Genomic DNA, 143,882 nt, shown 5'->3' on the forward strand with positions numbered 1-143,882 from the left:
ACATAAAACAACAAATTGTGTCACACTTTATGACAGTGCAGGGCACTGAAGAAGGTATGCCTCAGAGGGGGAGGGAGTGTCATGGAACACCGTGAGACTCGAAGGATAAATAGAAGTGACCCAAGTAGGATAGGGAAGAAGCATTCAAAAAAAAGTGTGGGGGGGGGGCGGGGGGGAAGTATTCCAGACAGCGAGAAAAGCATGTGCAAAGGCCTCACAGCAGAAAAAGCTTGTGTTCAAGGAGCTGAAAGAAGAAGGGAGGGAGGGAGAGAGAGAGAGAGAGAGAGAGAGAGAGAGAGAGAGAGAGAGAGAGCCGGCAGACCCACATATGTTCTGTCATTATTATACTGTGTGAAGGGAAAATGTGGTTCTTAGGACTCTCCCTCATCTCCTGTCCACAACGTTTTCTAGTTACCTCATTTTGACTGCTGGAAACTAAGATTATTTTAGAAAACCATAATAAGCAGCACTTAAGCTGCTTACTTACATAAGACATCAGCTTAAAAATATCTCTGTGCGTGCACTGGGTAGTTCTTCAGAGGGTAGCTTGGTCTTTCAAGGGTATAATTTACGTCAGAGATAAAATCTTCCTATAACAAAACAAATGCAGCAATTGCATTATTCATAATGTAATATAGATCAATGATAACAAGATGTATAGTTTTGCATTTAAGAGGTCTATGAATCCCATATACACTGTATATGTGGGGTTCACATATATGAAGAAGTTACAATTTGCAAACTCCAGTTACTATCTTCTCAGTGTAACTTCTTTTTCCCCCCTTACTTTTTCTTTTCTTTCTCTTTCTTTCTTTCTTTCTTTCTTTCTTTCTTTCTTTCTTTCTTTCTTTCTTTCTTTCTTTCTTCCTGTGTTCCCAATTTGCAAACTCTAGGACCCTTGAATAAATCTATCATTTACTTATAGCAAAACCTCCAGACTCTCTTTTTTTTTTTATAGCAAAGGTGGAAATTTATTGAAGAATAAGTACAGACTCCCACATGGGGAGAGGGAAAGAGTCCCACAGAACTGACTCCCATTTAGGGAGGGGGAAGAGTCCCCCAGACTCTTTTTGAGTTTGTTCAACAGTTTTCAGGAAAACTTTTCTTCCGTGCTGTGGCCTTACACAGACCACACACCCTTCTCTGGATCTCCCCTGGACCAGAACTCCTGTGTGTGGGAATGGAATTCCGGTGGGAGGGAATGTGCTTGGGGCCAGTTACACTGTCTTCTCTTAGTCCTTTGAAAGGCCCCTGCTCCCTCCTGCTGCAGGACCTCCTCTTGACGCACACTGTGCTCATTGCTCAGTAGGTATTCCACTGTCTCTTCTGCAGGAAGCCCACCCTGACTCCCAACCAAGTCAAGTACCCCTTTTCTTACACTCCCAGGACACCGTGTACCTCCTTGGTCAGTGTCACAGAATTTTACATTTATTTCTGTGATTACTTGGTCCATGTCTGCCTCCCATGCTAAACGCTTAAGTCCCAGGGCCCATCTTATTCTGTCAGCAAAGATGTAGTTTTGCTAGAAGCCCTAACCTTGTTTAGGTGTTGCCGAGCTCTGTGCGATGTCAGAAGATTGCATACCCTTCCATGGATCTTCTTCCATGGGGACTGAGATCCAGGGTGGAACCTGCTGGACAAATTAAACAGGGTGAAGTATTATGCAGCTAATAAAAAGGATAGTTAGAGCCCTAACCGGTTTTGATCAGTGGATAGAGCATCAGCCTGCAGATTGAAAGGTCCCAGGTTCGATTCCGGTCAAGGGCATGTGCCTTGGCTGTGGGCATATCCCCAGTAAGGGGTGTGCAGGAGGCAGCTGACCGATGTTTCTCTCTCATTGATGTTTCTACCTCTCTATCCCCCTCCCTTCCTCTCTGTAAAAAGTCAATGAAATATATATTGTTTTAACAAAAGGGTAGTTAAAGTACATAACAGTATGGGTTGATGTTTATAACTTAATAGTAAGAAAAATGCAGCACCATGAAAAATAGTGTACAGTGTGGTTTCAATGTCTTTATTAAACCTGTGCATAGACCATCACTGGGAATAAAAACCACCACGGTGTCCAGAATGGCTTGTGTTTGGGAGTATGGCTGTGAGTGACTTTCCTCTTCATCCTTTACTATGTGTTTTAGATATTTCTCTAAAGAACAAATCTTGCTTTGACATTTAAGAATTTAATCCAAAAATTTTAATGCCAAATTTAATCCCATTGTTTTCCACCTTCAGAATTTTATTTGCTATCTCACTGACTTTAGGCCAATCAGACCCAACCTTAACCACAGGTCTTACAGCATCTTCCAGTTCCTCGAACATGAAGCACTTTCTCCTTCTGGAGACATTTCCCAGCCCTGCTGGCTCTGCCTAGAAGGCTGTCACCTCCAGCCCATCCCCACTCCTGTAACTCCTACCCACCCTTCAGAGCTCAGTTCAAGATTTCTTGGAAAATCCTTCCTGATACCCTTCATGTAGAGAGAGTCCGCTTCTCTATTTTATGCACTTTGAGTTCATTTGCCCCTTACTGATAGCACTTCTCCTAGTGGATATTTTGTCATTATTTGATTAATGTCTCTTTCTTCTCCTAGCCTGAAATTGGGACTGAAACTCTTAGGTTAATAGTTCATCCTAGGGCCGTGATGGCGAACCTTTTGAGCTCGGCGTGTCAGCATTTTGAAAAACCCTAACTTAACTCTGGTGCCGTGTCACATATAGAAATTTTTTGATATTTGTAACCATGGTAAAACAAAGACTTATATTTTTGATATTTATTTTATATATTTAAATGCCATTTAACAAAAAATAATCAAACAAAAAAATGAGTTCGCGTGTCACCTCTGACACGTGTGTCATAGGTTCGCCATCACTGTCCTAGGGCCTCATAGGTATTGAATATCATGGTAGGTATTTAATAAATATTTCTTGGGTGATTGAATTCATTCATTCATTTTTGGGAGGGGGTGGGTATGAACTCCTAAGTTCTGAAGCAGAATTGGCAAATAGATTATGAAAATCTTGTTTAGAGATACTTACTGAGTTCCTTTGTGAGCAACTGTGTTATTGTGATATAAGGACTTACCTTATTCTCATCACTAATATTGCAGAGTAAAGCAGACTGCATATCCTTTATTCAAAACCACTACCTCACTAATATTATCCTTGGTGCCACTTCCCTGGCGCGAAGGTGATCAACTGTCCTGGTTTGCCTGGGACTAAGGGGTTTCCCCAGAATGCCAGACTGTCAGGGTTAAAACAGGACAGTCCTGGGCAAACCGGATGGTTAATCATGAGATTAGAGAGTGCAATTTGGAAAAATCAAGGTTCCTGTTCCTCTCTGGCCTGCCCTCCGGACATATGCAATCACAGTTTTTAAAATTTGTAACAATAATATAAACAAACCAGGAAACCATGTCTAGAAAAAGAGAAAGAAAACATATTCACGTGTTGTTAATGTTTGTCTTTAGGTGACAGGACTATGGGTGATTTTTTTTCACTTATTTTTTTCTGTAATTTCCTAAATTTAAATAGTGAACACTACTGTTATACTGGTGAAATCAAAAGATTGAGTTTTAAAATGCATAACATCTAAAAATGGATAGATAAATAGCACTTATGTCAAGTTAGCTGTCTATCCCATTCCCAACAAACATCCTGAGATATGTTTTCCAGAGGCAAGAGAAAGGCAGAATTTTTACTTTGGGGAAGACGTTTAAAGAAATAATAATTTTTTAGATCAAGGTGTCCCCAGCTGAATATCCCTGAGGAAGCAAACTGGTGAGGTGGCCTGGCGTGACTCCTGCCAGAACACAGACACTCTTCAAGCAAAGAGACGGGCGCTTGCCGCTGACCTTCCCCGGAGACGGGACTGATCCAGAGGGGGGCTGGGAGATCTGCAGTGCCGGGAGGTGGCGAATGAAGTTCCCAGGTGGAAATCCGCATCCCCTTGGTTACTGTAACTGGGCGAGGGCTTTCTAAACTTTCTCGGACATAACGGTGATGGTGACTGATGCCTTAAAAAAATCCGTTCATCTGGCTCTTTGATAACCTGTGTGACAATGTGCATTATTTTTTAGTTATAGTTTTGCTTTTGTTTGCTTAATTCAAAGCTGGGGTTGGGTGGGACAAGGAAGAGAATTGTGAGCAAGATAGAATACCTGCCCTGGGATGGGGGTGTGCAGAGAAGACTAAAGACAAATGCTCAGGAGCAGAGGTCAAGGAACGACAACTAAAATTCTCTATGTCAGGCATGAGTTAACAAGCCACAATAAATTCATGCTCTGAACTTAAATTTGGGAGGCCTGGAGATTACTGGGTTTGGGAAAGATTTCTTCCTTCCTTTCTCCCTTCCTTCCTCTCTTTCTTTCTTTCTCCCTTCCTTCCTCTCTTTCTTTCTTTCTTTCTTTCTTCCTTCCTTTTTTTTTACCCGCTAGGAAGATTACCTTTTTAAACAAAATATTTAAATGCTCTGGCGTAAGAAGCACAGTATACTCCGTTTTCTTTGCATATATCCATTTAATACAGAACTTTACCTCTTCACCTGGACAAGCCAATCAAACTTCAAGAACAAGCGATTTATCACCACTATGTATAAAAGTATTTGATTAGAGAAAAAGCAATGAAAATCCTACTGATAAAAGTAGGTATTGGGCCCTGACCCATTTGGCTCGGTGGATGGAGCGTCGGCCTGCGGACTGAGGGGTCCCGGGTTCGATTCCGGTCGGGGGCGTGTGCCTGGGTTGCGGGCGCGTCCCCAGTGGGAGATGTGCAGGAGGCGGCTGGTCGATGTTTCTCTCTCATCGATGTTTCTGACTCTCTGTCTCTCTCCCTTCCTCTCTGTGAAAAGTCAATAGAATATATTTAAAAAAAAAAAAAAAAAAAAAAAGTAGGTATTGGGCCTACATATGCCCTCACTCCTGATTCATCCCACAGATGAAAAAGAAAAGTGTTTATGAGGGAACAAACAAGTGGAAGCAAAGCAGACAGTGGAGCCAGGGCACATTTTAAACTCCAATTTAACTATAGCAATTCCATAAGCAGCACTGGCTAGAAGTATACTTTTCACCACTCCTTGGCGGAAGCACAGTAATTAACATTAGATAGCTGGAAATAAGTTATTTTACTAATGCTACTTCTAAAATTACCTTTACGTTAGCTGCAAGGCTGTCAAGAGAAGAAGCTAGAAGAAAGAGGAACAGGTGATTCAATGACTCATTATTATCAGTTACCCCTAAAAACTGCTGTTACACTTATTCCACAGCAGTACAAAAATATTACACAATGAATGAATTATGATAGCACTTACTAGTAAATGCTCCCTTGTAAGTTACACTATCACTTTTAAAACTCCCTTGAGTCACAGCAACTCTCCGAGTTTTTCTGTCCTCCTGAGCTCAACAATGAGGTTATATTATCCATGACTTCCCATAGCACGCATGGCTACGGGAAGGGTAAAAGAGAGTCTAAAGTGAAGCAGTAAGTTCAGTAACCCTTCAACAGCCTGGAAAACTCGTATTTGCTCAGGTGCCCAGAGCCTACAAGAAAGCCGTGTGGCTCAAACATAAAATGCATAGACTCCTCCTCTTCTGCCATTCCCTTCACATTTGGTTTCCGTGGAATCTTATTTATGCAGAAATTCTTAAGTATACTTGTCCAAGGTAGACATAAATGTTAGGTTGAGACAATGGATATGCAAGAGCTTGCAGAAACACGATGCAGCAAAAGTATAAATCATTAGGATTACCCTAAATACTCATAAAACGTAAATAGATCTAATGCCAGAGAATGGTAAGAAGGACTAGAAAGTGAATATATTAATATACATCGACGAAACCAAGATTAAACTGGTTTTTCCAGGTTGAGAAAAAAGAAATGCTTTTGAAATGAGTATTTGCAAGGCCATGCTATGGCCACCATGCTCTCCCCACCACCCCACCACCCCACCACCCCTCCGCTGCCGCTGCCCCTCCACTCGCCCCCCATGACTGGGGCCTAAGCAGTGACAAGTAACTTTTCCTGAATTGCTGATTCCCCTTGTGCCGCTGGCAGTAAAAAGGAAGCTATAAAAGGGGATTTTAAAGCCTGGCAATTGTCACATCCTCTGGGCGTGCATGTATGTGTGTGTCCCCCTTGTCCCAGAAGCTCTCTTCTCCAGCTGAGCAGGGAATCAGCAGTGCTAAGGCCCTTTCCAGCTATAGCCACAAACCTGCCCTAGAGTCCCCTGTGCCTGATGTTGAGGCTCACTTCCCCAGGGGGCTTGCCTTTGTTCCTTTGCTTCTCAAAATGCAGTCCATGGACCAGTGATAGCTGAATCACCTGAAAGCTTGTTAGAAAAGAAAGATCACAGGCCCTCACCCCAACCCCTCTGAGTCAGAATCTGCAGTTTAACAAGATCCCGAGGTGATTCAAATGCACAATGAAATTTGAGAAGCACTGCTTTATTCTACCTTAGGCCTGGATGAATGAGCTGACAGTGTCCTAAGCAAAGGTCTGGCTTGGAAGCTACAGGATCTGAGCCCAGAGGTCTGAACGTCTTTTCTAAATGTAGGTTTGCCAAAAACTTGGTATGTGACCAGTACACATTCTGTAACCTCTCTGGAACCTTACATCTCCACCTGCCAGGATTAAGAACAGATAAAGGCCGAGACCAATGTGATGTATGAGTGCTATCATAATTGGGCCAGCATTAAGCCCAAGGTGTCCTCTCTGGGAAAGGACATTTGCTGTTGCTTGATTTCCCAGTAATAGGGAAGGCAGCGCTGCCTTTATAGGCTACCCAGGTGATTTCAAACCAAAGGACTTAAATTAAATGTCAGAGGTGATAAAGCACTTTCTGCGTCAAATTGTACTCTGTCCTTGGTTGGCTGTGTTCAAGCAGTCACTGTGATCCACGAACACTGGCTTGAGTTACCATAAGAATCTGTGCAGCCCTTTAAAAGTATATGGTAGCCCTAACCAGTTTGGCTCAGTGGATAGAGCGTTGGCCTGCGGACTGAAGGGTCCCAAGGTACATGCCATGCGATTCCAGTCAAGGGCATGTACCTTGGTTGCGGGCACATCCCCAGTAGGGGGTGTGCAGGAGGCAGCTGATTGATGTTTCTCACTCATCGATGTTTCTAACTCTCTATCCCTCTCCCTTCCTCTCTGTAAAAAATCAATAAAAATATATTTTTAAAAAACGTATATGGTACAGCTCTAGCCCTAGCCGGTTAGGCTCAGTGGATAGAGCCTCAGCCCTCAAACTGAAGACTCCCAGATTCGATTCTGGTCAAGGGCACGTACCTTGACCCTGGTCGGGGGTGCATGCAGGAGGCAACCAATCAACATGTCTCTCTCACATGGATGTTTTTTCTCTGTCTTTCCCTCTCCCTTCTGCTCTCCCTAAAAATCAATGGAAAAATATCCTCGGGTGGGATTAACCGCCACCTCCCCCCCCCCCGCCCCCCGCCAAAAAAGTATAAACCTTTAGCCCAGCTGGCATGGCTCAGTGGTTGAGCATCGATCTATTAACCAGGAGGTCACAGTTCAATTCCTGGTCAAGGCACATGCCCAGGTTTCAGGTTTTATGTTTGATCCCCAGTCACCGTTTGTGGGAAAGGCAATAGGTCAATGTTTTTTTCTGACATTAATATTTCTTTCCCTCTCTCTCTCTCTCTCTCTCTCTCCCCCCCTCTCTCCCTCCCTCCCTCTTCCTCTCAAGTCAATAAAAACATTTTTTAAAAGAAGAATGCAAAAGGGTCCTGACACCTGACAGTTTGCGATCCCCTGCCTTAATCTAACTGCTTCAGATAGAGTTGGCTCCCCTCCTCGCTAACATGGAATCTTGTAAAGCAAGTGTTATACACTCTTCTGATCACCAATCCCCTGCTCTTTCCCATCCACAGAAAGGGCGAGTCTTATCTGTTGGCTATTAGTGGTGCATTTGCAAGAAGTTCACACCAGAATAAACTGCTCTCTGCTTTTCCAGCCCAGCCAGGAAATGAACGCAACCAGAGCACAGTGGGTGCCCTGGTGAAACAGCTTCTGAAACAGCTTCTCTGCTGACTCTGCTCAGTAGGAACTCCTTCCCTGGAAACTCCACCGCTGGAGAGTACTTGAGAATTAAACTCCAAGTTTCCAAAGAAAACATTCCACAGAATGAAAAATTTAGAAGTAGGATGCATTTGCTCCCATAGAGAAATACACAGGAATAACAAGAAACTTGAGTACCTCTTCTCATGGGAAAGGGAAAGTTTGGAAACTTAGATTTTCTTCTAGACTTCGGAGAATAATGCTCTGAAATATCCTCACCAAAGGGCTTTGCACTGTCCACCTGAAAGAAAAGGAGAGAAATAAGACGTAAACCCACCGTGGCTTGTATTACCCTCTCCACATTACCTGTAATGCCTTTCTCCCCGTCAGTCATGCAAGTGAGAAAAGAAAGTTGGGAACAAATTAAATCTCAGGCTCAATGTACGTTACATGTGGTCCCGATAGGGGGAAGCTGTTTGTCCCTCTCTTCACTAAGGCTAACACGAAGAGATGGGCTAAATCAGCCGTGGGCAAACTACGGCCCGTGGGCCGGATCCAGCCCGTTTGAAATGAATAAAACTAACAAAAAAAAGACCGTACCCTTTTATGTAATGATGTTTACTTTGAATTTATATTAGTTCACACAAACACTCCATCCATGCTTTTGTTCCGGCCCTCCGGTCCAGCTTAAGAACCCATTGTGGCCCTCGAGTCAAAAAGTTTGCCCACCCCTGGGCTAAATGTTAGCATAAAGAAATAACGAAAAAAAAAAATAAAGAAAAAAAAGAAATAACGATGGGCCCAAACTGGTTTGGCTCAGTGGATAGAGCGTCAGCCTGTGGACTCAAGGGTCCCAGGTTCGAGTCCGATCAAGGGCATGTACCTTGGTTGCGGGCACATCCCCAGTGGGGAGTGTGCAGGAGGCAGCTGATCGATGTTTCTAGCTTTCTATCCCTCTCCCTTCCTCTCTGTAGAAAAATCAATAAAATATATATTTTTTTAAAAATAACGATGGGCACGAGTTACATCCTAACCACTGGTAAGTCAAGCCCAGAAGAGACCAAGTGAAGCTAATTTTGCATTCTTTTAAAACAGGACAAGGGAGGTAAGGGGGGGGGGGGGGCGGTGATGAAAGATAGCTGTAATACTAATAAATAAATAAACAAACAAACAAATAAATAAATAAATAAATAAAAACAGGACAGAGTTTCATGTTCCCGAACAGACTGGGCAGTGCTAGCCTGAGAATTATCACAAGGTCACACAGTTCAGTCTTTCACATTCCAGACCAGGGGTGGGCAAACTTTTTGACTTGAGGGCCACAATGGGTTCTTAAACTGGACCGGAGGGCCGGAACAAAAGCATGGATGGAGTGTTTGTGTGAACTAATATAAATTCAAAGTAAACATTATTACATAAAAAGGTACGGTCTTTTTTTGTTAGTTTTATTCATTTGAAACGGGCTGGATCCGGCCCGCGGGCCGTAGTTTGCCCACGGCTGTTCCAGACCAATCTGAGTGTCTATACCCTTGAAAAAAAGGATAGTGGTGACTACATTATTTTACTTAAGTGAACATATTTTCATAAATGGGACATGATCTGCAAACAGGTTTGTGTCAAATACACAAACATCACCACTAGTGACTTTAAGTCAAATTATCAACTTTACATTATCAACAGTTAACTACTGGAGTTATAAGAACGACTGGAGAATAAGTCATGAACTAGAACATGGACTGATGTTAATGAAGAATAGCAAATAATAAAAAATGCTTTTAATGTAATATTAATTGTATATGTTGAGAAACTAATCTGTATATACTACGACTTTGTAGGAAAAAGAGTCTTATGAATATTAAAAAGATTAAAGAAAATGCATTAAATTAAATACTTATTTATTTTTATTATACTGGTGAACCTATGGGTAATTTTTTTGAACATTTCTGTATTTTCCATTACTTTTATAATGGTTAAAAAAAAATTAAGGAGACTAAAAGAACTAATGTTATTAAATTTGCCCACTTCTCCCTGAAGGTTGATCAAGGGTTTTGAATATGACACATCATTGCTTCTTCCTGCAGATACATTTTTTCCCCTGCTCTTTAAAGTATGGCTAATGAGCAACAACCTTATTTAAAAAACTCAAGCAGTTTCCTTTAAAACTGATGAAACTTTAGTTTTAGATTGTACAGAGTATATGCCAGCCTTTGGATGTGTCTTGCACCCATCAGTTCACTGATTTCTTCTGGATAAATGGTGAGTTGCCATGTGTAGACATCACACTCAATAATTTTCGAAAATCAAACACAGGGATGGCTGACATTTACTGAGCAAATCCTCTGTACAAGACATCTCTATAGGAGCTTCCTGAATATGACTCTAGAAAGATAACATAATTTAATCATCATTACTATTCAGTTTGAATTCCCTTTTTAATATTACCCAATTATTTTTATACTGCAAACTTCTTGTATTCTGAACTCATTCACAACCTCACCATCCCAAAGAACTCTGATAAATAATTTTAGGCTCACATGTCTAACTACAAATGGAGGTTTGCTTTCTCCAGGGATTTTGAAATTATTTCCAAGGTTCAGTTGAGCTGTTTGGTCCTGGAAGAAACGTCTGGTAGAATATGGAGAGGGCTCCCAGAATTGTACGCATTGGGGCAATCTGTTGAGATTAATTTCTCTTCGCTTCATATGTTTATTTTTTAAGGGGAATGTTGGTCCATATGATGTAAATAAAGGCCTTCGTGACTTAAACATTTCTTCCTAGAACCAAAAAGAGAAACAATTCCTTTAAAAACAAAAAGCGGGGGGGGGGGGGGGGGGGAATTCAAGCAGAATATTACTGCATTTAATTGAACTTTGTTAACTAAGGTAGAAGACTGAACACCTTAGACTTATAAAATAGGAACTCAAGGAAGGGCATTTCTCTACTTAATTTTTCTTCAGTTCAGCTTAACATCACTAGTATTTATAACTCACCAGTATGCTATATTTCAAATACCAGTGAGATTTATTTGCATTAGGGGACAGTTGGAAAGTATCAGACACTTCCCCCAGTTATAGATAGATGATTGATCGATAGAAAGACATCAAGAGATATTGAAATTGAGATTGAGATTGAGAGAGAAAGAGAACAGGCATATACTTGGATCCAGGCATTTAACTTCAATTAACTTATTATAAGGAAATAATTATGGCTATGTATTTAGCTAAAAAAAAAAAAACTCTTATATAACAGTTCCAAAGTGAGAAACCAACCACATTGGTGAATGGTGAGTAAGCAAGTGTCTTTCAGCTCCCAAACCCACCTTTCTATACCCAGCTTCATGATAGGAGGGCTGGCACTCTGCAAACCCCTATGCTTTTCCAGCTATTGTTAGGCTCTACCACCAGAAAGCACCAGAGGGAGACTGCAAGGCAGAATCAGGAAGACAGAGCTGGCCACTTCCAGTTTTGCATTCTATTCCTGACAGCATCACCCCAGCAACCATTCTTCACCTTAGCAACAGCAAATGGTTCCAGTTCATAGTTCTCCCCACTCCAATAATCCCGGAACTAGTCTCACTGTGCCCCCCTCAGGCGTTCCAGCACTCAGGGATTTGAATCTCGCCCCATGGAATCCGAGGCACCAGCAATGAGCAGTGTCCCTCCTTAGAGGTCTGAGTCCCAGCTCATCGAAGTCCTACCTTTGATTTCCTGAAGAAGCACCCAGGAAGGCAGCCTCTCCCCAGCGTCCCTTTGCTATGGGGTCCCCTTCCTATGGGTTCTCTTCCTCAAGCTTCCATGCTCTTCCCTTTGTTTCCTCAGCCTTAGGGGTGGAGCAGCTTCCTGCGGTCACTATCCCCATCACTTCAGTGTTACCCTTTACCTCTCAGCATCCCATCCCCTATTTACATTAAATCTTTCTGTTAAAATAACATGTGTGGTTTGTTTTCCTGACTGGACTGTGACATGTCAGCTAAGTGCCCAACAATAGGAAAATGATTGGCCAAACAAATTATGGTGCTACCGTGCAATGGCATACATACAATGAAGCCATGAAGATTGGCCTGGTATAAAAGTACTTAAGGACATCAGGACCTGTGCATGGTATATTAAGTAAAAAAGAAAGGGTATAAAATAGTCTGATGCTAATTTCTTAAAATAAAAGTGTGTTGTATAGCAGACTATACTCGAAAATTAGTCATATCATCTCTAGATAGTAAGAATAACATAATTTTTCTGTCCTTTTGCTTATTCCTATTTTATAATTTTTCAAAATAAGTGGGATACTTCTGTTATAAGAAAGAATAAAAGATACCACTTTTAAAAGTTAAGGCTTAAAATGAAGATATATATTAGGAGGTTTTAAAGAAAAAAGATTGAAAAACTCACTGTGCACATATCCAACAGATTGAAGAAAGTAGTGGATAAAGAAAGAAAAACTAAAAAGCAGCTAATGCTTTCCTTAAAAGTAATCATTGGTCTCCAATTATAGGAGTTATAATGCCCACAGGATTGATGGATTTGCACAGACCCTTGTCATTCAGTATCCACAGCCCACATTTTTAAGCAGTGGTCGGCAAACTGTGGCCCCTTGAGTGTGGCTCTTCCACAAAATACCATGTGTGGGCGCGCACGTACAGTGCGATTGAAACTTCGTGGCCACACTCAAGGGGCCAAAGAGCCGCATGTGGCTCGCGAGCCGCAGTTTGCTGACCACTGTTCTAGAGGATCAGGCAAGATTTAGGATGACAAGTATTTAAAGAAGCTTTACAAATTACATTGATTCACTTCCATACTGTTCTAGAAAGGACTTTAAAGGGTTACAAAATTTGTGTACAATAAGATAAACGAAACATGGAAATAAATCAGAGTGAAGGGGAAGTTAGGACTGAACAAGAGAGGGAAATAGAGCTGGTGCTTATGGATGCCCAAGACCCTTCACGGTTACCAACGATGGCCATGAATACAACTCTGAGCTTCAGCTTCAGCATAAGGAAGAAGGAAACACTACTGTTCATACGATCAAGAATAAAAGTCATTGCCCTAGCCCCGTGGTCGGCAAACTGCGGTTTGCGAGCCACATGCAGCTCTTTGGCTCCTTGAGTGTGGCTCTTCCTAAGCCTTAGGAGTACCCTAATTAAGTTAATAACAATGTACCTACCTATATAGCTTAAGTTTAAAAAATTTGGCTCTCAAAAGAAATTTCAGTCGTTGTACTGTTGATATTTGGCTCTGTTGACTAATGAGTTTGCTGACCACTGCCCTAGCCAGTTTGGCTCAGTGGATAGAGTGTTGGCCCATGGACTAAAAGGTCCCGGCTTCGATACCAGTTAAGGACATGTACCTCAGTTGCAGACTCGATCCCAGCCCTGGTTGGGGCACTTGCAGGAGGTGACCAATCGATGTATCTTTCTCAAATCGATGTCTCTCTGTCTGTCTCTCCCTCTCCCTTCTACTCTCTCCAGAAATGGAAAAGTATCCTCGGGTAAGGATTAACAACAGTGACAAAAAAGAATAAAAGTCACGAAACAACAACCAAAAAAGCTAGTTTACACATCAAACTTGTGATCTTAACCCTAGATCATTCTGCTCCACCAACTAAACCTTGATGAATATGTGCCAAACATGCTCAGTCTAATGTGACAGGCAGAGTGAATAGTTTGAATAAGTTCAAAACTAGCAATAAGTCTCCAGGTTTTTATTTATCCAGTTGCACCTAAACTTGGTAAACTGAGCTCTTTAAATTTGTGGAGAAAATTCCTGACATTTCTATTATTGGCTTCTTGATTATACTTACAAGAAATCTGTTTCTATGCAGAAACACACATTCTCTGATGGCTGTCCTTGTAGAAAACTCTATTTTTGGAGCAATACCCTAAAAATAAAACAGCATAAAAGAAGCAAACAAAATTACTAGAAACAGTTTTCTTGCCTATCTCATCCTAATTTGAAATTGTGCAAGAATTTAATTGCTCTTTTGTGTGGTTGGCATTATCCATATTCATTATCTAAAATATGCACATAACAAATATATGTACACAATGAAATATTATTCGGCCTTTAAAAAGAAGGACATCTTACCATTTTCAACAACATAGAAGAACCTGGTAGACATTATGCTAAGTGAAATAAGCCAGACACAAAAAAATTAATACTGTATTATCTCACTTATATAGGGAATCTAATATAGTCAGACTCACAGAAGCAGAAAGTATAATGCTGGTTGCCAGGGGCTGGAGGATGGGGGAAATGGGTAAATGTTGGTCAAAGGGTACAATGTCTCATTATGCAAGATGAATAAATTCTGGGGATCTAATGTACAGCAATGTGGCTATAGTTAACAATACTATATTGTATATTTGAAATTTCTAAGAAGGTAGACCTTAAGTGTTCTCATCACAAAAGAAAAGAAAATGGTAACTAGTAACAGTGAATGATGGATATGGTAATTAGCGTGTGGCAATTACTTCACAATGTAGATATACAGAAAAACATCAAGTTGTACACTCTAAATGGATACAATTTTTATTTTTCAATTAGCAATAAAGATGAAAAATAAAATATATTTAATAAGAATACCTAAACACTTACATAAATTGTATTATATGCCCTGACCTAAGTGCTTTGCATATAGTAACTCATCTAATCCTCAAAACAACCCCATAAAGTGGGTACTAGTAATATCCAGTATCTATACTTTGTAGAGGAGGAAACTAAGACACAGAGAGTAACTTGTCCAGCTAATGATGGCAAACCTGGTTACTGAACCCAGGCATTCCAACAACAGAGTTGCTGCAGAGTCAGAAATTATCACAGACAACATCAAAATGAATATTCAAATTTGGGTTCAGATAATGCCCCCAAACTATTAGGTTATTGACTGAATAACTGCCCTATCTTTTAATATCCCTCATTAGTACCAGTCAGTGAACCTCTGTCAGTTTCCCCTCCATTAAGTGGAGGCCATAGTATCTGCCTCAGCTCACTTGAGAACTGTTACGAGGAAAATAAGATATCATATGAAAAACCAATGGGCAAAATAAATGAGAAGGAGCATTATTACTATTACTACCCTATCTACTTTTATTATTGCTAAAATAATAGCTGTAATTAAATTGGCAAAATCTTTCAGCTAATCTGCATTCAGAGGAGGTAAAAAAAAAAATCATCCTTATAATTATGTGACAGTGTGAATATGGCAATGATTTAGCCAAATTAGGTAAAACTCCCACTTCCCAGATCAATAATAGGAATCAGTGTAATTTGGCATTCCGAGTGGGACATCTAAACAAGACTGCTAAACAGAATTAACAGGGGTACTGACCAAGATAAAGTGATCAGTCCAAGAGCAAGCCCTATTAGGAATAAAATGCTCAGGTCCTAAGAATTGCTTTTCCAACAGAAGCCAGCTGGGCATAGATCACTTACTGGAAAACCTGCAGCCGTTTTCATGAGCACCTCCCTACCTATGCCAGGGATCGAAGGTGTCAGCTTGGGCTCAGGAAAAAGAAATTCCCGTGTGTTTTCTTCATAGTAGGCCAACTCTTCCCACACTAGGAAGGAAGAAGAAAAGTCAGAAGTAGATTTATGTTCTGAAAAATGATGTATCTACATCCCAAGTTTAACAAAATAAAAGCTTAGATAGGTGATAGCAGAGAAGGCACACAGATAAAAATAGACATTTTGAATGCAGTACCTGTTATTCAAGACTCAGATGACTTCTACTACTTTTTATCTCATGGACAAGTTTCAAAACCCTCCCCACGTCCTGACAGAGATAAAACACTATCTAAAGGGTTGTTCTACAAAACAGAACAAAGAGGAAAATTTCTTTCCATCCACCCATCCATCCATCCATCCATCCATCCATTCTTTCCTTCAACAAATGTTTTCTTTTTTAAAAAAAAATTTTTTTATATATATATTTTATTGATTTTTTACAGAGAGGAAGGGAGAGAGATAGTTAGAAACATCGATGAGAGAGAAACATCAATCAGCTGCCTCCTGCACATCTCCTACTGGGGATGTGCCCGCAACCCAGGTACATGCCCTTGACCGGAATCGAACCTGGGACCTTTCAGTCCGCAGGCCGACGCTCTATCCACTGAGCCAAACCGGTTTCGGCTCAACAAATGTTTTCTAATGACATACCATGGGCCAGGCCTAAGGGTAGAATAGGAATAAGGCAGACAATGCCCTGTTCATGCAAAAGATACAGTGCAGACTGGAGTTCGATGTGTTCATAGGGATGCTAATGTCCCAGTGGCTCAGAGCAGAGCTGAGCTGGTGCCAACACCAGGGGAGTTAACAGCCCCTGCAATGCTCAAGACACTCCTGCACAACCTTCTAACATCCTGCCAGACATTCTTCCAAGTGAGAAGCTATTTTATGACTATCAGAGCCTGGAACCTAACTGTTACATATAAACACAAAGCACTTTTTTGCACAATTTTAAAATACACTGGATTTTCAGGAATGCGGTTACTGTGTACATTAAGGAAAAACTGTACTTTGCTGTTTGGATCTTTACTGAGATCCTTTTGGCATTTTGAAAATCACATCACATCTAAATACTTCACTATGCTCAACATTCACATGCTGATATGCATGTCATTTTATTTTAAATCACTTTCTTTTCATTTCTCCTTTATATTACAGTTCAAATACTGTGATTTGTATAAGTTGGTTCTATTAACTATTAATATTTACTAGTATTTCAATATGGTAAGAGGATGCTACAAAATACTCACTACCAAAAGAAGATCTTAGGTCTAGTAGGATTGAGAATGGCTGAACTAAAGGATGGAGCAGCTGCCAGCTGAGCCCTCCTTGTCTGCACAGCAGGTGCTACACAAGTGGTTTGGACTGAGAGCGGGCCCTGCACAGAGCGCTGCCAAAATAGTCAATGAGGTAACATTACCGTTTGGTGGCTGCCATTTTATTTGTGACAAGAATTCTTGGTATATCAACTGTAGAAAATAACTCACCTTCTATCAAATAATATAATGAATTCATTTCTTCCTATTCATTCCACTTACTGGGTTCTAGTAAGGATAAATGTGTAAAAGAAAGCATTCTAGATTTTTCATCATAATTTCTTTCTACTCTTCCCCTCTCAGACATGCTCCAGCCACAATAAGCTAACAAGGTATCTTTCCCTCCTCTTCTATGCACTTGCTAAGCTTGGGCTGTTCCTTCTAAAATGTCTTTTCTTCCTTCCCGTCTTGTTGAGATCTTATTCATCATTCAAGTCTCACCATAAATGTCTTATAGTGTATGCAAACAGGTCCAAAATAGAACTCTTGATCCCCCCCCCCCCCAACACACACACAAATAAGCTCTTCTCTATCTTCCCATCAGAGGAATCAGTTGCTCAAGCCAAAAATCTAGGGTTTATCCTTGATTCTACTCTTTCACGTCTTACATCAATCCATTAGCAAGTCCTGTTGACTCTGTCTCCAAAATAAATCTAAAAACTGTCCCCTTCTCTCCATCTTTATGGCTACTACTACCTTTGTCCAAGCCCCCACCCCCTCTCTCCTGGACTATTGTCATGACCTCCTAGCTCAGTGATGGCGAACCTATGGCACGCGTGTCAGAGGTGACATGCGAACTCATTTTTTTGGTTGATTTTTCTTTGTTAAATGGCATTTAAATATATAAAATAAATATCAAAAATATAAGTCTTGCCGAAACCGGTTTGGCTCAGTGGATAGAGCGTCGGCCTGCGGACTGAAAGGTCCCAGGTTCGATTCCGGTCAAGGGCATGTACCTGGGTTGCGGGCACATCCCCAGTGGGAGATGTGCAGGAGGCAGCTGATCGATGTTTCTCACTCATCGATGTTTCTAACTCTCTATCTCTCTCCCTTCCTCTCTGTAAAAAATCAATAAAATATATTTAATATATATATATATATATATATATATATATATGTCTTTGTTTTACTATGGTTGCAAATATCAAAAAATTTCTATATGTGACACAGCACCAGAGTTACATTAGGGTTTTTCAAAATGCTGACACGCCGAGCTCAAAAGGTTCGCCATCATTGTCCTAGCTGGTCACCCTGCTTCTATTCTTTCTGCACTCAAATCCATTCTCCACACACTGTGATGTTATAAATACATCAGATGGAGCCTTTCACCTGCTCTGCACTTTTACTGGCCACAGAGACTTCCTCCATTCAGTGATCTCAGAAGTGCAAACAAAAAATGGAAGTGATGTGACCATTTCCTCACCCATCACTAGCAACAAAATACAACTTTCTACTGAAGCCTACAGTACACTAGTTAGGAACTCAACTTCTAGATTCAGACAGAGCTGGGTTCGAATCCTTGCTTCACCAATTACTAGTGATGTGGCTTTGAACAAATTATGTAAACTCCTTAACTTCAGTTTCCTCTTCAGGAAAATGTAAAACTCATCACAGTACCTGCTTCTTAGGGCTATTGTGAGGACAAATGACAAACACATATGAAGAGCAGAGCGTATGTGTTTACCTGCTATTATCAGTGTAAAATGTCAGCACACCACAGGGTTATTATAGCAAGAGGCTTGGTTGTAAATAATAAGCATATACACAGGCTAAGCAATTCTCATAGGCCAAGCAAAATGTCTGAAAAAAAAACTCCATCATGTTCTTAATAGGCTAATGGCACAGACAGGGACATCATCAATACCACCAGTGAACAAGTACTCCCCCAAAAAAGAAAACAAATGAGATTTCACGAAAAATAATTTTTAAAAAAATATTGGTTCCAGAAATATCTAGCATTTATAAAGCACATCAGAATTGACAGCTTGCTTCCCAATATGGGGTCACATTTGACTCCTTTTTTGCAAATAAGGAAACTGAGGCTCTGAGAGTTTAAGGCACTTGTCATGATGCCACCTGGCAAAGTAGAAATTCAAAACCAGATCATCTGCCCTAGCCAGCTTTGCACAGTGGTTACAGTGTCGGCCCACAGACTGAAGGGTCACGGTTCGATTCCAGTCAGGGCACATACCTTAGTTGCAGGCTCAATCCCCAGCCCCAGTTGGGGCGTGTGTGGGAGGCAACCAATTGAAGCGTCTCTCTCACATCGATATCTCTCTCTCTGTGTGTGTCTTCCTTTCCCTTCCACTCTCCCTAAAAATCAGTGGGAAAAATACCCTTGGGTGAGGATTAACAACAACAAAAATACCACACACACAAACACACACACACACATCATCTGAGGCAAAAGTTATTTCCTGCTGATGCTGAGTAAGCATCATGACAAAGTATAAAATCAAACTCTGAATCAGGGAACAGGTGCCCACTAAAATAGCATTTTACAGCTGGGCTGAATATATATGACACATTCCAAAGTAGAGGTTTTGAGTCAATAAAAGCACCAAGCTCACTGTCAACCAGGATTATGCTGCCCCCCTGTGTTCATTCACTTTTTCCCATCTTTGTAAACTGAAGAACCAGGGAGGAGTCTATTGCTCCTAAGCCAAATCATTGGACCTCTTCTTTCCTTAGCAGCAAAGCTGTATACACATCTGAGGTACCTGTATCATTAGTTTAATTATCGTAATCTGTCTTCTGACTATAATAAGTGTGTTTGAAAACAACATGAAAAAGTATAAAACAGTAAAGTAATATATACAGCAAAATGAAAAGGTAACTATTCAGCCAATGAAGAACTGGTCCCTGTAAAACCAAATGTGGCTCATGTGACCACGTGGTACAGTCCACGCGAGACTTCAAGCAAATCATTTTTACATAATTATCTAGCATCAGGGACTAGCAGATCAAGAGGATTTATCATTGCCACTCTGACTGGTGCCACCTGCGTGATACCAGGAAGTGGCATAGTGTAGGGCATATATACCCTCAATAAACATACGTTGGACAAAGTAATGGATCAGTCTGTAATACAACTGAAACTGGGTAAAATTGTTATTTTGAGCAATTCAAATTTAATTGCACTCTGCAATTGAGAGAATGTAGACAAAAGGAAAACAAGTATATAATAAAGCCTCCATTTTGTATCTGATTAACTTTTGAGTTATAACAGTATGCATATGCCCAGCTTCAATATTCTCCAATCATCATAGTTTTAAACAATTCTTGCAACCTTCCCACAGATGGATTTCTGGTCATATGAAAAACATATGGCAGTCTAAAATATATTAAATTTTATAAAGCAAGTTGCAGAATATATATATTCAACCAAAATGTAACACTAAATATACATATCATAAATACTGGATACATTTAGTATATGTGTGTGTATACATATTTACATACATATATATGCACATATGTGTATATATGTATTATTTTAGGGTGTTTGAATATACTAAATGCATTATATATGCTAAATATATCTTAAAGACCTAAAAAGATACACAACAAATTGTTAATAGTAATTATTTTCAGGGGTTGTTGATGGCTGTGGCTTTTTGCTTTTTATTTTACAAAACTAGAGGCCCGGTGCATGAAATTCTTCCACTGGGGAGCCGGGGGTCCCTCAGCCCGGCTTGTGCCCTCTTGCAATCCAGGAACCCTCGGGGGATGTCCTACTGACAGCTTAGGCCCACTCCCTCTGGGGAGAGGGCCTAAGCCAGCAGTTGGCAGCTGCACTCACCAGTGGTGAGCCTGGCTTCTGGCTGAGCAGCACTCCCCCTGTGGAAGCTCACTGACCACCAGGGGGCAGCTTCTGTGTCAAGCGGCTGCCCCTGGTGGTTAGTGCGTGTCATAGCAACCACTCCTTCAGCCATTCAGTCTATTTGCATATTAGCCTTTTATTATATAGGATTCGTGTTAATTAAACATTTTATAGTGAGAATATTAAGTACTGGGTAATTTTTCAATTCATGTAAAATTGAATAAGACTAAAATGGGCCTGCTTCTATTTTACTAGCACACTAAAATATAACTTGTCAGTTAGCAGATTTATGTCTCAACATAAAATTAGGTCAAATAAGAAAAAAATCTTATGGGGGGGAAGAAAACACACCTCAATGCCCTGATTTTGGCCTGTCACTTTTAGGCTGAAAAGTGCTCAGTGAGAATTTCTGAAAAGAAGGTAGGAGATATTTCTGATCTTCCCTCTGTTGTGCCTACCTAAGAAAGTAAATGACATTAACAAGAGTGTCTATCTCTAGATCCATGGAGAGTGGGGTTCTTGTCTGTTTTCAGAGCCTGCTTCTGCTAAGGAACCAAGAGGCAGAAGGAAGAACTACAGACTTCTTGATCCACTCCACTAGGGCTTTGACCTGCTCCAGGGACAGCGACAGTAGGCAAGCCTATGATCCTCATAAAAGCCTCTGCTTTAGCTGAGGCATCTGCCAGTGAAATTGTGGAAACTTGCTGGGGATTGGTTTATTCCCAGGTTACAAGACATGGTTCAATCTAGTAATTCTGTTCTTTGCAAATATACCAAGAGGAAAAATAATTTTTATAAAGATGTGAAAGGTAAAGAAAACTAAATGCTCAACAATACCAATTTAAGGACAATTATGACTACAGAAAAGCATATAGCTGTTGAAAATGACAAACAAGTAAACTACAAGCAAGCAAACAATGCAGAATGAAAGAACAGAACCCAAAATGTTATCTACATACTGTTTATAGACCTATAGAAGCACATAAGTAAATTAATGAAGCTTTTTATAGCTATTTAAAATAACGATGTAGAACTAGGTTTTCTCATCATTTGGGGATGCTTTTTATGACAAGGTAAAACTATGAATATTCTTTCATTGGGGGGAAGGGAAAAGGCAAAAATGTATAATAGCAAAGATCAGAAGAGAATTAGAAATGTTTAGGTATATTCATTCTCTCTCTCTCTCTCTCTCTCTCTCTCTCTCTCTCTCACACACACACACACACACACACACACACACACACGACTCTAAAATCACCAGTAATTAACCACATTGAGAGACTATGTATGAGAACTGATGCCACCAGATGGCAGTTCCTACTATCTCACTAGCTCGGGTTGCCAGGCATTCAAGACATACTACAAAGCAAAGGCATCATAGAACGTTTCCCCCTAAAGCCCCATGATTCTAGTACAGAGGTCACAAATGTTTTCTGTAAAGGTCTAGACAATAAAGATTTTATTTTATTTTATTTTATTTTTTGTGGGGTTTTTTTTGGGGGGGGGCAGAACAATAAAAATTTTAGGCTTTAAGTATGGTCATAACTATTCAACTCTCACTGCAGTGTGAAAGCAGCCATTGAACAACACTTAAACAAATGGACATGGATGTGTTCCAATAAAACTTTATAAACAATGAAATTTGAATTTTAAAATTTTCACATCACTAAATATTTGTATTTTTTAATTTCTTTCCAACCATTTAAAAATGTAACAACTGAAGAAAGTTTGGCAGTTCCTTAAAAAGTTAAGCACGGAGCTACCCAATAACTCCACTCCTAGGTGTATACCCAAGTGACCTGAAAACATGTACTCACCCAACAACTTGTTAATGAATGCTGATAGCAGTATTATTCATAATGTTCAAAATGTAGGAACAACCCAGTGTCCATCAACTAATGAATGGGTAAGCAAACTTATCCATATAAAAGAATAGAATTGTATATGTGATATATCCATATAAAAGAATATTATTCTACCATAAAAAGGAATGAATTACTGATATATGTTATAGCATGGATAAACTTTGAAGCATGCTAACTGAAAGAAGCCAGACATAAAAGACCATATGTTGTCTGATTCCATTTACATGAAATATCCAGAACAGGCAAAGTGACAGGGACAGAGCGTAGATTAATGGTGGCCAGGAGCTATGGGAAGGAAGGAATAATGAGTGACTGCTAATGAGTATGGGGTCTGTTTCCAGGTTATAAAAATTTCTGGAATTAGGCAGTGATCACTAGCTTGCACTACCCTGTAAGCAAACTAAAACAACTGAGTTGTATTTAAAATGGTAAATTTTATAGTATATGAATAAAATCTCAATTTTAAAAGTGTAGAGATTTAGCTCATGAGCCGTACGAAACAGTGCTGCTGGATTTGCCAACCCTGTTGTAGCAACTAGTAGAGAAGATGGCTTTGGGCTTCACGTACATACACACTCACACACTCCACAATTAAAACATAGTCAAAGGCAAAAACTTGAAAGAAGCTGAGCCAGGATGGAAAAAAAGTATCCTATATAATAAAGATGTAATACGCAAATGGTCGTTATGTAACGACCGACCGCGAAACGACTGGCTCACGGATCAGCAGGAGGGTGGGGCAGCGACCTACAAGGGGGCAGCGGAGAGCTACAGGAGGGGGCAGGACAACAAGCTATGAGGGGAGGGTGGGGGGTAAGGGGGAGGAAGGGGGGGAGGGGGAAGTTACAGGAGGTTGGGGCAGCGGGCGGAGAGCTACAGGAGGGCAGCAGTGAGCTACTGGCACAAGGATTCGTGCGCAGGACTACTAGTTTTATAATAATTAAAGTTATAAAAATATGGAAAGTCATAAAACCACCAAACCCATAAAGTTACTCTTCTAAAAGAGGACAAAATGAAACTGACTGATGAGGGGGTGGGAGGTGAGAAATAGTGAGTATTATATAAGGGACGACTTTTAAATACCAGTCCTCATTTTGTCATGCCAAAATCCTTTTAAATTTAAAAAAAAGCTAATTTAGAAATGCATTTACTGGCACATTACCTGGAGGCACTAGCTGTATTAATTCAAACCTGGTTAAAATGCCTAAAAAAGAAAAAATTAGATTTTAATACTTTAGAAAATTGCCAGAATTTTTCATTAATTGCTAGGTTTAAAACTGCTATAACAGTCCATTTAATTCCCATTTAATTTAAACAGCACCATGGTTAGGGGCAATTAACCAGTTTTGAATTCTCAACAGTGGAATTAAATGGGAATTAAATACATTGTTATTTATTTTTTAAAATAAATAAAATAAAAAATAAACAAGTAGAATTGTATCTTCTAGTATATCCTATCTATATCTAGAAAAGAATTTGTAATCAAATATAAAACATGATTCAAATTTTACAGGTTCTCTTGAGTATTAACATAGATCAAACAGGGAAGTATCACAACTTAGAAAATAGTAGAATTTTATATTTGTGAATTACAGACACACAATGTAATAGTCTCTCTCTTTTTTGGGAGGGTTGGGGAGGGATGGAGAGTACCTACTTTCTAAAATGTCTGCTACAGCTCCAGGATCTATTGCATTTTCAAATAACTACAGGAGAAAAAAAAAATGAGAAAAATAAATTTTCGAAGTTTCATTGATATATACTTACAGAAATTATAAATTACATTCTTCCAAATAATTAACACATATCAAATTCAGCCATATAATATTTTAGGATACAGCAGAAATACCTTTAACAGATATGTGGTTAAAAATTCAACAAATGACTATAGGATAAATGAATGAGAATTAGTAAAACAATACCAAGTGCCAGGAAAATCTACGTTAGCTGAATCTACCACATGCTCAAAATGTTATCAACTTGACCTAGCCCTACAGTTAGTTGCTAAAAGCATATCTGGCATCAACCTCAAAGAGTCATGATTACCTAAAACACAATCTGCATACCACAGATATTCATAAAATGTTAACTGAATGAATGACTTATCTTGTCAAGGAATTGGTTGTGCTAAAAAACAACAACACATAAATAAAAATTCTAACTATGTGAATCACAAAAGGAAAGCTAAGTGCTAGTAACTACACTCCCACAAAATTCAAAAATAATGAGAGAGAGGGAAAGCCTCGTAAGTTAAGTGTATCACGAAGCACAAGAAAATAACTGTGAGGCCTGTCTAGCCAATGCCAAGTCTGCATAGTTCATCCTGTAGATCAAAAGGGCCTGGGATAGGACTGAAATAAAAGGCATGCTGTGTCCCTCTCCCTGAATTCTAGTGCACTATAAAAAAAAGTTTTCAGCAGAGTTTAAGTTCAGGTTTTAAAGTTCTGATTGAAATAGTGTTTAAACCTAAGTATGGTTAAACTCTGCTCTTAATTCAAAACTAGGTCTATTTTAACTACAAAAATGAGGCTGTCCCCTGTAATTTTTGTGTTACTGACTTGGATTTACTGACTTGGAAATCTGGGTGATTCCCTCCCCTAAACTACTTCAGCCCTTCACTTCATCTATGTCCAAGGATATCCTCAAGTATGATCTTAGGGAGTAAATGACCAACATGAACGTGACCAACAAGTACAAGGGCTCACGCAGTCTTCAAGAGTAATTTGTTTATCCAAACGCTTTAGCACATTCAATTCTGAATTACACAGAAGGTTCAAGGAGAAAAGATTTTCTCTGCTTGCTGCAAGTATTTACATTTAGAGAATAGAACAGACGCAAGTACTTGCAACAAAAGCATGGAACAGGTACAGCCCAAAGCTGGAGCAAACTGAAAGAAAGCTGGAGTATGAACCCAAACCGCTCACACAAGAGGGCAATTTTCAAAATTTAAAGTAAAGCATTTTAAAAACAAAATAAAGCATTTATTTAATTAAAATTTATAAGATGAAAAATATTCCATGGTATGTCTGACTAGTAATCTCATAAGCACAGCTCTGCAATAGAGCAATAGTGGCCTCCAGAATGTGACTCTGAGGCTCACCCGCCTCTTCTACAAGTCAAGGAGGTTGGACTAAATGACCTTCAAAGTCATTTACAAATTTATCACTCTGTGCTTCTATGACGTTATATCCTTGGGCTTCTTACCAAAAAAAGATTTTTAAAATCTTTTATAGAAGCAAACTTAAAATTGATAACATAAGGACATTCTTGGGGGGTGGGGTAGGGGTGGGAGAATAGACTGGATTTCTACCACCCACTTTTTACTACTACTAACATTTAAATGGTAGAAGTAGGCATCTTTGGATTCTAACTGTATGTTCCAAGGTAATATCCATTTGTTCCTCTCCTCTATCATCCAACCAGTGTTGTAGACTTTATTTAAATTAATACTGTAATGTATTAAAATATTACATACAGCTCTAGCCCTTTAGGCAATCAATCCTCATCTCCTCTCGTATTCTCAGGTCAAAATAGGTCATTTTCTGGGCACCACCATCCAAACCTTTAAAAGTGATAGACTACCTGGAGCCTTCCCATACTCATCCTCTTCCCCCAAAGAACCACCTCAGTGATATTGTTTGGGGCAAAATCATCAGATTTATCAAGGTTCAAAGAATCAGATTGATTAATTTCCAAATTCCAAAACAAAAACTTCAAAGGACTGTGATTGTGTAGTAATAAAATTAATATTTCAAAGTGGGGAAAAGATTGGTAATGTTTTTGACTATAATAATAAAAACATAATATGCTAATTAGACCGGACAGCCAACAACCTTCCGGACATCCTTCCAGAGGAAGCTGCCTAGGTGGAGGCCGAGGCAGAGGAGGTTAGGGGTGATCAGGCAGGCGAGCAGTTAGGAGCCAGCAGTCCTGGACTGTGAGTGGGATGTCCGACTGCTGGTTAGGCTGCAGAGATTGGGCTTAAACATCCCCGAGGGGTCCCAGATTGCGAGAGGGTGCAGGCCGGGCTGAGGGACACCCCCCTGTACAAATTTCATGCACCGGGCCTCTAGTTTATATCATAATCATAAATAAACCAGGTATGGCCTAAGAAAACTCAAGTCTGAGGAGCCTTTTTGTTTTGTTATACGATTTCAGATACAGGATATAACTAATTTGGTTATAGTTTTTCATCATTTTTTTGAGTTTAAAAAAAGTTTGTTTCTAAGGTCCACTAGTTTATTGATTATCCCTGTCGTAAATGTAATGCAACCGCCTCTAACATCTCCAAGAACATTCAGAAACTGCTCTCTCTGCTCCAGTTAGAAAATGCCATGGGAGTTCCCAGAATAGAAAACGTCATTGACCAGGGTGTTTAGCACTAGGTTGACAGAACTTGGCTCTGACCTGGGCTGCAAAAGCAAGTCTTCCAACTAACGGTTCTGCCCTGTGCTCAGGGGCCTTCTAGCATGTTTTAAAAGGAAATTTACAAAATAACTTTATAAGAACTGTGTCCTTTGTGAGAACCACTACATGATCTTCAGACAGCAACATTTAAATGTCTATTTAGCAGTGAGAAAGTCAAGATCACCTTTTGAAATCTCATCCTCTGCTGAATCATAATAGGGAACACAGAGGGAAAGCAGTTTGTCTCCAGGTACTGATTCAGGAGGTAAACCCCAAGGTACACATCTTGCTTGTCAGGAAGGAACACCCCTGGGCAGGAAATCTTAAAAAGAAAAAAAAATAGAGAACAGGGTTGGTTTGTTTTTAAACGGGACTCTATTTTCCCTAACCAACCACAGACAATGTCAAAGTCCCCCCACTACCGCACCCCCGGATAGGTACCCCCACAACACCCTCCCACGCCTCCTCTTCTGCAAATTGGAATTCCAGTTTCATCCCACGTCTCCGCCAGGTGTCACAATCGTCCTCTCGCGCCTTCCTCTCCCCGCCCCTCCGGGATAGCAGTGCGGAAGCGGAAGAGGCTGCAGGGCCGGGGAGCCTGTCCGGAGGCCGTCTGGGTCCTGGGGTCCGGGCCGCCCGCCGCGATGCCGAGCCCCCGGAGGAACGTGGAGGTTCGCGCCCTGGGCGCCTCTGCCTCGAGCAGCAGCAGCAGCAGCCCCAGCAGCCCGGCCCACGGCGGCGGCAGGTTCGAGTTCCAGTCCCTGCTCGGCAGCCGCGCGGCGGGCGCGGACCCCACCTGCGCCCGGCTCCGCGTGTCCGAGAGCCCGGTGCACCGGCGCGGCTCCTTCCCGCTGGCGGGGGCCGTCCCCTCGCAGGCGCCCCCGCCCCCGCTGCCCGAGGAGGACCGCATCGACCTGAACCCGTCCTTCCTGGGCATCGCCCTGCGCTCCCTGCTGGCCATCGACCTGTGGCTGTCCAAGAAGCTGGGGGTGTGCGCGGGGGAGAGCTCGTCCTGGGGCAGCGTGCGGCCCCTTATGAAGCTGCTGGAGATCTCGGGACACGGCATCCCCTGGCTGCTGGGCACCCTCTACTGCCTGTCCAGGAGCGACAGCTGGGCCGGGCGCGAGGTGCTGATGAACCTGCTCTTTGCTCTGCTTTTGGACCTGCTGCTGGTGGCCCTGCTCAAGGGGCTGGTCCGCAGGCGTCGCCCAGCCCACAACCAGATGGACATGTTTGTCACCCTCTCGGTGGACAAGTACTCCTTTCCCTCGGGACATGCCACCAGGGCCGCCCTGGTGTCGCGGTTCATCTTGAACCACCTGGTGTTGGCCATTCCACTGAGGGTGCTGGTGGTATTGTGGGCCTTCATCTTGGGCCTCTCCAGGGTCATGCTGGGGCGACACAATGTCACCGACGTGGCTTTTGGCTTTTTTCTGGGCTACATGCAGTATAGCATCGTGGACTACTGCTGGCTGTCACCGCACAATGCTCCAGTCCTCTTTGTACTGTGGAACCAACAATGACACCGTCTTATTCATTATGGCACCAGGAGATCTAGATGTTTCCACATGCGATCATGCTGACATAAACCAGCAGCCATACCGCTTGTCCCTCTTAGGACATTTCAGGCTTCCTTTGGAATTTTAGGTGCCCCTCTTGATGGGTTGCTAGGCTGAAGCCACATGCTGGCCATTACTGATCAGGGCCATATTACAGAAAGAAAGAAAAATCCCACTGTTATACATTCAACAACTGTTTGTATCTCCAGGACAACTGCAAAGAAATCAAGCTGGGGTGATTGTAATGTTGCTGTTTTTTCAAAATTGACATCAGAAAAATTGTATTTTGTAGTGATCCTATACGTCAGTATATCACTTGTGAACTGAACTTTGGGGGGGAAAAAAAGGATCTTCATTCTGTAAATATACAGGCAGATAAGCTGCATACTAATCATAGTTCTTAGTTATTTAAGAGTCTAAGACATAGCTTTTTCTAGTTTATTCTCTGAAGATCTGTTATCACAGCTGGGGAGATTTCCTCTTAATCTTGATTTTCTTGGTAAGCATTTTTAGTTTATTGTCTCTTCCATCTTTGTGGACTTGGTAGTGAGAAGAGAGATTATAGTACATAACTTTCTTTTACCTCTTCAAAAGGTCTTTAAATTTATATTTAGTTCCCACTATTCTCTAATATTATCTTTTAGCATTCAGAGAACAAGCCAAGAACTTACTTGAAGAAGATACACTGAAAGATGGACATACCTATAGTCTCTAGAAAAAAAGGGAGGATAGAACAATGGCCTTACGCAGAAAAGATAAGCTACTGAGGAGGTCAGAGAAACTGAGAGTTTGGGGGTAGCTAACCACATACTACTAATATGTCAATGGACCAGTATGATAGGATATGGGGCCCTGCTACCTGTCATCTCTACTGAATTAAAAACAAAAAAAATGCCCTCCACTGAGTTAATAAAATGGGAAAATAATGTGACTCTTTGCAATGCAAAAGTGTGAGCTTTTTCATCTATACCACAAGGATGACCTTGTGTATTAATACTTTTTCATATGGAATTCTGTTTCCCTGTACACAGCACACTTTAAGTAACAGTATTTCATTTGAAATTAATCAGGGGAGTCTGCTGCTATACAAGGTACAACTAACTCCTAAATTTACATTTACATTGGCCTTTACATTTAAAGCAGTTTATTCATGGTGCCTCCCCCAAATCACAAGAACAAAGACCACCAAATGTATAGTGGACGCTGCTCATTATTCTTTGACCATGAAAAACTGAAAGGGTAAGCTTTAAATGCCTCTCTGCCTAAAAATTAAGAACCTTTAAGTTAAAAACTTTTGACAAGTTATTTTGACATTTATAAATAGAATGGATTATAACCTTTGATCTGTCATAAACTAGGAGAGGTGCACATAGGAATCTGGAGAATGGCTGTGACAAGTAGGCTATGATGGGTGGAAACAAATTTTCTGAGTGGGAGGCACACTGAGAGAGGAATAGCTACTCTTCAAGATAAGAGAGTAGCTTTTTCAAATAAAATCATTTTCATTCCCACAACTTCCTGAACACAGACTACCTCTTCACTTGCAGAGTCAAACTGAAGCAGTAAGTAGTTTGCTTTATCATTTAATCTTAGATCCTTTATTTTAATGGTAACAATATTCAGGCCAGATATTTGGAAGCATGACATTTCTTACGGTGTTCACAAACCTGAATATTAGAGGCTCAAAATTAGGTTTACCTTCTGGTTACTGGCTATATATAGTTCTGGAGTTCCCTATCTTAGTTGCTAGGGCCTAGTTTGCTGGCTTTAAAGCACAGATCAATTCACCCTGTTTTTGGAGGATCCTAAGTACTGTAGAGTACTGGGCTGTTACTGATATGTGGAGTACTTACCCTAACCCTAACCCTAACCCTAACCCTAACCCTAACCCTAACCCTAACCCTAACCCTAACCCTAAGGAGTACATATATGAACTGACAACCAAATTAACTGATTTCACTGTTAATTAATTGTATACTGAGGAATGCCTTTTAAAAATGAAAATAAAATTAACCAATAATATTGAATGAAATGAGTGTGTCATTTTTGCCTTGATGAAGAGGAAGACTGATTGATCACTCACCTTCTCAAGAATTCCTTCACCTTACTACTACACATTTTGAGAGCTTGCAATTGATATTGCACGGCTGATATAGCCTGGTTCTATTTGCTGTCAAAGTGGAACATCCAGGAAATTCTGCTCTTTATTTTGTAGTTGTGTGTATAATGAAACTGCATTTGTCAATTGTATAGAGACTAACCATATTTTCCCTAGCCATAACCTGTGTGGCATGTTTGCTTGTAATCATGGCCAGGAGAGAAGCCCCTACAGTTAGGAGGCAAAGCTGCAGGACAGCCTGTCACTACAGATGGAAGGACTGGAAAATGGGAACTGAAATAAGAGGAATGACTGGCCCAAATAGGAACAGTGGAGTCACTCTGCCACAGTATCTCACTTAAGCAAGATTCAGTGGATAATTATAAGACAGTTGATTGATTTCCCCTTTGGAATTAGCAAACCAGAGCTAATAGGGGAAATAGCTTTTAAATATTTTATTGGTTCCTAGAAGTGAAAAATTATCAGGAAGTAATGAGGCTTTATGAAATAAAATTCTAACCTGGTTATTTAAAAGAGGGTTTTAAACCTTTCCCAAATCTTTATCCTGCAAAAGAAAAGAAAATCCTCCTTGGACTTAATACAGGGTTATTTTTAAAGAACAGAACATTTCAGGATAGAGCTAGAAACAAGTTGGCTTTAAGCGGGAGGAAAGTGGGAAGAGGTTGAACTGAAGTAAAGGTTAGGAGGTCTGGGAAGACCAGTGTAGAAAATCGTAGGGACAGAGTACTGTTTGTTCCAAAAGATAATGATGTCTGTGTGGTGAATGAGAGGGTGTGGTGAGAATGACCAGGGACCCTTTCAGAACCTGGGGAAAGAGTATGACTTGGGCGCAAGGAGAGGAAGGTTCGTTGATCTTTCTTACCGCCCGGATCTGCAACTCCACCACCACTTCCAGAGGCATCGTTCCCTGCGTGGGCGAAAGGACCGGGATGAAAAGATCCTTTCACGTTGAGCCTAGGACAGATCTTTCTTAGTTTAGTTCAATCCCTGGAGCAAATGTCCCCAGCTCCCACCCCCTCCTACCCCATCTGTTCCCCAGTGCCCAGGTCCCCTCCCACCCGGACGGGTCTCACACAGCCGGAGCTGGAGCTAAGGCTTCCAGAAGGCGGAAGCGTCGCGTTGCCATGGAAACTCAAACGCGCGCCCTTCCACCTTAGAACGCCAGCGAGGTCTAAGGCGCAGGCGTACACGTCTTCAATGCTCCGCTAGGGAAGCGCGGTCCCACGGTCCGCTTGCCAAACTGTGCGCTGAAGGGGGAGAACGACCAGGTACTGAGATGGTAGCCGGGTGGCGAGATGCTAAGAGCCCTGGTTCCCATTACACCAAATGTTGACAGTGTCCGTCTAAAAATGAATGTGGCCCTGGCCGATGAGCGTGGGCACGTGCACCGTAATGTCGTCGGTTAGATTCCGGGTCAAGGGCACTTATCTGGGTTGCAAATTCGTTCCTGGCCCCTGTCGGGGTGTTTGTGTGGGAGTTTCAGTTAACATAGTAGCCTGTCCCTAAAGGTACTCTCTTGTTTATGAAATGTTATGTCCTCATGTTTGGTCCGCAAAGCACACACTGTCAATAAGAAATTCAACATGTGCTTTTTAGAAATACAAGGATAATTTTTTAATAGCTTTTTTAAATGTTAGATATCCTGCTTTAGCCACAATAGAAATTGTCAGTCTCTCTTTTGGGGGTTTAGTTAACCTAATGCAAGCAATGAATTATATTATCTCCCAATGGGTAGTTACTGTAGTTGCCAAAACCAGGCTTACACTGCAAAAACCGTCAATGGTGGCAGACAGGGCAAGAGTTATTAACCAGTAGGGAAAATTGCATTTCCTCCCCCCCCCCCCCCCCCCCCCCCCCCCGCCCTTCACTGTATTTAACAAATAAAAATGGAGTGGCTGTTTCTAGCAAATTGGAAAAATCTGGTAGGGCCAATGCTGACTCAAAAAATTTGTGATGAGTCATTTATTATTAATATTTTGTATTGGCAATTTATATAAATGCAAAATGCAAGTGCAAAAAGATGTCTTGAGACAAAAATTAGGTATTCATTTGGTAGTTGGAGTTCCTTTCCCTGGACGGGAAAAACTGAGTATGATGAAGAAGGGTATTTTGTGTCCTTATCCAATCCTGGGTGCTCTGTCTACATATCAAGAGGTACATAAGTGGGTGGTTGGCTCCCGACAGTATCCAGAGCACTGATTTGTCAGCTCATAACAGCTTGCTGGCACCCAGACTAGTACAGTGATATATGAGGAATGGATGTGTTGACCCTTACCAGTGAGTCACCACCAACACCAAAGCTAAGACATCAAGGAGAGTGAGAATCAAACAAAGGAATAAGTGGGGAGAGACAAAATGGGAGGAATCCATCTTTATTGAGAACCTACAAAGTGCTAGACACATCGCATATGCATCATTCATGTAACCCCCACAATAACTCTTTGAGGAAGATGTTGTTATCCCTATTTTATAGATGCAGAATCTGTAGAATGAGATCAGATGGCCTTTTGCCCAAGGCCACACAGCTAAAGGGAAGCAGCCACACTTGAATCCAGGTGTACCCTGCCATGTCACTGTTCCTGTAACATAGACATCCTAGAGACACTTATGTCCCATCTTATGTTCTTCCTATACTTAACTGGACTCTCCTTGCTTCACTGAACTCTCCTGGATAAAACTGGGCTCTTCTTGCTTGGCTTCTAGGACGTAGCCCTCTTCTGGTTTCCCTCCAACTCTTTGGCTATTCATCCTCTGTCTCTGTTCATCCTAAGCAACATTTCTAGATCCTTTCCTTTCCTCACAATACTCTTTATCTAGGATTTCATCCACTGTGTGTATGGATTAGCATAGGCACACAGATTTACATATCCCACACAGGCCACTCTCCCTGACAAGGTGACAAGGTGGAATCTCATGATTACAAATATATATATTTAAATACATATATTTAAATTTAAATGAACTAAAACTAAATTTAAAATTCAATTCCTCACTCCCCACTCCCACTAGTCACATTTTTAAAAAATATATCTTTATTGATTTCAGAGAGGAAGGGAGAGGGAAAGATAGAAACATCAATGATGAGAGAGAATCATTGACTGGCTGCCTCCTGTATGCCCCACACTGGGGATCGAGCCTGCAACCTGGACACCGGGCATGTGCCCTGGCCGGGAATCACACTGTGACCTCCTGGTTCATGAGTAGATGCTCAACCACTGAGCCACGCCAGCCAGGCTCACTAGTCACATTATAAAGTGTTCAATGGCTACGTGTGGCTAGGGGCTATTGTATTGGATAAGGCAAGAAGAATTATTTCCATCATCACGGAAACTTCTATTGAGCGGAGTTGTTCTAGAGCTAACTTCACTTAAAGGAAATCTGGGGGATAGAGAAACTTGTTAGTGACACAAGGAAGCAAACAGACATATTGAGAATGTGGGACATTTTGTAGGACAACTGACCCAATTAATCTGCAATAAGTCAATGACATTGAAAAACAAAGGAAGCAGGGAAGGGGAAATGCTTTAGATGAAAAGTTACTTAAGATGAACTGACAACCAAATGTAATATGTGGACTTTGTTGGCACCCTGATTCAAAAAAACCAACTTAAATAGAATATTTGAGACCATCAAGAAAATTTTATTATGGTTTGGGTATTAAATAATAACAATAGGTATGATAATGCTAGTTAATAGGTATGATAATGTCCTTGTGTTTATATAAGACAAATATCAACATTGTTTAGAGATACATATTAAGGTATATAGTAGAAATGATCTAATGTCTAAAATTTGTTTTCAAATATCCTAGGAAATGAACAAAAGGAATGGATAAAGAAAATGTAGCAATATCTTGATAATTGTTCATCTGGGTTAATCTGAAGTTTACTATTATTCTATAGTTTTGTGTATTTAAAAATATTCATAATAACAACTTTAAAATATTTAACACATACTTAAGAAATCATATCCTTATGCGGATCTCCTTCTGTCCTAAAATAGCCCATCAAAAGAATTCTTGGTGGCATCTCTATGAAATTCCCTTCAATACAAGTCCATATACACTTAAAGAGAAAAATATGATGGATTTATTCACCCAAAATGCAGATAAGAAAATTATTATGGTGTAAAGTAATTCAGCAGGAACCCTTAAGGAAAAACAGAAGCACTGTATTATAAGAATAGTGGTCTCTGTGTGAATGTCCAAAACAGGAGCTAGTAATTTGAGTAGTATTTCATTAAGTATATGTACACCTCTAGAATTTCCTCCAAGTATCAGGAATGCTTCCAAGGAAGGAATTAAATTGCAATTGAACAACTTTTAACAATCTTTAAGTCATTTGGGATCTGGGCCCACATATGGGATACATTTCACAAACTTTATTAGAGTTCATGAGTCAAACTCATATGTTACTCTTTAGCTTCTGCTTTGCCTCACTGGCATTTGTAGGCTCAACAGTTACTTAACCACACCATATAAACCCTTCCACAAGGACTGCCCTTGGGTATTCTGGACTACATGGTCCATATCCTTCCATTTTAAAGTCATTTCCATTCAGGAAAAACTAATATGTTCCTTTGAGCTCCTGGCTAGTTCTATATCCATGAGAGTAGTAGATTAATTATAACCCAAAGCAATTTCCAAGGAATTATATTTATTATCCAATATAAGAAAGTAGAAGAGTATGATTTGGTTCCAAGGCTTATAAAAAGTGTCCACTTTACAACAACAGAAAATACATTTTTTTTTTTAAAAAAAGTGCCCACTTTACCTGGGCATAAACTTCAGGCCCCAAAGTCAGCAATAGTTAAAATGAGAATACTTCTGATGTTATTATATCTACCCTTTCTCCTCCTCCCAGAATATACCAATTTCCATTCCCTTTTTACCCTCTTCCATCTTTATTTAATGCTATATCTTTCTTTTTATATTTGTTTCTATTCATTAGTTCCTTACTCATCTTTTCAGCATATATTTATTAAGTACCTACTATGCACTAGGTACTGTTCTGGACAATGGAGGTACAAGGTGAACAAGAAACAATCTATGCTCTTGTGGACCTTATGAAAAATACTAAGAAGGAAAGACCCAGGGGGTGACATAGAAGGCTACAGGTTGGAGAGGGAATAAGAACCTAATTTAGACCCAGTAGACAGGTCAGCTTCTCTAAGGGTATGACAATTTGATCTCAGATCTAAAAAGGAAGGCATGACCACTAGAATGTATTTTAAAGAACTAATAGAAAAGATAGCCAGGAAAAGGGAACAACAAATGTAAAGGGCCATGGGTCAGGAAAGATATTGGTATGTTTGAGGAACTAAAAGAAGGCCACTGGCTATACCAACAGAGGTACAGAGGTAGAGGAGGTTAGGAGATGATGCTCAAGAATTAGACTGGCACTGGGTATTACAGGAATGTAAGCAGTTATGACAATGTGATTGAGTACCTAACACCCATAAGCTTTTCTTCATTGCTAAATGGAACCCAAGTTTTGCTTGGGTGGCAATGCATCTAGTTCCAGGGAGTGAATCATAATTATGTATGGTGAATGTTATGTACAGGGAAATCACTGAAAACTTCTGAGAAATATTTTCAATTTCATTTGAAATAACTTTTTAATGAAAGATACAAGTGTTTTTGCCTCTTCACCCTTTGTACTTTAGCTGCTGTCATATTTTCTCCTGCAGTTTTCACTCCTAAACTAAAGGGTTTAGTTTTTCAACTTTTATTTGTAATTAATTATTAAGATATAACAGATACCCATTGGAAAATATTTAAACAGAATACAGGAAAACTAAGAATAGAAAGTGATGATTCTCAGAAACTTCCCTTCCAGCTTTACTCGCCAGGGTAATCAATAGCAATTCTTGTTTGCCCTCCAGGAATTTTCTATACCTGTACATACACAGTTTTTACACAAATTGGATCATTCTCTTTCTCTACAGCTATAGATATGCCCACACATATAACTAACTTTGCAAGTTGCTTTTTTTTTTTTTAACTCAACACGTTTGGGAGATATTTCTATACGAGCTTATATATATATATCTATTTTACTATTTTTAAAAGACTGATACTATCCCATTGTAATAACAGACCATAACTTTTTAAAGTTTTATAAATGGAAACTTAGACTGTTTGGCTTTTTTTCTTGCCACACACACACAAAAAAATGCTGCAGTAAATCATTGTAGATAAATCATTGCATATTGATGCAAAAATAACTGCTGGATAATTTCCTGGTAATGAAACTGCTGAATCAAAGCACTTAATCCTCTGATTTAGTCAAATTGCCCCTCCCGAAAAGGTTATACAAACATTTCCTCTCAGAGCATTTCTTGTCAACACTCTGTATTGACTGACTTCAAAGGTTTGCCAGTCTAATAGATTGGGGGGAAATGACGTCTCCTTTTTAGGAGTCTCTATAATTATGACGACAGCACCTGATGGTTAAATGTGCACGTTTTAATACCTGATGGTTAATGTGCACGTCAGATTCCCTAGGCTAATCCTAGTTTTTACCCTTGATATGTGTAACCTTGGGCATGCTGGGTCTATAGAGAATAAATATTTAGGACTAAACGAGACAGGCAGACATACAGGAGGCCCTCCCTGTCCGTTTGCAATCAGTGGTTCTCGTCTAAATTATTTAAAGCCGTGCGGGGTCCAGTCCTTCAGCTTCGGCGTCTTCCTCCTGGCCCAGGCTCGCAGAACTCTTGTTGCGTGTAACTCAAAATGAGAGGAAAAGTGGCTCTGCTTTTCAAAATTCTACCCCCCCGCCCCAACACCCTCGCTTCAGAAATACTGGTTTTACATATCAATGTGTAGCAATGAGGTGCAGATTTTAAACAAGTGGATGCTCCCTGGTCTGAGCATCACCCGGCATCCAGGTCTCCCTCCCTGTTTATAGCGCAGGAGACACTGGTCCCGCAGCGCCCCTCGGGGTGAGTCGGCAGCGACGAGAACTGCAGGGAACCCAGTGTTTAGAAAGTGGGACTCCCAGAGCCAAGCCTCTCACACAGGGGCCGGGACGCACCGCCCTGGCCCCGCCCTCCAGGCCGGAAGTAACGTCCCTAATCGAGTCCGTCGAGTTCCGCCGTCCGCCGGTGGCCGGGCCCGGCCTAGCGTGGGGCGTGCGTCGGCGTCGCGGGCCCCAGAGGGATTCTGGGTAACGGCCCCGGCCGGCTGGGCGGCTGGCTCGGCGCAGCAGGTCTCCCCCACGCCGAGGCCGTGTGTTGTAGGGCCCGGGGCAGCCCGGCATGGAGCAGCCATGGCCGCCTCCAGGACCTTGGAGCCTCCCTCGGACCGAGGCTGAGGCTGAGGAAGAGAGTGACTTGGATGTGTCTCCCAGTTCTCCCCGCTGTCCACCACTGCCGGGCGGCGGCGCCCAGGTGAGAAGGGGCCCCTTTCTGCGAGCGGCAGGGGAGGTGCAGTGGCCGGGCTCCCGGAGGCCCCCGGCTCTGCGACCCTCTCGGGTGCCCTGGTCTGCGCTGCCACCTCACCCGCTGGGGCCGAGCGCCCGGTGCCATCACACCGCTATGGTAGCATCTTCTAAAGCAGCGGTTCTCAACCTGTGGGTCGTGACCCCTTTGGGGGTCGAATGACCCTTTCACAGGGGTCGCCTAAGACCATCGGAAAACACATGTAATTACATATTGTCTTTGTGATTAATCGCTATGCTTTAATTATGTTCAATTTGTAACAATGAAAATACATCCTGCATATCAGATATTTACGGTTCATAACAGTAGCAACATTACAGTTATGAAGTAGCAACGAAAATAATTCTATGGTTGGGGGGGTCACCACAACATGAGGAACTGTATTAAAGGGTCGCGGCATTAGGAAGGTTGAGAACCGCTGCTTTGAAGGCTTGGAAGAGGGGCCGGACCTGTGTGTCCAACCTCCACCTCTGCCCGCACCTTTTCACCTTGGCTCATCCTTCCTCACCCTTGGAAGGCGTGCCTCTCCCAAGCCCTCTCCTGACGGCGCCCAGATGGGGGGCGGCTCATGCGGTCACATTGACCCTTTGTCCTCCTGTGCGTGGTTTTACCCGAGCATTGCATTCTGGTGAAGGTTCTAATATGTGTGCCTAGTTCATCATTAGGCACAGCAAATGGTGGTATTTCAGCAATTCACCGAGCTCCTTCCTTGTAAAGGTTTCTGATCCGAATGTACTGCTGTGACATCTGAACAGATTAAATGTCGCTTTTGAGACTGGCCTAACATCTCTCCCATTCGCGTGACCATTTTACTTATTACCCCTGACGGTTGTTTTTAGTTTTGCTTCCCATCCTTCTCCAGTAAAAACACAGAGGCTCACGTTTGCCTTGTCCTTAAAACTTCTTCCTGAGGTTCCTGATGCTACGTGTGGTTTTCAGCCCAGCATGCCTTCCTCTGAAACTTAGCTACATGTGATGTGCCGTTTAGGATTTTTCTGGGTCCTGTCTTAATAAAGTGCTTACATACTCATATCATCTTGTCCTGGTTTTTCTCCTGAGTGTGTTTTGAGCGTGTGTTACAGGATTGCAGATTTGTCTGTTCAACCAAACGGATTATAGGTGTCTGCTTTCTAGGCTTCGTGCAGAATGGAATCCCCAAGGGCTTAACTGAATTAATAGTTTCTCTCTAGACTCATCTTGCAAGCCGTTAACGAATACGAGCCATTTAAGTCGTTTGTCACTAAGTGCAGGGTCATGGATCCTATGCCCAGCTCATGGAGTTGGCTTCAGACAGAGAAAAATGCTGTTTCATAACACAGACTGTACTTTGGCCAGCCAGTCACTGGGAAAATGCAAGACATTTTTCAGGAGGACAGAGTGAGAATTGATAGGTCAGTACTCACCCACTAATGATGGGTCACTGGTGTCATCTTTGTATACAAAGTGTGTTATATAACCACATAATGAATGTGCTACAGAGAGGAAAAGAGAATGAACAGCAGCTGCCAACGTCAATTTTGAAAGCATATGGAGAGGATAGAAGAAGAATTTTAGTGCATTGTGGTTGAATCTCAAGAGAAACTTAATTTTTAAAATATTTGTGTACTAATCTGTGCTCATACACTTGGAATTATAAGCTTATTTAGCAGGAAGGGATTTTAGAAGCAAATAGCCTTATCTCTTTCATTGAAAATTATTTCCCTGAGATCATGTAGCTAGTTAGTGGCAGATTTAAAACCAAAATCCACTCTGACTCCTAGTACAGTCTCATTTTTTCCCACCTACTGCAGTGCCCATCCTGTGATGTAATGCAAAACTATTTGGCTGAAACTACCTTTGGATACTGTTAATATCTGTAAAGTGATTACTAATCCTAAATTAGTTCACATGTTATAACCTGTTTATTTGTCTTGCTGGCTTTAGGATTTACATTTGGATTGGAATATTCGGAAAGAATAAAATGTTTAATTCAATTTATAAACATTGTATAATCTTTATAAAAATAGCTTTGGTTCAATTTTATGGAATTTGGGAATCTAGACATTAATGTTATATATGATGTCTAATCCTGGATGTAATGTTATACATCACATATGACATTAATTATAACAGAATTATACATTACATATAACATATAGCAGTTTGGAATATAGAGATAAAGTTAGACCATAATGTTCAAGTTTCTTTTTTGATTTTATGTTCTTTGAATTTATGTTTAATACCCCTTTAAAATCTCAATATGTTCACAGATAAAATATGACTTTTTATTTAGTCATCTCAATACATGCTGCATAGTTTGCTCAAATACCCAAACGTCTATATAGTCTGCGGAGAAGAATTTAAACATAAATCATTTTCAGAATTTAGAGATAAGATTTCTATGTTTAAGAAATGACTTAAGCATCTGAGATCTTGGTCCCCAACATATATTGTCAGTTTGGCTCAAATAAAATCTTACAAAAATTCAAAAAAAAAGAGAGAAAAGAAATGACTTGAGAATTTGCTCCCACATAACTTGAAAATGCTAGATCTGTTTGTATATATATTCTTCCTTAGTATATCTCTGTCTTTTCTTACAATATAAATTTTATAGCTTAAATTGTCTTCGTTTCCTGGCTCCTCCTTAAAGCATAGCTAGTCTGCACTTCTTGATTCTATTCTAAGATAGCAAAAAAATAAAAATAAGTACTTGGTTAGAGTCATGTGGTGCCTGGGCTCCAAACCTGCTAAATAATTAAGTAAAACATCTGAATATCAACAATGTCCACATTTGCCCCAGTAGAAATCTAAGTTTACCTTGAAGACTCATCTAGGAAATAGGAACCTTGCATGCTCCTTGCCTCAGAATTCTTTACCACCACTAGTCTATTCCATGAAGTGGAGTCATTTATTCACCTAAGATTTATTGTTCTAGCTCCTAAAGAAGCTGAGAGTTGGGTAAACAAATAAGCACAATGTTGTGTGAAAACACCACTATGGAAGTATGCATAACTTGGGTGGAGGGGGAAGGGATGAGGGAAAATTTAGGTATGTAATGCCAGAATCTGGAATGGAGGTAGGAGTTTGTGGGGCATGAGGGAAGGGGGTTGCCACATTGAAGGGGTGGAGGGAAAGAATAAGCAAAACTGAAGAGAAACAAACAGTCCAGAGAGATAATAGGGAGTGAAATCATGAGGGACAATGCCATGTCACAGAGTTTGCACTTTTTCCCAAGAATCTAAGAATGAGTAAAATTACCAGATTTAGTTTTTGGAGAGATCACTCCAAGTCTAGCAGAGAAGAGAATGGCTCAAAATGAGAAAGGGTGTATTTATATAATAGTGATGCAGATAAGGGAACAGATTGGAGTAAAGTTATTCTGAATTTCTAGTTTGATATTGATCTACATTTTGGCTAAGAAATCATAAAGAATGTGCCTTCAACTCTTATTTTATAGAGCTGTAGAATAGAAGGCACCCATCTCAAGTAGGAGTTTGATAAATATTAAAGCTAATTACTATTGCTTCTGACTGGAACAGAATCACCAGGGTGGGCCAGTTGGCTTTTCTTTTTTAATAACTTTACCTGTTTTGATTAGGGTTAAGTTAAAGAGTATCTATTTGATATAGTCAGTTATAAATAAAAATTGCCAATAAGAACTCAGATTGCCAAGGATTTGGATAATATAGAAGGAAATTAGAAACGAATAGATGATTGCTTTTAAATAAAAGGTTCTTTGCAATGAATAACTTGCAGAGCAAAATTCTAAAGGTCTGATTTTCAGCATGTTGAGTAATAAGTTGATGAACTAGATTTAAGCTTTTGTTCTCTTTCTGCTATTTCAGATGATAAAGACTATAAAACAAATGTTTGTTGTACACCAGCTACAGTTTATCTGTGCTAGTTGCTAGGCTTTTCGTTGCTGTTAGTTTTGGGGGGAGGGGCACAGATTAACAAAGAAGCTTACTGGTAGAGTCTAGTGGATGAAACAAGGCCCATAATATAAAAATGTAACTGCACACACACAGAAGATTTCTGGATACCTATGCACCAGAAACATTGTATAGAAATTCCTGACTAAAAGAAAATTGAACTGTGCTGCGTAAACATTCCCAATGCCTTCTTCATTTCTTACAAAGATTATTTTTCATCCAGATGTATAGCCATGGAATTGAAATGGCTTGCCAAAAGCAGAAAGAGTTTGTGAAGAGCTCTGTGGCATGCAAATGGAACCTCGCTGAAGCTCAGCAGAAACTTGGTAGCTTAGCACTGCATAATTCTGAGTCCTTGGATCAGGAACAGGCCAAGGCACAAACAGCAGTATCAGAACTGAGGCAACGTGAAGAAGAATGGCGGCAGAAAGAAGAGGCTCTAGTACAAAGAGAGAGAATGTGTCTATGGAATGTGGATACCATTAGCAAGGATGTTTTTAATAAGGTATGACCTTTTTTTTGCACCGTAATCAAAGAAGAAAAAAACAAAATGTTTGTACAAACCTTTGTGCATATTTGGTAGCAAAACAACTGAATCCTATAATCAGTATTTGTTTTTGACAGTTGATGAAAAGTGCTTGTTACAGAAACCTGTATTCCCAGTTGTGTCTAATGTGGGTAATTCTGAATACAAATATATGGCTGCAGCATAGCACACTGAATATAAGTGTGGGCTCTGGAATCAGACTACCTCAAATCTTAGCTTTGTCACATGCTTGTGACCTTGGGCAAGTCACTTAACATCTCTGAGTCTCAGTTTCCTCAACTTTATGGGGTTGGTATGAAGACTAAATAGGGTAATGTCTTAAAAGCAAGTAGCATGGGGCCTATCAGGTGGTAAAGGTAAGATTTTACAAGCGCTTTCTAATGTTGCTGTGTTATCAGCTTGCTATTAGTTTTTTAGCACTAATGTACAGTTGCTGGATTTACTAAATAAAGTGTTTACCACTGTTACTTTTTTTAGTAAACTTTAGGTAGTAATCTGAACTTGGTATTATAACCGTTAGTAGTGAAAGGACCAGTATATTACTTATGCCAAGTTAGTAGTTTATTAAGAGTGGTTTTCTATTTCTACTGGATTATACAGGCCTTATTCTTTGACTTTTATATCTGAAGTAGATATGGGTAATGAACGTCAGTCATTTTCAACTAGTATGTAAAGTATTCTTTCTGTTTGTATTAACCTTTTCAAGCTTCAGGGATAGACTGCTCATTCTTGTCTAAATTCACATTTAATTTACCTTTAACTGTCGTTATTCTTCTCAATCTGTAGTTATTTGTTTCTGTTCTGGAATTCACCCTCAACATACCCTTTTAAGAACTCTAAATATCCTTCTCCTACACCAGCTCTAGTTCTGCTGTAATAATAAGTAATACACATAGGGAAATGACACCACTAGCACTATCAGTACTTTATTCTTTAATTGAGAAAAATTATGAATTCAGCAACATGCTTTTGTAAAAAAACAACAAAAACCACATAAATATGTAAAATAGAATTATAAGGCTTCCTTCACTAGCTGCCATTTCCCAGAGATAACACTGGTAACAGTAAGTTATATCTTTCTAGACTTTTTTTGTACTTGTACCAATTTATATTTATATATTTTTCCTCCCCCACAATAGGATCATTCTTTATCTTAATATTTTGCTATGTCAGTATATATTGTTCTAAGGGTGTGTCTTCTAAAGTGTTATTTTATTCTGGTTTGCATTTATACCCTAAAACTATTCAAAATAATTTTCTTCTTCCAGAGAGAATGGTCAAAATAATGTTTCTTTGTTTTGTAAAGTTAAATATAGTGGTCACAAATTTTCATTTGTCTCTCCTTTTAATTGTTTTTTTAAACTTAGGTTCTAACAAGGCCTACATTTATACCACACATTAATTAGGACTATTTTTATGTTCCAGTCATTTGCTCAAAATCGTACATTGATTTTGTCTGGGAGCTTGAGACTTGAGAGGACTGGTCTAGATCTGCGCTGTCCAACTCTATAGCCACTAGCCACATGTGCTATTGAGAGCTTGAAATATGGCTAGTCCGAATTGAGATGTGCTGTAAGTGTAAAATACACACCAGATTCCAATGATTTAGTACCAAAAGAAGTAAAATATTTTATTAATATTTTTTTGTATTGCTTACCTGTTGAAATTATATGCTGGATATGTTGGGTTAAACTAATGTTATTAATTTATCTGTTTCTTTATGCTTTTTAATGTGGCTAATAGAAAACTTTAAATTATATTTGTGATGGATTATATTTCTACTGGACAGTGCTGGTCTAGATAGCAGAGTATATAAGGAAAAAATGCTTTCATTTTGAAATATATAAACTTGTGTGCTTTTTTATTGTAAACTGCCAGAGAGCTAGTTTGCAGTTTTCATTTTTGGCAGTGATGATCTCAAGGTTTAAATGCGACCACAGAATGTTCTGCAAAATTATTCTGCCATTTTTTCTAGACAGATACAAACTTCATCTTGGTCTGTTTTATGACTTATTTAATCGAAAATAAGCACGTCTTTAATAGAATTTTGTACTTGATTTCAGAATCAAACTGTTTGGCTTCTCCTAAGAAAAGTTTACAACAAAGGTCTATTTTAGGTTTGTGTCTTATCAAAGACTTTCTGGTAGATAATATTTTATTCTCTATATGATTTGAATTTCGGGATTTATATCCAGCAAGAGCTCCAAAGATTAGTCTAGAGCAGTGACTTTCAGCCGCAAGAATTTTTAAAACATATAGTACCTGACTATTTAGTCAGGGGCACTGACCTCTTTTCCCTTAGATTGTCAAAAAAAAAAAATGACAATAGCCAAAACAACTATAGCTGTCTGGTATGTCTTGTATATAGGTCATATAATAGAGTTGCATCTTATTGGTCATCTCACATAATAAGGTGTCTCTTGGTACCAAAAATCATATATATATATCATATATATATATATGATATATATATATAATCATATATATGATATATATATATATATATATACACACACACACACACACATATATATATATGCCTAATATATAAATTGTCCCCAAGGGAGTTTGACCTGGAGTTTGATCGCTTGCTATGACATGCGCTGACCACCAGGGGGCAGCGCAGAATGGAGGCCCCAGTGGCAGCCGGAAGGCCCTGATCAGCCCTGATTGCCGGCCAGGCCTAGGGACCTTACCTGTGCACGAATTTTGCGCACTGGGCCTCTAGTCCTTATATAAAAGTTTAGACACCTGAATTTTTATTTTTTATTTTAGTGGATGTTTATTAAAGCTAGGGGCAATGAAACAAGGAAGGGCTGGGAAAATGAGCCTAGGTTGAGCTGCTTTGGCTCACCGAGAGGGCTTCCTGGTTAAGGGCACATACCTGGGTTGTCAGTTTGCTCCCCAAACGTGGTCAAGGTGCGTACTCAAGGCAATGGTTGATGTGTGTCTCTCACATCAATGTTTCTCCCTCTCTTCCACTTTCTCAAAAGAAATGGAAAAATATCCTCAAGTGAGGATTAAAAAAAAGAAAAAAGACAAGGGGGCCATGGGGACTGGTTCAGGGGTTTGCCTAGGATGAATTGCCACTGCCCATTGCTGCACTGGTTGCAAGCCTCGTGATGTCCCTTAGAGTTTAGGAAATCATGCTTGTGAAGAAAGAAAGAAGGGGGTGGGAAGGCGCAGGCATGCTCCTAGGAGAGAGTGTGCAAGGGCACCTAAATTTTTAAAAAGTCATTTTGAAGCAAAAAAGGGTATTTATTTATTTTGTATGTAAATCAAAGTTGTATCTTACTTTTTTTGTCAGATCAGCAAAATATATATATTTTGGTGTGTCACAGAATTTTAGTAATTAGTTTATGTATGCCATGAGATGAAAAAGGTTGAAAATCACTGGTCTAGAGTTGCAGATACTTAATGGGAATGATAAAGCAAAACATAAATGATGCATGTACAGGATCTTTCTATACCTACCTTTAATAGGGAAATTTAGTTTAACAAAAAGATTCATTTGTTTTTCTGTATAATTTCTAAAGTAATTCTACAACTTTTCATACATCATTTTAAATGAAACTCCAGTATAAGTAAATTTTAATTGTTTAATAGAGTTTAACACATGAATTTAATGATATACTATCAGTATAAGATTATACTACCTATTTATAGTGTCTGTAGAAAAGATTGCAAGACATTCAGTATCTGAGAAAGAAAATCAATCAGAATATAAAATCTGATTTTAACTTAAATTTTTTTTAGAGTTTTATTAATCAAGATAAAGGAAAAGAAACAGAAGATGAAGATAAATCAGAATCATTTATGCAGAAATATGAGCAAAAAATCAGACATTTTGGTAAGTCCACTGTTTGAATTACCTTCTATAACATCTATTATTATATAACTAGAGGCCCAGTGCACGAAATTCATGCACAGTGTGGTGGGGGTTCGGGGGAGTCCCTCAGCCTGGCCTGTACTCTCTCCAATCCAGGACCCCTCGGGGGATGTCCGACTGCGGTTTAGGCCTGATCCCGCAGTTGGACATTCCTCTCACAATCCAAGACCACTGGCTCCTAACCCTTGCCTGCCTGCCTGATCGCCCCTTACCACTCTGCCTGCCTGCTGACCTGATCGCCCCCAACTGCCTCCCCTGCCACCCTGATCGCCCCCAACTGCCCCCCCTGCCATCCTAATTGTCCCCAACTGCCCCCCCTGCCGGCCTGATCCCCCTAACTGCTCTTCCCTGATGGTCTGCTTGCCCCCAGCTGTTCTCCCCTGCTGGCCTGATCACCCCTAATTGCCTCTGCCTCAGCCCCATCACCATGGCTTTGTCTTGAAGGACGTCCAGAAGATCTCTGGAAGGTCTCCTGGTCAAATTAGCATAATACTCTTTTATTAGTATAGATACTACCCTATAGTCTTTATTTACTCCACATCCTCTTTCCATTCCCCAGCTAGTCTTTGCTTTATCTTTTTCCTCTTTGCTTCCTTGGTATCTGGTTATAGGACTAGCTTTTATCCCCCCACCTCTCTAGGTTTTAGATACGATATTATATAATTCAAGCAGGTCCTTGAGTTGTTATTCAGATAAATATAGTAATAGAAATATGTATACAAAGAACTGAAAAATAGTTTTCTTTGTAGGGGAAAAGCGTTACGATAGGGATTAATGTAAGTGAAGGCTTCACAGAGGAGGTAACAGCTGAACTGGATTATGAGGAACACGTAGGAGTTATCCATATAGATAAGGAAGCAAAGCAACAGCACATGCAAAGACACAGTTGGGAAGCAGCATGTTGTTGTAAGATTTATAAGCAGTGTGATACTGCTGAAGTAAAAATGCCACTCAGAAGTGTTAGGAGTTAAGCTTCAAGTCATGTTTTTTTATCCCAAGTAATATGTTCATTTAGTAAACATAGTTTTTATTTGTAGTATATTAATACGATTTTTAAATGGCATTTTGAGATCTCTTTCCTATTGGTGTCCCCTCCCCCAAAAGTATTTAGAATTTCATTCGTCCTCAACTATGTCATGGCAATAGATACTTTAGATTTTTTCCTTCTTTTTATGCAGTTTAATCATAAAATACTCATTTCCTCATACTTTTTATTTAAAAATATAAGCTGTGTGTTCTGTTTAATTCAAACATAGTATCTGAAAAAGTGAAGTTTATTGTTATATATGTTATTATTCTGGTATCATTTATAATAGAAAGAAAAGGATAAACAGTCCTCCCTTGGTTAGATATTAAAATTTGTAAATGAGTAGAGCCCAGGTCATAAGGATAAAAAGCAAAATTTTTGTAAGTCTTAGTTGTGATAATGTGAGTTGTCACTCACACCTCCAGTTCTCTTCCTAGGCCTATGTATTCTGCTGTAGGAAACAGTACCGTATATTGCTTGCTCTTTCAGAGCATGGCTGCATCTGGTAGAAGAGCATCCCTCAGGTGTCACCAGCTGACATGTTAGAGGCGAGTTGCTTTGGAGCCATGTAAAACCAGCCAGTGTGAAATAGTTCCCTCACTTTTGCTGTAAACTTGGTCAGAAGCAATATTATGTGGGAAAATATCTCAACCTTACAAGGTGTAATAACCCACCTGGCACTATAACTGTATGTGTCTTCAGTAAAACATTTCACATTCAGTAAACCTGGTGTTTCTTGATAGTGATGTTCCTAATACCAGTGAATTTCACAAGCCCATTGCCTTCATTTTTCACTGGATCAGTAAGTAATGTGGTAGGGGATAGAAGTCATTTAGTAAGACCACAGATGTATTACTGATAGAAGAATGGAAGGAGAGAAGGCATTACCAGATCTAGAATGGGCTTGTTGAAGTGAGGAACCAGTGGTTCCTCCGAGATTCACTGATTTCTGCTACTGGTTTTCATTGGCTATCCTGGAATATTGATGGGGAGATCCCAGGCTGTTGAATCTCTGCATAATCTCATCTGCCATCATGACCCCTTAGTTTATAAAATACTGTGTAAGCAGTGAGATGACTGATAATGGTTGTCATAACATTCACAAATGATTAATAAACAATTGTTTTGCCATTGTATGTGTGGGCTTCCAAGTGTCTCATCCTATAATACTAACCAGAGCCATACTGTCTTCAAAGCCAATCAGACTTTATAGCCACTCACGGATTCACATTGTGCCTGTTTTTTAGTGGAAATGCACATTGACTTTTCATGTTGAAAGAGATAGCCTGCTTGCTATAGCCCATTGGATCCTCCAGAAATGTACTAAGATTGTAGGCTCCCCCAAATTTCCTGTGTTTTATTTCCAGCTTTCTGGCATGTTTATATCTTACCAAGACATCTGGGATACCTGCTACTTCCGCTCACCAAGTTCCATCAGTGTGAAGTAGACCAATTTACAGTTATGTGGAATGATGAGATAACAAAGTCCCTGTGAACTAAATTGTAGCACAGAGTTGATAGAGACCTGAGGCAAGACAATGAAAGTTTAATGCTGTCCCTGCTGGTGAAAGCAAATGTTTCTGGTGGTGTTTGCTTAATGTGGTAAAGGAAAAAAATTTGTCAGAATGATAATATTGATATACTTCTTTGAAGTAAACACATCTGGAATAGCAATTGTGATTAAAGCTTCCAACTGTAGGTTTTCCAAACTTGCATTGCATTCCAAACTTTCGGAAGACATGGGCCTGGTACATGGGACGCTATAAAGGGCTACAGAGGCTTTCACACCAGTTCTTCTCTGTGGTCTCATGTGCAATTAAAACATTTGTCCTAACTTTCCCTAATAGTATTTGTTGACTATCTTTCTTATGTTGCTTTTAACGTTATAACTAGATGGAATTTGCCATCTGATGATAAATAGTACAACCATATTATGGAGTACTGTGAGGCACTGAAATCTTGATTATTATTTTCCTCCTGCATTTGTACTTAATCTAGTAATCCATGCTTTATAAATATAAATATAAATATAAAAATATCAATTTAGAAACAAAATCTATTTTCTAGGACAAATTTTACAAAAGTTTTATTCAAAGTTATATGAATCTTTGACATTACTGTCTTTATGATCAGCAGAACTGCTTTTTGATGATCTAACACAGTTTTCAATGGCTCATCTGTTGACTTCCAGCCAAATTTAGCTATGATTCAGCAATTTTTGAATCTATGTAGGATGTTGTCACTGGGAATTTTATCAAAAGCTGTGAAAAAGAAAAGAAAAAAGCTGTAAACATTTGCATAAATACTATGATGAGATTTTTTTCAGTGACACCGAAGGTTTATAGTCACAGTCTGTTCAATGACATCAGTTAGCTATCGCTTTCAAGCATGTCAATATCCTATTTTTGAAAAATATTTAATATCAAGTACTCTTGAATACAATGTGAAGTGAAATGAGCAGAAAATAAATATGGAGGATATAATTCTAATTTTGTTTCTTTGAAAGTCATCCTATATAATAAAAGCCTAATATGCGAAGTGTCCAACCATTTGTTCGACCAATCACTATGACGTGCACTGACCACCAGGGTCCAGACACTCCGACCAGTAGGTTAGCTTGCTGCTGGGATCCAGCCAATCGGGACTGGGCGAGATGGGCCGGACACACCCAGGAGCCCTCCCACAGTCCCTCCCCGGTCCCAATCATGCACTGGTTGGGTCCCTCAGCCTGACCTGCACCCTCTCGCAATTTGGGACCCCTTGGGGGATTGTCCACAGGCCAGGCTGAGGGACCCCACCAGTGCACGAATCTGTGCACCAGGCCTCTAGTTAAAAAATAAGCCCAGAAGGAAATACATAAAAATGTTAACATTAATTATCACTTAGAGAATTGCAGATAATTTTTATCTCCTGGATTTTTCAAATTCTTCACAATAAATATACTTTATATAATCTGAAAAAGAAATATTTAGAAGGTTTTATAGTAAGAAATCAAGGATGGTTTAACATTAGAAAACTCATTAATATGATTCACCGTATTAACAGACTATAATAGTATAACCACAAGATTTAGTGAACAATTTGTTATAGGAAGAATAGAAATGTCAGAGAAATTTCTAGAATGTTTAATTGGGTAATGGAGCCTAGGAAGCACTGTAGATGGTAGGGAAAAACTAATGGGTTTGGTTTCAAATAAAATGAGTTTATGTGCAGGCATGTAGGTAGAAATAATTGTCTGGTGGTAGGTGATTGGGAATAAAGGAGACCTGTGGCTCAGGAAGTATAGAAAAAAAGTCATGTATCTTTCATTAAGAAATTCACAACCTAGTTGGGAGATTTTAGCACATAGAAAAATTAAGATAGTGAGTATAATTTGAAGGATTAAAATTTTTATTATGAGTATAATGTAAAAAGGAAACGGAAATTATCAAGATTATATATTTGAGGGACTGTGTTAAGAATCAGTTGGACTATTAAAAGCTGATGGATGGATTGGGATTTAGATGTTTACCAGGAAAATTTAAAGGTGAAATTATTTTAAACTATTTTAATTTCTCAAAGTAAGGTTTTTCAGGTATCCAGATAAATTGGTTGGCTAGTTTAAATGACTAGATTATCCTTAATCAAAGGATTAGTTTACTATTTGATGAATGAATTGTTCATATTGTGTGAATATTATCAGTGTTTACTCTGTCAGACACTGTTTTAAGTGCTCTAATATGTATTGATTAATCCACACAAAAATCCTGTAAGTTACTATTTTTAGCCCTATCATAATAATAAAAGGCCAAGAGGCGTCACAGCCAAAACGACCAAACAACCAGTCACCATGAGGTGCATGGAGCACCTCACGCCCCCCTCCCCCCCACCTTTGGCCCACAGGCTCCAATCGCAGCAAGGTGGACGGGGCTGCGCAATATCGCCGCTGGGCCTCTAGTTTTACATAAGAGAAAATGGAGGCCTAGAGGTATAAAGGAACTTGTCCAAGGTGTAGTAAATGGCCAGTATTTGAGCCAAAGCAGGTTAGCCTTAGATTCTGTTTTCTTAGCTATCATGCTAGATTGTGTTACTCTCCATTTGTTTATAAATTCCAAAATAACATTAGCACTTTCAGGTATGTTCTGTTCCACTAAGGCATTGATTCTATTGATATATTTGTTCAAGATTCCACACTCTCCCCACAAAGGTCTATATGGAATACCTATAACCTAACTTATAATTTTGTAATAATTGGGTGTACTTTTTGTTGTTAATCCTCACCTGAGGATATTTTTCCATTGATTTTTAGAGAGAGTGGAAGGGAGAGGGAGAGACAGAGAGAAACATCAATATGAGAAAGACACGTCGATTGGTTGCCTCTTGCACACACCCCTACCAGGGCCAGGGAACCTGCGGCCAAGGTACATACCCTTGACCAGAATCAAACCCAGGACCCTTCAGTACGCGGGCCGACACTCTATTCACTGAGCCAAACCAGCTGGGGCTGGGTATACTTTTTTTTTTTTTTAATATATATTTTTATTGATTTCAGAGAGGAAGGGAGAGGGAGAGCTAGAAAAATCAATGATGAGAGAGAATCATTGATTGGCTGCCTCCTGCACACCCCACACGGGGGATCGAGTGGCAACTCAGGCATGTACCCTGACCGGGAATCAAACCGTGACCTCCAGGTTCTAAGGTTGACACTCAACCACTGAGCCATGTTGGCCGGGCTGGGTATATATTTTTTAAATCAAGTCATGGCAAGTATTCCTCAGATAAAGAAAAGCTATGGTCAACTTCAAGGGTTAATTTTGTCTTGGGAGTATGGGTGGAAAGAGATCAACCAATGAACTTCTATGCATATACAGTATACATAACCTATGAACACAGACAATGGGGTGGTGAGGGCCTTGAGGGGGATGGGAGTGGGCTGGAAGAGGTTAATGGGGGAGAAAGAAGGACCTATGTAATACTTTCAACAACAAAAAATTTTAAAAAAAAAAATAACATTAAAATTATTGTTTAAACATTCAATGGTACCCTTCTTCATGGCCCCTACAAGTGTCACTAACCCTTTCATATTATCTTGCCTGCAAAAGAAACCAAAATGGATAGGATTTTGGTGCTTCAGTGAGTCATTATGCTGCCATGGAGAAGTAAACAGGAGAACAATGCCCTCTCTATGGATAGTAGATAGAGTTGAAAATATTGCCTCTTCAGAAATGTCACAGAGCTAAGATAAAACTGCTTTATAGGATTTATTTTATGACTTCAGGTATAAGCAATAAGGATTATGCTTCCTTTAGATATGATCCTCAAAAGTTATTAAGTTCTTTAATTACAGTTTGAGAAGTAGTTTCAAACAACTTCTATGGTTATTCTGCTTCTCAGAATTGAAAATGACGTAATCACTGTATCCAGAATGTTGAGTAAATAATGATAAAACTTGTAAAACTCTTTATAAGAAAATGCTAAAATGCTTTTTCCCCTGTGTTTTTTAAATGAAGACAAATTAATCACTTATTTTCAATTGATTCCCATGTTGCTAAAGGTGTATTTCTTTTTTTCTTTTTATTTAAAATATATTTTATTGATTTTTTACAGAGAGGAAGGGAGAGAGATAGAGAGCTAGAAACATCGATGAGAGAGAAACATCGATTAGCTGCCTCCTGCACAACTCCTACTGGGGATGTGCCCGCAACCCAGGTACATGCCCCCGACCGGAATCGAACCCGGGACCCTTCAGTCCGCAGGCCGACGCTCTATCCACTGAGCCAAACCGGCTTCGGCTAAAGGTGTATTTCTCAGTAAGACATAGGTCTTCAGTTTTGTTCTTCCTTGTGTTCTAATGTGGAACTTTAATATATGGAAGTTCATTTTGTGTCTAGAGCAGCAGTTCTCAACCTGTGGGTCGCGACCCCTTTGGGGGTCGAACGACCCTTTCACAGGTGTTGCCTAAGACCATCAGAAAACACATATATAATTACATATTGTTTTTGTGATTAATCACTATGCTTTATGTTCAATGTGTAACAATGAAAATACATCCTGCATATCAGATATTTACATTATGATTCATAACAGTAGCAAAATTACAGTTATGAAGTAGCAATGAAAATAATTTTATGGTTGGGGGTCACCACAACATGAGGAACTGTACTAAAAGGTCGCGGCATTAGAAGGTTGAGAACCACTGGTCTAGAGGAAGGATTTACTGCCAAACTATTAAGACAGCTTAATAAAATTTTCATGATGATTCAGTAACATCCAGACTTCCTTGGATGAGTCTAAAGCACTAAATATAACTATGTTATACTTAATTTATTCAAATATAAAGCTGACTGGACAGAGTTAAATAAAAACAACACTTTACTGGTTCCATGATCACTTGGGTGATACTGACTTTTTGACTAAATTTCGTATTAATTTGAATAAAGATGAAGTTGCACCTTAAGTAGTATTTGGCTTAGAACTTCAGTTTGATATTTGAAGCAAAGTGGCAGCCATTTGCAAATATGCTTAACTGATTTTTAAAAGATTTTGTTTTCTGTGTATACAAACAGAATGACTAAATAGTTAACATGATTAAAATATTTAAAGTATATTGTTTGTTTTTTTTAATATGTTTTTATTGATTTTAAAGAGAAGGGAAGGGAGCGGGGTAGACGGATATGAACATTAATGAGAGAAACATTCGTCAGTTGTCTCCTTGCACGCCCCCTACTGGGGATTAAGCTCTGACCAGAAATCAAACTGGTGACCTCTTGGTTCGTGGTTCTATAGCCACCTGAGCTGGGCTAAAGTATATTGTTTTTATAAAACTGACTGGATTAGTTTCCCATGCTGTCAACATTTTACCATATCATCTTAGACATTTTTTAATTAGAATGTAGCTTTTCTGAACCTCCTACTAATTCTTTGTTTGCTAAGTGTAGTTTCTTGAGGTTTTGCTGTCTTTTTCATCTTTCCAATAGAAAAAATTATATTCTGTGACTAAATAATGTTGAGTCTCCTAAAATCATCTTTTTTTTACTAGATGACCAGCCATCTCACTTTGCCCTGGACTTCGGGCATATACCCCCAGATATAGGAGTTTTGGCATTAAATCAATCACTCAGCTTAAGTCTGACTAATTATCTGGAAAAAAAACAAAAACACCTTTCTGTGAATTTTGGAAGCTATTTCCAATATACTGCATATTGCTTTAAAAGAATTTTATCCCTCTTCATTTGCTCTTTTATATGACATATTGCTGTGGTAATATGAATCATCTTTAAAGATAATCATTTTAAAATACCATTGTTTCACTTATAAGAAGAAAGTATTTGATATTCATGGTTTAATTCTTTTTTTACAGGTATGTTGAGTCGATGGGATGATAGTCAGAGATTTTTATCTGACCATCCATATCTTGTATGTGAAGAAACTGCTAAATATCTTATTTTATGGTGTTTTCATTTAGAAGCTGAACAGGTATCGTGAACTTTAAATTTCTGGGAATCTTAGGGGAATTCTGATGTACTTCTTTGTTTTTTAATATTACTTTAAAATAAGAGGGTCATTAAATAGAATTACGCTTTTTGTTTTTGCTTTCAGATCTACTTGAATTACTGTGGGGATTTTTTTTTTTAGTTATTTCAGTTGGCACCTGGAAATCTTTTTCTAGTGTGCCTCCCCTGGGCCCCCATCTCTCTTGTTCCCATATGCTGTAAACCTTTTAAAATATATTTCCAGAGGTATTTCTTATTTTAATCTATTTATTTTCAGAAAGGGGCTCTAATGGAACAAATAGCACATCAAGCTGTTGTAATGCAATTTATTATGGAAATGGCCAAAAACTGTAATGTGGATCCAAGAGGGTGTTTTCGTTTATTTTTCCAGAAAGCCAAAGTAAGTAGCTATTTGGTATTACAAATGGGAATGTTAGGCCTTAGCTGAGACCTCTTTGATCAATATACATCAAAGGAAGCCATTCAGCCAGGATGCCACAGACTAAATTCTGTAGATTTTATGGTGGAAAGAAAAATTATATTGCTGATTTTATGCTAATTTTACACGTGTATGTATTCAGGAAAATTGGAATATTCCTTCATCCAGTAAATATTGAGTATTAATGCAAAAGCATAGCTGTTTAAGAGGCTAAAGATACAGTGTAGAATGAAATAGATACAGATAAGTCCATGTTTAGAACTTAAAGTTTAATGAGATGTCAGACTTTTGTAATGAAAAAATAGGAAACAACCTAAAAAATGCAACAAAGAGGAATGGCTAAAAACAAACTGGTACATAGAATATTAGGCAGCCACTAAAATTATATTTTGAAGAATTTTTAATCTGAGATAATGCTTTGCTATAAAGTCAGAAGAAGTGATACATATTTATGTTGGCCATGTTAAAGAAAAATAGATATGTCTAGAAAGATTAAGTATCATTTCACACTCACTAGATTAGTAAATTAGCAAATTGTACAAGAAATAGACCAATAAGAATTTGCATTCACTGCCTGTGAGAATATAAATTGCTACAACCACCTTGGAACTTTTCCTTGTAAAGTTGAACAAATACTCTTGCCCAGAAATTCTCCTAGGTATATATCCTAGAGAACAGATTTCTCAACATGTAGTCCAGGGACACTCATGGGTTTTTAGTAGTAATAGGCTTTGAGGAGGCCCAGGGTAAAAACTGTCGTTATAATAATACTAAGATGTTATTTGCCATTTTCACTCTCATGAGTGCAGCAGAGATTGATTCAGAAGCAGATGTGGGAATCTAGCTATCTTCTATTAAGCCAGACTTCTCACAAATTTTTTTTGTTTGTTTTGGAAATTGTTTTGTTTTGTTTTTAATCCTCACCCGCAGATATTTTTTTCATTGATTTTTAGAGAGAGGAAGTGAGGAAGGAGAGCGAAATAAAAGGGAGGGAGGTGCCTTAGATGTTTTGGCTCCGTGGTCTGTAGAGCCTTGGCCTGTGGACTGAAGGGTCCCAGGTTTGATTCCGGTCAAGGGCACATGCCTGGGTTGCAGGCTCCAGTAGGGGGCGTGCAGGAGGCAGCTGATCAATGATTCTCATCATTGATGTTTCTATCTCTCTCTCCCTCTCCTTTCCTCTCTGAAATCAATAAAAATATATTTTTTTTTTAAAAGAAAGAAAGGTAGGGAGGAAGAGGAGAGAGACAAACTTTGATGTGAGAAAGACCCATCGGGGAACCAGTAACTGAAGTACATGCCCTTGACTGGGAATCGAACCCTCAACCCTTAGGTCCACAGGCTGATGCTCTAACCACTGAGGAACCAGGCCAGGGCAGTTTAAAAAAAAAATAAAAACATAAAGGTTAACATGTAATAAGTTTGTTACTGTTATGTTTTAGTTAATATTTTTTAAATTCTTCACTTTTAATTTCTAACATAGTAAATATTAATAGAATTAGCTCATATAAACAGGAGCTCTTTAGGTTCCTCAGTAATTTTCAATAGTATGAAGTCCTGAGACCATAAAGTTTGACAATTGTTGCCTTAGAGAAACTTGAATAGATGTGCACTAGCAGAATTGTTTATAGCAGAATTGTTCATAACAGCAAAAAGCCTGGGAACAACCCAGATGTCTGTTAACAGTAGAATGAGCCAGCATCAGTGCGAATAAAAAGCAAGAAAGTAAAAACAGGCTACAGAATGATGATATATCTAGTTCAAAAACAAGCAGAACTAAACAATATATTGTTACGATACACATAGATAAGCAGTAAAACTAAAGAGGTATAGGAGTAATGAAGACAAATCACAATAATGGTAACCTCAGAGAGAGAGAGTGGGTATGCTTTTGGGAACTGATTTTAAGGTACTAAATAGCAATGATCTATTTCCTAATTTGTGTTACGTATATAGTGGGTTTTGCCCAATAAACTATACATATATTTTAACATGCTCTTGCACACATGGCACATTTAGTATACATAATTAGAAGTTAGAAGGAAATATACCAAAAGTTTAACTTTGATTATACGTGGGTGGTGGAATTATGATTTTTTTAATGAACATATTTCCTTTTATAAATTAAAGATGCCATTGTATTTTAAATTAAAAAGAATATATTAAGATGGTGGTAGTCCTACCTTAAATGTTCTAAACTCTTCTAAAGTGTAACCTAAATGGGAAATTTCCCCAAAATAGTAGAGTTTTAATGAGTAAGTGATTGAGTTGGTATTTTAGCTAGGTTTCTGATGACTATTCTAAAATTTCACTTATCACATAGGCATCAAAAAAATTTTTTTTCTTTTTTATCTTGCATTAATGGCTATGTTTGAACTTGTGCTTAATAGGATAATGGAACATAGCCACACTATGTATATTCTTTGAAATTTAATTTGACAGAATTGAACTGAAAGACACTGAAGTCTTTAGATCTTAACACTGTTCATAATAATTTTTTAAATTAAAGAATAACTTTCATGGGTGCTTACTTTGTGCCAGGTACTATTATAAGCACTTTTCATGGATTAACTTCTTAAATCCTCATAACATTTTATGAGGCTTATTCTCTTTTATAAGTGAGGAAATTAGCATAGAAGAATTAAGTAAGTGACCTATAGGTTACTTTAATAAAAATCAGTCAAATCTCTCTAGATCTAAATCCCTAGGTCTTAGGCATGCAGGAAGACTAGCAATTGTGTTACTTGATTCCTTTAATAGTTTATTTATTTATTTATTTTTTCTTCAAATATTTCTTTAATTCATCTCAGTTTATCTGCTCCCTAGTTTTGAGGTACTTTGTTTATATTCTTTTGTAGTATCAGTTGTTAAGTTGCCTTTAATTTTCACCATCTTAGTTCTCATAACTAAGATGAGGAAAATAAGGAGTGCATTTTTCTTTTTCTTTTTTTTTTATTTTATTAAATCTTTATTGTTCAGATTATTACATTTGTTCCTCTTTTTCCCCCCATAACTCCCCTCCTCCCAGTTCCCGCCCCACCCTCCGCCCTCACTCCCCACCCACTGTCCTCATCCATAGGTGCACGATTTTTGTCCAGTCTCTTCCCGCATCTCCCACACCCCTTTCCCCCCCAAGAATAATCAGTCCATTCCCTTTCTATGTCCCTGATTCTATTATGATCACCAGATTATTTATTCACTTGATTCTTAGATTCACTTGTTGATAGATGCATGTTTGTTGTTCATAATTTGTATCTTTACCTTTTTCTTCTTCTTCCTCTTCTTAGAGGATACCTTTCAGCATTTCATATAATACTGGTTTGGTGGTGATGAACTCCTTTAGCTTTTCCCTATCTGTGAAGCTCTTTATCTGACCTTCAGTTCTGAATGATAGCTTTGCTGGATAAAGTAATCTTGGTTGTAGGTTCTTGGTATTCATCACTTTGAATATTTCTTGCCATTCCCTTCTGGCCTGCAAAGTTTCTGTTGAGAAATCAGCTGACAGTCGTATGGGTATTCCCTTGTAGGTAACTGAGTTTCTTTCTCTTGCTGCTTTTAAGATTCTCTCTTTGTCTTTTGCTCTTGGCATTTTAATGATGATGTGTCTTGGTGTGGTCCTCTTTGGATTCCTTTTGTTTGGGGTTCTCTGCGCTTCCTGGACCTGTAGGTCTATTTCTTTCACCAGGTGGGGGAAGTTTTCTGTCCTTATTTCTTCAAATAGGTTTTCAATATCTTGCTCTCTCTCTTCTTCTGGCACCCCTATAATTCTGATGTTGGTACGCTTGAAGCTGTCCCAGAGGCTCCTTACACTATCTTCGTATCCGGATTCTTTTTTCATTTTGCTTTTCTGGTTGGGTGTTTTTTGCTTTTTCGCATTTCAAACCTTTGCCTTGATTCTTGCGTTCCTCTGGTCTGCTCTTGGGAGTCTGTATAGTATTTGTTATTTCAGTCCATGTATGCTTAATTTCTAGTTGGTTCTTTATCATAACATCCAGCGTCTCATTAGATTTCTTGAAGATCTCACTACATTTATCGGCGGCTTCTAGACAGTTCTTAAGAGACCTTAAAAGTGTGGTTCTGAACTCAATATCCTCCATTGACAGTTTTGTCCTGTTTCTTTGTCTCCGCATTTTTTATGCTTTCTTGGTGCACCCCCTAGTGGTCTTTGTGCGCAGTCTTGTTGTAGATAAGCCTTGATTGTTGTCGGCAATACCGGGGGTGATTTGACCTCCAGGCTAACTGGCTATCAATAGTTTATTGCATAACAATTTCAGAAAGATTATTTTGGGGATATAAAGACTAACATTCCATATGTCCACACAAGTACCATATATTGGCCAAAGTGAAATGCTGTAATATACTTAAATAATTCTAAATTTGTAAAAAGATAGAATGGCAGCATAGAACATTTTCTGCATTATCTGTATAGATACTGATGTTAATAACTAATCCACAGGTTTTAATCTAGTTACACAACGTAAACTACATTTTAAAAAATATAGCATTAACCTGCTGGTGTGGCTCAGTGGTTGAGCATCGATCCAGGAACTAAGAGGTTGCTGGTTCGATTCCTGGTCAGAGCATATATCCAGGTTGTGGGCTCAATCCCCAGTAGGGGTGTGTGCCAGAGGCAGCCAATTGATGATGTTCCTCTCTCATTGATGTTTCTATCTCTCTATCCGTCTCCCTTCCTCTCTCTCTCTCTCTCTCTAAATAAAAACATATTTTTAAAGATAGCATTGCAGACAAATGGGCCCAGTGACATTAAGGAATGAGACTGACAAAAATCTCTTCCACCACTTGAACTTAAAGCCTGTGTTCTGTTAGTGTAGAGTCAGCACTGTGTAATTCTTGATCTGCATTGGAAACATTTATAAATGGAGGCTATTTCCAACAGGATATTTTGTATTGGGAATTTTGCTTATATTATACCTCATTAAACTCATTGTACTTTTCTCTTTCTGTAATGTCAGAAAAAAGGTACTTGCTTAACTAAAACACTAAAATATTTCCATAATGAAATTGTGTGTTGTGTCTTACTTGGTTTTCATGACTTTTAGAGATAAGGAGTATAGAATCAGAGAATCACTAGAAACAGGTAATAGTGTCCCCTTATTATTTGGTGGAGAATTATAAGGTTTTTAAGAGTATTCCTTGATTGTTGCTTGGCAATGGGAAGAGGAGAGAAGAATGAGAGAATAAATTAGGACTATTTTGAATCCTGTCAAGAATTCAGATAAATCAAGGGAAAAACAGAAAAAAGCCTACTTGCTTTTGTTATATTTGTGTATGTTTAAAGAGGGATCGTTTATTAGTTTGTTTTATAAAACGGTAAGTTTTCACAAATCTAACAGGGAACTTGGTGGTTTCTACTTTTAAACTATTCACCTCATCTTTACTTCCTGTATTCCAGACCTAATAGATGCTTGTTAGAATTTACTGTGTGGTCTAGAAGTCTTCAAAAACAGTCTTTATATTGTGTTTTCTAGGCAGAGGAAGAAGGTTATTTTGAAGCATTCAAAAACGAACTTGAAGCTTTCAAATCAAGAGTCAGACTTTATTCTCAATCACCAAGTTTTCAACCTATGACAGTTCAGAATCATGTTCTCCATTCTGATGTTGGATCTATAGGTTTATTAGAATCCTTACCACAGGTAAGTTGGAAAAGCAAATGTTTATTTATAAATGTATAGTTCACATAATTTTTGTTCTTTTAGACTATTCTTTCTTCTTATATGTAATATAGGTGTGGCCATTTTTTTAAATATGGTTTTTTATTTATTTCAGAGAGGAAGAAAGAGATAAAAATATCAATGATGAGAGAGAATCATTGATCAGCTGCCTCCTGCACACCTCCTACTGGGGATTGAGCCCGCAACCTAGGCATGTGCCCTGATAGGGAATCAATCTGTGACCTCCTGGTTCATAAGTTGCCACTCAACCATTAAGCCATGCAGGCCAGGCTAGGCGTGACCATTCTAAATATTCTTACCTCAGAAGAGAACATGGAGTTACATTTCATGCCATGTTTTGGCACTAAATCTCTTCCATGTCTTCGGTATTTAAAGAGACACCAAATTCTACTCTTTTAAAATAGAAGAGATGAGTTGTACCTAAGCACAACTTCAGGGCAAGTGTTAGCTATTGATCATTCTTAAGGGCAAGTGTTAGCTATTTATCATTTCAATCATAAACTTCTCAAGATAGCTCTGAGAAACATTTTTTTTGTGAGTAGATCTATACTGTTTAAGAATTTATTGAAGTGAATTAGGTTCAAAGCATACATCTAGTTGGCAACCAAGGTGTTGCATGAGTTTATTTAGTATTGCTAATTGTTGATGTTGCCTACCAGGTGTAACATTTTTAATCCACAATAACATAGCTTATGCTAAGCTGTTCTTTCTGATAATATAGGCCACTTGTTTGAGCTTCTGTGAAGTTGGCTGTTAGATCAACCATGTCACTAACATTTATGTCAAAAAGAAGAGGAGGTTAGACTCCCTATCTGCCTAGGATTGTGATTTTAAATTATCATTAGAAAGTTGATGCTCATTTTGACTTTAGTAGGATTTTAATTGAGCCCAGTAATCTCTCATTTCCAGGTCCCAAGATTTTAAGGCCAGCTTTAGCTTAAAGTTTAGTCTGTTGCCTACACAGTGAAAAGGAAATTCTCATTCAGAAGACAATGTGAGGAGAGTCCTGTGTTTATTTTTAAATTTCATAAAGCAGGTATTGAGATTTTCAATATCTTGACCTTATGTCTCTATAATTTTACCATTTCAGTTGTCACATGTATTGTAAAACAAAGGGACAATTTAGGAAAGCAATTGGTCACATTTAGGTCAGCCAAAAATGTTATTCTGAAGGATGGAAATAATCAGAATCTGACTTTTAAATAATTAGTTATGTTACCCATAGTTAAACAAGTAATATTCCCCCTTGATTTGTCCCATGAATTATCTCTTATTGCTGTTTAAATATAGTGATGATTTTCTCTTCATTTCCTTGAGCCCACAGGGAAATAGTCTTTCTAAGGTAATTTTATGACTAAGTCACTGTCAAGTTCAATGTAGAAACTTAAAATTAAGAAGTCACATAATGAATGTAAAGAAAAAAAATTTTTGAAGGATATCATTGATTCTAACATAAGAGGGAAAGATACATGTTAAAATATCATGAGATATTATATTACCCAAAAGTTACTTCCAGTTTGAGAGAAGTAAGTTCTTGTTCTATGTATCAAATAGCAACTAAGATCTGCTGCTAGGTATCCCTTGGCAGTAATTTTGACTGAGGACCTGGGCCTATACAATTTTGACAGTTTTGAATTGCTGACATTATCAGGGTTATTTAGATTTAATTCATCATGCTGGGAGAAGAGCATCCCAGTTTACTCCTTCTGAGGGAGAGAAGGGCTGGATAAGATTTCAGCACAGGACTGTCAACTGGTGAGGGAAATATGATGAGAGGCAACCTGTGGGGCTAAGTTGTCGGCTGAGAGAAGATTTGGAAGAAAAGCTTACCATAAAACACCCCATTTTTATTATATCAGTTTATAGGTTGCAAAACACTATTATATGTTGTTTCACTTAATGATCTCAAAAGCCCTATGATTCTTCTTCATTCATATTATGGATAAATAAACTGTGGAGAATTAAGTAATTTGCCTGAAGTCAATACAGTAAATGATAGAGCTAATATTCTAATCCTGGATTTCTATCCTACTTCACTGCTCATTCATCCATACCATAATTGTTGTTGAATCATATACAAGAATGGGAAGAACTGGTCATTGGGACAAGAGATATGTTGAGAACGTTACTAGATGAGAATATGGGGTAATCAGTGGAATTTAAGTATAGATTATGGTTAGGTGTACACAGTTCCTAGGAAGATGGGTTAGATGAGTTCTGGAGAAACTTCTTAGCCAACTCTCAAGGACAACTGGAGCCTGGTCTTAAAAGAGACTTCTGTTCTGAAGAACTTAGGAATTGGATCTTAGCATTCTATTTCTGTAGAGAGTGAGTAATGTAATGCGAGTATTAATAATTTTTATACAATTTAAACTTAGGTAACACTTTAGCTTTTAATTAAATATATTTTTATTGCTTTCAGAGAGGAAGGAAGAGGGAGAGAGAGTTAGAAACATCAATGACGAGAGTCATTGATCGGCTGCCTCGTGCATGCTCCCCACCAGGGACCTAGCCCGCAACCCAGGCATGCACCCTTGACCGGAATTGAACCTGGGACCCTTCTGCCACAGGCCGACACTCTATCCACTGAGCCAAACCGGCCAGGGCTAATTTCATTTTTTAGATTGATAACAATCTTGAGAAATAAGCCAAATATTTTTGTTTGAGTAAACTAAAACAAGGCCTCTTGATAAAGAAATATGTAATAGTTACTATTAGGCTTATCCTATATGCTAGCTTTTAATTCTATTAAGTTGTGATAAATTATTTTCTCTCTGAGGTTTGCATTAAGTGATAGAGGCAGGACTGGGGTTCAATGTTTAGTATTACACACCTCAGTCAGTTATTAGTGCCACTTCCTTCATAAAGACCTGATTGGGAATAATCCAACTTATGCTAGCTTTTTTACTTTTAAAGTAAAAAAATCACAAAGTATTGTATTTTTTTAACATGTATTTTTATTGATTTCAAAGAGCAAGGGAGAAGGAGAGAGATTTGGAAACATCAAAGATGAGAGAATCATTGATAGGCTGCCTCCTGCATGCCCCCTACTGGGGATTGAGCCCGCAACCCTGGCATGTGCCCTTTTTAAAAAATATATATTTTATTGATTTTTTACAGAGAGGAGGGGAGAGGGATAGAGAGTTAGAAATATCGACAAGAGAGAACCATTGATCAGCTGCCTCCTGCACACTCCCTACTGAGGATGTGCCTGCAACCAAGGTACATGCCCTTGACCAGAATCGAACCTGGGACCCTTCAGTCTGCAGGCCGATGCTCTATCCACTGAGCCAAACCGGTTAGGGCTGGCATGTGCCCTTGACCAGAATTGAACCCGGGACCCTTCAGTCCGTAGGCTGAAGCTCTATCCTCTGAGCCAAACCAGCTAGGGCCAAGTATTGTATTTTTACTTAGAGGATCTTTTGAAAACCTGCCTCCCTATGGGATAGGGAGGTTTGAGACATCTATCCCCTATTTGGACTATTTTCCTCACTGGTGTTTATTAAATTAAATCAATGAAACTAGGTGATAGGTAGTAAAACTTTTAAGTTGCTGGCAGATATTCAGAACAATTGAGTAGAGAAAATAGAGTTCTTGGGGAAGAATTATCTAAACTAGGTCTTAAGGGCTTATGTCACTATTCATTGTGCTTTAACACTCAGTGGTTTTATTTTTGCATTCATTGAATAAGGTTTTCTGTTTCTAGTTTTAGAAATGGACAAATAGAAGATTTATGAGTTGTTCTTATGTCTAAAAAATAACTAAAACCTAAATTAAACTGTTCTTTTACACAATTTTTAAAATATGAGTCTGAGTACCTCTCAAAAGAGTTAAGATTTCTCACTTCAGTTTGTTTTAACCTTTGAGAAACCAAAATAAACTCTGAAGATAGCTGTAGTTTTTACTCAGTATATACATTTTTCCTTATTCAAGTGTTGCATTTTTACTATCCTAATTAGATGATAATCTTCAAAATACATTTCTGATTTAAAGCCATTTATATTTTAAATTATCAATAGCTACATATAATTACAAGGAAGATGTAGCCTTGTATAATTAAATAATTAAAATTATACAGTTTTATTAAAAGAAAAAAAAGTATTTTTTACATTTGTATTTTTCATATACATCTTTTTGTCTTTAACATCTCTGGATTAAGTGGTAATAGTCTATTTCTTTCTTTCTCTTTATCTTGGGTTGACTTCAAAGTCTTTCTTGCCCACTCTCCTACACTGCAGAGAAAAACAGAATGTGTAGCTGAGTGTGTATGTGCATATACTGGCATAAACTAGTTATCATCTATTGTTTCTTCTCTATACTTTTCTTTTCAGAATCCAGATTATCTTCAGTATTCTATCAATACAGCTCTCTGCAGTTTAAACTCAGTGGTACATAAAGAAGATGATGAATCCAAAATGATGGACACTGTATAATTTGGTTAAGACTGCTGAGGCCAAGTACTATTTTGTTACAAGAAAGGAAGAACTTGGCTATTTTCTTGACACTTTTATGGGTGCTGCACTTTATTTTTGTTCGGTTTTTGATGGGAGGGGAAAAGAGTACTGAAATGTTTTGTAAAAATTTTTTTATGCGCTGCTAGATTTTTTTGTTTTGGTTCTTTTTCCTGAAGAGAGGAGTGGTACCATATGTTGCAAGAAGTCAAACTGGACTTTGTTTTTTTGCTACTAAATTTGCCTTTAATCTTATTGTTCTTAATTTTGGAATCAAAGTATGAAAATCTGCACAAATGCAATGTTTACAAGAACTGGTTGATTCTAGGAGGCATCTGCTACAGTCTCTTTTTACATGGATGTATACATGCCCTACTCTACAAAAATGATTAAAGATAAAAATGTCCTTGCATCCTACTGCTAATTTAGCTGTCACATCTGGTGTTTTATCATATTAAAAGCAATAAATCAGTAGTTGATAATCTACTTTACTAAATAAGCTTGGTGATACAAATTAAAACAGTCTTTCCCTTATAATAATCATATGTTTGTACTTTGGGCACCATCAGTTAGATTCTTGACCCTAATACCAAATTTATATAGATAATAAATTAACCCCTTAAGTATTCTCAAAACTGTATTCCTTAGAAGTTGATTTTACCCTGTTGACTTTTTTAATAGTAAGGGATATAGTGATTTAAAAAGTGAAAAAGCTAATATAGAGGGGTTTTTTTGTTTTGTTTTTTAATAAAACCAACTTCAAGCTCACTCTTAATTTCTTTACTTGACATAGTCTGGGACCTCTCAGGGAGCAAGTTTTAAAAGAATATTAATGGCCTGTAAGAACAAACAGGAAGAAAAATCTGATTTTTAAAATTAGGTTTATTGTTCATTTCACTCTGATGTAGCTAAGGACTTTTTTAAAAGGCAAGAGAAATCTTGTAGAGCTAACTGCCTCGAGTTGCCAACTATTTACTTCTACAAATTTGGTATTCCTTGTGGATAATGATAGCTTTTACTGCATTTGTCATTTCTCTCTCTAGCTCAGTTACCATAGAATGCTGCTGAGTTTTACTACTTCCAATATAATTCACTTCAAGTATGAGAGGATGTTTGGTGATTCATTTTATTTAGAATTAGATGATAGTGCTAATTATGCTATCATTATGTGAGGATTAATCTTCTGACTTATAGGAACATGAGCTTTGACTTGTATTGGGTATAGTCTTTGGTTCAATCCCATTGAGACTAGTAGCAAACATTTGGAAGATGACTGAGATTAGGTATACATGTCTCAACTTGTAAAACCAAATATTGCTAAGGGACCCATATGATGATCAGACCTGTAACCATGGCCTCATTTGCACCTTGTTTTTACTAACTGAGGTGATAAGGCACTTAGTACCCATAGAAATGGACTGGAATTATTGAATCATACTTATGTAACATCACAATCTTACCGGTTTTCCAAATAAAACTCTTTTGTGCTTTTGATATAAAGATATGCTCTATAATAAAATGTTTGATTAACTTATATGGTAGTATTCATCAGCCTGTACATTTTTTAAAAAATTTTTTTTACCAATGTCCTAGTTACAGAAGTTTTTTATTTTGTATTATTTTTCTGTTCTGGAGCAACCTCTTATTCTTCCCTTCTTATCAAATAGAGAATAATGTACACAGGAGTAACATCCCAATTTCACAGAAATGATACTTGAACCATTACTCTGTTCCTCAACTTCACTTTCCCTCTTCACTTGCCTATAAGCATCCAAATTGTTTTAAATTTCATTTTGCCTTTTTTAAGTTCAAGGTAATGACTAGACTGGAAGGAGAGATATTATCAAAGAACTGAGTAAACAATGCTTGAAGGTTGTTTTTTTTTCTAAAACAGGTATTATTGAAGAGCTTTTTAAAAGCTATAGTTTTTACTTTCAAAGGGTAGTGTGTTCTATGTTTTGAGTGTGAAGGTGTGATTGAATTTATTTTAGGAGCCACTGACTGATGGCATGATTTGCACTTAAAAACTATAATCTTTACATATTGAACAGTAAATTGACATCCTTTTCTTTTTTCTTTAGTACTAAGAACTAACTCCTATTAAGAGAAAATGTTGGCTTTTCTGTTTCTTAAGAAATAGTAAGAGTATAGTAGACAAAGGGATAATGTGTATTTCAGGTTGGACAGTTTTCTTTTGACACAAACCATGGAAAGTACAAAGATGAGTGAAACATCTTTGACATCAAAACATCCATCTAGGCCCTCGCCAATTTGGCTCAGCAGATAAAGTGTAGAGTCTCAGGTTCAATTCTGGTCAAGAGTACATGTCGGGGTTGTGGGCTCAATCCCCAGTTGGGGGTGTGCTGAAGACAGCCAATCAATGATTCATTGTTGATATTTATATCTTTCTCTCCTCCCTCCTGCTCTGAAATCAATAAAGAGATATTTTAAAAAAACATATCCATCAAGGATTCTTGTTTCATTTGATAAAATTAATATTCTAATAAAAGATTTCAAAAAAAATAACTATCACTCCATTTATTCTCTGTTAACTCATTTAACATAGGTAAGTTTTGCCACAATAGTAGTGGAGATAATACTGATTTAAAATTATTCTCTAGGAGAGACAGATGGGTAACATTTTCATCCAATTATACTATTAGTATCCAATTATATCATTAGTGGGTTCTTTCAAGTTTTGCCTAATAAGCTTATGATCTATACCTTAAGGAAAATCTTTCAGATTAGCATTCCTATTGCTCTTTTATTTTTATTTTTTTTTAATATATTTTATTGATTTTTTACAGAGAGGAAGGGAGAGAGATAGAGAGTTAGAAACATCAATGAGAGAGAAACATCGATCAGCTGCCTCCTGCACATCTCCCACTGGGGATGTGCCCACAACCAAGGTACATGCCCTTGACCGGAATCGAACCCGGGACCTTTCAGTCTGCAGGCTGACGCTCTATCCACTGAGCCAAACCGGTTTTGGCGCCTATTGCTCTTTTAAAAGTGAATTAACATGCTGCCCAAAGAACATGAATCTAGTAAGTAGATTTTCTTACAGAATGAAAAGTTGATTGTAGGTTTAGACCAAGTGATCCTGAAGTTTTTTTCAGAAAAAAAAAAAAAGATGTCAATTTACTGTTCTCAAAGTCAGTCATGTATCTCAGTTCTTAAATTGATGTGGAACAGAAATGTACTTGGCTGGGTTCCGGCTAGGCTTTTTCTTTTTTGGTAGGGGAAGAGGCTTTTTAATTTCAATTTTGCCTCTATATCATACATGTTTTATTAAGTTCCAACAGTTCTATGCATCCATTTCCCATCTATAATGTACATGTATGTACTGTTTCACAGGTCTGAAAAGTATTTGCTTGCTACATAAGCTAATGGGAGGATACAAAGGTGAATAAAGGTTGATTAAAATTGCTACAACCATTCTCATAAGTCTTAAGTAATTAGACTTGAAGTTAGATCTTTTCTAAATAAGAAAATAAAGGTTCCTAGATCTTTCTCTTGTTTTTCTAAACAGCATGGTTCTTCATGCTATTTACTCTTCAAACATTTATTTAGAGTCCATTGGTGAAATATGACACATCACCAGATTGATTTACACTTTGATAAAATCCTTCCAAAGTGCAGCGTGGCATGACAGATTAACTTTACTCGATGCTATATCCTATCTAATAAAGCGGTAATATGCAAATTGACCATCACTCCAACACACAACATGGCCGCCCCCATGTAGACACAGATGGCCGGCAGGGGAGGGCAGTTGGGAGGGACCAGGCCTACAGGGGAGGGCAGTTGGGGAGACCAGGCCTGCAGGGGAGGGCAGTTAGGGGAGACCAGGCCTGCAGGGGAGGGCAGTTAGGGGCGACCAGGCCTGCAGGGGAGGGAAGTTAGGGGTGACCAGGCCAGTAAGGGAGGGCAGTTGGGGGTGACCAGGCCTGCAGGGGAGTGGTTAGGGGGTGATCAGGCTGGCAAGCAGGTGTGGTTAGGGGCAATCAGGCAGGCAGGCAGGCGAGTGGTTGGGAGTCAGCAGTCCTGGATTGTGAGAGGAATCCCAGATTGGAGAGGGTGCAGGCTGGGCTGAGGGACATATACACCCTCCCCCCATATACAAATTTCGTGCACCAGGCCTCTAGTATACATATAGAAAAACATCTGACCTTTAGTGGGCTTTTTTTATACATATAAATTTTTATTAATTTCAGAGAAGAAGGGAGAAGGAGACATAGAAACATCAACAATGAGAGAATCATTGATCTGCTGCCTCCTGCACACCCCCTACTGGGGATGGAGTCTGCAACCCAGGCATGTGCCCTGACTGGGAATTGAACCGTGCATTACCTCTTGGTTCATAGGTCAATGCTGGGCTAGTGAGCTTTCTTTAAAAAAAAGGCAGATTGAGTAGGTCATGAACACTACAGAATACATCAGCTTTTCCCAAAAGCTTTAAGCACAGCTAGACTTCATTTTGAATGGATTTAAATATTTTTAAACTGTAACTTCTAAAAATCACAATCTTGGATTGTGAAGACAAGAAAGCTGTTTCTGCAGTTTACTAGTGTCTGGGAATATTTTCTTTTGTCAATGAGAAGACACAACTTATAAACATGTTTTAAAATATAAATTTAGCCCAGCTGGTGTGGTTCAGTGGTTGAGCGTCAGCCTATGAAGCAGGAGGTCACAGTTCAATTCCCGGTCAGGGTACATGCCCAGGTTATGGGTTTGATTCCCAGAAGGGGGTGTGCAGGAGGCAGCCAATGGGTGATTCTCTCTCATCATTGATGTTTCTATCTCTCCCTCTCCCTCTCTGAAATCAATAAAAAAATGTTTCAAAAACACAAATTTATTCTTGCTAGTAGTTGCAAGTATTACAAAAGTTTAATCTGAGGTCTGTAATTAGCATGACTTGTTTTTAACATAGGTAGATTTTGCCACAGTGAGTTCAAAATACTTTGCTGGAATGCCGTTATGAATAGCTGTGTGTGTGTGGGGGGGGGGGGGGGGGGGGTTAGCTATGGGCTGGGGTTTAGGAATTTAAGCCAGTATTTAACCTATTTCAAATGGAATTGAGGAATAAATTTTCTGATGGTATTAATTGCCAATGCCCATTTCCCACAACACACTTTGCTTATATATTTTGCACCAAAATAACTATGGTACTCCAAAAAATAGGGTAATGGGGTTAAGTACTGTTCTCATTATCCTTTAAGACATAGTAGCCTCTAGCCATGGGCATTCAGCTCCAAATATTTCCATATGGCACATAAATCATAATGTCATTACAGCATAATTTTTTTTATGCATGCGCTCCTCAGCCATGATCTTCTTCATCAAAATTGTCTATGACAGTGGTCGCCAACCTTTCGGACCTCACTGACCACCAGTGGTCCGGGACCACCCGTTGGAGATTGCTGGTCTATGATATTAACTCAGCATAAAACAAGTTCTTTTTGTTTGCTTTAATAAAGAAAGAAACAATAATGCAAGTGTTTTATATAAAATAAAGCAATGGCTATATGTGCAAAACTTCAGGTTTGGTGTTTTGGGAAGGGGGAGGGAATGGTGACAGGGAAGAAGAGTCCTTTATTTCATAACCATGTTCTTCTGTCTTTTTTATTCCAAATCTCCTAAGGGTGTCAAGAAGGCCAGTATGACTGCAATACTTTATAGCATGAGGCAAAGTATAACATGAAATGAAAGCAGCCTATGTATTGCTTTAAGACAGTTATTAGAAACCACTCACTAATTCAGAAGCCAGTGAGTCATCAGGGCATGAGAATGGAAGGTGGGAAGGAGTGGGCCCTGTGAACTACCAAAGACATAGTGGTACCCACATTTCTAAAATGGGACTGTGTTCTGTGCCTTAATACTAACGTATGCCTGATAACCTGGTGATAATTCATAGTTCAGTAGTTTACAATATTTTTAGAAAGCACATAATAGTAACAAATAAGACATTATAGAAAGTTTTACAAAGAACAGATTGTTTACTGTAATCCTTTTTAAAAGCGTTGGTCCATTTTGAAAGATCAAATTGAGTTTTAAAAAATCAAAAGGAAAAGTTTTTTCTCCCCACAAAATACATAAGAACCACTTATTGGCATTTGAATTGAATTTTAAGTGCCTAGAATAAAACAAAACATATTTTCTGTTAATAACAGCTTGTACAAGGACTTGTTTCATTTGATTTGGCACCAAGCAAAGTCAGAGTAAATATGCCACTGAAGATAGTCGAGTTTCTCCCCCTCTCGTATTGCTCCACTCCTCCTACCAGACCACAGTACATCAGCAGGCATCCTTGTTGCCCCAGTAAGGAATCAAATCATTTTTATTTTTTAAAACAGCTGCTTAGGTTACACTCATCGGCAAAGTTCTTTACCCTTAAGATAGAACAGCAGTGAATGCTAGGAATAAACTCCTTCAGCAAACTCGATTAGTTTCCTCGTCCTGGCTTCCCTTTCATTGCCATACCAGTTAATTATGATTGCTGTATTTGTCAAGGGAATTTTCCCCAGGCAAACTGTGATCTGTTTCCCAGTGACAGCGCATGCTTACTTTACCTAGTGCCATGGGTGTGTGTTTTTAATTCTTTTTTTTTTTTCTACTTGAATGTTACTCATCAAGGCAGATCAGACATTTTGATTAAAAAGAGAAACTGGCAAGTAGATCCAAAAGCACATCTCTTAACCAAAGTAACGTCTGAAAACATAGGTCTTTACATTTTCCTTTGAAAAGTCAACTCCAGTCTTTTTGCAGGACTTATGTCAATTTCTAATATAAATACTTACCTATATGCTAACTGATACATTTTTATACCAAATTGAAAATTCTGAGTAACTTGAAAGTACATTTAACAACAAAATAAATACATCATATATGGCGAGCTTATAAATTTCTTCGTGTAGAGGCAACAGTGAATTTGCATCCTGCATCTAGTCTGTAAATCCAGTTGCTTTTTTTCTGGAATTTTATAGACACACTGTACCACAACACTGTGTCCCGCGGAGCTAGGTATGGCTTTTTTGGCATCACTCTCAGCAAAAGCCTCTGATGAGACTTTTCCCAAATGACATGGAATTTTTTTCTTTACTTTTCCAGAAAAATAAGGAAACTTTATTAACCACTTAATCTTCTGAACAAACGTTAGAGTGCAACCGGTTGCTCTTTTAATTATGCCCTAAACGACTTTTCAGAAGTTCTGTTAGACATCTCTGATGTTTTCGAATTGCACACCCATAGAAGATAACTGGATAAAACGTACTAGATGATGTCAAAAGACAAATCTTAGTATTTGGCACATCTTAATTTCCAGAATAAAATCAGCAGAAATGAACTAATATAATTTTTTAAGAATTCATACACGTCCAAGTCTTAGGACAAGGAGCTTCTGAATGCACAGATAAGGAGCTTCTGCTCATCTTACTAGTTACACCGGCTTTTCCTCAAGGAGTAACTGATGATTTCTGGTTTATTTGTGGCACTTTTGTTTGTAGGAAGGCATATACATCGGGCCAGATCTTGTTGGTTTCGGTTCCGGAGAATGTTTCCAACACTCCTTTTTTCCTAAAGGTGACAAAACCAAAAACAAGTCTGAGTCTTCCTCATAAACTCTTTCAAAGTGATTCTTAAAGACTAGAGGGCCCTAACTGGTTTGGCTCAGTGGATAGAGCATTGGCCTGCGGACTCAAGGGTCCCAGGTTCGATTCCAGTCAAGGGCATGTACCTTGGTTATGGGCACATCCCCAGTGGGGGGTGTGCAGGAGGCAGCTGATTGATGTTTCTCTCTCATCAATGTTTCTAACTCTCTATCTCTCTCCCTTCCTCTCTGTAAAAAATCAATAAAATACATTTTTTTAAAAAATAAAGACTAGTGCAGGAATTCGTGCATAGGTGGGGTCCGGACGGCCCAGCCCAATCGGCCCCAGGACACAGGAGGTTGGCTGGCCAGCCCCACCCACAATTGGGGTGGGGAGGGCCAGCCATGGGGAGGGGCCGTGGGTGGTTGGCCGGCTGGCCCCACCCCCTGGTCAAATTCCCCGGTTGAACTGCCGGTCAAAGGGACAATTTGCATATTAGCCTTTTGTTATATAGGATGATGATGTGGATGTGGTCTCCATAAGTGTAGGTTTGTGTGATCAACGGAGAGAGGCATTTGGCTGGGCATTGGGAAACCTGGGTTTTGGTTTCACTTGTGTCCTCTGGCTTATGGAAATGGACACAAGATTCCAGGGGGATTATCCCCACTTCCCAGCTTCAAGGATGGACAAGATGAACTCATCAGTGCCAACTCTAGGACTTCTGTTGTCCAAGAGGCTCTCTTTTCTGCTGGGGTAGCTGAACTGGTAGGAGGTTAAGTGTGGTAAGCAGGAGTTGAGGGACTTACACAGGGACAGCCCACCTGAGATTGAGGCCAACACAGGAAAATGGAGCTGAAAGTGACAAGGCCGAGAACACTGAACAAGCTGGACTCAGTATTCACCTTTGGACATTTTAGTTACAGGACCAATAAGTTTCCCTTTTGCTTAGACTAGTGTGAATTAGGTCCCTGATTGGTATAAGTACATTTTATGATAAATACCATTTACCCAGCTCTCTGCCTCACCCACAGATAGAAGGTGAGGGTTTCTTGGGTTTTGGCAGGGTAAATAATAGCTAACACTGAGTGATTTAATAGTGCCAGGGCTGCCGTAAGTCTTTACGTGGATTCTCTCACTTAATTCCCTTAATGACCCTACAAAGGAGGTACTATTTAATATTGCCCTGATTTTACAAATGAAAAATTTGTGGCATAGAGGTTGAATCCCTTGCCCAGGGCCCCAGTGCTGGCAATCTGCAGAGCCAGCCTCATTACACAAATCACAAAATTACAGTAACAGCTACTGTAGAAAGTGGATTGCCAACTCCCTTATAATTTTAACCTCCAGAAATAGCTATTAAAACAGTGTGCAGACTATTATTTTAGTTTCACTGCATACTTTCTCTCTTATAACAACAACAATAGCTGATCATTATAAAGTGCTTACTATGTGTCAGAAATAATTCTAAGAGTTACATATATGAACTCAATCTTTCAGCCTTCTATTCTAACCCCCATTTTGCAGAGGAGAAAACAGGTTAAGACCAAGATAATAAATGAGGAGCTGGGATTTGAACTTAGTCTGGCTCCAGAGTCTGTGTCCTAAACACAACACTGTTCTGTCCTGACAACTGTCATTATTAAGTAAGTGAATGAATAAAAGGAGAGGGGATGGGTGAGCAAGGAAACTGGATTGTTTCTTAGCCTGAGTCAAATATTATTTAGTATAGATCCCATATTCTGCTGTGGAAGTCTCTGAAGAGCAATCAAAACTATGTTAGAATATAAGCTTTTAGCCAGGCTGGTGTGGCTCAGTGGTTGAGTGTCAACCTATGAAACAAGGGTCACGGTTTGATTCCCGATCAGGGCACATGCCTGGGTTTCGGGCTCAATCCCCAGTGTGGGGCATGCAGGAGACAGCCAACCGATGATTCGCTCTTATCATTGATGTTTCTCTCTCTCTCCCTCTTCCTTCCTCTCTGAAATCAATAAACATATATTAAAAAATTTTTAAAGAGAATATAAGCTTTTAAAGATGATTAACCAAATAAATGATCTGAGAATTGGTTGCCATTTGAGTCTTCTGTCCTATTAGGCACAGGAAGTGGATATTATTGGGGCTGCTTCCCCAGCATTCATTCCAGCCCTCCCTCCACCAGACTGCAGAATCTGGGTGAGACTGACCCACTCGAAGCTCCAGGTGTGGGAGTCATTCCCAGTGATTGCTTCAGGAATGGGCAGAAACCTAGGCCACCAGCAGTTAGTGCAGGGCATTCTCTGACCACAGTGGCTGTTCCAGTGGGTCCAGCCTGCATGACACTTGGGGCTTGTGTTCACTGGAGGAAAGGTGACCCCTCAGCCCTTCAGGAAAGGGCTGTTCCTGGCAACTGTCGAAGCCAATACAAAGCTGAGAGAATGGCAAAACTGGTCAAACTGAAGCGTGACGGAAGCCCAGCCTACCATGTGGACTTCTCTATTACACACGCTAGTGCACTGCCTGTGTGGTCTGATTTGAACTGGATCTTCTGATGTTTTAACATTTTAGCTGTAAAGCATGGACGATGGAAAACTGCCTTGGTGCCTGATCGTGCAAGAGAAGTTCTGAACAGCGACAGACTCACTGGTAGTATTCCAAGACTGGCTCTGTCTGAGCTTCGTAAGCCTTCAGTCTCTTGGCAACCGTCTCCGGTTTATCGTCCTCACGCTGCACGAGAGGCTCCCCAGTCAGATCGTCGATGCCCTAAATGGGAGTCAGGACACGCCGGTATCAAACATTTTTATAAGCAGTTCTAGGACTTTTCAACAGATTTCTTCTCTGTGCAAACACCAAGCACACAAATGTACTTTTAAACGAACGGAATCAAATCCAAACCCTGAACCCTGATCACTGCAGCACAGAGCCACGTCAGTCACTTCCTTAGAGTAAAAGGTTTTCTAAGCAGCCTCTAAATAATGTCATGTTGTGGACGAAAAAGAGGTCTTACAGAAAGTACCCTCACAGGGTGGCCCGATCATAAATTCCTAACTGGGCAGGTCACAGTGGGTAGTCATGCCCCAGGCGTATGACTTCTTTAGGAAAAGGTTTATCTTAGCCTTAAGTAAGCCCTGTCCATTGTTTCTGGGCATCTAGGTGACACACCTTTGAAATGACTCTTTCAGACCCCTCAGAAGCCACCTTCAAGAGAACATATAATCTTGTTAACTATCCTGTAATCCAATTCCCACCTTCCTGATGTTCCCTCCTTAATTCCAAATGCATGAAAGAAGCTGCCAACTGCCATTCTGGGGAGCATTTTTTCTCAGCCTGTTGGGATCTTGTTTCCAGGCGTATCCTGTTTGGCTCAAATTTTTATAGACATTCTGTGTAGGTTTGGGCGTTCTTATGTTGACCTAAATAAGCCAAGGTGTCGCTAATCCCTATTGCCCCAACTCCTAACACACCCCCTGACACAGAGTAGAAAATCAGTAAATGCTTTCGAAGGATTAATAAACCCCTGTCACTCCTGGGACACCTCTACTAACAACCTGAGTGGACCAGACAAGGACTACACCAGAACCTGAGACTGTACCCTTAGGAGTTTGGGGCAGGAAGGATTTTCCAAGGTCATAAAACTTCTGCCTGTGAGTGCAAGAGGCCTTGGGGACTGCTATGTGGAAGGCCGGTTCCACCGCAACTACTCACCACAGTTTTGGGAGGGTTGAATTCGATGTTGTAGACTCGGCCACTGGCCGGATGAATCCAGCGAGCTGTGAGGCGCTGCTTAATGACCTCAAAGGGCACCTTCAGATTAATCACGGTGTCTATTTTATAAACTTTATCCAGGGCTTTTGCCTGAGGAAGAGTCCTTGGGAAACCTTTACACACACACACACACACACACACACACAAGAGAAGGAAGAAAGGGAGGGAAGAAGGAAGAGAATGAATAAATGTTGAGCAATCTGAACAGAAGCAGTAACACCAGCCAAGTGGAGCACAGCTGTAGGGCAACTGTGATAATTTCATGTGTTGACTTGATTGGGCCACGGGTGCCCAGATATTTGGTCAAACATTATTTTGGGTGTGTCTGTGAGAGCGTTTTGGATGAGAGTAACATGTAGATCAGTAGACTGAGTAAGGCAGATTTTTCTCCCTAATATGCGTGGGCCTCATCTAATCCACTGAAGGTCTGAATAGAACAAAAGGGCTTACCCTCCCCTGAATAAAGAGGGAGGTGGGACGTGGGCTTTCTCCTGCCTTCAGACTGAAACTGACACAGCTCTTCCTGGGGCTCGAGCCTGCTGGCCTTCAGACTGGAAGCCCTCCTGCACCCCCAATTTACCAGCTCACCCTGAAGATCCTAGGACTTGTCAGCCTCCGTGATCATGTGCGCCCGTTGCTTACAATTAATGCCTCCTCTCTCCCCCTCTCTCTCTTCAGAAACTAAAAATCAACCCATTCAGCACACCTCTGCCAGTTCACAGCTGATTTTAAGTTACCCTCCAACTTTCCTGGCTTTCCTGCGTGGTAAACCTCCCTTGCCATAAAATATTCTTAAAAGAGGGGAAGGAACTAAAGTCACATCTGAAGGGACCTTAGGAATCATGCAGTCCACAGCCCTCCCATGCAGATAAAGAAGCAGGCCCAGAGAAGGCGACAGGCCGAGGCCTCAGGGTGAGCAGTGGCAGAACTCGGGCTCTCTGCCCACAATCCATGAGGTCTCTGCAGCCCATGAAATGCTTGTTCTGCTGCCCGCACTCATTCTGGGCAGCTGAAATGCTAGTGACGCGTCACTTACCATCCAAGAGCCAGTTATACTGGGTGAGGTTTTTCAGCTCATGCAAGGCCAGCCGAGTCATGATATCATCTGGGATGAGCTTCCCTTGTTCAATGAAAGTCTTGGCTAACACACCAATTTCTACAGCAGAATGAGGGGGGGAGAGCAAATCAGCAACTTACACGATCACAAAAGTGAAAAGACAACCCACTGAATGGAAGAGCGTTTTTATAAATCATGGATCTGATAACTTGTATTTAGAATATCTAAAGAATTCTTACACCCTACACGTGGTCGGCAAACCGCGGCTCGCGAGCCACATGCAGCTCTTTGGCCCCTTCAGTGTGGCTCATCCACAAAATACCACGTGCAGTATTGAAATTTTGTAGCCCATGCGCAGAAGTCGGTATTTTGTGGAAGAGCTGGTATTTTGTGGAAGAGCCACACTGAAGGGGCCAAAGAGCCGCATGTGGCTCGCGAGCCGCGATTTGCCGACCACTGCCCTAGCCAGTTTGGCTCAGTGGATAGAGCACTGGCTTGCAGACTGAAGGGTCCTGGGTTCCATTCCAGTCAAGGGCACATGCCAGGGTTGCGGACTCGATCCCCAGTAAGGGGCGTGCAGGAGGCAGCTGATCATGATTCTCTCTCATCATTGATATTTCTATCTCTCTCCCTCGCCCTTCCTCTCTGAAATCAATAAAAATACTTTTTTAAAAAGAATTCTTACAACTCAACAATAAAAGGAGAACCCACTTTTAAAAATGGGCAAAGGATATGAATACAAAAAGTAGATATATAAATAGCCAATAAGCACATTAATAAATGCTCAACATCATTAATCATTAGGGAAATAACAAATGGTAATCACAATGAGATACCACTTCACACTCACTAGAATGGCTATAATCAGAAAGATAAATAAAAAGTGTTGGCAAGAATGTTGAGAAATTGAAACCCTCATATATTGCTGGTAGAATTCTAAATGGTGTAGCCAATTTGGAAAATAGTATGGCAGTTTTTCAAAAGGTTAAACAGTTACCTTATGACCTAGTAATTCCACTACCACGTATATATACAAGAGAAATAAAAACACGTGTCCACACAAAACTTATATATGAATGTTCATAGCAACACTATTCACAATAGCCAAAAAGTAGAAACGACCAAATGTCCATCAAGCAATGAATGGATAAGTAAAATGTGGCATATCCATACAAAATTTTATTATTCAGCCATAAAAAGATGTGAAGTACTGATACATGTTATAAAGTGTGTGAACTTTGAAAACATGCTAAGTGACACAAAAGACACATATTGTATCATTCCATTTATATGAAATGGTCACAATAGCCAAATCTATGAAACAGAAGGAAGATTAGTGGTTGTGTAGGGCTGGGAGCATTAGAGAAAAATGCAGAATGACTGCTAATGGGAATAGATTTTCTTTTTAAGGTGGTAAAAATGTTCTAAAATTGCTTGTGGTGATGGTTGCACAACTCTGAATGTAATATGAAACACTGAACCATATATTTTAAGAGGGTTAACTTTACTATTTGCGAATTATATCAATAACGTGTAGGTTGTTGTTTTTTTAAAATGAAGGATAAAAAATGCTCGGTAAGCAAAACAAAAAGCCATTCGTAATTCCACCACTACTCAGAGATAATTATTGTTAAAACTAATAATATAAAAACCTCTAAATATTTTGTTTTGTGAAAAAATAGTCCCATGCATAGTCTAATAGTCTTTTTCATTTATTACTAACAACTCTCTCATCAATAAACATTTGTGTACAATAGTTATTAAAATCTAAAGCCTGTAATGCTCCCATTAGAGTTTATTTAAAAGAAAAAAAAATATTCAACTCTCTATGTCAAGGTTCAAGTTAATTATATTTCAAATTTTTACCCCCTCCCAAAATTAAATGCAAGGAATCTTGTCCAGCATATTCTTTGAACAATTGGTTACATATATTCCCTTGATTTCCTATTATTTAATATTGTATCTGAACAGACTCATAAAAATACTATTTCTTTTTGGATTCAAAAATTAACAAATTTGGGCCCTACTCGGTTTGGCTCAGTGGATGGAGTGTTGGCCTGTGGACTGAAGGGTCCCGGGTTCGATTCCGGTCAAGGGCACGTACCTTGGTTGCAGGCTCCACTGGGGCCCTGGTTGGGGAGCGTGCAGGAGGCAAACATCTCTCTCACATCGGTGTTTCCCTCTCTGTGTCTCTCCCCCTCCCTTCCCCTCTCTTTAAAAGTTGATTATCCAAAATAAACTAATTTTCTACAAAAAGTATACACAAATAAAAACAGAAAAGGAAGGTTAGAGGAAAATAGGGAAGGTTAAAACCAACTTTTGATTTTAAGGATAATAATCAGGAATTCTAAAACATACAGACATCAGTCTGAGAAATAAGTGTTAGCATTATATAAAAAGCCATTTTTAATTCTACATCTCCTTTTAAAGTTTGGTCATTCTTATAACATCCAAACCAACCACACCTCAAATCTGAATTTGTTTGGAAAAATAAATAAATAAAATAAATAGACAATCTGTTTGGTCAGCTATGAAGAACAAAAAAGGGCCTGGCCAACCTGTGAATAACAGTTGCTTTTTACATGTGCCAAGGGCTACAGAGAATTAACCTAGTTCCTGCCAAAATTACTTTTAGCAAAGTACATAAAAGTTCATTTTTAAAACATGTCAAAAGAGCCCTAGACGGTTTGGTTCAATGGATAGAGCGTCAGCCTGTGGGCTAAAGGGTCCCAGGTTCCATTCCAGTCAAAGGCATATGCCTAGGCTGTGGGCTCCATCCCCAGTAGGGGACATGCAGGAGGCAGCCAATCAAGGATTCTCTCTCATCATTGATGTTTCTATCGCTCCCTCTCCCTTCCTCTCTGAAATCAATAAAAATATATATTAAAAATAAAAAAAAAACATGTCAAAAGAAAAAAAAATCTATCAGAATGACAGAGAATGAGACAAATGATAGGTTTATACCCAGTCAGAGGCTTTTTATACAAACCTTTCTCAAATAATAAAGACTCAAGTCAACACAGCAGTTCCCTCTGGGAAGAGGAAGGAGATGACTGTGGAGTTAGAGTGGGTGGCCCCAAAAGTACTGTTTTTCTGCCTGAGGTACATGGGCATTCATTTTATTCTTCTAAACATACATAAACAATTGTAATACCTTCATGCATGGGATATTTCACTAGATTATACTGGAAATAAAAACCTCTCTTGACCACTGGTCCTCCCTCCAACCATCACCCAATCTCTCTCCTTCAGGGAAGCACCTAGAGAGAGCTCCCATCCCAGTTCTATACTCCTCCCCTTCCCACTCTGCTTCAGGATAAAAATGCAACTCAAGAACTGTATGAAGGCCCTGGTCTGGCTTGATCATATCTCTCCCCCACCTCCCTCCCCACCGTGTCCACCAAACACACAAGCCATGCCCCTAGCAAGGAGCTCCACAGACCCTGGGTCCTCCTAGCCTCTGCATATGCCTCTGTCTCCTCTCTGCTGCCTGATAAGCTCTTCTCATCCTTCAAGATACATCTTAAAGGGACTTGCAGTGTGAACCTTCAACCTTGTAGGCAACAGGAAGTTCCTCCTTTAGACTTCCATGTGGCAGACTTGTCTCCATTGGAGCACCATCACACTAGCTGAAAACTAGCTGTTTACGTATTATTATCGATCAAATTGTGCCCCTCTCAATCCATATGTTGAAGCCCTACCTCCCAATGTAGCTGTATTTAGAGGGGGCCTTTAAGGAGATAATTAAGGTTAAATGAGTTCCTCAATGTGGGGCTTTAATCCAATCTGACTGATGTCTTTATAAGAAGAGGAAGAGACACCAAGAACAAATGCAACAGAGGAAAAGTCACGTGAGGACACAGTGAGAAGGCAGCCCTTTGCAAGCCATGAAGAAAGGCTACACCAGAAACTAACCCTGTCAGCACTTTGATCTTGGACTCCTAGCCTCCAGAACTATGAGAAAATACATTTCTGTTGCTTAAGCCATCTCGTCTATAGTATTCCCTTATGGCAAACTGAGAAGACTAACACACATGGCCACTTGTCTTCCACGCCTACATTCCAATTGTGCGCATACCCAAGCATGTCAAACTCGTGGCCGGCGGGTCATGAGTTTGACATGCTTGAAGGGAAATATACTTGTCTCTGGATCTCCAGCACCTAGCATACATTAGGTATTTGATGGATCCATGGATGGATAGATGGAGAAATGAGCTGCCTTGATTCCTGTGGATTCTAGCAATGGGATTTTAAGAGGCCTAACTTATTTTGTTTAAAAAGAAATCTAGCAAAAGCCTACTTTCTTTGAGATGATATTTATCATCGGGTTCATCTTTTTAAAATGCTCTTTAAACTATTTAAACAAACTTTAGTACACCCACAAAATAACAGAAAAGGGTGAAGCAATCCAGATGTCCATAAATCAAAGGATAAACAAAATGTAGTAAATCCATTCAATGCGATATTATTCAGCAATAAAAAGGAATTAAGTATCAATACATATTACACACAGTGAGCCTGGGAAACATGGTAAGTGAAAAATCTCAGACATGAAAGACTACATATTGTATGATGCCATGTGAATGAAATGTTCAAGTAAGAAAACTGAGACACAAAGTACATTAGTGTTGCCAGTGGCACAGACTGGGTGGAGTGAGGTGGGAATGGGAGTCACTGCTAATAGGTGTGAGGTTTCTTTTGGGGATAATGAAAATGTTCTAAAAGAAAATTAAAATCCTCTGTATTTTCATCACTGGAAACAATTGTAATGAACCCTTTGCTGATTTTTCTTATATTCTTCTCTTCTTTGCTGCATTTATGTATTTGCAATTATGTTATATTCTAAATTATTGCTTAGATACCTTTTTCCCTCACTCATTGTGAGCATGTTCACACATCATTCAACAATCTCTCTTGTTAAATTTATTTTTATTGATTTCAGAGAGGATAGGAGAGGGAGAGAGAGATAGAAACATCAATGATGAGAGAGAATCATTGACTGGCTGCCTCCTACATGCCCCCCACTGGGGAACGAGCCCACAACCCGGTCATGTGCCCTTGAGCAGAATCAAACCTGGGACTCTTCAGTGTGCAGGCCAACACTCAATCCACTGAACCAAACCGGGTAGGGCCATATTAAACAATCTTTAAAATATTTAGTTTCATCAAAATTGCAAAATTATTGCCCTAGCCGGTGTGGCTCAGTGGTTAAAGTGTTAGCCTATGCACCGAAGGGTTCAATTCCCAGTCAAGGGCGTGTAACTGGGTTGCAGGTTTGATCACCAGTGCAGGCAACCAATCAATGTCTCTCTCCCACCTCTCTCTCCTTTTCTTTCTCTGTCCCCCTCCCTCCCTCTCTTACACTCTCTCTAAAAATCAATGGAAAAATATCCTCAGGTGAGGATTAACAAGAAAACAAAAAATGATTGCACAATTATTAATTTAAACATTGACCTGTTATCAGACATTTGTGTTGTTAACCATTCTTTACTATAATAAATACTGCAATGACCATCCTTGTAGATGAACATTTGGCAGCATCTCTGCTTATGTCCTTCCAATAAATTCCCTAGTGTGGAATTTCTGTAACTGTGGTACCATCAAATAGTGCTACATAGAAGGATGGCGCCAACTTACTCTCCAAACACCATTTCATGCGAGTATTTTATAACCTATGGCTGTATTTTATAGCTGAAGTTTAAAATCATCCCAGCAGATATGAATAAGTCCTGGAAACACAATGCAACCTGCTGAGGGTAGCAAACCTGGAGTAGCTTAGAGCTGTACCTGGAGTCAGGAAACTGGAGTTTGACCCTTGAACATTATTAGTCCGCCGTCTCCTTTAAAGATGAGGGGACTGAGTTCAGTAGAGGTAAAAGAACTTGCTCAATAAAAAACAGCAGTCACTGGGGGACAAAGGTGAACACCCAGGTCTCCTGAGTGCCAATTAAATTACACTTCCTATGCAGCATTTACCACGTTGAGATTTATGAGATAATTTTAGGTAAATAAAATATTATCTCAAATAAAAATAAAGTTCAAATTTAAAAACCAATAAAAATTTCATTTCAAAGTCTATTTGAAAAATAACTAGTACAACAAACCTTTAATTTCATGAACATGATGGCTTATTAAGTGAAAAGGCTGAGCTACTTTAAAGAATCAAACCAGCAACCTCGCAGTGCATGGGACCTGGCACTCAACCTACTGAGCGACAACAGCCATGGCAAAGCAGTATTTTTTTTAATCTTTTTTTAAAATTGATTTCAGAGAGGAAGGAAGAGGGAGAGAGAGAGAGAAACATCAATGATGAGAGAGAATCATTGATTGGCTGCCTCCAGCACCCCCACTCTCCCACTGGGGATGGAGCCCACACCTGGGCATATGTCCTGACCGAGAATCAAACCGTGACCTCCTGGTCCATAGCTTGATGCCCAATCACTGAGCCACACTGGCCAGGCTAACGCAGTATTTTTTTAAATAAATGATAACATCTCTCTTTTGTTTCTGGGAAATATCCAATCCATTCACAAATATTTAGTGCTGAGAAACAAAACACCTGTAATAATAATAATAATCTCATGACACCTCCCTAAACTCCATTTTCTGTTTTCCTTGTTAAAGAATTCCTGAAAAGACTCCAGAGAAAACAGATGCCTGAGGTAAGCATAACATCTTTCCTAGTGATCCTCTCCTCCCTCCCTCTAGCCTCTCTTTTCATGTTGTGGACATGAAAGAGGACAGGAGGTGTGTCAGAAATTTTAAGGATAAACAAAGAACATTGTTTCTGAATTTTAAAGAAGTTTACTTATTCGCTTTAAATTTATTTCTTTTAACATTTTGTGCTTTCGCTAATTAACATATCCTTAACTCCACTGAAGATGTTCTTTAACCACATAGTTATGCGTCAATGCTGGCTTATCTTTCAGAGAGTTGCTTAAGGATTCTCTTTACTCCTTTCCAACTGGGTGCAGTACAGGAGACTGCTTATTGTTACCTAACTACTTCAAAATGTTGCATCAAGAACACTCAGGGAGGGAGCCAAGCAATTTAAACTTTTGAAGAAGTAGAATTAACTACAAAATACTTCATGATCTTTTTTTTAAAAGATCAATGTTAAGAAGAGAAAAATAAAAGTAGTAATTCACCAGCTGAACTGAACTCCAAGACACAAACTAAAAACACTGGGGTGGTTGTTTTCTTCATTTAAATGTCAGTATTTTGAAACAAGCAAACCCCACTTAGAAATAATCTACATGTTCATCAATAGGGGATCCATTAAATAAATTATAGTAGAGCCAGCAAATACTTATAGAAAAATTGAAAGAATGAAAGAGATGTCAATGTTGTCATGTGGAAAGATAATCCAGATATAAAATGAAAACACACTGGTGCAGAATACATATATAATATGACTTCATTTTACATAAAATAAGGCATATATATAAAATAAGGCTTGCACAAAAATGTCTAAGAGAAAACACAGGATACTGTTCCCCTAGGAAGAATGGGACTGAGGTGGGTCATAGGAAAGGACTTTACTTTTCTTTTATGTACTTCCGTCCTGTTTCCAATCTCCCCCACTCCAACTCCTACCCCCCCCCTTTTTTTAACCTTGTGCAGGCATTACTTCTGTAATTTTTTATTTTTAAAAAATATATTTTTATTGATTTCAGAGAGGAGGGAAGAGGGAGAGATAGAAACATCAATGATGAGAGAGAATCATTGATTGGCTGCTTCCTGCACACACCCCCCCCCCCCCACTGGGGATGGAGCCCACCACCCAGGCATGTGCCCTTGACTGGAATCGAACCCAGGACCTTTCATTCCGAAGGCCCTAGCCAAACCAGCTAGGGCGGTAATTTTTTTTTAATGAGCTCCAAAATGAGTTTTACTTTGGAAAATAAAGATCAGCACTTTTGAGGGGGGTGGGGGGGACCACTTCACCCTGATGTTGACTTTTGGACAACAGCCTTCTTAAGATATAATTTACATAAAATCGACCCATTGTCAAGTGTACAGTTTTTTACTGGATTTCATGCTGAGTTATAAAAACTTATTTGGCATGAGAACAAAACAATCTTTCAGATAACCACTCACAAGAATAGCTTTTGTGCCTAAGAAATCTCTGGAGGTATCCAAGATCTACGCCAATTGTGTGACTGCAATGAGGGCAAACAGTGCTCTGTCTTCAGATTATGGGACAAAGGTCAGAACCAGAAAATCCCATGGAGTTAACCAAAAAGTAGAAAAGAAAGAAAAAAGTAAGGAAAGAAGAGGAGAGGGAAGGAAGGAAGGAAGGGAGGGAGGGAGGGAGGGAGGGAGGGAGGGAGGAAGAAGGAAGGAAGGAAGGAAGGAAGGAAGGAAGGAAGGAAGGAAGGAAGGAAGGAAGGAAGGAAGGAAGGAAGGAAGGAAGGAAGGAAGGAAAACTTTTTAGGCGCAAGGGCACGTGGAGAATAAGCCCCAGTTCGCTGGACTCTTAGGAGCAGCTGCGACCGGGGCTGGACGTGCCTCTCAAAAGCCAAAGGGTTTCCTTTGAACCTGACTTCGTAGTTCCTTCCGCGATCACCGCCTGCAGCTGTCCACGGAGGTCAGAGGCTTCGGTGAGCGGCCAGTCGCTCAGCAGTGGGAAGAAGATGCTTTGCCCGCATCCCTGGACCCGCATCCCCCGGACGCGCATCGCCCCCAAATTCCAATCCGGCCACAGCGCACCGCGCCCCTCCCGCCCGGGCTCCCACCTGTGCCTTGAAGGATGTTGCCTCGGAGCAGATCCCCGCTGGAGAGGTGCTTCAGCTCGAAGTGTTGGGTAATGCGCGACGACACGGTGCCCTTGCCTGAGCCCGGCGCCCCCAAGATCACTGCGCGCAGTAGCCGCGTGGACGCCCCCATGGCGCAGGGAGAGGCCGGGCGTTGTGCGCGGGGACGGGGCGGTTGGGTCCGGCTGCGCGCTCACGCGGCTCCGCGGCCCGGCCGGCGGCTGACAGCACAGCGAGGCGGCGGCCGCAGCCCAGGCGCTCCCGGAAGTGGCGACGGGCACCGGGGCGCCCCTCCCGCGCCCGGCCCGGCTGCTGCGCCCGCCCTCGGCGACCCGGGTGCCTCTTCCCACGGCCCGCCCCGCCCGCCAAGCCGCGCCCCCAGGGCCGCCCGGCGCCCACCTGCGCCTCCCACCCACCCACCTACTTCCGTCTGCCCTCCCCAGCCGCCCCTCCGCACCCCCCTTGCTGTTCTCCGCCGCCTCGGCCCCCTCGAGGCCTCCTTGGCGACCCTGGTCGCCCCCAGAAGTTCCTCAGACCCACCCTCGCCTCCTGCCACTGCCCCGCCCTGGCCTGCCCGGTAGACGGCGCTCTTGGCAACCCCTGCGCGTCCTCTCCCTTTCTCTAGCCGCCCCTCCGCGCAGGGTGGGTACCGGATGCCACCACAGCCCCAACATCTACCCACCCCTCTCCTCTCGTCCACGCCAGGTGCTTTCCTGCCCACCCCAGCTGGAGAGACGCCCCCACCCCCACCCTCGTGCCTTCCCCACTCTGCGCCCCCTTCTCCCAACCTCGGTGCCTGCCTCACCGCCACCCGTGCCCCTCCGCCCTGGGAGGCATCGGACTCTCCCCTGCTCCTTACCCTGCACTGCACTCTGCTCCACTCCTCTGCCCTCCCTCTCCCCCTTCTTTGCTGCTGAGCTACCTTAAAAGCACCTGCTCCTCCTCTCTTGCTCGCCCAGGTGTTTAAGGTACGTTTTTCTGTGTAGAATCCCAAATAGATGAAAATGGGCGAAAAGGGCCTTCCTCCCCCTTTCACTGTAAGGAAACGCAGTTGAAATGGAGTGAGGCGCCTGAAGCCACACATCTATTGAGGGGTGGTTTTCATAGAAGTCACACTTTCACACCTTCAGATTCAAAAGTAGCTGCTACGCTTACTCAACACAGCTTAAAAGTACTGGCTGCCACTCAGGGTCTGTCTATTATTTGCCTTTGGCAATGCGTTGATTCCACAAATATTTACTCAGTGATTATTTTGTGCCAGATATTGTTCTAAGGGCCTTGAAAATGTTGTGGTGCACGAGACAAAATTTCTGCTCCTTGGAGTTTAAAGTCTAGTGGGGGAGGCAAGCAGATCATAACAAGGAAAAGAATAAATGAGCAAGAGAATATGAGTTACTGCTACGAACAAAATAAATGTGTGAAAGTGTGGAGGGAGGCTGTTTTAGATCCATCCCAGGCTTTGAAGAAATGGCATTTGCTCTGAGTACTCAATTAGAAGATGGAAGGACAGCAACGCAGGTAAGGGGGAAAGGCCCTAAAACTGAAGGTTTGGCATGTTTCAGGAATAGAAGCACAGGACAAACGTCCAGTACGTGTTTCCTCTGTGAAAAGGCCATGGAAGGTTAGTATTGAGTTGTTAAAATGTGTATACAGTATAATGCCAGCTACAGGGTAACGGCTCAATAAAGGTTATTCATCGCTATTATCACTTAATTGTGCCAGGACACTATGCTAAGGCAGAACACAGTGCCATACTCCACAGAGGCTGCTGAATGAGTAGCCCAAGAGTGCTACTTTCAAAGACAGAAATTATTTCAGAGAGGAATGGTAAATGGAAAGATTGCTCCCTGGTGAATCTGAGCTGGGTGAATGGATTTAATAGGTAGACAGTGCAGTCCTTAGAAAGAAATTTAATAGCTCATACATATTCATTACCTAGAAAGAACGAAAATAAATGAATTAAACATTCAGTTCGCATAGTTAGAAAAAGGACATCAAAGGAATCCAAGGAAAGCAAATAAAGGGATTAAGAAAGAGAACTTGAGCGAAAGGATTAGAAAATTTAAGAAACAGAACCAATCAAAGAATGAAAAGGTCTGGAAAAGTACCAGTTGCAAAACACTGGAAAAACCTAAAGGAACAGGAACAGTACTTCTAATCTGCAAAGCTGGGAACATTTGTGGCTTTAGCTACAAAAAGAGACCTGAAAGCAAATCCTGAGGAAATTTGGGTTGGAAAGGAATGTTGACACAGACAAAAATAGCTGAGGAATCATCCTGTCACTGGGGAGGAAAAGCCTAGTGCTGTGGTCACGTCAACAGGCCTCACAAAATGCCAACTAACCGAAGCTTGGCTAAAGTTTGTTGATTACGAACGAGCAAGTAACTGCCATACTGTGGGAAACCTCGCGGCAACTCTGCCCAGCAGTCATTTCACCATACATAGGTATGTGCAAGGGCGGGTTCTTCAGCATTTAACTTCCTCCAATGGTAAAGACACTGAATTCAAATGAATACATTACAAGGTGTGAGTCAAGAAGAGATGTAAGAAGGGCTTGTATGTTGGAACTTGCCCTCCAGGAATCACGAAGAAGCCAGGATCTGAAGAAGCCTGAGATAGACCTTGTAGAGAGCAGCCCAGCTGTCCGAGTCACTCCAGCCAGTCCAGCTGAGCTGCCATTGTGGCCATATGATCAGTGAACTCAGGGGTAGGTGGATTAGAGGGTAGAGGAAGAATGTTTCCCTGAGCTACTAGGACAGAATTGTCATTGACTAAGATTGGGAAGACTACGGGAGAAACAGGTTTGGGGAAGAATATTAGAGTTGTTTAGGAGTAAGTTACGATGAAGATACCTTTGGGGCGTCAGAGGGAGTTGATAGGGAAGGAGTTAGATGTACACATTTTGAGTACATAGTAGAGGCCCGGGCTGGAGATATAAAATTGGGGAGTTGTTGGGATATTTACATTTATAGGATTGTAAAAACTCACGCAAGGAGTGAGTTTAAATGAGAAAGGTGTGAAATCTGACTCCTAAGGTTCTCCAGCATTTAGGGGATAAGGAGGAAACACCGAAAGAGTGGGACAGGAGAGGCAAGTTGTTTAGGGAAAACAATGGGTGAGTGTGATGTCATAGACATCAGTTGAAGAATGTGTTTTAGGGGAGTGATTAAATTAGTCAAATTCTGCTGATAGGTAGGACTGAGACCTGACTGACAATTATTTGTAGCTGTAAAGAACAAAATAAAACACACAAAAACCCCCACAAAACCTATGAAATAGATTATTTTTCATTTACAATGTATAGATGAAAAAATATGAGGATATTTTTACCAAAATCCCATACCTACTCAGCAACTGAATTAGTGATTTCAAAACAATGCTACATGAAATATAGAAAATGCTTTCTCTGAGAGAAAGCTTCTAAAAGGAGGATTCAAATTGTCCAGAACAAGGCTATTAGGGGGAAAAGAAAGAGAAGGTCTAGACAAAAGTGGGGGCACGGAACAGAGGAGGATGGAGTCAAAAAATACAAGGCCATATCTTACAAACTCAGAGGCCAAAAGAACCCTATCGGATGGTTTGAAGTTAAAAGTAAAAGCAAGTCACAGTGTTAGTTATATCCTAGCCTTATTTGTGTTTTTGTTTTGTTTTGTGTGTGTGTGCGTGCGTGCGTGTGCGTGCGTGTGCATGCTTGTGCGTGCGTGTGTGTGTGTGTGTTTTGTTTGTTTTTGCAGAGGTCAAACTTACTGAGCCTGTCATATTGTCTTTTTGCATCTAGGATAACATACCTTTGGATTTTCAGGTAAATTTCCTTTTTTACAGACTTCTAAGGGCACAATCTCCAAGCACAGAAGACCACAGAGCCCCAATTATTATTGTTGTTGTGTTAAATATTAACTGTTAACTATTGGATAACATTTTAAAAAGAAGTTTGTGTCTATTTTTTTTTTAACTTTTTATCCAATCCCAGAGATTTTCCTCATCAGCCCCCCTAATTTATCACCAGTGAATTTCATGTAACCCCCTTATGTCTTCTCCTTTGAGTCTAATGTAAAAAAAGGTGCAAAACTGCCAAAAAAAATAATAATACAAGGCCATATTTTTTAACACTTTGAAAAACCAACAGAAGAGGGAGCCTTGGAGTTAAGACAATTTTATTACAAAGTTCATTTAAAAGGATACATGAACAAGAATATCTGGGAAAGCCCTGAAAAAGAAGAAAATGTGCAGAGGCGAGCCCTACCAGTTAATAAGACATTATAAAGCCAATATAATAACAAGATGGTATTGGCACATGAGTACATAGATCAATAAAACAAAATAGAAAATTCAAACATAAACCTAACTGCATCTGATGGGAGAAGATATTTGCAACTCATATATCTGATAGGAAGCTAATAAGCAAAATATATAAAGAATTCTTACAACTCAATGGCAAACAAACAAAAAACAATCCAAGTTAAAAAAAAAAATGGGCAGAAGATCTGAATAGACATATTTCCAAAGAAGACATACAGATGGTCAATAAGCACATGAAAAGGTGCTCAACATCACTAATCAGGAAAAAGCAAATCAAAATCACAATGAGCTATCACCTCACACCTGTTAGAATGGCTATTATATTTATTATTTATTTATTTTTGTTAATCCTCACCTGAAGATATTTTTCTCCCATTGATTTTTAGAGAGAGTGGAAGGGAGGGAGAGAGACAGAGACAAAAACACATCAATGTGAGAGAGACACATTGATTGGTTGCCTCCCGTGACAAACCAGGCCAAGGTGTGTGCCCGTGCCCGTGACCAGAATAAAATTCATGGCCCTTCAGTCCACAGGCCAATGCTTTAACCACGGACTCAAACTGGCTAGGGCTAAATGGTTATTATAAAAAAGACAAAAAATAAAAAGTGTTGGTGAGGGTGTCGAACCAATATGCTCAATTAATATTTGACAAAGGAGGCAAGAACATACAATGGAGCCAAGATAGTCTCTTCAATAAATGGTGTTGGGAAAATTGGACAGATATATGCAAGAAAATGAAACTAGACCACCAACTTACACCATACACAAAAATAAACTCAAAATGGATAAAGGACTTAAATGTACGACAGGAAACCATAAAAATTCTAGAAGAATCCAAAGGCAACAAAATCTCAGACATATGCCGAAGCAATTTCTTCACTGATACAGCTCCTAGGGCACTTGAAACGAAAGAGAAAATGAACAAATGGGACTACATCAAAATAAAAAGCTTCTGCACAGCAAAAGAAACCATCAACAAAACAACGAGAAAACCCACTGTGTGGGAAAACATATTTGCCAATGTCATATCTGATAAGGGCCTAATCTCCAAAATTTATAGGGAACTCATACAACTTAACAAAAGGAAGATAAACAATCCAATCAAAAAATGGGCAAAGGACCTAAATAGACACCTTTCAAAAGAGGACATTCAGAAAGCCAAGAGACATATGAAAACATGCTCAAAGTCACTAATCATCTGAGAGATGCAAATCAAAACAACAATGAGGTACCATCTCACACCTGTCAGACTGGCTATCATCAACAAATGAACCAACGACAAGTGCTGGAGAGGATGTGGAGAAAAAGGAACACTTGTGCACTGCTGGTGGGAATGCAGACTGGTGCAGCCACTATGGAAGACAGTATGGAGTTTCCTTAAAAAACTACAAATGGAACTCCCATTTGACCCTGTGATCCCACTTCTAGGAATATATCCCAAGAAACCAGAAACAACAATCAGAAAGGATATATGCACCCCTATGTTCATAGCAGCACAATTCACCATAGCTAAGATCTGGAAACAGCCTAAGTGCCCATCAGTAGATGAATGGATTAGAAAGCAGTGGTACATCTACACGATGGAATACTATGCTGCTCTGAAAAGGAAGGAACTCTTACCATTTGCAACGTCATGGATGGAACTGGAGAGCATTATGCTAAGTGAAATAAGCCAGTCAATGAAGGAAAAATACCACATGATCTCACTCATTCATGGATAATAGAGACCATTATAAACTTTTGAACAATAATAGATACAGAGGCAGAGCTGCCTCAAACAGATTGTCAAACTGCAGCGGGAAGGCCGGGGAGGGTTGGGGGGCAGGAGGTAGGGGGGTAAGAGATCAACTAAAGGACTTGTATGCATGCATATAAGCATAACCAATGGACATAAGACACTGGGGGATAGGGGAGGCTAGGGGACTGTCTAGGGCGGGGGGATAAAATGGACACATATGTAATACCCTTTGTAATACTTTAAGCAATAAATTAAAAAAGAAAGAAAGAAAGAAAAAAAAAACAAGGAATAATACACCAGGCAGCCTACTTATGTAATGCTGTGTCACATAAAGATTTCTTGATGAGCCATACAACCCTACCCAGTATAAATTGTGTGTGACTAATGCATCAAGGAGATGGCTTAATCATGGAAAAGCATGTGACCAAGCTACATTGTAGAAAACACAATATTTCACTCCTTTTTTTGACAAAAAAATCTATTTGGTCATTAGAGTCAAGTGTAACTATTTGTTTCCCAATTGTACGTTAATATTAATAAATCTTCCATTGTTTCATTGTGTAAATGTGATGAAATTGTTACTGACCACATTGAAGTGATTTTAGGTAATAAAAGTTCTTTAATATTATGAAAAAAAAAAAAAGTGTTGGTGAGGGTATGAAGAAAAGGAAACCCTTGGTAGAAATGTAAATTTGTGCAACCACTATGAAAAACAGTATAGAGGTTCTTCAAAATATTAAAAATGAAACTATCAGATGATCCAACAATTCTACTTCATACTATGTATATACTAGAGGCCCGGGGCATGAAATTCATGCACTGGAGGTTGGGGGAATGTCCCTCAGCTGGGCCTGTGCCCTTTCACAGTCCGGGACCCCTCGCTCCTTACCGCCCACCTGCTTGCTGCTCCCTACTGCTTGGCTCGCTGCGCTGCTCCTTAGTGCTGCGGCAGAGGTTCCAGGCTACTGGTGCTTTTAAAGAAAACCCCTGTACAGAAAGGTGGGTGGAAGGACCCTCAAGACTAACCTGTCCATCTTTACAGTTTGGCCTTGGGATTGTGGTTTACTAGTTCGGAGAACGACACACGTGTGGATAAACAGATGAATATTTCTCAACAAGCACTAATTGGCAAGAAAAAAGAAAAAAAATTAACCCTTTGTACTCCATAAGCATCTATAGATGCAAGCCGTGGACTTTCCCCATATGCCACGCGTGTCTATAGCCGCATACCTCGCATATCAACTCTGGTCACCCAATTTTAAAATCAGACTTGTTAGTGACATCTCTGGTTTGTAAAGAAAATTATGGTAACTTAAATTTGTAAATATTCCAGCACATATGGAAGAAATGCCAATATCAATATATGGGGCTGCCACTCAGAGGCGCAGAGATAAACATGGACACTTGAGATTTTTTTTTTGTTTATTGTGACACTTGAGATTTGTTTGTGTTATCATGAATTTCACGCCTAAAATGGTAAACATGGTTTACATTCTTAGTTATTTTTTACAGATTTCATTTTTGGAATAACAAAATTTAGTGTTTTTGAGGCTTTTCGTGTCAATGGTTTGTTTTTATTTCGCGCTTGCTTTTGTTGATATTTCCATAGAATTGAAGATTATTATTTCATTATTGAACTAGAGGCCCATTGCACGAAGAGATTCGTGCAATAGGCCTTCCTTCCCCTGGCTGCCGGCACCGGTTTTCCTCTGGCACCCAGGACCCAGGCCTTCACTCCGCTGCAGCGGAGAAGCGAAGCCTCTTTAGCCTTCAGTCTTCGCTCTGCGCCTGCATATGCAAATTAACTGCCATCTTTGTTGGGTTAATTTGCATACTCTCCTGATTGGCTTGTGAGCATAGCAGAGGGACGGTCAATTTACATGTTTTTCTATTATTAGGTAAGATTTATTGTTATAATATATTGTGCAAATAAAATTCAATCCCCATAAATGGCATCAGATGAAGAAATCATCGAACCAAGCACCTTGCAAGGAGAGGTTTTCGTTTTGGACGCATGGCAGTTAACTGGTTAATTCTGTTAGAATTTCATCTGTTCTAAATATCTCACAAGTTTTGCCCAAGAGAGGCCCAGTGGTGAATGGCCCTGCAATGGGATAATAAATTATCTCAGGTCAGGGGGAGAATTCTAAGCTGCTGTGGAGATCCCGTGCCCAGACAGATACCAAAGTGAGGAAAGGCAGAGTGGTGCAAATACAACCAGGAAGAATAAGTCATAAAGCAACTCATAGCGGGAACCTGGAGTAGGACAGACCAGTAATGCCTGAGCCTCTTGACTCCCCATCCTGCTCCTCAATGGTATATTGCAGTTCCTGAAATGAACAGAAGGGGCGCCATTCCTGCATTCTTCCTGCTCAGTAATGAAGCCCCTAGTGAAAGGACTTATCACCTACAGGTATTTCATTTTACAGTTTGAGAGTGTTTCTCATTTGACCTTTATAGCAACTAGGTAATGATTGGGGGCATGGCCTATTTACTCTACTTTACAGACAGAAAATGAAAGGCAGCCAGTTTAAGTGACTTAATCAGTGTCAGGCAATTAAGCTGCAGAGCTAGTCTTTTGACTCCTGAGTCAGTGTCCTTCCCACTCTCTAGCCCAGGGGTGGGCAAACTTTCTGACTCAAGGGCCACAATGGGTTCTAAAACTGGACCGGAGGGCCGGAACAAAAGCATGGATGGAGTGTTTGTGTGAACTAATATAAATTCAAAGTAAACATCATTACATAAAAGGGTACGGTCTTTTTTTTTTTTTTTTTTTTTTTTTTTTTTTTTAGTTTTATTCATTTCAAACGGGCCGGATCCGGCCCGCGGGCCGTAGTTTGCCCACGGCTGCTCTAGACTAAAGCAGGGTTGTCAGGTACAACCCAGAAACGGACAGAGACACAGGTTCTGACAAGGGGAATGAAAACCCACTCTGGCAGCCATCCCTCACAGACGATGGCCTTGGGAATGCTGCTGCTCTTAGGATAGTCACAGGTCAAGCTGAACCTGCTCCTGGGTTTCAAACATATCACTGAATTTGGCTTCCTTGGGTCATTCTGTGATCAGGGCCATGAATCGAGTTTGGTCAAGGGGAAAGAAGGGTATAAGCAGAAGTAGGTTGGGCACTTGCCACTTTTTTGCCTCATGCCTGTTTTCCTAGGGACATGCAGACACCCAATGTAACCCCTCAACAAGTTGGAAATCCTCTAAAATTATTACTCTTGACAAAGGCTAGGAGGCCTGCTAGACTGTCAGAGATCTAAGGTGCCTAGGCAGCCTCTGCTTGCAAGAAGCCGAGTATAGAGACGCAGAGTCTCTGAATCAGTGTAAAAATTTGGCCAAAGAATGTTTCTCCACGTCAGTGTTTTAGCAATGGTTGCACTAGTGCTCTGTAATAAAAACACCTGTATCAGTGACACACAACCCAAAGCATTTATTTTCTTGCTCACAAGTCTATGGGTTGGCTGGGCCCCCTCTGGAATGAGCCTGGAGGTCTAGCTCAGGCCTGCTGCCTGGTCTGCATTATTCCAGGCTCCGCAACGAACAAAGGCACGGATGGTGAATGGCATAAGCACAAAAGGGCACATTCAAAGCCCCTGTTTGTGTCATAGTGTCACTAACACTGCATTGGCCAGAGCAAGTCATGGATTCCAAGCAGGGGAATATACTCTGTACTAGTGGGAGGTACTACAAAGTCATTTAGTAAAGGACATGGATGTAAAATACTAAATCACGGAAGGAGTGAAGCATTGAGAACAATGGTCCAAAGTACTGCAATTGGTTCAAAATCTGACAAAAATATTATTTGTGAGTAACATTAAAAAATAATAAAACAGCCCTGACCGGTTTGCCTCAGTGGATAGAGCGTCAGCCTTCAGACTCAAGGGTCCCAGGTTCGATTCTGGTCAAGGGCATGTACCTTGGTTGTGGGCACATCCCCAGTAGGGAGTGTGCAGGAAGCAGCTGAATCGATGTTTCTCTCTCATCGATGTTTCCAACTCTCTATCCCTCTCCTTCTCCCTTCCTCTCTGTAAAAAATCAATTAAATATATATAAAAAAAAAATAATAAAACAGCCCTGGCCTGTGTGGCTCTGTGCACAGAAGGATTGCAGGTTCAGTTCCTGGTTAGGGCACATATCCAGGTTTCAGGTTCAATACGGGTCAGGGTGCGTATGGGAGGGAACCAATTGATGCTTCTCTCTCACATCGATGTTTCTCTCTCTCTCCCCCTCTTCCTGTACCTTACTCTCTCGAATCAATTAAAAACATATCCTTGGGTGAGGATTAAAAAAAATATATTGCTGACAGAGGGATTTTCCTATGATTGTAATCTGGGCCACTCATTCTCCTGCTTAAAAAGTTTCCACATTCCCTGGAGCTTTTAGGGTAAAGTTAGCTTAGTATTCCAGGCCTTCATTTTCTGACATTGAGTCGCACTTTTCGATAATTTCCCACACTACCTGCACGTCCTGTGCAGTTTCATACCCTCTTGCCTTTGCATATACTACACCCTCTGTCTGCATCCCCTGTTCCCCTTCTTCATCTTGTCAACTCCTATGTATCTAGACTTCTACCTCTGGGCGGTCTTCCCCAATTTTCCCCTAGTCTGATTAGATGCCCCTTCCCTGGGCCTCCAGCAGACCCTGTCCCTACTTTGTGGCGTTTACCAGACTACATTGCAATAATGGATTCCACTGTCTCCTCCTCCATCATTCGTTTTTCTCAAAATGTGATTCATGAACTCCCTGTTTCAGAATCACTTGTGATGTTTGTTTAACAAACAGGCTCCTGGGTCTTATCCCAGATCACCAGCTCAGATTCTTTGCAGGACAGAGCCTAGAAATCTGCATTTTGAACATTTCCCGAGATGATTCTAACTTGTACCAAGTGTAAGAACCACCACACTTGACAGGGAAGTGGCCGTGCTTTCTTGTACCCCTGCATCTAACACAGTGTGTGGCACAAAGTAAGCTCACAGTGAATGTGCTCTGAATGAATGAGTTAATGAGCAGCCCTGGTCAAGGACAACCCAAACGGAAGGCAAATATATTGGGCTGCAGAGATTCCAGGTGCCAGCAGATGGCGCTGTGTTAACAGAAATGCTTTTCCGTGAAGGGCGGGAAGACAGGAAGTTTTGTTTTACCGGAATTCAAGCCTTAAATGCATAATTGAACTTATTTTTTCCTGTTCAGTTTACCTACCATTGTCCTACTTGCTTAAGTAAATTTATTTCTGGAAGCATGAAGACTTCGAGAAGAAAAATAAGTGGGAGGAGACTGGTTACGGAGGAGAGCTGAGCAGGTAATGAAAGAGATGGGAAGGATATTCTAATGACTCCTATTTCCAGAAAGCTGCTCCCAGCGAGCATTAAGTGTTGTGAAATTACCCAAAGCATTCAGAAGACTGTCATTCAGCCAGAGGGTGGAGCCATCCTGTAATTTCTGTTAGTCATCCACTGTTTCATTTATGCACTGTCAGTGCCTGAGTGACTAACCTTTTAAAATTGTTTCTCTTACATAACAAAGTCTGAAAGCCCAAGTCTTCGTCCTGGGGTGAGTACTTTATTCTCCTGAGGTGCTGGAAGTGAGCGCACAGTGCAAAAGCCAGGGGCCCCAAAGACAGCTCTCCCTCCTCCTCCCAACTTCCCCTCTTCCCGCCTCCCCCACACATCCCCGTGCAAATAACTGATAGGGCTGGCCTGGGGCACTGGGAAGACTATCGGGCAAGGCCAGAGCTAAGTTTGAGCTGTTTTCCTCCCAAGGGGGAGCTTTCAGCCAGAGGCCTTCAGGAGGGAACCCAGGGAGGGGCTGGCAGCCTTACCAGCTCTAGGCAAAAGGAAAAGAGTAGTAGACACAAAAGGAGGCAAAACCTCTGCCCTCAGCCCAGTCTCACTCTTACTGGGAAGGCATAAATTTAAAAGCATCCCACGAATTAAGGACGATATGTGGTAGAAATTACTATCAAGTTCTGAATGACCATAAACTAAATGGAAGCCCATAAAAGTAATGAGAGAAGATACAGTTCCCTTTTCTGTTTCCTTTTATTTCTTTTCTCTTCTTCTTCTTCTTCTTCTTCTTCTTCTTCTTCTTCTTCTTCTTCTTCTTCACTTTTTTTTATTGATTTCAGAGAGGAAGGGAGAGGGAGAGAGAGGTAGAAACATCAATGATGAGAATCATGGATTGGCTGCCTCCTGCACGCCCCCTACTGGGGATCAAGCCTGCAACCCAGGCATGTGCCCTTGATTGGAATCGAACCTGGGACCCTTCAGTCTGCAGGCCGAGGCTCTATCCACTGAGCCAAACCAGCTAGGGCTCCTTTTATTTCTTGAACAATCAAATCCAAAAGTCATTACATGGGGACCAAACAAGGTTGGTGCTAGGTTTATTCGAGCAGTTGCACTCTGGCCTCGTGCGTTCCTCCTTGGGCGACCTAACAGTTGCGACTTCAGGGCCTGCTCCTGGTCACAGCTGCAGGCAAGGGCATCCTCCCGGGTTCTCACTTGAGGTTTAGTTGTCCTCGGGATGAGGGGCTGGCCCACAGTTACCTTGGAATGGGGTCAGGGACCTGGGGGTTGGGGAGCACCAGGCCGGAGTGTGTCAGGTGCCTGATGTTCCTGTCTTTGTCCAATGTCCCTTCTCCCAACCTGGGAAGAAGGGCTGCTCTGGGTCCGAGGGAGCTGTTCCTGGAAGCACGATAGTGGAGCCTGCCCCAGGTGCAGGCAGCACCCATGGTCTCTAGCCAGACTGAGCACACAGAAAAGGCATTCATTGTTGTTGTTGTTCTTAATCCTCACCTGAGGATATTTTTTCCATTAACTGTTTAGAGAGATTAGAGGGAAGGGAGGAGGGGGAGAGAAAGAGAGAGAGAGAAACATCAATGTGAAAGAGACACACCCATTGGTTGCCTCCCATACACACCCCAACCTGGCAGGGGATGGAGCAACTGAGGTACAAGCCCTCAACCAGGAATCCAACCCTCAATTCTTCGGTCCTTGGGCCTAGGCTTCAACCACTGAGCCAGGGCCAGAGAAGGCATTTTGCAAGCTCTGGGCAGCCTGAGTGATAATGGCAGAAGGTGAGAGCCTCACCTGGGTGGCTAAGGTGAGAGTAGCCAGCTGGGGGCAGGTTCCACGGGTCACAGAACACACCTTTCATGACCAAGGAGCAGATCCGGTTTAGCTTGTTCAGGAAGGGCAGCCGGGAGGGGGGCGGGGAGCCATCCAGCCAGAGGCCTCACCCCTCGGGACAGGTCCTGGCCCACAATGCTGGACTGGACAGGCTGCCAGCACCAGCCTTAGAATGGGAGGGATGAGCAAGGGGCTGGCTTTGCCTGTCTGCTCACAGCAGAGAGAGCACATCCTCCAGATCCCAGAGAGGCAGATCTGCTTCCTCCTGACCCAACAGAGAATTGTGGGGGGCGATGCGTCTGCTTGGAAAGGATCCCACCATTGGGGGGAAGGAGGGAGGCCCTGCCTTTCTTTCTATTCCTCAGTCAGTCTAGAGAGGGTGGCCCTGTGAGATGGGGGATCCTCGGGAGAAATCCCCTTCTCTCTGCCCCTCTGCTCAAGACCGGGAAAAAGCTGTGGCCAGACTTTTCCTGCTCTGGAGGCTGTAGAAGATATCTCAACAGGCCAAGGTCAAAGCTGCTCTGGCTGGGTCCCTGGTGCCAGGAGGCTTGGGTTCTCCCTGGGAGAGCTGGGTTTAAGGGGAGGGGTCCGGGAGCCTGCTCTCTGGTGCTGTTAGCACAGGACTGGTTCCTCCTCCTCCTTAGATGGTTAGATCTAACATAGAACTGTTTTCAATTCCTCAGATTTACTGTTTTCTCATACCTCTTCTCAGAACTGGTGCCAAATTGTTTAAAACAAGAAGTTGGATATGATCCATGATTCAGTCCTTTCCCTACCCCTTCAGATCAAATTCATTAGCAAGTCCTATCATTTCTATTTCTTATATCTCTAATATGACCACTTCCCTCTCTACTGCCACCACAGTAATCCAGAACATCCTCATCTGCTGCCCAGACAACGATCTCCCCACTTCCTCTTTTAGGCCCCCCCGCCCAATTTACACACCACTCACCAACCAGTAGACTCTCCCTGTGGTTTTGGGGCACAGCACCCTGGTTATTTCCTTCATTGTACTTGTCACAAGTTACATGTTAATTTTGTTCCCTTGATTGTCTGTCTCCCCCACTAGATGGTGGCACCACGGTCAGGGAATCCTGTCTGTTAAGTGCATCATCGTATACTTCCTCCCTACACAGTGCCTGGCCAGGGTAGATAACTAAACAGCTATTAGATGAATAGCATTAGACCAAAGAGTTTAGGTTTGAGTCAGTAAGCAACGAGGAGCTCCCACACATTTAATAAAAAGGACTGATAAAACATAAGGACACATTGGGGGAGGGGAGACATGGAGGCAGCTGGGTGGACATTAATTAAAGTCTTCCTTATTAGTATCTTCCCAGTCGATGGGACAGAAGGTAGTGGGTGGCATAAATTCATGTGGAAGGGATGAGAATCCTAGAGAGATTCTAAAGAAGCAATTGTTAGCTTCTTGAATATGTCAGGAAGAGGCACTGATGTTGTAAGTCTGGTGAACGAGAAAAGTAACATTACTTCATCTCTTTAAAAAGGAATTGCTCTGCCCTGGCCAGTGTGGTTGGGCGTCGCCCCATGCACCGAGAGGTCACTGGGTTCCATTCCAGGTCAGTGAACATGCCCTGTTTTGGGGACTCCATTGCTGGTAGGGGACATGCAGGAGGCAGCCAATTGATGTTGAACTTTCACATCGATGTTTCTCTCTCTCTCCCTCTCAACTCTCTCTGAAAATCAATTAAAAATTTTAAAAAATATTTTAAAAATAGAATTGCTCAACATTTTATTTATTTTTTTATAAGTAGACATTTCTTTTTTAAAAAAATATATTTTTATTGATTTCAAAGAGGAAGGGAGAGGAAGAGAGAGATAGAAACATCAATGATGAGAGGGAATCATGGATTGGCTGCCTCCTGCATGTTGGGCTGAGCCCACAACCCAGGCATGTACCCTTGACCAGAATCGAACCTGGGACCCTTGGGTCCGCAGGCTGACGCTCTATCCACTGAGCCAAACCAGCTAGGGTTGCTCAACATTTTAGACATGTTGAATTTAAAATGACATATATTGGCAATGGGCCACTGAAAACAGCCAAGCTGTTTTGACAATTTGGTTAGCCATGAAATAGTCACAGGGTTTATTATTCTTGATTTCCTTATCTGTAAAGTCATGGAATTGAAATAAACTCTATAATTGTAGCAGGAAATAAAGAGCTAAAGCTTTAAAATTCTAAATCCTGTTAAACAAACAAATTTTAATGACACAGCCAAACAATTTTGTTACATCAAACATGACCATTAACAAGTATGCCATTATCTGTTGACTAGACAAATATTTTAATTATAGAGTACCTGTCAGAGCTGATTGACTTTCTACTTATGTATATTTTTCTGTGTTTTCTAAATTTTCTGTGGCAGCATGTATTTTTTTACAATTGAAAAAAAAGTAGGACACATTTTTTAAACAAGAAAATAAAAGACTCACTGTGTTAACTTTTGAATGAATACCTTTGGGGTAACCACTTGCCTTTACACACCAAACATGTGTAAGCATAGAAGTTACTGAATGTTCCCAGAAATCACTGGAAATTTCCCTCCAAGAAATACACACATGTTGATGTTTCTTGGAATTTCTTACAGCTGGTTTCCCTTCTCTGGTTTCAGACTGTCTTGGTCCCAAAAATCACTGGGTTGCAATTATACAATAAGTCCATTGTTCCAGTACTTCTCCCTGAAGGCAAAACTCAGGGATTTGTCTTTTTTTGTTGTTGTTATTATAGTTCCTGACCTAACTATTAGCTATTCTTCTCAAGGTGGTTTTGATCTCTTAGAGGACTGTCACATCAAAAATGTCTTTTATAGGTTTAATTTTTACTAAGGTACGGCTTTCATTCCAGTGGCAACCAGCTTGGGAAGGGAGTGGTGGTGGGTGGGGAGAATATGGCAGGGGGAGGGTAGAAACTAGTGCATGCCAAATTCAATCTTCTTGGTTATTAGACTAAAGAATGGCCCAAAGGTGAGTGACTGGGAAAGATAATGGTCTGGAAATAATGACATTAAGGAATAGTGCAAAAACAGTATATTTCACCAAGAGTAGAAGGTAGTGGTATGCTACGTCTTTGTAGCAAGAGAGATTAAATTTACTCATAGAATCAATGCATTTCAATAAGAGAGAGAAAGAAGTCAACTTGGTATACAAAGAACTTTTAAAAAATTAGAGATATTGGAAAATGGAGCATGCTGCATAAACAGTTGACATAAGCTATCCCTCTATGTGGGTTTTCAAGAAGCTTCTGGAAGACTACTCTCTGGGAATGGCACAAGGGCTGTGCGTTGGATAGAGCATTGAACTTGCTCATCTCGAAGATCCTATCAAGCTCTGAAAACCAATGATTCCATGAATAATTAATTGCTTAATTAGTCTATAAACTGCTATTTATCCCACAGGTGATATACATTGTTCTTTTAGTTACATAATCATTTGGCACTTCTGTGTGATTTTGGAGGTACATTTTTCCAATCTCTTCAACTGCATTGAAACCTTGGGTCTCCATAATATAGAGCCACATTAGATTCTTTAATGTTATAGTCAGGACAAGCTGGGTTATGTTACAATAACAAGCAATCCCCAAATCTCAGTAGCTTAAAACAGCAACACAGGTCTATTTCTCACTCAGCTCACGTTCACGGTGGATTGACTATTGCATCATATTTGTCTTCACTACAGGATCCAGGCTGATGGAGCACCTATAACTGGAAAAATGCTGGTCACCATGGCAAAGGAAAAGAGGAGCTTCTGCTTGAAAGTGACACTGCCCAGGGTCAGATGCATTGTTTTAAGGAGCAAATCAAAATGACTGATAATGTAAAGAGCATATAACTTATCATTTTAAAGCACTTAGACGTGGATAGAACTTTTAAATGCTTCACTGGAATTGGAACAGTTTATTCTTTGTTCTCTTTGTTCTCAGAGCACAGAAGGTTATAGGCCTCAGAGTTAAGATCTAGTTCTTACTCAATGGTTAAGGAAAGGCAGCTAACAAGATGGAAACTAACAAGAATCCATGTATCATTATGGGGTTAGTTTCCCAATACAGAGCTTTATAACAGGTATTGATTCCAAATCTATAGCAGTATTGTAGGTCTCATCCTTGGGGTAGCTGGACAGAGTCTTGGGGTGGTGAAACTCCGGAGCCTATTGTCTTTGGTAAGGACTAGCCTCACTCTTCTACTCCTGAATGCTATTGCTAATAATAATTACAAATATTATTATTTTATATGTGCTGGCAAGAAACACTGGCTAGAGCAATGGTTACTATATTCTGGAGACTAATACTAGGCAATGAGCATGTCTTTACCAACCTAGTAAAGTGAGAAAAATAAGTAATGTTTAATGAGTGCAATTGACTGGATGTTTATGTTCCCTCAAAATTCATATGTTGAAATCTTGACCTAATGTGATAGTACTTGAAGACTTTGGGGGGTAATTAGGTCAAAAGTGTGGAGCCCTCAAGAATGAGATCAGGGTTGAAACTAAGATGGCGGCATAGATAAACACCGGGAAATTGCTGCTTCCCACAACAATCGATAAATGCATCAAAAACACAAGGTGGACATCATCCAGAACTACAGGAGGGCTGGCTGAGTGTAAATTCTACAACTAGAAGGAAAGAAAAGCACACTGAGAGCGGGAGGAGCTGCGGAGGTGGAGTGCAGAGGTAGGGGGCTCTTGTGCGGAAAGGGTCTGGCACCTGAGGACGCGGCTGTCTTTTTGAATCCGGAGGGAGACACAAGCTCCCGACAGCTCTGAAATCCGGTTCCGGGAAGTCTCTGGGGACCCAGGACTCATACGGGGAGAAACTGGACTGTCTGGCAGCGGGCGAGTTTGAGAGCGGCTTTCCCTCAGAGGTGCTTGCAGCCATTGCCAGGACACTGGGACTCGCGACTCCTTAGGGCGGGGCTAAGGATCCGCCATAGCTGCCTTCTCCGCCCTTTGATTCCTTGAGACCCTGCCCCGCCCAGGCTGCGGCAGAGGCTTTTGCATATGAATGCCCCGGCCATTTGCAACCTGTAATTACCTAACCGCAGCCTGGCCAGATAGACCCAGAGCTTCCAAGAGAAGGCCCAAGGCCCCACAGCGGCTTGCATTGCTACACAGCTGAGCATCATCAGGGCTCTTCCAAACTCCAAAAAAAAGGAAGGGGAATCTGCAGTTCTCTTCGTAGTTCCTGCTGTGTAACCTCAGGCAGAGGCTAAATTAGCACCTCCTTAGATCCAAGAGCCACTGTACCCAGTGGTCAGAGGGGGACCATCCAGATCACAACTCCTCAGATCCATAAGGGACACACTCAGAGTGTGCAGTCTCAGTGAGCACCAAAGCCCCAATGAAGCAAGTCTTGCCCCAGAAGGGTGTCTCCAGCACAGAAGTTCTCCCACTGCAGACACAGCTGATTCTCGCTGCCAATTGCCCTGGAGGTCAATTCCTCCCAGTGATCCTACAACAACCAAGGCATAGCTACAACAAGACTGTGCACAAAGCCCACGAGGGGGTGCACCAAGAGTGTCCACCTCAGGTAACTGGGGAGGCTGAGCCACTGGGCCCTACAGGACACCTAGCACACAAAGCCACTCTATCAACACAGGGAAGCAGCCAAAATGCGGAGACAAAGAAACAGGTCACAAATGGCAGAAATGGAGGAAAGCAAACGACTGGATATAGAGTTCAAGGCCACGTTTATAAGGTTTTTCAAGAATTTTATGGAAACCGCCGATAAACTTAATGAGTCCCTCAATAAGTATAGTGAGACCATGGAGGACATGAAAAAGGACCAACTAGAAATTAAGCATACACTGACTGAAATAAAGAATAATCTATGGAGATCCAACAGCAGACAAGAGGATCCCAAAAATCAAGTCAAAGATTTGAAATACAAAGAAACAAAAAATACCCAACTGAAAAAGAAAAAAGAAAAGAGATTCCAAAAATATGAAGATAGTGTAAGGAGCCTCTGGGACAACTTCAAGCATACCAACATCAGAATTATAGGGGTACCAGAAGAAGAGAGAGGGCAAGATATTGAAAACCTTTTTGAAGAAATAATGACAGAAAACTTCCCCCACCTGGTGAAAGAAATAGACTTCCAAGTCCAGGAAGCGCAGAGAACCCCAAACAAAAGGAATCCAAAGAGGACCACACCAAGACACATCATAATTAAAATGCCAAGAGCAAAAGACAAAGAGAGAATCTTAAAAGCAGCAAGAGAAAGACAGTCAGTTACCTACAAGGGAGTACCCATACGACTGTCAGCTGATTTCTCAACAGAAACCATGCAGCCAGAAGGGAGTGGCAAGAAATATTCAAAGTGATGAATAGCATGAACCTGCAACCAAGATTACTTTATCCAGCAAAGCTATCATTCAGAATAGAAGGTCAGAGAAAGAGCTTCATGGATAAGAAAAAGCTAAAGGAGTTCATCACCACCAAACCAGCATTATATGAAATGCTGAAAGGTATTCTTTAAGAAGAGGAAGAAGAAAAAGGAACTCTTACCATTTGCCACAGCATGGATGGAACTGGAGAGCGGATAAATACCACATGATCTCACTCAAATTTGTGGAATATAATGAACAACATAAACTGATGAACAAGGACTGATCCAGAGACGGAGAGGCATTGATTGGACTGTCGGACTTGGAGGGAGGGTAGGGGAGGGTGGGGGTAAGGGGGAAAGATCAACCAAAGGACTTACATGCAGGCATATAGGCCTAACCAATGGACACGGACAACGGGGGGGGGGGGGGGGTGAGGGCATGAGCGATGAGCGGGGGGGGGTAGAGGGTAACGTGGGGTCAAGGACACATATGTAATATCTTTTTTTTTTTTAAATATATTTTATTGATTTTTTTTACAGAGAGAAAGGGAGAGAGAGATAGAGAGAAACATCGATGGGAGAGAAACATCGATCAGCCGCCTCCTGCACATCCCCCACTGGGGATGTGCCCGCAACCCAGGCACACACCCCTGACCGGAATCGAACCTGGGACCCCTCAGTCCGCAGGCCGACGCTCTATCCACTGAGCCAAACCGGTTTCGGCACATATGTAATATCTTAATCAATAAAAATATATTTAAAAAAAAAAAAACCTGAAAAAAAAAAAAAAAAAGAATGAGATCAGTGCCCTTTTAAGAAGAGGCCTAATGGCCATCTGTAAACCAGGAAGAATGTACTTACCAAGAACCCAATCATGCTGGCATCTTCATCCCACACTTCAAGCCTCCAGAATGTGAGAAATAAATATTGGTTGTTTAAGCCACTCAATTTGTGGTAATGTGTTAGAGCAGCCCAGAATAAGACAGTGAGTAATGTTTGCATAAAACTTTTTAATTCAAAAGGCTGTACTTGATTTTGAAATTATATCCTTACTGTTTTTGAGAGAAAAGAAATTTTTTGTAAATTAAAAATACACCAAAATACTGCTTATTACCTATCAGATTGACAAAAATTCAAAAACTAAACATTAATAGCCCGGCCAGTATGGCTCAGTGGTTAAGCATCAACCTATGAACCAGAAGGTCAAGGTTCAATTCCCTGTCAGGCACATGCCTGGGTTGAGGCTTGAGCCCCAGTGGGGCTGTGAAGACGGCAGCTCTAATTCTCTCTCATCATTGATGTTTCTATAACTCTCTCTCCATCTCCCTTCTTCTCTGAAATCAAAATATAAATATATATATATTAAGTTTAACCAAATAATCTTTTGGTGAGGCTGTAGACTGACAGTACTTTTATATGTTGCAGGTGGGAATGTAAAATAATATGATTTGCATGAAAAAGAATTTAGCAATATCTAGAAAAATTATATATGTTTTTACACTTTGACTCAACCATCCTGCTGTTAGAAATGTCTCCCCAAGTTATACTGGCAAAATAGATATGAGATGAGCTGTTAATTGCTCTAGTGTCATGGTAACAAGACACTGGAGATGCCCATTTTTCAGTGGGCTGTTGAACAAGAAGTGGCCCACCCACACAAAGGAAGCTGTAAAGAAAATAAGAAATAACTGTGAGTACTGCTATGGAGTGAATGCTAGGATGTGTGTTTGTCTGCTGAAAATCAACATGAGGAAAATTGTGTGTAGCACGTTACTACTTATCTAAGAAAGCTGAAGGGGGAGGGGATAAAATTACAGATAGATGCATATATTTTTAAAAAGGCGAACCCAAAACTAAAAAAAGCCATCCTCTATAGGAGAGAGCCATCAGGGTAGAGAGGACAGGGAGAGTAGCTACATTTTTTCTCTATATACTTTGTTTGGTAAATATGTCTTATTTTTTAAATTTTACATAATTATGAAATAAAGTTAAATTAAAAAATAAATCCCTGAACATTAGAATCAAAATGAAACAAATGAGTCTAACTCTATACTGAGTAGATGCCATAACCACAGAGAGAGGAACTATTTCAAGTACTTAAAAAAAAAACACCAGTAACTTCACTATATATTCTTTATGGAGTATACCCAAATAACAAAAAATATTATAAACTTTTTAGACTGTAATCATATTGTTGGTGGTAGAGGCAGTATTGTTGATCTAAAACTGTTTCTTGTGTGTGTTTTCTAGGATAAAGCAATTGGGCAATTATATTGAGGTATTTGGGAACCAAGATTTTTGCTATGGGAACAAAGATATACAAATGTAAGAACAGCGAGGTTCATTTAAATACCTTGAATCCTACCCTAGCCGGTTTGGCTCAGTGGACATTGGTTGCAGGTTCAATTCCCAGCCCTGGTGTGTGGGAGGCAACCCATGGACATGTTTCTCTCTCTCTCTCTCTCTCTCTCTCTCTCTCTCTCTCTCTCTCTCTCTCTCTCTCTTCCCTTCACCCCCTCCCTCCTAAAAATCAATGGAAAAATATCCTTGGGTGAGAATTAACAACAACAACAAAAACACCTTGAATCCTGAATTTGAATTGGAAGTACAACTATGAACTCACAGTATATTTTGTTGTTATTTTTTTGTGTTTTTTCCCCACAGTATATTTTATCTTAAATAAAGAAAAAAGTATTTTCCTGCTTTATCTATTGAAAAAGCCTAGAAACAAGAACAAAATAGCAAAGAGTACCCAGATTATGGCATCTAATTACCACTTCCCACTAAAAGAAATCAGAGCTTCTTGGAAAAATGGCTGGTTCCATATTTGAAACAGAAAACATACAAGTTGAGCCTGGAACATCATGACATCCAAGAAAACAAGAAAGTTATCAAGGAATCCTTAAGTCATGCAAAAAGGCTGAGCAATCCAAGAGAAAGAATGACCTAGTCTCAGAAGTCATCCTGTCATATCTGCCATATTGTATTCACTAGAAGTGAGTCACTAAGTCCAACCCACACTCAAGGGAAGGGAAATTAGGATCCACCCATTGACGGGAGTTTCGAAAAATTGGTGGACATATCCTAAAACCACCACAATTGGTCTCCTTTTTTTCTTTTGCTTTTATCTGCTTATGGCATCCTAAAGTGATAGAAACTCTAGTCTCAGAAATTTATCCTAATATAAAAAAGACTGCAGTCAGTTTTCAATATGTTGGGGGACCGTAACCTACATTTTTCTCATGAGATTAAGGTGTCTCCTTACTTATTATCAGGAGAGTCAAACTAAAAGGAATATATATATATATATATATATATATATATATATATATATACACACACACACACACACATATGGCTAATATGCTAAGTGTCTGACCGTGTGACCAGTTGCTATGACATGCACTGACCACCAGGGGGTATATGCTCAACACAGGAGCTGCCATGATGTGCACTGGCCATTTACAGAGAAACAGCACCACGGACCTGGGGCCTACAAAGCAACACTCAACTTCCCCCAAGTGGGACACAGGCCCTGCCAAAACCCTGGAGTGACACCCCACCAAATTGCAGCTGATGCTGCCAAGACCCCATGGCACAAAATGCCGCCCACAGCCCAACCCAGCCCAGCCCAGCCCAGCCCAGAAAGGGTTGTTGTGGGCGCCGGGTAATGACGTCATGTAGCAACGCCCGGCTTCCTCTCCCTAGCGACAACTAGCCTCCTTGCAGTTTCTTCAGCCCAGGAACACGACTTGCTTTATAGCCACGTGCAAACATTTCACACTTTAATCAAATGTCTGTGAAGTGTTTCCCCGTGCCTCATCTCATTTGATCCTCACAGAATTCCTGGAGTAGGTAGATAAGAGACTTGGTGGAACCCTATTTTCTTTTCATTAGCCAGAAAATGGAGATTTAGAAAGTTTAGAAACTTGACCCGACTGAAAAGAAGTAAGAAATGGTGGACCTTGAAAATGACTTCAGGTTTTCTCACTGCGCAGAATATAGTCAAACACTACTGCAGTTAAGAATTTCACCCTTTGTTCTCCCTGCGTGATCTACAATAATAATCTGCTTCCTATTGATATTTACTGCTGTGTTGCTGACAATTACCTGAAAGAGAAGTTGGGGTACTTCTCTGGGCTGGAAAACGTTTAACTACATCACAAAGCAGGTCTAATTAAGGAAGTTTATTCTATATATATAAAAAACTAAGTTGACCTGTGCATGCGCGATACATATAAAGCTCTTGCTGGCGCCAATTGCACGTGTGTGTTTCGATCTGTCATTGTCAATCATGAATTTGGTTGACACTTCTATTATAGAGAAAGGGCCAATAGCGATATTAAAATATTTCTTCTAATTAATTTCCTTTCAATGTGCACAAATTTGTGCACCGGGCCACTAGTAGTATATAAAATAAATTATTTTTAAAGGTGAAAATAATATATTGAAACAATTTGAGAAAAACAGAAGGATAAAGATTTTTAGGTAAGAAAATACTGAAGGAGCCTGGCCAGTGTGGCTCATTGGTTGAGTGGCGACCCAAGAACCAGGAGGTCATGGTTCGATTCCCAGTCAGGGCACATGCCAGGTTGTGGGCTTGATCCCCAGTGAAGGGTGTGCAGAAGGCAACCAATCGATGATTCTCTCTCATTGATGTTTCCATCTCTCTCTCTCCTTCTCCCTTCCTCTCTGAAATCAATAAAAACATATTTTAAAAAGAAAGAAAATACTGCAGGGTAGGGTAAATTCTGAAGGGTAAATTCATTTGTAGTATCACTAAAAATTCTCAGTGGGATTAAAGGAGAGCAAATGTACAGGATTGTTACAAGTAAATGAACAAAGGCCAACTCTTAGCTTCTTGTCTCCCAAATATCCCCAGGCTCATCATAATCAGAAATACTCATAGTAGGCTGGACATAATCCCATAGCTTCCTTGACCGGAAATCATATCTTGTGCAAAACACATGATATAAGCTTAACAAAAACACTGTTTCCTCCTCATCTCTCAGACATCGACCTGGTCTTGTAGCAACTCTCGGATGCACTGTATCTCTTTTTTTGCATGTCTTTTTCCTCCATCATCTTATCTAATAATCTAATAAAAGAGAAATATATAAATTGACCGTTTCTTCACAATGCCCCACAGCTAATCAGGAGCGAGTATGCAAATCAATCCAACAAAGATGGTGGCAGGCCCGCCCCCTGGCCACTCTGGGCCTCTGAGCAGTGCGCCTCCTCAGGGCCTCCCTGCTGCGCTCCACATTTGTCAACCATCCTTGCAGCCTCCCTGTGGCCCAGCCCCCCAGCCTCAGAGGCAACCCTCTGGTGCCTGAGGTCGTAGCTCCGTGTCTGGCATCTCCCTTTACCCCACCCCTGCCCCACTGCTCTGGTAAACAAAACCCTAGTGTTGGAGCAGCCCCACGGGCTCAGATGTGTGCGGGAGCTCGCTGGGTGCACAGTGAGCACGCCCGGGAGCCCTGGGCCAGCCAAGGGGCAATGGTGGTGGCTGTGGTGACAGCAGTAGTTGGCTCAGCTTTGTTTTGAATAGATGAAAGAGGCCACCTACGCAGTAACCCAAATTATCAGATCTCCCTCCTCCCTATCTCGCCAAATCAAGAGGGGAGGGGTGATGGGCGTGGAGGGAGGGAGGGTGGGCAGGAGGTGGAGGGTGAAGGAGGAAGAGGATGACGAAGGGGGCCAGTTGCATCCCACTTTCACAATGGGAAAGTGAAATGTACCCAACCTCTCTAGTCCTCCCTGCCTCCTCCACTACCTCACAGGCTGCTGGGGTGAGCCCACCACGTGCCGGCAGCCGGGGGAAGGAAGGCCTATTCTTGCATGAATCTTCATGCATTGGGCTTCTAGTATCAAATAATCTGAGTAGTTCTTGGACTCTGTGTAGCATGGTCACATGGGGTGTTTATTTAAAGACACATTTCTAGAGACTACCACACACCTACCAAATCAGAAAATCTTGGATTGTAGCCCAGGAATATGTATCTTTAAAAAGATCCACAGCGTGAATTTTTTTGTATGATAAAGCTCCAGAACTACTGGATTAGACTGTGAACATCCTGAGAACAAGGTCTGAGTCTTACTTATCTTTGCATTCTTAGCCTCTCACCATGTATCCTTGTACCTTTACTGGCAGAACCAGCCTTAGCACTTTAGAAAGTGTTAGATAAATGTCTGTGGAATTGAATTGAGTTGGAAAAATATGCACATATTATGGAGGTTTAACTCCACAAAGTCATGATGTGATGAGATTCTTTGGCCTTGTATGGGTTTGATAAGGTGGTCATGTATTCTTTTTGCCTGTATAGCATCTGTTATCTCTTGTAATAATAAAACTTAATTTTTCATTATGAGAGCCACTCCTCTCTTATGCTCCATTCTTTTTTTAAATTTTTTTTTTATTGCATGTTTTATTACATGTTTATAGAGGAAAAGAGAGGGAGAGAAAGATAGAAACATTGATTGGCTGCCTTCTGCATGCCCCCTACTGGGGATCAAGCCCACAACTGGGCATGTGCTTTGACATGGAATTGAACCAGTGCATGGGGGAAGAGGGGAAGGGTAACACTCAGTCCACTGAGCCACACCAGCCAGGCACATGCTCCATTCTTGTAGTATGAGAGGCACTGATACTACTTTCTCTGCAAAGGAGGTGAATATGTGACACAGGTTTGGCCAATCAGAGCACACATTCTCCCAGATTACTGCCATTGGTCCAGAAATGGATGGGTGACCCAATGAGAGCTCAGCCCCAGATTTATTGGTGCTGTTAGGAAAGAGGTGGCTTCTTCATTCTGGGTTTGCTAAGCTGGTGGAACACGAATCTGGATTTTCTAATGACCAACTGCGACACCACCTAATCTACTTTTTGTCTCTCTAGGTTTGCCTATTTTGGACACTTCATATAAATAGAATTGTACAACATGTGGATATTTTCGGATGACTCCTTTCACTTAGCACAATGTCTTTAGGGTTTTTCATGATGCAGCGTGGAAAAGCTGGCACTCTCACTGTGTGTGGTCTCTCTGCGCCATTGCTCTTTATTGCCGAACGATATTCCCCTGTACAGATATACTCCATTTTGTTTATCCATTCGTCAGTTAATGGGCATTCGGATACTCCTTGACTGCACATGGGTCAGTAAATTCTTTTTTCTGGTTAAGTATTTTAAAACAGTGAAAGGTTTGTAACACAGATAGCCTAAATCAAATATTGAAACATGATTTGATGAGTGACGAGTGTGATTTGATGGAGACAATTAATAAACTATGGAAATTTAAGGCAGGGCTAGAAAACCAGAAATGTAGCATTTATGTAAGAATGCTGCATTTGTGTATTCGGCTTCAATTCACATTTGAAGTTTCATAATTACAAATCAATGTTTCATAACAATGATATGATGGCTTTAAGGTCGGCAGCTGGTGCCTTTAAAATTCGGCTCTGAGTGTTTATCACCTGCTGATTGTCTGTCACCTGCTGATTGTCTACCTCTCTTTCACTTTCAGTCAGTGTAGATGTTTATGGTTGTCTGTAAAACAAGACTCCAGTTCCTCCCCCGGACCCTCTCCTAAAGGCTCTGAAACAAGGACACAAACTTCTTCAAATTTTATCAGCATTTTTATGGCTAACAATTATAGGAAAGCAGATGAAATATCACAATCAATGGGTCTCCAAGAGACAGTAAAGGTGGGGCCTTGAGAATCTTTCTCTACGGACTGGGAAGAATCAATTTCTCCTCTGGCCCCTAAATCCAAAGCCCCATTGCTGAGCCAAATATACTTTTATCTTCATTAAAATGGAAGTATCTGTGATTACAAGGCAAGGTATATACCATTTATCATTTAGTATGAAAAAGTATGAGCAGATTAAAAACATGTGCAAGGGGTAATCTCAAAAATAAAGAAAAGTAAAAAGAATTATATAAAAAAATCCCTTTGTATTCATAATACAACTCTTGAGCTAGTTGGGGTGAGGACCACATGAGATCATATATAGAAAAGCCTTTAGCATAGAGCCTTAATCGCAGTTGGCTTTCAATAATGAATTCTGCACCAGTCAAGTTTCAATCGAAGAAGCAGAACCTCTAAGTAGAGGTTTATTATAGGGATTTGTCCTTATGATAATTGTGGGGGCTGGTTTCATAGTCTATGCGGCTGTTGTCTTTGTGCCTGGTGACGGAGCCTAAAAGCTAGCAGAGTGAGCTAGAACCTGCACGTCTATCACTGCCTCCAAGCCTCCAACTTCAGCGATGTGAGTGACCAGCAGAAGATGGTGTTCTTTGTCATGGGGATAAGTGCATAGCTGGCCCAGCAGATGGAGTTGCTAAAGTAGGATCAGGAGTTAGAGGAGCTATGGGCCTGGGGGCCGCCTCATGCCAATAAGATCAGTATCAGATAAATACGTGAGCTACAAGAGAGCCTAGTACCCTGCAGTGACTTTTCAACATAAAAAATGTGGCTGTGACTTCACTTTTGCCCTCCAAATCTCATGCAAGATGTTTCTTGTGGCTTGCTAGTCCAGAATTATGCAGGGAAAGGAGTTCAGGGATATGTAGTTTCTGTTATCTATCACTGTGTAACAAACTGCCCCCAAACCCATAGCTTAAAACAGTAACAATCATTTATTTAGCTCAGGAAAATGCAATTTGGGCAGGGCTCAGTGAGGACAGTTTATCTGTGCTCATTGGACATCAACTAGGGTGGCTCTAGTTGGTAAGAGGCTGGCTGGGGACTGGAGTCATCCGAAGGCTAGCTACTCCCATGTCTGGTGGTTCATGCTAGCTGTCAGCTGGAACAGTTGGCAGCCTCATTTTGTGTGGTCTCTCTGACATGGCAGCTGCATGGTAGGCAGGCTTTTTATTGGAGATTCAGGATTCCAAAGATATATGACCCGATAGAGAGAATGAGAGAGAGAGAGAGAGAGAGAGAGAGAGAGAGAGAGAGAGAGAGAGAGGAGAGAGGGAAATAGACTTTCTATTCTGGTTCTGCCATTTATTAGCTATGTCACTTTAAGCAGGTCATTTATTCTCTCTGAACCTCAGTTCTCAAATTTTAAAAATCAGGACTTATTTTGGGTTGCCCAGAAGAAAACCTCGGGGCAATAACTGGAGTGAAAGTGGTTTATTTGGGAGTTAATCCCAGGAATTATCAGAAGGTTATCTGGGGCAGATACAGTGAAGGGAAGTATGTCAGTAATAGGCACTTAATTAAGCAAGTTACTCCTGTGGGCGACTAGTACTAAAGCCTCTGGGGAACCCTGGGAAACACTGTAGAATTTCAGAGCTGTCTCACCCAAGGATCGAGGGACCTGGGATCCTTATACATTAACTCCCATCAGTCATTGGTTAAGGCCTGGGGAGGGCTGCGTTAATTCCTCAGTACATTTGTTCTGCGAAGTTCCATGCAGGTGAGGAAAACTCCAGATAAAGGGATATAGGCATTGTTAGCAAAAAATTAAAGATTTCACTGAAAATAGTAAGAGCTGAAGGGATATGAATGAGGCACTGACAGGCTTTGCTACAGAGGATATTAGTTGTTTTTTTAAGGTGGTTGAGTTATTAAAGGTGAGAGGATATATATATAAAAAATCCTCTCCTGGTAGGATGGCTCCTCTCCTTGCTTTGGCATTCTCCCAGAGCAGGATTCAAGAGAGCCCTGGAGCACCCTACCCGGGGACCCCCTCCCCCTGCCATCATAGAGTTTTCTTTTTTTGGGGGGGGAGGGGTTGTTAATTTTCACCAGAGAATATTTTTTTCCCATCGATTTTTAGACAGCGGGAGAGGGAGACAGATAGAGAGAAACATCGATGCATCAATTGGTTGCTGTGAGAGAGACACCTCAATTGGTTGCCTCCTGCATGCCCTGATGGATTGAGCCTGCAACCCTTTAGTTTAGTACGCCGGTCCACACCCTATCCACTGAGCCAAACCAGCTAGGGCCCTGGAGCTTCCAACAGTCCCACATCCCCACTGTCAATTTCCTAAAAGGCAGTATGGAGAAACGGCAATCATTGGCATGGATTACCTCCCTTCCTCAATGGATTTAAGGGCTAATTATCTTAAATTCTACCTATATCTCTAATAACCGGTTACTAACCAGCTCAGACCATACGGTTGGTTCCTCATAACTGAGATTTATTCACATAAGGCTAGCTACCCTCCTTAATCTTTATTCAGGCTCTTACTCTTTCTAGACTCCCCCCCCTCCCACACCCCCCCATGTGTTCTAGAACTCATGATCTGGTGACATTGTCCAAGAATGACTGCAAACACACGTTATTATTATATTGGGCTCCTAAATTTGTGGTCATTTGATAGTTAACCATACATCTTTTAAAAAATATGTATTTTAAAAATTGATTTCAGAGAGGAAGGGAGAGGGAGAGATAGGAATATCAATGATGAGAATCATTGATTGGCTGCCTCCTGCACGCCCCCTACTGGGGATCGAGCCCACAACCCAGGCATGTACCCTTGACCAGAATGGAAAACGGGACCCTTCAGTCCCCAGGCCAAACCGACTAGGGTCCACACATCTTTGAAGGTTTTGGTACGATTTTGGTGTGCAGGATTAGGGGAGGCCAGGAAAGAGGGAAAAGCAGAGTGTGGGTGTGTGTTTGTGTGTGAAGTTATTACAACAATGCATTTTGAGGTGCGTGAGTTGGGAGGATCTGACTTGGCGCTGTGAATATAAGGGAAGAGACCGATGTGAAAGGGGCAAGCTTGGTGCCTCACACAAAAAATAAGCAATAGCCTGCTGTCCGAAGGCTGGAGTCCCAGTGCATGCTGCCACTGCCAGCTCTGCAATGCTCCTCGAGTCTTTCCCCGTGGGAAGGGCAGTCAGTACTCAGGGTTACAGCGGGGAGAGAGGGGACATGCCAGCAGCGTGCTCAGAACGGTGTTGCAGCAGGGTGCGCGCGCCAATCTTGTTTTCTCCTCTATTAAGAAAAAGGCGGGTTAGAGAATGCCGTCCACATCCCAGTAAGTAGTCAGGCTACGTAGCGGCATGCGGTAGGCCCGGAACCCCCGCCGCCCCCTCTCCTTGCTCCTACTCTGGGAGAGACCCCGCGCAGGCTGTGGGGGGGCCGAGCTCCCCAGCCTGAGCGACCAGGCGCCCCCACCCCGCGCTCCTCTCCGCTCTGTTGCCGGGGCTCGGGCACCGCCTAACTCTAGCGCGGGCCAATGGCGACGCGGCCCGGGCTCCGCCCAGCTCCAGAGCGAGCCAATGGCGACGCGGCGCGAGCACCGCCCTGACCGTGCGCGGGCCAATAGCGGCGTGGCCCGGAACGGGGCCGCCCTCAGCCCGGCGGGGAGGCGGGGAGGCGGGCGCCGGCTCCGCCCCGCTCCCCTCTGACCCGGTGTCTGGTTTCTCCGTCTTCCTGTTCCAAACCACGTGGACACGTGGGGGGCTGCGGGTCCGCGGGAGGGAACCCGGGTCGCCACCGCCGCTGTCGCCGCCGCCGGGGGTGCGACCCCTCGCCTGTCCGAAGTAGCCGCACCCCGGGCGCCCACGCCTGGCGCAGAGCGCGCACATGGCGACTCAGGCGCACTCCCTCAGCTACGCGGGCTGCAACTTCTTGCGCCAGCGTCTGGTTCTGTCGACTCTGAGCGGGCGCCCGGTCAAAATCCGAAAGATCCGGGCCAGAGACGACAACCCGGGCCTCCGAGGTAAATGGGGACTGGCAGCGCGGAGGGTGCGTGCGGGGGGTCCCGGGGAGACCGCGCTGATGTTCTGGGGGCCGGCGCGCGGGGAGCCTCAGGGTCCCGCGGGCGCTTTGGGGAGGGCGGGTGGCGGGTGGAGGGTCGCCCCCAGTCACGAACGCACCCGAGGCGGTGGGGAGGCGGGGTCGGGCCCGAGGGGTGAGCTGGGAGGGGTGAGCTCCGCCGTGCGCCGCGCTCCGCGTCTCCAGGGCGCTGGTTGTAAACAGGAACACGTTTTCCAGCATTACGTGTTGCAGCAAATCCCAGGGTTCGCTCCCTCGCTTGTCTTCAGTCCCTCTTGCTCTCTCCATACACGTCTCAAAGGAGAAAAACAGTTTGTTGGACCGAAGTGTGGTGACTGGGCAGATGTCAAGATGGAGGGGGATTTGGAGCGAAGAGCACCACCGGTTGGTTCCGTGCTCTGTCCCAAAACGGGTCTCAGTGGCAGCTGCCCCCTTGGACAGCGGCTGTCCCTGTCGCCATGATTTCTCGCCTGCCCTCACACCTTCCCCTGCCTGTGGATTAAAGAATCTTTGAAAATGCTGTTTGCTTTCCACGGTGGTGACGGTGATTGATGTGCGCAGGACAGGAGCTTTGAGATAAATTTTTAACAGTCAGGGGCCTAATTGCCTTGACTTGAGTAAAGTGTTGGTGACAAGCGCTAAACTACAGGCTTCCAAGCTCCCCTTTTTTTGCCCGACAAAAGTAGATAGATTAAAAGTAGGCCCCGTTTAAACACACATAGATTAAATGGCTCCGATTTTCAACTGGTCCCCTGGAGTAAGACGCATGCATTTTTTTAAAAGCTCCCGTGTGCTTATCCCAAATTGGGAGACTCCGTTGAAGAAAGAAAGGGAAAAGAACAAAAACACAACCAACCCTTGTCTGCAGATGGAAGGAGACGGTTTGTGGTTGGCCCTGGAAGCTTTCTGGGTCGTGTTGATGTATTTAATTTTTTTTTTTTTTTGCACTGGCTTCTGTACCAGGTGGCCAGCCAGTTTCATCATCTGGCTGTCTGTTCTGGACAGTTACATTTGTGCCTCTCTTGAATGGTGATTGGTTGCACGGTCAAGGGAAAATGCCATGTCATTGATGGAGATACAAGGTTAGGAAAGAAAGAACCAGAAGACCTCCATACCGTGGAGAGGAACCTGGTGACAGTGGGAAAGGCTTATCTTGGTACATGATTCTTGCTCTTGCTGTAACTGAAGACGTTAAGGAGAGACTGCTAGCCCGATTTATGTCAGATGCTCTTCCCCTCCACATCTCTGCCCTTATTTTGAGTCTGGCCCTTGGGCAGAGCAATTGCTTGATTGCTCTACTCTGTGGTATTCCCAGCCTGCTCTCCCGTGCGCCTCCCAAATTAGCCTAGAGAACTCACCCCGCTAGCTGGATATGGAAAGAAGACAGGCTTTTACGTCTGTGAATACTGGGCATAGCTTTTTTCTTTTTTAGAGAGAGGAAGGGAAAGGGATAGAGATAGAAACATCGATGAGGGAGGAAGTCATCGATTCGCTGCCTTCTGGGGTTCGAGTCCAAAACCCCAGCATGTACCCTAACCAGTAATGGAACTGGCAACCTCTTGGTTCCTGGGTCGATGCTCAACTGCTGAGCCACACCACACCGGCGGGGCTTGCTTTGTTTTTCTTTTTTTTAAAGGAATAGTAGAAGTACTTTATCCCGGAGATTGGGATTTCTCATGGCAATCTAGTGCCCATAGATAAAATTTTAGTGTCTGTCTCTCTGTTTTTCTTTTAAAATCCTCACCCAAGGATATTTTTCTTTCTTTTTCTAATTTTATTTTTAAAATATACTAAAGTTGGGACCCTAAAGCCTTTGGCAGCTGTACAGACTCAGTGCTGGGAGGGCCAGACTGTGTAGCTACCAGACTCCAAGTTCCTCCCTGGCGGGCGGCGGCGGCCTAGCGGCCTGGCGGCCGAAGCATCGCAGGTTTTAAGCCCCTGCAGGGTAGTGAGTGAATTGAATCCCTAGACATCCTCCTGCGCTTGCACTCACCATAGCTCCCGGTAATATTTTTCCATTGATTTTCAGAGAGCGTGGAAGAGAGTGAAAGAAATATTGATGTGAGAGAAACACATTGATTGGTTGCTTCCTGCACATGCCCAAGCCAGGGGCCGTGCCAGGATGAGCTTGCAACCAAGGTACATGCCCTTCACAGGAATTGAACCCGCGACCCTTGGGTCAGCAGGCTGACGCTCTATCCACTGAGCCAAACTGGCTAGGGCTGGTGTTTGTGTCTTGACAGGTGGCCTCCAAACTAATGTTTCAGTGTTCCAAAGGATGCTTTCCTGCCTCCCTCCCCACTGTTTGTGAGCATCTCTTCACTGCCACACACACGAGCAGGGCTTGGCCACTTGGCATTTTCCTGACAAGATGCCAGTTCTGATCCCTGGGAGAGGTAGCACTAGTTAGCAAATGTGCTGGTATTTTTTGAGGAATACTATGTATAGCATTACTTGCCTTACCTTATTAATATACTAGGGGAAGAAAGAGGCCCCTAATTTAGACCTCCTTGTGCTGGCTTCAGGGTCTCAAAAATTGTACAGACATTGTTTACTTTCTTATAGAGGTAACTGAGATATAGGTATATACTAGTACAGTCGTCCTTTCGTATCCATGGTTTTCACATCTGCAGATACAAACAACTGTGGGTCGAAAATACTCAGAAAAAAAAAAAAAATCCCAGGAAGTTTCAAAAAGCAAAACTTGAATTTGCCACTCACCAAGCACTATGCTGAATCCATGCAAATGAAATGATGTGTAGGCATACCCTGTTGTAGCCTGATTCTGTTTTTTTCATCTATAAAGTGGGGCTGGTACCGCAGCATTTTATATAAGGGACTTGATCATTTACAGAGTCTTATATCTGCAGGGTCCTGGAACCAGTCCTCCACGGTTGCCAAGGGATGCCTGTACATGCATTCATAGATATGCATGGATATATGTATATGTACTCATGTAAGTGTATGTGCATATACACATATACATAGATACATATAGCCCCTGATACATGTTAGCTGGTGATAATCAAGCAAGTCCTTGTGACGATGCAGCCAATGGGCTGTGTTACTGGTCACCTTTCCCTTTCTGACTTTTCCTGAACTCAGATTCTGAGAGTTGGAAAAAACACAGAGCATTTCCAATAAAATCTTCTGCTTGCAGCTTACGTGCAGAATTACATCTCTCAAAAGTGCTTGCTTCAACATTCCTGCTGGTGTGGGCTTTGGAGGGTGGGGATGGTGCAGTCATTCAGAAAAGGTTTATTGAACCCCAGTATGTGCAAGGCTTTGTGGGGGTGTAAATGTGAGGAGCTGGTTTCCCCACTCTCCAGGAGTTTTCTAAGGAAGAGCTTGACAGAGTAGCTGGAGTAACTTGAAGTAGGAAGAGCTGAATGTTGTAAAGGGGCTCATTGGTATTAGAGCGAGACTTCTCTGGAGGTTATGAAGGAAGGCTTTCTGGATCTGCTTCTGATCTGGGCAGATAGGATTGAGATGGTCATTGTAGGTGAAAGAAACAGCTTTTAAGTCAAAGAGTTCTTTTTAAAAAATGTATTCTGTTGAAGTAGAATCTTTAATTTGTCATAGATGTAGTAGTTTGGTGGTTAAGAGCTTGGGCTCAGAATTAGACCTCAGTTTGAGTCCTGGTTCTGCATTTGCTTTTAGCTCTTGGACCTTGAGCAAATTCTTTAACATTTCTGATTCTGTTTTTTCATCTATAAAGTGGGGCTGGTACTACCAACTTCATAGCGTCATTGTGAAGGTTAAATGAAATAACACTTCAAAGTACACTGAACAGTGCCTGGCATTTAGGAAGAGTAAGTGTTAGCTGGTTTTATCATATATACTTCTACCCACTGGGAATAGTTCTGCTCTCTGGGATCTGAAATCTGTTCCCCCATCTATATGAAAACTTTTCATATATTTAAAGAGAATTATGACTTCTCTTTATTTTCTCTTTTCGGTGTAAGGGCTTTCTTTTTTGCGATGGCTTCCAGATATTTGTGTGTTATGCCATGTGTAATGTAATGGTTCTTTACCAGGAGCAGTTTTGCACCCCAGGAGACAATTAAAAAAAAAATTGAATTCAGAGAGGGAGAGGGAGAGAGAGAGATAGAAGCATCAATGATGAGAGAGAATCATTGATTGGCTACCTCTTGCACGCCCCCTACTGGAGATCAAGCCCACAACCCAGGCATGTGCCCTTGACTGGAATCGAACCCGGGACCCTTCATTCTGCAGGCCGACACTCTATCCATTGAGCCAAACCTGCTAGGGCTGGAGACATTTTTTTGTTGTCACAACTGGGAGGCTGCTCCTGGCATGTAGTGGGTAGAGCCCAGGGATGCTGCGAGACATCCTAAAAGGCATCAGACAGCTCTCCACACAAAGAATTATTCTGTCCAGAATATCAATAGTGCTGATGTTGAAAAACCCTGACTGTCTGGACTTAATTATTCAGCCTTTTCTTTTCTCCAGTCCCTAAGGTTTGGGAAAGCAATATGTGGTCCCCAGAAAACTGTACAAGGATTCAGAAGGGGATGAAACAGCTCAAACTCTGTGACTTCTGACAGATCAACTAATCTTTTAAATAAAACTGCCTTCTTCCAAGCAAAGTGATTATAAATAATGAGAAGAATTAGAACCTCCCCCCCCCCCCCCAAAAAAAGATGATCTTGGAATGGTTTTTATTATATAACCACATGTAATTTTTGCTTCACTCTTGAGGAGTATGAACAATTATGTTGTCTCATTAGACGCTTCCTATCATTGAGGAGGAAATACATATTTTTTTTTATTGCTCTTTTACTAAAAGTAAAAAAAAAAAGCCAAGATGGTTAAGTGTGATAGCTGGTGAAGTTGAACATCCCTGAGTGACAGACTCCCTAGGAAAGAGAGTTCATCTGCCTCTAGCCTGGAGGGCCTGTTCTCACATCCAACTGCATGATGGACATGGCTGTTGCTCATGTTGTAAAGCAGCTGTCCAAAATGCCTCCGTCTCTGGATTTCTCACGGGCTTTGTCTTGCAGGGTTCAGTTTAGTTAACATTTTCTTGGTAAGGTGAGGTCTAAATGGAAAAAAAAATTCACCAGAATGATAGCTGTTTAAAGTGGGAACATAGAAATGATGGACTTGGCAAGAGCACTGGTTTAGTAGTTAGGACACAGGACTGCTACCACCCAAGTTCCTGAGCAGGTCATGTGACCAAGCATCACTGTCTTCCCCTGGGACATTAGAGAGAGTTTTGGGTCCATAGGAGTGTTGCACTTGGCTTAACCAGATGAGATTCTGAAAAAGGAGGGGTAAATAGAGTTTTAATCAAAACAATCCTTTAAAATATTCTGATTAAACTTGCTACATAGAGATTCTTTGAGAGGTAAAACATTTTTTGATTAAACTGATGCATTGTTTTTGGATCAATCTGGCTGTTTGTAAATTGGATTTTCTAAGAGGAGAATTGTAAGGGGAAACTGTTTTTCTCTTCTACTCTCCATACTTTTGACACCGGATAAGTGGTCGTCCCCCCCCCCCCCCCCACACACACACATCAAGTAATTCTCTAGTTCTCAGCTGACACCAACTGGGTGTTCACAAACTTAACTCTTAAGCTATCTGTTATGGGGATAAGAATCAGATCCCAAAAGGTAAGAACTCAGTCCCACAAGACTGCCCTTACTTCAGATGCCAATACAAGTCCTGATCGAAAATCTCGGTCACCTGCACTTCTGACCAACCAGCTGTAAATTGGGGGTTTCCACAATCCTCACCTTGAGTCTGATAATCTGTTAGAATGACTCACAAAGCTCAGGAAAACATTACTTACACTTGCCAGTTTATTATAAAGGATATTAAAAGGGATACTGATAAACAGGCAGATGAAGAGTTATATGTAACTACTTCAAGTTGGAAGGGACCTGATGTAGGGTCTGTCACCTTCCAAGAACTTGGATTCCTTCCCTAATCTACAGGTTCTCTCCTTGTTCGAGAATTTTTATAGGTCTTAATCTCTGTGTTTGACACGCTCTCTGCCCCCACTCCCATTCCCACCTAGGCCTGAAAGTTCCAACCTTCATCTTTTTCCCCCGCAACCTTCTAATCATTTGGTCTTTCTGGTAACCAGCCCCAAGCTCCATTCTGAGGCTAAGTCACCTCATCAGCATAAACTGTAGTGCTTTCAAAGGGGCTCCTTATGAATAACTTTTAAAAGACACTCTATCACTTTGGAACTTGCAAGGATTTTAGGAGGTCTATGCCAGGAACCAGGACACAGACCAAATATATTTCTTGTTGTATTACAAGGATGTACCAGTATGGTCTGGGACTCAGAGTTGTTGATAGATAAGTGGATTTGGGGAAGGCCGATGACTATCTTATTTAATAAAAGAGAAACATACAAATTGACCGTACCTCTGCTACACTCACAAGCCATGCCCACAAGCCAATTGGGAGCGAGTATGCAAATAAACCCACCCAAGATGGCGGCAGCCACGGAGCTGGAGCGAACAAGCTTGGGTTGCCCCTGGCGATGGAGGAAGCCAAGCTTCCTGCCTGCCCTGGTCAGCTGTGGGCTCCGCTCAAGGCTACAAAGTTTCAATTATAGAAGATAAATAAATCCCAGATACCTGCTTCCAGGCGCTGTGGCATCTGCTTAAGGAGGGTCTGGGAGCCTGGGTTGCCCGGGGCTGTGGCCAGCCTGCAAACAGCCCTCCGCCCCTCACCCAGGCTGGCCAGGCACCCCAGCGTGGACCCCCACCCTGGAGAGGGTATGGCCAGCTTGAAAACATCCATCAGCCCCTCACCCAGGCTGGCCACGCCCTCCCTCAGCGAGGACCCTCACCCCATGGGGGTGTGGCCGGCCTGCAAACCACCACAGGCCCCTCGCCCAGGCCGCCCCATGCCCCAAGGGAACCCCACCCTGATCCGGGACACCCTTCAGGGCAAACCAGCTGGCCCCGACCCGTGCACCAGGCCTGTATCTATACTAATAAAAGGGTAATATGCTAATTAGACTGGGAGACCTTCCAGGAGACCTGGACATTCTTCTGGTCAAAACCATGGTGGCGGGGCTGAGGTAGAGGCGGTTAGAGGCCAAGAGGGGAGGGCAGTTGTGGGTGATCAGGCTGGTGGGGGCGGGGGCTGTTGGGGGTAAGCAGACCAGCAGGGGGGCCAGTTGGGGGCAAGCAGACCATCAGTGGGGGTCAGTTGGAGGTGATCAGGACAGCGGGGGGGGGGGCAGTTGGGGGTGAGCAGGCCAGTGGGAAGGAAGGTGGGGTGAGCAGGCTGGCAGGCAGAGTGGTTAGGGGCAATCAGGCAGGCAGGCAGGTGAGCGGTTAGGAGCCAGTAGTCCCAGATTGCGAGAGGGATGTCCAGCTGCCGGTTTAGGCCCAATCCCTGTAAACCGGCAGTAGGACATCCTTCGAGGGGGTCCCAGATTGGAGAGGGTGCAGGCCGAGCTGAGGAACACCCCCTCCCCCGTGCACGAATTTCATGCACCAGGCCACTAGTCCTAATGATAAGTGTAGATTGAATATTGCCCTGTTACTTGGGAACCTGCCCTCTGTGCCTCTATTGATTGTGAAAGTTTGCTCCCTTGTTATGATTATTAATTGCCTAAACAAGATGCTAATCTTTTTTAAAAATATATTTTATTGATTTTTTTTACAGAGAGGAAGGGAAAGGGATAGTTAGAAACATCGATAAGAGAGAAACATTGATCAGCTGCCTCCTGTACACCCCCTACTGGGGATGTGCCCGCAACCAAGGTACATGCCCTTGACTGGAATCGAACCTGGGACCCTTCAGTCCATAGGCTGATGCTCTATCCACTGAGCTAAACCAGTTAGGGCAAGATGCTAATCTTTTAAAGACAAATGCCAAGAATCCTAATAGTCTGTGTTCAGATCTGCTGTTGCTTGGAAGCTGGTAGAATGCTATTCTAGATGGAACTATGCACCATCTTTTTATTTTTTTAATTAAACTTTTTGTTTTTAGATAACTGCACATTGTCACGCAGTTATCATAAATAATACAGAGAGAGCTGTCTGCACTTTATCCCATTTCCCCCAGTGGTAACATCTGGAAAGACTATAGTAACAATATTATAACCAGGATATTGACATTGATAAGAGTGAAGATATTTAACATTTCCATCACCAAAAGGATTCCTCATGTTGCCCTTTTATAGCCACTCATTTCCCTCCTTTTCCCACCCATTTCTTCCACCTTCAAGATCACGAAACTATTCTCCATTCCTATAATTTTGTCATTTATTTTCTTTTTTTTAAAAAAATATATTTTTATTAATTTTAGAGAGGAAGGAAGAGGGAGTGAGAGTTAGAAACGTCAATGATGAGAGAATCACTGATCGGCTGCCTCCTGCACGCCCCCCACTGGGGATCGAGCCTGCAACCCAGGCGTGTGCTCTTGACTGGAATTGAACCTGAGACCCTTCAGTCCACAGGTGACGCTCTATCCATCGAGCTAAACCGGCTAGGGCAGTCTTTTATTTTCTAAATAGAATTATACAGTAAGCAACTTTTTGTGGTTGACTTTTTTCTCTCAGTATGATTCTCTGGAGATTTATCCAAACAAAAAAATTTTTTTTAACCAAGTTTGTTCCTTTTTATTGCTGAATAGCATTCCATTGTATGAAAGTAGCACAGCTGTTTTTTTTAATCATTCACTTGTTGAAGGACATCTGTATTGTTTCCATTGTTTTTTTTTTTTTGCTATTCTGAATAATGCTGCTAAAAATTTTTTTTTAAAATATATTTTATTGATTTTTTACAGAGAGGAAGGGAGAGAGATAGAGAGTTAGAAACATCGATGAGGGAGAAACATCGATTCAGCTGCCTCCTGCACATTTCCCACTGGGGATGTGCCCACAACCAAGGTACATGCCCATGACCGGAATCAAACCTGGGACCCTTCAGTCTGCAGGCCAACGCTCTATCCACTGAGCCAAACCAGTTAGGGCTGCTTATAGGTTTTTATGTGGACATAAGTCCTTTCTCTGGGATAAATGTCCAGGAGTCTAATTGCTGGGTTGTGTGATAGTTTATATGCTTAGGAAACTGACAAGCTGTTTTTCAGTGTGGCCTTACTATTTTATATTTCCAGCAACAATATGTGAGTGACTCAATTTCTCTACATGCTTGCCAACACTTAGTGTTGTTACTATTTTAATTTTTTGAATTTTTAGGAGTTTATTTGAGCCAAACTGATGATAACTGCTGGGAAGGAAACTCTAAATGGGGGGAGAAAATGCTCCTGTGTTGTCACTAATTTTAATTTTAGCCATTTTGATAAGTGTGTGGTACTATCTTGTAGCTTAATTTGCATATTCCTAATGGCTAATGATGTTGAACATCTTTCCATGAGCTTAGTTACCATCAATATAGCCTCTAGTGAAATGCCTTTTGCCAGTTTTCTAGTAGGATTGTTTGTTTTTACTGTTACGTTTTCAGATTGCTTTTCATATTCTAGTTCTTTGTCAGATATATGTGGTTTGCTGATATTTTATCCAACTCCAGAGCTTGTCTTTTCATTCTCTTTTGCAGAGGAAAATATTGTAATTTTAATGAAATGGAATTCATTGAAATTTTCTTTTATTGCCTGTGCTTTGGAATCAAGTCTAAGAACTCTTTGCCTCATCCTAGATCCTGTAAGTTACTTTTTGTATGAGGTTTAAAACTTAAAACGAGGTTCATTTTTTTCATAAAAATGTCTGACTACTCCAGTACCATTTGGAAAAACATCCTCAAGGATCTTAGAGGGAAATGTCCAGTATTTTGCCACTAAGTATAAGATTAACTATATATTTTTTAGATGCCATTATCAAGTTGAAGTTTTCTATTCCCATTTTTGTTGTTGTTTTGTTAATCATCACTTGAGGATCTTTTCCCATTGATTTTTAGAGAGAGTGGAACGGAGGGGGAGAGACAGAGAGAAACATCGTTGTGAGAGAGACACATCCATTAGTTGCCTCCTGCATGCACCCTGACCTGGGCCAGGGATCCTCACACATGTGCCTGGACCTAGGCCAGGCATGTGCCCTTGACCGGATTCAAACCTGAGACCCTTCAGTTGAGGGCCAACACTCTATCCACTGAGCCAAATAGGCTAGGGCTACTCCTAGTTTTTGAAGAGGTTTTTTTTAAAAATTGTGATTGAATATTGTTTTTTTGTCAAATGCTTCTTCTGCACCAATTGATGCAATCATGTAATTTTTCTTCTTTAGCTTGTTAATATGGGGCTATCCCCTGTTTTATTCCTAATATTGATGATTTGTGTTTTCCCCTTTTTTTCTTTGCCAGTGTTGCTAGAAGTTTGTTAATTTAAGACCCAGCTTTTTGTTTCTTTGATTTTTCTCTATTTTTTTCAATTACATTTATTTTTGCTCTTTTATTATAATAATTTCTTTCCTTCACTTACTCTGAGGTTTTGTTTTGTTTTAGGTTTTATTGCTCTTTTTTCCTAAGTTCTTAAGGTAGGACTTAGATTATTGGAAACTTTCCCTTTTCCAGTGTACATATTTAGTGCAATAAACTTGATGAAATGGACCAGGAAGAACTGGTGGACTTTGATCCAAATCAAGAAAGACAGTGCCATTACAATGGAGAAGCATACGAGGATGATGAACATCATCCTAGGGGTGGTGTTCAGTGTCAGACCTCTTAATGGGGCCAGTGAATAACACTCACTGCTGGCATTTTTTATGCAGTAGTGAATGAGTGAAGGACTGTAACCATAATATGCTCACTACTTGCTATTGTTTTTGTTTTAATATTCAAGTATAGTAGTGTTTTAAAAGTTAAATGAAGAATAAACTCAAATATAAGAGCTCAAAAAAAATGAAAGGGGCTATTGAATCGTGTTGTATTTTCTCAATAAATTAGCTTAATTTTTTCTACTGTATTTTCCATTTTGTTTCTCCTTTTTTTATATCTCTCCTTTTGAGATTATTATTTTTATTTTCTTTTTGTCTTGTAATTTTACATTTCTAAAATCTCAGTTCATTTGCTCTTGCTTTTCTTTTCATTACTAAGGTATTTAGAGTGGTAAATTTTTCTTTGGTAGATTCCCATATCCTATCTAATAATAGAGAAACATGGTAATTAACCGTAACTTCGCTACCCTTCCCATTGGCTAATCAGTGAGATATGCAAATTAACTGCCAGCCAAGATGGCGGCCGGCAGCCAGGCAGCTGAAGCAAACAGGAGGCTTGCTTGCTCCAGTGACGGAGGAAGCCAAGGTTCCCCGCCTGCCTCAGCCCAGCTCTGAGCTCCAGATGCAACAATGTTGCAATTATAGAAGCTAAACAAACCCAGAAACCCGCTTTCAGCCGCCAGCGGGCTCAGAGCTTAGAGCGCCAGTGATGGCAACAGAGTTTCAATTATAGAAGCTAAACAAATCCAGATACCTGTTTTCAGCCAGCCACAGACAGCCTCAGAGCTGGACCCGGCTCTCAGCTCCAGTGACAGCTATAGAAGGTAAATAAATCCCAGAATAAAAAAAAAAAAAAGAGGCTGGGAGCTTCAGTCGCCCGCCAGCCTGAAAACGGCCCTCCGCCCCTCACCCAGACTGGCCAGGCACCCCAGTGGGGACCCCCACTCTGAAGGGGGTGTGACCAGATGCAAACAGCCATTGGCCCGTCATCCAGGCTGGCCAGGCACACAAGCGGGACCCCCACCCTGATCTGGATCACCCTTTAGGGCAAACCAGCTGGCCCCCACCCGTGCACCAGGCCTCTATCCTATATAGTAAAAGGGTAATATGCAAACTGACCCTAACAGCAAACCGACTGGGAATGACTGGTCACTATGACACACACTGACCACCAGGGGGCAGACGCTCAATGCAGGAGCTGCCCTCTGGTGGTCAGTGCGCTCCCACATGGGGGAGCTCTGCTCAGCCACAAGCAAGGCTGATGGCTGCCAGTACAGCAGTGGTGGTGGGAGCCTCTCCTGCCTCCTCAGCAGCGCTAAGGATGTCTGACTGCAGTTTAGGCCTGCTCCCCGCTGGCAAGTGGGCATGCCCCGAGGCTGCCGGGCTGCCAGAGGTATGTCTGATTGCCATCTTAGGCCCAATCCTCTGGGGAGCGGGCCTAAGCCAGCAGGTGGTCATTCCCTGAGGGGTCCCAGACTGCGAGAGGACACAGGCCGGGCTGAGGACACCTCCCCACCCCCCCGAGTGCACAAATTTTTGTGCACCGGGCTTCTAGTATTTTGATAAAATTGATAATTTTGTTTAAGGTATTTTATTATTTTCTGCACTTTTTTCTTGGCCTGGTCATAATTCAAGAAAGATGTTATATATTTCTTTAAGTTAAAATATATTTTATTCTTTTCCATTATGTGTAATTACACATTATATATAAAACATGCACATATTTTACACGTACGTTATTTCCAATGGGTCGAACATCTTTTAATTTGTTCTGAGAATTAGGTATGTGTTTGTAATTTCTACCTTTTTAAACTCAGAGGGAAATAATGACTGCTAATTTCACATGTTATACATAGTTTGCTTTCTCATCTTTTAGTTCTCTAAACAAATTAAAATCATACTTTATATATTACTTTTTAATTTTTTCCTTAGTATAATGTGAACATTTCCTCATGTAATTAAATAATTATTTAAAAATATTTTTATGCCAAAACCGGTTTGGCTCAGTGGATAGAGCGTCGGCCTGCGGACTGGAGGGTCCCGGGTTCGATTCCGGTCAAGGGCATGTACCTGGGTTGCGGGCACATCCCCAGTAGAGGGTGTGCAGGAGGCAGCTGATAGATGTTTCTCTCTCATCGATGTTTCTAACTCTCTATCTCTATCTCTCTCCCTTCCTCTCTGTAAAAAATCAATAAAATATATTTAAAAAAAAATATTTTTAAAGGCTCCATAGTATTATAAAGATCTTTTATAGACTTAAAAAAAAATTCTCTTCTGAGGATATGGTTTTTTTCCTGTTTGTTTGTTTTTGGTTAATCCTCACCTGAGGGTATTTTTTCCATTGAGTTTTTTAAGGAGAGTGGAAGAGAGGGAAAGACAGAGAGAAGCATCAATGTGAGAGAAACATTGATTGGTTGCCTCCTGCACGAGCCCCAACCAGGGCCCTGGCCAGGAAGGATCCTGCAACCAAGGTACATGCTCTTGACCAGAATCAAACCCAGGACCCTTTGGTCCGCAGGCCGACGCTCTAGCCACTGAGCCAAACCAGCCAGGGCTGAGGATATGTTTTTCATCTTTTGAAAGAGAGAGAAACAGCGATATGAGAAAGAAACATTGATCAGTTGCTTCCCATACACACCTTGATTGGGGATCAAACCCACAACCTAGGTATGTGCCCTGACCAGAATCAAACCTGCAACCTTTTGGTGGATGGGATGATGCTCCAATTGAGGCACCCTTCCAGGGCTTTTATAGACTATTTAATGAGAGCAATTTTCGTTGACTATTTAAATTGTCTTACAGTACCTTTACTTGTACCTTTCATTTAAATTTTATGTATTTAAATTTTTAAAATGTATTTTTATGTATTTCAGAGAGAAAAGAAAAGGGAGAGAGAGGTAGAAATGTCAATGATGAGAGAGAATCATTGATCGGCTACCTCCTGCACGCCCCCGACTGGGAATCAAGTTGCAACCTGGGCATGTGCCCTTGACCGAAATCGAACCCAGGACCTTTGAGTTTGCAGGCTGATGCTCTATCCGCTGAGCCAAACCAGTTAGGGCTGTATTTAAAATTTTTAAGGTATTTATTGATTTGAGAGAAAGAGAAATATCGATTTGTTGTTCCACTTATTTATGCACTCACTGGTTGATTCTTATATGTGCCCTAAGGATCAAACCACAATCTTGGTTTATTGGAGGATGCTCTAACCACCTGAGCTACTTGGCAAACACATATACATGGCATGAAATTCAAAGGGAACAAAAGGGTTTAGCCTGTCTCGGTTAATCAGTCTTCCTTCCCTCTGAACCAGTTAGAGTTACGAGTTTGTTGTGTTTCTTTTCAGGGCTCCCTCTCCCCTTTCCTTTCTCCCCCTCCTCCTCCAACCCCAACACCAACACCATCACCAGTCATCACACATGTACTTTTTCCTTTTTCACACAAATAACCATCTGCATCTTACTTTTTCCTCCACTCAATATACCATGGAGGTGATTCACATCAGTATATAAAAAATCCTTACTAGTTTTAAGACTACACAGTGTTCTGATCTATAGATGTTTCATAATTTAAGCAGACTATTAATTTAAGTTGTTACAATACTTATAAATTAAAGCTGTGTTTATTGCGATTTGTTCCTTGTTTTTAAAGGATGGGTCTCTAGATTGTATTCTTTCGTTTGCTCCCCTTCTTTGACATGTGGTTTTGCTTTTCTTAGTGAGGAATGCGTCAGGCTGATGACTGCCCCTGTCTTGTAGGAATTATGGGCCCCTTTAAAGGAATGATGAGCTCACTTCCTTATGGGAGGGCATTCGGCATTGAAGTTGGTATTTAAGGAATACCTGAGATTGAAGGTTCTGATAGTACAAATTGTTTTAAATGTGAAATACAATAACATAAGAAATGCCTAACACATGAAAGTAGTACTTAAAGGATTATAAAATGAACACCTGTGTGACCCGGTCCAGGTCAAGAAATAGACCATTGTCTATACCTCTGGGGCCTTTTTAATTTATAATTCCTTCCACGCCCTCTGTGGTGGCCACTTTCCTGATCATGACGGTATTCATGTTGTCTTCGTATCTGTATAACCTATGTATTCTTAAGCAATGTAGTAAAATTGTGCTTATTTTTGGAACTCTCCCCTAATGTTTTTAGATATCAGAAATTTTGTACCCCAGGAGCAGCCCTGAAGAGGAAGAGCCATAGAGGGTGTGTGGGAAGTGAAGAGGCAATGATTCTACACATCTTGTCTTAGTGAAGTTTGGGGAACTTCAGCCTTATTATTATTAGGTGAATTTGAGATCTTTTTTGTACCAGGGGATGGAGCTATATCTTCACTGTTGCTAGGATTCCAGAACTAGCTCTGTGTTTGTTTCTTTGAAGTGCTGCTGTGACCAGGGCATAGTCCTGCCCGGAGGTCTCCTTATATGCCCATTCTGTTTCTACTCATGTTCTTCTGCTGGACATTTTTAACTGTGTGTTCATTCTTAAGAGCCCTAAAATTCTGCTCTTATTTTTTCTTTCCAAATCTGTAAAAGCTTTGGAGTTTAATTTAGACTTTATGCATAAACTAGTGAATTCAGGCACATTGAAAGGAAATTAATTAGAAGAAATATTTTAATATTGCTATTCGCTCTTTCTCTATAATAGAAGTGTCAGAGATGGAAGAAATTTAGTAAAATGTACATGAAAGTAATATATAAGTTGATTGATATAACAACGAATATTTTCCATGAAATTTCTACTGTCAGAATCTTTGTTTATCATTAATTTTTTAAAATATGCCAGGTATTCTGGAAAATTCATATCATTTGAACAAACTTTGCCTTTGCTACAACATGGAGTAAATTTTCCATCAGATGGTTTTTCATTGGAGAAATTTAGGGATAGGCACAATGGACATGTAACAGTCATTCCACCACAACTGTGTTCGATAATTGCGTCCTCATTTACCTCATTTTCGCTATGAAAGCAGTTCCTACCAGTATTGGTAGTACTTGTCCGTGACTGTTCTTCAGACATATTCTGTCGACGATGTCACTTTCTTTCACCTCCAGAGGTACGTTGTGCCAATAGTTGTTCTTCAGACATACTCTTTTGATGATGTCACTTTCTTTCAGCCTCAGAGGTACGTTGTGCCAATAGTTGGTCTTCAGATACATTCTGTTGACGATGCAGGCTTCTTTTGGCTTCAGAGATACGTTGTGGCAATAGTTGGTTTTCAGACATATTCTGTTGACAATTTCGGCTCCAGAATGTCAACAAAAACGTGATGTCTATACCTGGCACCCACAGCCACTGTTTGCAGGCTGGGATGGGCTGTTGGCCTGCATTTTGCACCATGGGGTCTCTGCACCATTGGCTGCGATTTGGTGGGCTGTCGTTCTGGGATGGTGGCGGGGCCTTTGTCCCACTTGGGGGAAGCCTAGTGTTGCTTTATCAGTGCCAGGTCCACAGTGCCATTTCTCTGTGAGTGACATGGCAGCTCCTGCATTGAGCATCTGCCTCCTGGTGGTCAGTGCATGTTATAGCAACTGGTCGGACAGTGGGAAGGACACAGCATATTAGCCTTATATATATATATATATATATATATATATATATATATATATATATATAGACTAGATGCCCAGTGCATGAATTCGTGCATGGGTGGGGTCCCTCTGGGTGGCCTGCAGGGATCAGGCTGAAACCCGCAGTCCAACTCTGCCTGCAGCTCCTACCTGCCGCTCCCGCTCATCCCGGACCCACTGTGCCTGCCGCAGGCTCACACCCATTCAGTCCCGTTTGGGAGAGGCTCGCACTGTCACAGCAGCGCTCGCCAGCCATGAGCCTGGCGCCTGGTGCCCTTCCAAGGGGAGTGGTGTGCAGGATTGGGTTGAAACCAGTTCTTCTACATCCTCCGAGGGGTCCCAGATTGTGAGAGGGCGCAGGTCAGGCTGAGGGACACCCCCTGGTGGTCAGTGTACATCATAGTGAGCAGTTGAGCAGCCTTCGCTTATCGTTAGCATATTACACTTTGGTTGTTTGGTTGTTCTGCCATTTGGTCTATTTGCATATTACCCTTTAATATATAGGGTGCTTGTTCCTCTTTCCCATTTAGGGACCTTGGATGCTTGAGCAAATTGATGTTTTTTCTTTTTTGTGTCAACTATTTTGGATTTTCTATAAACATAAGTAGAAATGGTATTATGGTATATAGATCATGCCTGATTTAAGAAAACACACAAAAATTATTTTATATAAGAAGACCATAGAAATAATTTCTAGTTAACTTTGGTAGTTGAGTTACTTTCAAAATTTGTGATGCTACTTACATCACCACCTAATATACATATGAATATATGTATGTGTGCTAAAATTTCACTATGTACAGTTATTCTGATATCATTTATCCTGTTCTAATTTCATTAAAAATAAGTGGTGATTGGGGACCCATTAAATTGTCTGCAGGATTCTTCAGTAGGTCACGGCTTGCAGTTGAAAAGGTGCCACAATTTTCTAGAGGGAAGAGGTTGGCTTCAAGGGATTAAACTGAGTTAGGCAGCCCTGGCTGGCGTGGCTTAGTGGTTGATTGTCAACCTATGAACCAGGAGGTCACAGTTTGATTCCCAGTCAGGGCACATGCTTGGGTTGCGGGTTCAATCCCCAGTAGGGAGCGTGCAGGAGGCAGCCGATCCATGATTTGCGCTCATTATGGATGGTTCTCTCTCCCCCCTTCCTTCCTCTATGAAATCAATCAATCCTATCTATTATCTATCTATCTATCTATCTATCTATCTATCTATCTATGGTTTTAAAAATAAACTGAGGCAAACTAGAGTCAAGGTGTGCTTAAGAGCCTGGACTTTGGAGAAGGATGGACTTGGGCTCATCTCTTGGCTCTGCTACTTGCCAGTCACAAGCTAGTAGGCATTCTAGAGCTTAAGCCTTCTATAAAATGGGAATGACACTTCCTGCCTTGGGGTTTTGAGGATTAAATGGAAGAATGTATGGCTGTAAGGTAAGCATTAATACACACCCACTGTATCAGGACAAATTGGAGTTTCTCTGACTTGAGCCCAGTGGTCTTTGTACAGGTTGCAGAATCTACTAGGACAGGAGTTATGGGACAGTGTTAAGTAGCAGAACAAGTGGATGGGAATTGTTTAGTTGATTTGCTGAGCCTTTGGGATCAGGTCAGGTGACTGCTGGAATGTATGCTCACAAATTCTGTTAGTTCTTTATAGGAGTGGGAGCTGCATGAAGGTGTCAGGCAGTTACAGTGCCTTCAGTGCAGAAGAGTTGGACTGCTGTGCTTGTTCATGGGTGGGAGGTTGAAGCCAAAGTGTGTGTGTGTGTGTCTGTGTGTGTGTCTGTGTGTAAGATCAACTCAGGGGAAGACTAGAGGACATACTCTGAGTTTTCACTCTATCTCCTTCCATATTTCACATTTAAAATAATTTCCTGCTCTTCTACCCCCTTTTCTAAAGAATGACCAGCTTTATATTTTAGATAACAGTCTGTTCTTAAAAGGAATTGAAGCCAATTTGAATGTTAAAATTTAAATAAGAAAATTAAATTTATATAAAGTCCTAATATGAAGAGAAACCCATTTATTAACATTTAGTGTTTTCCCTTCCAGTTTTTTCTCATGCATTTAAAAAAAAGGTGGCAGTAATACCGTACATCAGGCACCTTTATAATGAAATTAAAAATTGAACTGGCTAGATAGCTCTAGATCAGTAAGATGTAGAGGAAGGGAGAAGGGGCAGTGTTGAATGGGAGAGAGAGTAACATTGATTTAATCTATCCTCTTAGGTGCTCTGTAAGAAGTAAGAATTTGACTGTAAAACTTCCCTCTTTACTGCTCTTCTCCCTTATTAGGCATGTGCTCCTGAGGTCAGAAGAACAGATCTTAGGGTTGTTGTGCTTCTAAAATTAGTATCTCCGTTAGATTGCTGGTAGAGTTTCTATTTTTTTTTTTTTTTTTTTTTGTGGAATATGAAAGCTGAACTGTTTCTAATAGTTCTATTAACCATATATTTGCTAGTCAGTGCTTCTCAACTGCTCAGGCTCTCCACCAGTGAACCCTCTCAGGTCCTGAGAAAAACCCAAGTAGCCTACCCTCCATGGCAGAACCTGAATGGGCAGTGCTGCCTGGAAAGGGTGACTTAACATGAGTCTATTATGTTTTCTCTTTTTCCCACAGATTTTGAAGCCAGCTTCATAAGGCTTTTGGACAAAATAACAAATGGTTCTCGAATTGAAATAAACCAAACAGGTAAGCTCCTTTTCTTCCTGTTCGGGAAAGCATCTACATATGCACTACTTAATCATCCTTCTGTTTCTCACTCCATTTGATGGTATACATTTTATATTCAGATGGAAACATCCAGGTTCCTGTCTGTGATACAGTTGTTTGGAGATATGTGTGAATTCTGCCGATTTAAGGGGCATACACTTGATTTAAGGAAGTTAGAAGACTGAAAATTTCAGATCAACAAACCAACACCTTCTCTTTTTTTAACAGTAAATATTTTATACCTACCACTTATTAACTTAAAATTTTTCAAAGTCCATTTACTTATATTATCACAACAAAATCTTACCACAACCTCTAGGAGGTAGTTGTATGTGCTGAATTTTATTTTTTTATTTTGCTTTTAAGATTAGTTTAAATAAGTATATGCAAAAATTGTGAAAACCCCTTCAGCTGTTTCCGTTCCATTCCCTCCCCAGGTGCAGCCATGCTGGGGAGGGCGACGTGCCCTTGTCTGCTTCCTCTATATGCATTTGCTTATAAGGGTACCTCTGTACCTTAGACGAACAATTTTCAACCAGTGTGCTGCAATAATTTTTAAAAAGATGCAATACCTGACTATTTTGTCAGGGGCACTGACCTCTTTACCCTTAGATGGTCAGATAAAAAAATATGATAATAGCCAACACAATATCTGTCCAGTGTGAATGAGTCAGAGTTATACCTAATTTTTTTTTGGTCAGGTCAGCAAAAAAATTTAACATAGCTTTTGGTGTGCCATAGAATTTTAATAATTGGTGAGATGAGGACAGTTGAAAATAGCTGTCTTAGACCATCAACAGGGTTGTGCTCTTGATATGTTCTACAGCCAGCTTTTTGTCTTCACTAGCACAGATGTCACAGGTTAATCTCAATTATTTCAGTAGGCCTCATATATAGTATTCCATTGTTGGATGCATGATCATTTATTTCAGTTTGTTTCTAGATACTTTTTGTTTGTTTGCTATTAGAAACACTTTTACTAGTATATACATTGTATAGGAAGCAAACATCTTTGCCAGGTTCCATGAACTAATTATGTACCTTTCTGTACGTGTGCAACAGAGGAAACTCTGAACTTGTTGACTCTTTTCTTTCTAATCCTCACCTGAGGATATGTTTATTGATTTTAGAGAGAGGAAGGGAGAAAGAGAGAAACATCTATTCCTTGACTTGCCGGGGTCCAACCCCAGCAGGTCCAGGGGTCCCCAAAGGTGTAGACGGAGTCGGCGAAGAAGGAATGACACAGAGACAGCGTCCAGTTGATCAGCAGCCTCGCCAGGATCTCTAGCCAGGATTTCCATCCAAGTTCTGGTCTGGATCTCCAGCGAAGTTCTGGTTAGGATTTCCAGCCAGGTTCTGTGTCCATGTTCTCTTGCTAGGCTCTCCAGCCAGGTTCTGTCCAGGTTCTCCAGCCAGGTTCAGTCACCAGGTTCTAGTCAGGTTCTCTTGCCAATTTCTGTAGTCAGGTTCAGTCCAGGATCTTTTGCCATGTTCTCTCCCTAGGTTCTGTCTCTAGGTTCTGAGGCCAGTTTCTGTCCAGGATCTTTTGCCATGTTCTCTCCAGCGAAGTTCTTCTGTCTCTAGAGAACGTTCTGTGTAGGTTCTGTGCCTAGGTTCTGTCTCTCTTGGTTCCGTATTCTAAGTTCTGTCTCTTGCTGTCTTATTACATCTGTATTTATACCAGTTGATTCAATCCTATCAATCTCTATTACAAAGGTTAGGGCGTTTCTTATCTCCATTCCAGGGAGTAAAGATTATGTAGCTCAAGCATGATTGTTCGTAGTTAAAGTGATTAATTACCCACCTGGCACTAGTTAAGAGGTTTTATTCCCTCCCTAACTTCAGGGGAAAATCCCTACCTGGGGATTGAACCTTTCTCGGAGAGGTGACCTTGGTTAAAACACAGCGCCAAGAAGGTGAGCAAACATATTAAGAACAGTATGCCATATATGCCAGGTCCCTTGAAACAGCGAGGATGGACTGGCTCCCGGCATTGACTCTCCTACAAACCCCAACCAGGATCGAACCTGTAACCCAGGTATGTGCCCTGACTGGAAATCAAACCCGAAGCCCTTTGGTGTTCGGGGCAACGCTCCAACCAAGTGAGCCACACCAGCCAGGGCCCACATGTTGTTTCTTTTAAGAAAGAAGACAAGCTTGGCTTAAAAAGTGGCCTGGCACCACAGGAAATTTGTTGAAGAGAACAGGTTTTAGGTATGCGGCTTCAGATGCCCTTTGCAAGCTATGGTTCTATTAGTCTTCCTTGTCTTGTTTACTTTGAAATTCCTGGAGATTTTTTCAGCAGTTTATATTGGTGATTCAGAGGGCAGGTAATGAATACATTTTCTAGTCACTTCTATAGCTTAGGTTGGGAAGTAGATATTTACATGATCCTGCTACCCTTGTATCACTCTCCCATACCCACCTCCACCCCAGGGTAGAATACTTCATTCTGATGACCTGGTCAATTTCTCATTTGGTTAATTTGCAGGCACAGACAGATTTGCAGTGCAGTGTTTAATGGTTATATAGCTTTTTTTTTTTTTTTAAAGGCTTTTTGTACTAGAGGATTAGAATAGTGTTTAGAATAACTGATGTAGAATCTTTCCCTTTGAGAAGTGTGGGAGGAATATGATTCTGATTTTGATCGATTCTGATTGTTGGTATTTTGGTTTTTAATATAGTAAGACCTAAATTTATTCTATGAAACTCGCAAGAGCTGCTTGCCTTTGGAGTGATTGAACGTATCTCCTTCCTCTGTTGCTAAATTTGCTCATTGATAAATTGTGCCAGAAGACATTGCAAAACATTTGAGCGACAAAAAGATCTTGTTCACCCACTTATACCCCCAGATCATCTAGAGCAGCAGTTCTCAACCTGTGGGGCGCAACCCCTTTGGGGGTCGAACGACCCTTTCACAGGGCTCGCCTAAGACCATCGGAAAACACATATATAATTACGTATTGTTTTTGTGATTAATCACTATGCTTTAATTATGTTCAATTTGTAACAATGAAAATACATCCTGCATATCAGATATTTACAGTATCATTCATAACAGTAGCAAAATTACAGTTATGAAGTAGCAGCGAAAATAATTTTATAGTTGGGGGTCACCACAACATGAGGAACTGTATTGAAGGGTCGCAGCATTAGGCAGGTTGAGAACCACTGGTCTAGAGTATCTTATTTTGTTTTTCCTCTAATATGTTAATCTGATAAGAAACTTTTTGAATGATACGAATATGTGAAAAAGTGGATAAAGATAAAGAGTTTCTAATAAAGCTAGTAAGTAAATTTAAATATTTTTATTTGTTTACTTTTATAATAGCTACTATTAATGGAATTGCCATAAAGTACTTGCTTTTGTAGGCATCTTGTTTGGTGAGTGTGGTACATGGGAAATCTCATTTTAAGGGCCTAGGCCAGGGGTGGGCAAACTTTTTGACTTGAGGGCCACAATGGGTTCTTAAACTGGACCGGAGGGCCGGAACAAAAGCATGGATGGAGTGTTTGTGTGAACTGATATAAATTCAAAGTAAACATCATTACATAAAAGGGTACGGTCTTTTTTTTTTTTTAGTTTTATTCATTTCAAACGGGCTGGATCCGGCCCGCGGGCTGTAGTTTGCCCATGGCTGGCCTAGGCCCTAGAGCAGTGATGGCGAACCTTTTGAGCTCGGCGTGTCAGCATTTTGAAAAACCCTAACTTAACTCTGGTGCCGTGTCACATATAGAAATTTTTTGATATTTGCAGCCATAGTAAAACAAAGACTTATATTTTTGACATTTACTTTATATATTTAAATGCCATTTAACAAAGAAAAATCAACCAAAAAAATGAGTTCGCGTGTCACCTCTGACACATGTGTCATAGGTTCGCCATCACTGGCCTAGAAGAAGCTGATTGCTGGTGTGATGGTTTCAGAGCATCATTTGTAAACACCCTTGTTCAGCAATGTCTGAGAATGTGCTGTTGGCAGACTTAAGATACCTGTTAGGATTTTTTTCTCTCTGTCTTGCCATGACTTTGGCAATTCAGATGGCTTAGGGAGGCTTAATTTATTACTGTTTATTAAATTACACTCACAGTTTATTATTATTACAAGGGCTTGACAGTAATGAGTCAGCTTTTGGACTGAAGTGTGGGCTCTTAGGAATGGCATTTTGAACTCCCTTGGATGCCCATGTCAGACTTTCCCCTGGGGACTCATTGCCTGTGTTGATTTTGTGACACTGAGTGTTTGTTTTTTTCCCTGCTGAATGTGGCTCTCTTTCCTCTTATGTAAGGGACGACCTTATATTACCAGCCTGGCCTCCTGTATGGTGGATCCGTGGAGCATGACTGCAGTGTCCTTCGTGGCATTGGCTATTACCTGGAGAGTCTTCTTTGCCTGGCTCCATTTATGAAGCACCCATTAAGGATAGTTCTTCGAGGAGTGACCAATGACCAGGTTGACCCCTCGGTGAGTAGTGAGGCCACACCATGGTGTGAATTTTGTTTCGTCTCTTGTCACAACCCAACTTTTGATAAACAAGCTCCTGATAAAGCACAGGTTTATTGTTGAGTGTATTTGTTTTGTTATTTACCTTGAGATTTAGAGATTAATCACTGCAGGACGCAGATGAACCAAGATTCATAATCAGTCAAATTCAGTAATGATTGTTACCATTCATCAAGGTGCCTTTCATTGTCGTGTCAAAGAACCTTCAGAACAGATGCTGGCAATCTCACCACGGTTGACATGAAATAATGGCTCTGTTGGCTGAAGTGTGTGGAAGTGAAACTTTCACAAGGTCATGTGATAGCTGAGGCTGGAAAGCAGCAGACCACAATTTTAGACAGAAAATATTTCCTTGGCATTGTTGCAGCACAGTCTTGACTTATTTAAACTTGAGGACATTCTTCTTCTGAGAAGAGTTTGCAGATTTAGGAAGAGGGCATAGGGACAGGGACTGTATATGTGAGCTTTGATAGTTTAAGGGCACAGCAACCTTCTTAAGTAGGGTAATTTTCCTGCGTGTATGGGGAAGATAGTTTAATATACAGGTGGAATTTTCATTGTGGCCACCACAAGTGTCAGTCCAGGATGGGTTTTGTTTTGGGGGGGAAAATATATATATATATATATAAAATATACATATTTTATATATATATATATAAAAAATATATAAAATATATATATATATATATTAGAGTAGTTCTTTCCAGACCTGCCTTAGACCTCTCATAGGGAGATAGGGAGAGAAGGATCCTCACCTGTAGATGCTCTGCTGTCCAGAGAGGGTATCTTAATGCCTATGGCCACTATGCCAAGTCCTGACTGCGGACTCTTATCTTCACCTCTACAGACATGGAACCAAGACTGATGAAGGGTCAGTAATATTATAATAACTATGTATGGTGCCAGTTGCGTACTGGAAATATCAGGGGGAACACCTTGTAAAGTATATGCTGTACACCTGAAACTAATACAAAATAATGCTGAATGTAAAGTGTAATTGAAAATTTTTTTTTCAATCTGAAGACCAATGAAGGGGTGGCTTCTAAGGCAGAATATGAAGTATCTAGCTTCTCTAATCAGGGAAGACCAGTTAGGTGGTTCAGTGAGCTGCACAGTGGAGACTGCTGGTATTCACCTATACACTTTTAGAGTATAAACCTGGTTAATGTGTTCTTAGGCAGTAAAAGACTTATTTCCCAATTCTTGGGATTTGGGTACATAAACTCTTTTCCTAGAATCTTAGTACAGTGCATGATCTGAAATTCTTAGCTGTAAAGGAATGCTGAATAAACTGTCTAGAATTTTAAACTAATTTCAAGGGATTGCTTTTTTTCTTATATTTTTCTGGAAGATTCTGGGAAGTGGGCCCTTCAATTGAAAGTGTTCCCAAGGGGAACCCTCCACACTTTTAGGTGGAGGGTGGGGAAGGGGCCTTGAGTAATGGGAAAGGCCCTGAGCGTACAGGAGACTTTGGCACTGTGTCCCAGTTTTGTATTCTTTCTATAATTGCTAATGATCTTAAAAGCTGTTATCACTGGCAGTATTTTAAAAAGTTTTATATATTAACAGGCAAAGGTTAGTTGATGAATTCCCCAGAAATAGTGCTTAACTCTTTTGTGCAGAACATATAAAAGAAATCGTGTTTTCATATGCTACAGGACTGCTTTTGCTCCCTGCAAGACTAAAATGACCTTGGATCGTACTTGGCTCCAATCCAGGATAAAACAAATATACCTAATCTTGGATAAAGAGTAACTTCCTCAGCCTTCTTGGATAAAGAGTGGCTTCTTCGTTTTGAGCTTTCTCTTCAGCATGTGGTTTCCCTATCAGTTCATGTCCACGTTTGCTGTCTACACCAGGATGAATATAATGCGCTCTGCCCTTAGGGAACTTGTTCTCATGGGGTGGACAGCTATGAACACATAGAGGGGAGGCCACAAGGCGGAGTACCTCTGGGCTCTGATCGAGGTACAAGCAAAGTGCTGAGGGCTCGGGAGGGTTTTCTAGAGGAAGGGAAGCCACAGAATCAGCTTGGTTTTCAGGAAGAGCACTGTGGAGGCTGAGAGAAGTATGAATTGGGGGTTTGTCAATTAGTTTGAACACATTAGAGATGGAAGTAGATAGGAAGGAACTGATATGAAGGACAATGTGGAGGGGAGACTTCGTCATTTGACAGTTAATTAGAGATGGGATAGGAGGAAGTGTTCATAAAGTAACTTCACAATTTCTGTCCTGGTTGTCTTGAAGGATAGTGATCAGAAGGAGTTGAACACAGCGAAGAGGAAAATTGTGGTTGGTAGTTGGGTGATGTGCTTGATTTTGGTATGTTGGGAGGAATATCCACATGTGTTTGTCCAGTTGGCAGTGGACATCACTGTCTGGAGCTTCAGTGATAGGTCATCAGTATCTTACCTACAGATAGTCAAATCTCTAGGAGACTGAGATTGACCAGCGCTGAGTGAGGTTGAACACCGGCGGCTTTCTGTCTGAGTTAATCCTACCAGTGTTTTTCCTTTGGCCTGCACAGCATGGTGGTGTGTGTATCTGAATTGAATGTTCATGTTTGGAACCAGATTTTACAT

The 143,882-nt window shown here is 41.0% G+C and overlaps 5 protein-coding genes and 2 long non-coding RNA genes across 23 annotated transcripts in view; 4 read left to right on the top strand and 3 right to left on the bottom strand.

The window, feature by feature from the left end:
• Nucleotides 1–357: 357 nt before the first annotated feature.
• On the bottom strand, nucleotides 358–31,523 carry SPATA6L (spermatogenesis associated 6 like). Of its 4 annotated transcripts, XM_036331026.1 has the most exons (12): nucleotides 31,452–31,523; nucleotides 27,096–27,233; nucleotides 24,162–24,210; nucleotides 23,667–23,708; nucleotides 15,429–15,553; nucleotides 13,798–13,875; nucleotides 10,539–10,778; nucleotides 8,203–8,305; nucleotides 5,139–5,173; nucleotides 3,846–4,042; nucleotides 1,537–1,633; nucleotides 358–590 (listed from the first exon to the last, which is right to left on the bottom strand). In XM_036331026.1, the coding sequence occupies exons 1-12, from the start codon at nucleotides 31,488–31,490 to the stop codon at nucleotides 501–503; spliced, it is 1,233 nt and encodes a 410-aa protein (XP_036186919.1). In that variant the 5' UTR covers nucleotides 31,491–31,523; the 3' UTR covers nucleotides 358–500. The 4 variants fall into 4 exon arrangements, with proteins under 4 accessions (XP_036186919.1, XP_036186920.1, XP_036186918.1 ...); XM_036331027.1 differs by lacking the exon at nucleotides 23,667–23,708 and having other exon boundaries at nucleotides 1,537–1,630; XM_036331025.1 differs by lacking the exons at nucleotides 358–590; nucleotides 1,537–1,633; nucleotides 23,667–23,708 and having other exon boundaries at nucleotides 2,854–4,042.
• On the top strand, nucleotides 27,461–29,401 carry PLPP6 (phospholipid phosphatase 6). The gene has a single exon (XM_036331028.1). It carries the CDS (start codon nucleotides 27,556–27,558, stop codon nucleotides 28,432–28,434), a length of 879 nt encoding a protein of 292 aa, XP_036186921.1. The 5' UTR covers nucleotides 27,461–27,555; the 3' UTR covers nucleotides 28,435–29,401.
• Nucleotides 31,524–37,687: 6,164 nt separating the features above from the next.
• On the top strand, nucleotides 37,688–84,493 carry CDC37L1 (cell division cycle 37 like 1). Of its 5 annotated transcripts, none has more exons than XM_036331031.1 (7): nucleotides 37,688–37,981; nucleotides 42,167–42,448; nucleotides 46,247–46,340; nucleotides 54,746–54,861; nucleotides 55,156–55,278; nucleotides 60,804–60,968; nucleotides 84,470–84,493. In XM_036331031.1, exons 1-7 carry the CDS (start codon nucleotides 37,850–37,852, stop codon nucleotides 84,476–84,478), a joined length of 921 nt encoding a protein of 306 aa, XP_036186924.1. In that variant the 5' UTR covers nucleotides 37,688–37,849; the 3' UTR covers nucleotides 84,479–84,493. The 5 variants fall into 5 exon arrangements, with proteins under 5 accessions (XP_036186924.1, XP_036186925.1, XP_036186923.1 ...); XM_036331032.1 differs by lacking the exon at nucleotides 84,470–84,493 and adding an exon at nucleotides 75,592–75,733; XM_036331030.1 differs by lacking the exon at nucleotides 84,470–84,493 and adding an exon at nucleotides 61,917–63,418.
• On the bottom strand, nucleotides 49,466–86,888 carry AK3 (adenylate kinase 3). 3 transcript variants are annotated; one of them, XM_036331034.1, is made up of 6 exons: nucleotides 86,584–86,883; nucleotides 77,825–77,944; nucleotides 76,729–76,901; nucleotides 75,668–75,786; nucleotides 72,894–73,033; nucleotides 49,466–49,667 (listed from the first exon to the last, which is right to left on the bottom strand). In XM_036331034.1, the coding sequence occupies exons 1-5, from the start codon at nucleotides 86,732–86,734 to the stop codon at nucleotides 72,913–72,915; spliced, it is 684 nt and encodes a 227-aa protein (XP_036186927.1). In that variant the 5' UTR covers nucleotides 86,735–86,883; the 3' UTR covers nucleotides 49,466–49,667; nucleotides 72,894–72,912. The 3 variants fall into 3 exon arrangements, with proteins under 3 accessions (XP_036186927.1, XP_036186929.1, XP_036186928.1); XM_036331035.1 differs by lacking the exon at nucleotides 49,466–49,667 and adding an exon at nucleotides 67,345–67,883 and having other exon boundaries at nucleotides 86,584–86,884; XM_036331036.1 differs by lacking the exon at nucleotides 72,894–73,033 and having other exon boundaries at nucleotides 86,584–86,888.
• Nucleotides 86,889–98,876: 11,988 nt separating this feature from the next.
• On the bottom strand, nucleotides 98,877–100,859 carry LOC118667509. The gene is made up of 3 exons (XR_004971301.1): nucleotides 100,719–100,859; nucleotides 99,728–100,031; nucleotides 98,877–99,455 (listed from the first exon to the last, which is right to left on the bottom strand). It is a non-coding gene; the product is annotated as an uncharacterized LOC118667509 (long non-coding RNA).
• LOC118667508 lies at nucleotides 99,602–104,367 on the top strand. The gene is made up of 3 exons (XR_004971300.1): nucleotides 99,602–99,714; nucleotides 101,275–101,346; nucleotides 103,463–104,367. It is a non-coding gene; the product is annotated as an uncharacterized LOC118667508 (long non-coding RNA).
• Nucleotides 104,368–117,487: 13,120 nt separating this feature from the next.
• Nucleotides 117,488–143,882, top strand: part of RCL1 (RNA terminal phosphate cyclase like 1) — a 60,029-nt gene continuing 33,634 nt past the window's right edge. For 2 of the 8 annotated variants that reach the window (XM_036331039.1, XM_036331042.1), the window contains exons 1-3: nucleotides 117,488–117,789; nucleotides 136,703–136,774; nucleotides 141,086–141,261. In XM_036331039.1, the coding sequence (XP_036186932.1) occupies nucleotides 117,654–117,789; nucleotides 136,703–136,774; nucleotides 141,086–141,261 (384 nt within the window). In that variant the 5' untranslated portion in view covers nucleotides 117,488–117,653. Of the gene's footprint in view, nucleotides 117,790–127,397; nucleotides 127,504–132,666; nucleotides 132,802–136,702; nucleotides 136,775–136,875; nucleotides 137,023–141,085; nucleotides 141,262–143,882 lie in introns of those variants that run through there. The other 6 variants (XM_036331044.1, XM_036331045.1, XM_036331043.1 and 3 more) reach the window with 6 other exon arrangements.

Source organism: Myotis myotis, unplaced genomic scaffold, assembly GCF_014108235.1.
Source record: "Myotis myotis isolate mMyoMyo1 unplaced genomic scaffold, mMyoMyo1.p scaffold_m19_p_12, whole genome shotgun sequence".
Taxonomy (NCBI): Eukaryota; Metazoa; Chordata; class Mammalia; order Chiroptera; family Vespertilionidae; genus Myotis; species Myotis myotis.

Coding starts and splice junctions, on each gene's coding strand:
- PLPP6 (XM_036331028.1), top strand. CDS start 27,556: ATGCCGAGCCCCCGGAGGAACGTGGAGGTTCGCGCCCTGGGCGCCTCT.
- SPATA6L (XM_036331026.1), bottom strand. CDS start 31,490: ATGCCTCTGGAAGTGGTGGTGGAGTTGCAGATCCGGGCG. Junction 5,174..8,202: donor TCCCTTTCCCATGAGAAGAG/GTACTCAAGTTT, acceptor TCTTTCTTCTAG/CTTCTTCTCTTGACAGCCTT. Junction 1,634..3,845: donor CAGTCCCGTCTCCGGGGAAG/GTCAGCGGCAAG, acceptor TAATTTGTCCAG/CAGGTTCCACCCTGGATCTC.
- CDC37L1 (XM_036331029.1), top strand. CDS start 37,850: ATGGAGCAGCCATGGCCGCCTCCAGGACCTTGGAGCCTCCCTCGGACC. Junction 46,341..54,745: donor GCAAAAAATCAGACATTTTG/GTAAGTCCACTG, acceptor CTTTTTTTACAG/GTATGTTGAGTCGATGGGAT. Junction 60,969..65,338: donor TATTAGAATCCTTACCACAG/GTAAGTTGGAAA, acceptor TTTTCTTTTCAG/AATCCAGATTATCTTCAGTA.
- AK3 (XM_036331034.1), bottom strand. CDS start 86,734: ATGGGGGCGTCCACGCGGCTACTGCGCGCAGTGATCTTGGGGGCGCCG. Junction 77,945..86,583: donor CAACATCCTTCAAGGCACAG/GTGGGAGCCCGG, acceptor ATTCTGCTGTAG/AAATTGGTGTGTTAGCCAAG. Junction 73,034..75,667: donor CCAGTCTTGGAATACTACCA/GTGAGTCTGTCG, acceptor TGTCACCTTTAG/GAAAAAAGGAGTGTTGGAAA.